Source organism: Bos mutus, chromosome X, assembly GCF_027580195.1.
Source record: "Bos mutus isolate GX-2022 chromosome X, NWIPB_WYAK_1.1, whole genome shotgun sequence".
Lineage (NCBI taxonomy): Eukaryota > Metazoa > Chordata > Mammalia > Artiodactyla > Bovidae > Bos > Bos mutus.
In genome coordinates this window covers 29,061,291-29,168,757 of record NC_091646.1, presented here as the reverse complement: position 1 = coordinate 29,168,757, position 107,467 = coordinate 29,061,291, and the positions used below count along the sequence as shown (strand labels likewise).

The 107,467-nt window shown below is 42.9% G+C and overlaps 1 protein-coding gene and 2 long non-coding RNA genes across 3 annotated transcripts in view; all 3 read left to right on the top strand.

Moving 5' to 3' along the window:
* The window catches only part of ZCCHC12 (zinc finger CCHC-type containing 12), a 3,189-nt gene extending 2,577 nt beyond the window's left edge, over window positions 1–612 (top strand). The window contains exon 4 of the mRNA XM_005903818.3: window positions 1–612. This exon is cut by the window's left edge and continues 1,226 nt beyond it. Coding sequence (XP_005903880.1) covers window positions 1–93 — 93 coding nt within the window. The 3' untranslated portion in view covers window positions 94–612.
* A 13,497-nt stretch (window positions 613–14,109) lies between these two features.
* LOC138986342 (uncharacterized) lies at window positions 14,110–46,525 on the top strand. The gene is made up of 7 exons (XR_011463175.1): window positions 14,110–14,349; window positions 18,080–18,194; window positions 21,117–21,192; window positions 21,792–21,815; window positions 22,278–22,355; window positions 39,932–40,055; window positions 41,807–46,525. It is a non-coding gene; the product is annotated as an uncharacterized lncRNA (long non-coding RNA).
* Window positions 46,526–53,802: 7,277 nt separating this feature from the next.
* LOC138986338 (uncharacterized) lies at window positions 53,803–72,533 on the top strand. The gene is made up of 2 exons (XR_011463173.1): window positions 53,803–53,905; window positions 71,987–72,533. It is a non-coding gene; the product is annotated as an uncharacterized lncRNA (long non-coding RNA).
* The last annotated feature ends 34,934 nt before the right edge of the window (window positions 72,534–107,467 follow it).

Below are 107,467 nucleotides of genomic sequence, written 5' to 3'. Positions count from 1 at the left end.
AATCTGATCATCACCCTGCAGGAGCTGGCACATACCGAGGAGAGGTCAAGAGAGGCCCCTGTCGAACCTAGCGACCCTTGTGAGCTACAGTGAGGTGCTAGCCCCCAGCTTTAAGTGAACCCTAACCTATATGCAGAGTCCAGCAATGGGAAAAATGGGGGGGAGAGGATGCTTCTAATCACATAAATTAATCCACAAAGCAACTTTCTTTTGGGGTGGAGGATGGAGGGTCTTGAATATTGGTATAGTGGGGGGAGATGGCCTGACATCCATCCTTGCTACTAATCCCCTGCTGCCTAAGGGTCTACCCTCTGCGTGCCCCCCTTTCCTTGATGCTTTTATTCTCTTTGTGAAAGTTATATAATTCATTGTTAAATATTAAAACAATAAAGACAAATGCAAAATGTACAAATTACCCCAAACCCTCTAACCCTTAAATAACCATTGTCAACCCTTTGATGAATGTCCTTCTAGGTAGTTCCCTTTACCTATGTACCCAGATAGATATATGTATAGATAAGAGTGAGCAAATATAAGTGTTGTTCTAAAGTCTGTATTTTTTCAGCAAATAATATATGTTCTGAGCTTCTTTCTAGATCAACAAATAAACAGCAGCAGCTAACTTACTGTCTGTGTATTATTTTAAGGGGAAGTAAAGGAAAAAGGAATAAGAAAAATACAGTAAAAAGCTATAAAGGGTGGGGTTATACACTGAGGTGGGGTTTTGATTAACTTCACTTTGCAGATGAGGAAAAGGGAAGAAGAAATGGGCTGAAATCTTCCCCAGAGGTAAATGGACAGAGCCCCTTACCACCACTGACCTGTCCCTTAGGTCACAGAGCCAAACTGTGGCACCCACTAGTTGACAACTTAAGGCTTTCTTCTCTAAGGTATCCAGAAGATTCTGACAGCGGGGGAGGCTGGTGCTGAGGTAATAGCCCAAACGGAGGATACCAGGGGTCCATTCCTGATTACTTTGGGGAGGGGCAGCTCTCCCTGCTCTGGGTGGGTTTTTGACATCGCTGTTGCCATGGCTTCACCCCGTCCAGGTTACAATGGGAAATCTCTCCTGTGGGCTGATGCGGCCCCTACCCCACCCCACTCCCCCAGTTAAGAAAGGAGAGAGAAGCTACTGGTGGGAGCCAGCGTCAGGGGGCTCAGCCCCCAGAAGCCCTGAAGTTACATGTTAGAGGTCACTGGCAGCCCAATGACTTCAAGGCAACCCCTCTCAATCCTGCAACTGAGAATATGTGGGGAGGGATGAAAAACAATATAGTTGCCTTTACACATGAAGGAACACGGTGAGCAGGAAGCCTTCCACATTTTAGTGGAGTGGTGGACATTCATGGCCTGGGGAGAAGCAGGGCGGCGGGGGGTGGGGGGTAAGACCTTCCCAGGAACCTGCCCTGTCCCTTCTCCTGATCTCATATTGGAGATATCAGAGGGTGGTAAAAGAGGACATGTCTGACCTCAGACCCCGAGGTCCTTACGCTTCTTGTAGATTTATAAATACCTACCTCTGTGAGCAGCATAGGGCCAGGGGCACGGGAGTGGAGAGGACTGCATTTAAGACAGGGGGCAGAGTGAAGGAATGGGCACACCTGAGGACCTGAAGGAGCTGGTGTACAGGAAATCGGTGCTCCTCAGAGCCGAGAGGAGGGAGCCCAGTGGCTGGAGAGAGTGTATGAGGGGCTAGAGAGTAAGAGGAGAGCAAGTGAGGGTCCATCAGGGACACTCACAGGAGACAGTGACAGGAAGGCTAGTCGGAATCACAGATCCCCAGGTTTTGCATACAACTCCAGGTTGAGGGTACCAGCAATGCACTGGTTGAGGCACCCAGAGAGAGACAGTGGGGTTCCCATTGTGTTAGCAATTGAGGGAGGAAGGAGAGGGAGACACCAGGTGCTGTAAGAAGCCAGTGCAGCCTTTCCTGGGCTGTCACACCTCTGGAACCTGCTTAGAAAGAATACCCCACCCCCCACCCCCAGGCACATTCTCCATCGGTGGAGAGGGTACAGGCTCAGCCTCCCTTGTTCTGCCATCACCCCTCCCCCAGACTCCAGCATCCCAGGTTTGGCTTAAGCCTCAGCCTCCTTAACCCTCCTGACCAGAGGGAGACTGGGAGGGCCTCTCTGCTTTGGACCCTTTAGCTGAGAACCGGCCTGGAGTGCAGACTCCAGAGGCCTTCTCCTTGCATCCCTCCCCAGCACCTATGAGACCCTGATAGCCACCACCATCTCTCCAGAGCCGAAGGGGACCCCCCTCCCTCACCTCCAGGCAAGAGGCAGCTCCACTCAGGCCCCCAAAGCCACATGGACCCCCAACATTTCCCAGATCATATAGAGTTGGAAAAATCCCTGATGCTTGGAAAGATTGAGGGCAGAAGGAGAAGAGGGTGTCAGAGGATGAGATGGCTGGATGGCATCACCAATGCAATGGACATGAACTTGGGCAAACTCTGGGAGATGGTGAGGGACAGGGAGGCCTGGCGTGCTGCAGTCCAGGAGGTTGCAGAGTTGGACACGACTGGGCAACTGAACAACAACAATAACATAGAATTTAGCCCTTAATTCTTCTCTACCTCTCCATCTCTGCTCTTTTCATAATTTTACTTTATAAACACTTGTTGAATATTTGCCCAAAGACACACTCTATGTTGCCATGTGTCTCTAGTACCCAGTAGAAGACAGAGCTGAAATAAGACAAAAATAAATCCTGCCCACTTCACTAACCTCCTTTTCACTGGAGTTAGCTTGGGAGTTCAGTTAGACCACTGCTTTAAAAATATGTTCTGTGATTCACCCCCGTTTTCTTCCCTCTTTCATCCTCTTCTCTGGTGTATGAATTTGAGACTGTCTAGGTTTTTATTTCACCAACCTGATGTCATCTGACATTTTTCTGTTTCACTTTGTGTGACACTGGCTTTTCCTTTACTTGAGAAATACATATTCTCCCTAATTAGGAGACATGGCCCCAGTACCTGGGCATTCAGATCAGACTAATGGGGTTAGCCGAAAAAAGCCTTCATTTCAAACTCTAGGCTTCTTTCTTCCTTTCTGCCTTCATTCTCATTGGTCTCTAAGAGATGAAAATCACTCTTTTGTCTTGTCAGAAGAAACCGGCCTTCTAGTGCCTTTCTGCATTAAGGATCCCTCCTTCCTGGCGTTCTTTTCCCTTGGTTTCCATGATGCCCCTCTCTCATGGTTCCCCCCTTCCCTGACCTGTTTGGTGCCCAGTTCTCAGTTTACTTTGCTGAATCTTCTTCCTTTTCCTGATCTTTCCATGCTGCTGCTGCTGCTAATTCGCTTCAGTCATGTCCGACTCTGTGCAACCCCATGAACAACAGCCCACCAGGCTCCTCTCTCCACGGAATTCTCTAGGCAAGAGTACTGGAGTGGATTGTCATTTCCTTCTCCATACTAGTAATCAAAATCAAAATCATTACAATTGTTATTTAAGAGCTTATTGCATGCCTGTACCAAGTCCTTTATCAGCAGTCCCCAGCCTTTTTAGAACCAGGGACCAGTTTCATGGAAGATAATTTTCCTATGGTGGAGGGGAATGGCTGGTTTGGGGATGATTCAAGTATATTCCATTTATTGTGCACTTTGTTTCAATTATTTTTATATCAGCTCCACCTCAGATCATCAGGCATTAGATCCCAGAGGTTTGGGACGCCTACTTTAAATGCATGAGCTCCTTTAGCCCTCACATCAATTTCATAAAATAGGTATTACTATTAGCACATGTTTCAGAGGAGGAAAGGGCTTCCCAGGTGGCTCAGCAGTAAACAATCCGTCTGCAATGCAGGAGACACAGGTTCGATCCCTGGGTTAGGAAGATCCCCTAGAGAAGGAAATGGCAACAATATTCTTGCCTGGGAAATCCCATGGACAGAGGAGCATGGCTGGCTACAGTTCATGGGGTCCCAAAGAGTTGGATACAACTTAGCGACTAAACAACAACAACAACAGATAAGGAAACACACTGCAAAGTTAAATAAGCTTGCCTAGGGGTATGCAGCTAGTTAGTGGTGGAGCCAGAGGTCACACTCTAGGGTGGGAAGCCTACACTTCTTACATATTTTAGCTCTCCTGTGTCCACAGCACCCTACAATGTAGGTGCTGCTGAAGCTGCCTGTGGGGAACTGAAGTTTCTAAATTCAGGATGATAAGACCTGCCTTCCCCAGGTGCTTGGTGTCTGAGTGATTAGCATCAGGCTTTCAAAAATGGTAACTATTACTCCATTAGAATGCATGATTCTGCTACAGAAGGAAGGATGGGGGAAAGTAAATGCTGTCTTTGCTAAGCAGACAGTGCTTATTCAGTGCTAATCTGACACTGTGACAGTTGGGCTCCAGGAGCTGTGCCGAGCCTGGCCGCTGGCAGGCACAGGAGTGAAATCAGAAATGCCCGAGTGTTTAGTGGGCTTCCCTGGTGGCTCAGTGGTAAAGAATCTGCCTGCCAATGCAAGAGATGTGGATTAATTAGATCCCTGGGTTGGGAATATCCCCTGGAGGAGGAAATGGGAACCCACTCCAGTATTCTTGCCTGGAAAACGTCATGGACAGAGGAGCCTGGCGGGCTATAGTCCATGGGGTTGCAAAAGAGTTGGACATGGCTGAATGACTAAAGAACCACAATAGCCACAACAAAAATATATATATATATATATATACACACAATACACATATACACGTGTATATATATACATATTAATATATACATACACAGTGGGATATTAGTCATAAAAAGAATGAAATATTGCCATTTGAAGCAACATGGATGCAGCTAGAGATTATCATACTAAATGAAGTAGTAAGTCAGAAATAGAAAGACAAACACCATATGACAGGGCTCCCCAACCTCTGGGCTGTGGACTGGTACCTCTTGCCAGATCAGTGGCAGCATTAGATTAGAAATGAAGTGCACAAGAAATGTAATGCACTTGAATCACCCTGAAACCATCCTTGCACCCTAGTCTGTGGGAAAATTGTGTTCCATGAAATCAGTCCCCGGTGTCAAAAAGGTTGGGGACTGCTACCATATGATATTACTTATATGTGGAATCTAAAATATAATATGGGCTTCTAGTATTCTCACCTGAAGAATCCCATGGACAGAGGAGCCTGGTGGGGTACAGTCCATGGGGTCACAAAGAGTTGGACATGACTGAGCGACTAAGCACAGCACAGCACAGGGATCTTGACGGGCTTCCCAGGTGGCGCTAGTGGTAAAGAACCTGTCTGCCAATGCAGAAGATGTGGGAGATGCAGGTTGGATCCCCGAGTCCAGAAGATCCCCTGGAGGAGGACATGGTAACCCACTCCAGTATTCTTGCCTGGAGAATCCCATGGACAGAGGAGCCTGGCGGGCTACAGTCATGGGGTTGCAAAGAATCGGACATGACTGAGTGACTAAGCACCCACACACACAAAATATAACACAAATGAACCTATCTATGAAACAGAAAGAGATTCATGGACACAGAGAACAGACTGGTGGTGGCCAATGGGGAGGGAGGTGGGGGAAGGACGGAGTAGGAGGTTGAGGTTAGCAGGTGGAAGCAGATTGCACATTCCATCATGTGTGGAATGAACAAACAAAGCCCTCGTTATACCACAGGGAACTATATTCAGTACCCTATGATAAAGCATAATGGAAATGAATACATAAAAAAGAAATATATAACTGAATCACTTGGCTGTACAGCAGAAATTAACACATTATGAATCAATAATAAATAAATAAAACTGCATGCCTGGACCAGCATTCTCATTCTGTTTTCCCTCCTCTGTTTGCCCATCACATGCCTCTTTTCTAGCACAACACATAAACTACTGATTTATTATATTATTTGTTTATTCCTGTCTATCCCCCACTAGACTGTAAACATTTTAGTCTGCTTAGTTCACTGTGGTATCCCCAGATCCTAGAACACTACCTGGATCATAAGCTGGATCTCAATAAATGTTAGTGAATGGAACGAACCAAGTGCTTGGCACACAGTAGGTACACAGAGAATGGCAGCCTTTATTATTGCTACGCTCCCAGAAGAAACGTTATTGGAGGGGAGTCAGTCAAGGAAACAACAGTGTATGCTGCTGAACCGCCATCCATCGAGTTGATGAGATCAGGAACCTGGGAGACATTCTAAATCAACTGCTTGCTTCTTCTCTCCCACTCACTCTCTGTGACTTGTTAGTTGGACCATTCACTCCTAGCAAGGCAGGAAGAGAGAGATGGGTTTCTTTGTAGCTTCATCCATATCACATCAACAGATCTTAGGTTTAGGTGTTTCAAACTCCCAATTTCATGTGCACTTGTAAGTATTAAAAGACAACTGCCCTGGATGTTTTGGGTACTCTTTGCTATTTCCCTTTTACTAAAGGATAAGTAAAAAGAATAATTATGTGGTGCAGTCACTATGGAGAGCAGTATGGAGGTTCATTAAAAAATTAAAAATAGAGCTTACCATGTGACCCAGCAATCCCACTCCTGGGCCTATATCCAGAAAAGAGGAAAACTCTCATTTAAAAAGATACATGCACCCCAGTGTTCATAGCAGCACTGTTTATAATAGTCAAGACATGGGAACAAGCCAAGAGCCCATCAAAAGATGACAGGTTTAAGAAGATGTGGTATTATACATACAATGGAATATTACTCAGCCATTAAAAGTGAAATAATGCCGTTTGCAGCAACATGGATGGACCCAGAGATTATCGTACTAAGTGAAGTAAGTCAGACAAAGACAAATACTATGATATCACATGATATCACTCCTTTGTGGAATCTGAGAAATTGTACAATGAGCTTATTTACAAAACAGAAACAGATTCATAGACATAGGAAATGAACTGATAGTTACCAAAGGGGAAAGGGGGGAGGAATAAATTAGGAGTATGGGATAACAGATACAAACTACTATACATAAAACAGTTAAGCAACAAGGATTTACTGTGTAACACAAGGAACTATATTCAATAACTTGCAATAACCTATAATGGAAAAGAAACTGAGTCATTTTGCTCTACACTTGAAATTAACACAGTATTGTAAATCAACTATACTTCAATAAAAATATGTAAGACTTATGTGTGTAATAAACAGCCTAAGATGTAAAAAAAGAGTAATAATGAATATTATTTTCATTTGCTATGTGTTGAACATGTCAGTAATATAGTAAGAATTATTAACCCCATTTTAGAGGAGTTAAATGGGTCTCAGTAAGAGAGAGCAAGAGGATTAAGGTGCTATATGCCCGTAAACACAGAGTAAGTCGGGTACCAAAGCCTGTGAACTTTCCATTATATATTTGAAGTAAAAGTGTCAACATTAATGAGAAAACCTGTATCACAGTAGAAGATCAGTTATTGGGGCAGGGGTAACAGACAGATATGAACATCTGATCAATTTCCTGTTCATCAAGTACAGGTTAAAGCTGTTTGAAAATCTATACGTGAAAGAACTTAAATTTTACTAGAGGGAACATGATGGAAGTTGATTTTTTTTTTTTTTTTGAAGTTGATTTTAAATATCCTGAATGGACCAAGATTAATTTAGCTCAGGGAAACATAATTGAAAATAGAATCTCTTTAGAATCACTGATCTCTGAAGCTCAAGAAATTGACACACAAACTTTTTCCTTCTTTGTCTGCCAGAATGTTTGGTAAAACTATTTTATTCACAAAATGATTTTAGAGTTGTTATAAAAGTAGGATATTTAGAATACCATAATATTATATAAAAATTTTATATGGTTAATATTTTAAAAGGCATCAAAGTATACAGAAAGAATAAATAAGCCATAGGTAAGTACTGAACATTTGGCATATTTCTTTTAAATCTTTTTTCTAACTTTGAGAGTGTGAGTGTAGATATATGTACAATTTATTGAGTAAAATTTGTTATTTTTCTATTAATAAGTACAATAACTTCAAAAGCACAAAATAAAGATTGGTAAAAGAGAAGTAAGGGGGTGGTAACATCTGAGCAAATATAAAAACATATCAACAAAACCTACAAGAAGTAAACTGTTACTGGCTGACAAATAATGATCATTAACTGTAGTAAGTATGATTATTTTCACAGACAAAGCAAAAGAATTGGTGGGAACATTTCTGAAAATAATGAGGGACATTAATGTAAAATCTGAAAGGGTTAGGAAAGGAAAATTATAAGAAGAACTTTTTTATTTTTAGAGGATACGAGTGAAAGGGCAGAACTCAAGTTAAGCTAGAAGATAGTGAGTGAGCTTGGTAGCTGTAGAGAGGAAGACATGATTATAAATTCACCCAGGCCCCAGCCACATCACAGACTGACCTCACAATTAGAATGCAGGGATCCTCTGCCCTGAGTAAAGTAGCTAATTAGAATAAAACAAGAGTGATGAGAACCATGGCAGGGGGAGCCAGGGGACAGAACACAGAGAAGGGCCCTATAATCCAGGGGGTCAGAAATATCTTCTCACAGGGTGTCAAGTGTAGGCCATAGGACTAGTATCCTCAGCAACTGGGAGATCAAAGGGATCAGATCTAACCAGTGTGAAACCTACCTACCTTACCATTGTGGTCAGAGAGCCCCAAGCAGGCAGTCCAAGAGGACAGAGGAGCACACTGTTTCCAAGTTGAAGTTCTTGAGCTGTTGTGCTGAGGTCTCAGCTGCATTGGATGTCAGTGGGGACTTCAAAACCATCAAGTGCCAACTCTCCAAATATCTCCAACACACCTGTTGATATGACAAAGTTGAATTTATCACTTACCTCTGTAAGCGAGAACCCCCACCTCACAAAGCTTTGCTAGTGTTTTAGGGAGGAAGGAAGTTCCAGTGGATTGAGAAATGAAAGCATGGTTTATGGTTGAGGGTCTTTTAATCTGGGACTTGATTAGGATTGGAGTAGGGACCTTGATCAGAGAAGGCAATGGCACCCCACTCCAGTACTCTTGCCTGGAAAATCCCGTGGACGGAGGAGCCTGTTAGGCTGCAATCCATGGGGTCTCGAAGAGTCAGACACGACTGAATGACTTCCCTTTCAGTTTTCAGTTTCATGCATTGGAGAAGGAAATGGCAACCCACTCCAGTGTTCTTGCCTGGAGAATCCCAGGGACGGGGGAGCCTGGTGGGCTGCCGTCTATGGGGTTGCACAGAGTCGGACATGACTGAAGTGACTTAGCAGCAGCAGCAGGGACCTTGATGGACTTCCCAGGTAGAGCTAGTGGTAAAGAACCTGCCTGCCAATGCAAGAGACATAAGAGAAGTGAGTTTGATCCCAGGGTTGGGAAGATCCCCTGCAGGATGGCATGGCAACCCACTCCAGTATTCTTGCCTGAAGAATTCTATGGGCAGAGGAGCATGGCAGGCTAAAGTCCATAGGGTCACAAAGAGTCAGGCATGACTGAAGTAACTTAGCACACACAGCATAGATCATGAAACCAAAAGCCTGGGATTGGTGGAAGCTGCAAGGGGAGGATTTTGAGGAGGGAGACTTAAAGAATTTCAGAGTGTAAACTGTTGATGCGTTCCACAGAAAAGTTTATGGATCTTTGGGGAGGATGCTGTAGTGAAGAAACCATTTGCCTGGACAGAGGAGTCCTGGAAAAGTCAGTCAGTCAGTTCAGTCTCTCAGTCATGTCCAACTCTTTGCGACCCCATAGATTGCAGCACACCAGGCTTCCTTGTCCATCACCAACTCCAGAAGCTTGCTCAAACTCATGTCCATCGGGTCGGTGATGCCATTCAACCATCTCATCCTCTGTCGTCCCCTTCTCCTCCTCCCGTCAATCTTTCCCAGCATCAGGGTCTTTTCCAATCAGTCAGTTCTTTGCATCACGTGGCCAAAGTACTGGAGCTTCAGCTTCAGCATCGGTCCTTCCAATGAATATTCAGGACAGATTTCCTTTAGGATTGACTGGTTTGCCCTCCTTGCAGGCCAAGGGACTCTCAAGAATCTTCTTCAACACCACAGTTTAAAAGCATCAATTCTTCGGCGCTCAGCTTTCTTTATAGTTCAACTCTCACACCCATCCGTGACTACTGGAAAAACCATAGCTTTGACTAGACGGACCTTTGTCAGCAAACTAATGTCTCTGCTTTTTAATATGCTGTCTCGGTTGTTCATAGCTTTCCTTCCAAGGAGCAAGCATCTTTTAATTTCATGGCTGCAGTCACCATCTGCAGTGATTTTGGAGCCACCCAAAAATAAAGTCTGTCACTGTTTCCATTGTTTCTATTTGCCATGAAATGATGGGACCCAATGCCATGATCTCCATTTTTGAATGTGGAGTTTTAAGCCAGCTTTTCCATTCTCCTCTTTCACTTTTATCAAGAGGCTCTTTAGTTCCTCTTCACTGTCTGCCATAAGGGTAGTGTCCTCTGCATATCTGAGGTTATTGATAATTCTCCTGGCAATAGTGATTCCAGCTTGTGCTTCATCCAGCCTGGCATGTCTCATGATCTACTCTGCATATAAGTTAAATAACAGGGTGACAGTATACAGCGTTAAGGTCTTCTTGTCCCAATTTGGAACCAGTCCATTGTTCCACGTTCAGTTCTAACTGTTGCTTATTGACGTGCATACAGATTTCTCAGGAGGCAGGTGAAGTGGTCTGGTATTCCCATTTCTTGAAGAATTTTCCACAGTTTGTTGTGAATCACACAGTCAAAGATTTTGGCACAGTCAATGAAACAGAAGTAGATGTCTTTCTGGACTTCTATAGCTTTTTCGATGATCCAACGGATGTTGGCAATTTGATCTCTGGTTCCTCCGCCTTTTCGAAATCCAGCTTGAACATCTGGAATTTCTCAGTTCGTGTACTGTTTAAGCCTAGCTTGGAAAATTTTGAGCATTACTTTGCTAGCATGTGAGATGAGTGCAATTGTGTGGTAGTTTGAGCATTCTTGGGCATTGTCTTTTGGGGGGATTGGAATGAAAATGGACCTTTTCCAGTCCTGTGGCCACTGCTGAGTTTTCCAAATTTGCTGGCATATTGAGTGCAGCACTTTCACAGCATCATCTTTCAGGATTTGAAATAGCTCAGCTGGAATTCCATCCCCTCCACTAGCTTTGTTCATAGTGACGCTTCCTAAGGCACACTTGACTTCGCACTCAGGGATGGTGGGTTCTAGGTGAGTAATCACACCATCGTGATTATCTGGGTCCTGAAGATCTTTTTTGTACAGTTCTTTTGTGTATTCTTGCCACCTCTTCTTAATATCTTCTGCTTCTGTTAGGTCCATACCATTTCTGTCCTTTATCGAGCCCATCTTTGCATGAAATGTTCCCTTGGTATTTCTAATTTTCTTGAAGAGATCTCTAGTCTTTCCCCTTCTATTGTTTTCCTCTATTTCTTTGCATTGATCACTGAGGAAGGCTTTCTTATCTCTTTTTGCTATTCTTTGGAACTCTGCATTCAGATGGATATATCTTTCCTTTTCTCTTTTGTCTTTTGCTTCTCCTCTTTTCTCAGCTATTTGTAAGGCCTCCTCAGACAACCATTTTGCTTTTTGCATTTCTTTTTCTTGGGGATCATTTTGCTCACAGGCTCCAGTATAATGTTACGAACCTCTGTTCATAGTTCTTTAGGTACATTATCATCTGATTCCTTGAATCTATTTGTCACTTCCACTGTATAATCATAAGGGATTTGATTTAGGTCATACCTGAATGTTCTAGTGTTTTTCTCTACTTTCTTCAATTTAAGTCTGAATTTTGCAGTAAGGAGTTCATGATCTGAGCCACAGTCAGCTCCCCATCTTATTTTTGCTGATTATATTTTCAGCTGCAAAGAATATAATCAATCTGATTTCGGTATTGACTGTCTGGTGATGTCCATGTGTAGAGTCGCTTCTTGTGTTGTTGGAAGAGAATATTTGCTATGACCAGTGTGTTCTTTTTGAAAAACTGTTAGCCTTTGTCCTGTTTCATTTTGTATTCCAAGGCCAAACTTGCTTCTTACTCTAGGTATTTCTTTTTTTTAATTTAATTTATTTTATTTTTAACTTTACAGTATTGTATTGGTTTTGCCATATATCAGGATGGGGAACTCTAGGTATTTCTTGATTTCCTGCTTTTGCATTCCAGTCCCCTATGATGAAAAGGACATCTTTTTTTTTTTTTTTTTTTTGGTGTTCTAGAAGATCTTGTAGGTCATTGCAGAACCATTCAATTCAGCTTTTTTGGGCATTAGGTGTTGGGGCATAGACTTGGATTATTGTGATATTGAATGGTTTGCCTTGGAAACAAACAGAGATCATTTTGTCGTTTTTGAGATTATACCCAAGTACTGCATTTTGGACTCTTTTGTTGACTATGAGGGCTACTCCATTTCTTCTAAGGGATTCTTGCTGACAGTAGTACATATAATGGTCATCTGAATCAAATTCGCCCATTCCAGTCCATTTTAGTTCACTAATTCCTAAAATGTCAAGGTCACTCTTGCCATCTTCTGTTTGACCACTTCCAATTTTCTTTGATTCCTGGACCCAACATTCCAGGTTCCTACGCAATATTGTTCTTTACAGCATTGGAGTTTATTTCTATCACCAGTCACAACCACAGCTGGGCGTTGTTTTCCCTTTGGTTCAGCCTGTTCATTCTTTCTGGAGCTATTTCTCCACTCTTCTCCAGTAGCATATTGGGTACCTACTGACCTGGGGAGTTCATCTTTCAGTGTCATATCTTTTTGCCTTTTCATACTGTTCATGGGGTTCTCAAGGCAAGAGTACTGAAGTGGTTTGCCATTCCCTTCTCCAGTGGACCACATTTTGTCAGAACTCTCCACCTGTGACCCATCCATCTTGGTTGACCCTACACGGCATGGCTCATAGTTTCATTGTGTTAGACAAGGCTGTGATCTATGTGATCAGTTTGGTTAGTTTTCTGTGACTGTGGTTTTCATTCTCTCTGCCCTCTGGTGTATAAGGCTAGGAGGCTTGTGGAAGCTTCCTGATGGGAGGAACTTCCTGGAAAGGTAATGTCAGTGAAGACAGTGGACTAACAAAGTCACATTTATGTAGCTAATTCCCTGGTGGTTCAGACGGTAAAGCATCTGCCTGCAATGTGGGAGACCTGGGTTCGATTCCTGGGTCGGGAAGATCCCCTGGAGAAGGAAATGGCAATCCACTCCAGCACTCCTGCCTGGAAAATCCCATAGACGGAGCAGCCTGATAGGCTACAGTCCATGGGGTCGCAAAGAGTAGGACACCACTGAGTGACTTCACTTTCACTTAGTTTCTTAGTGTCCAGGCTGAGTGTGGGGATGGACTGTTTTAATTCTCATACACAAAACATTTTACGAATAATTGACCTTAGGTATGCGTTTATTTTGTAGTGTCATGATCCTTCTGTTCCCCTGAACCCCGGGGAATGACACCTACTCTTCTTACTAGGTGTTTGCTAAGCCCTGAGATACTAATTAAATAGCTAGCTTTAACAGTTTGCTAAGCCGTTTAGGTGGATTATTTATTTAATTCTCACAAACACCTTGTGAAGTTGGCAATTCATTTTTTCAGAACATTGAAGTTGGCACTAATTCATTTTTTCAGAACATCAGGAAAACACAACTTCAACAAAGCTGCCTTATTCTATTCGTTTTTTTTTTTTCCCCTGAAGGGATCCAGGTTCAAGATTATTTGGCCATTCTGTCCTCTTTGAGGAAGTGATGGAGGCAGCCTCCATCTGCTCCACTTTGGATCTGGGTCACCCCCCCCCTTGGGATTCCTGGTGGCCCAGATGGTAAAGAATGCGCCTGCAGTGCGGCAGATCTGGGTTTGATCCCTGGGTTGGGAAGATCCCCTGGAGGAGGGCATGGCAACCCACTCCAGTATTCTAGCCATGGGGAGAATCCCCATAAACAGAGGAGCCTGGCAGGCTACAGTCCATGGGGTGGCAAAGAGGTGGACACGACTGAGCAACTAAGCAACAGCAGCACCATCAGCTTCCTTCGACATCGCGGCTTCACCCTGGGGTCGGTGACCCCTCTCATTGCAGAGGTCCCCGCCTCGGATTTGGCTGCTCGGCAGACCGGAAGCCACCCCACCCCCTCCCGCGCATGCTCCGACCATCAGGTGCCCGCCGCGCCGGTTTTTCTGGTTTCCGGCTACCAGGGGGCTCTAGGACCCAATCGCACGTGCTGGGAGGGGCGGCGGCCAAGTGGTCCGGGAGCCGCGCGTTGGGGCATAGGGGACCGTGGCTTGGAGCCCGGGAGGGCTGCGAGCCTACTCAAGCTGCTTTTCTTCTTCCATCACCTTCTCCTTTCGCTGTGCACGGGCCACGCAGTGGAACTGCAGCGGTGAAAACGACTGAAGTTGGGGCGCTGTAACCTCCTGGCGACCCTGAGGAGCGGCAGCGTGAGTTTCCCGGGTACCAGGAGGCCCTGGGAGGAGACACCTCACCCTGACTTTGTGGCAGTTTTTGCCATCCTGTAACGCAAAGGAGGGACTTGGTCCCAACCTTTGCCTTAGATCGGAGAGGTGCCCTTCCATCCTCTTGCCCTTGGAGGGGTGTGCTCTCCTCTGGAGTATCCCAGGAGACGGGCCTGGGGGAGTGGAGTTTGTATCTTTCAGCTGTTCTGGCAGTACTTCCTAGCCCTGTAAGGATTAACCAAATTGCTAGAAAACCCCCAAACAAAGAAAAATCATTAACATTCTCACAGATATGCTAGAATAGAACAATTCACCGTTTATGAATAGGGCTTGAGAGCTGCAAGAAATGAACTTGTTACCTGACTACAGTTTATTGCTTGGAGTAGGGGCCTAGGCACACTCACACTTAAACTGGCAGGCCACAGATTGTCCAGAGTACACACTGGGATCACCCAATCGGAAATGGATTCTACACCTCATCGTGCAGTATTCAGAGATGCTGACTTTGCTGTTTCTGTCAGCACAACCCAAAGCCCCAGTCGACAAAAATGCATCCGAAATTTCATTCACCACAATTCTTACCAGGTCTTGCCATGGAGGACAAAAGTTAATTTAGATAAAAACGAAATAATGTAATAAATTAATGGTATAAGAGCCTTATATTTTGGATACCATTAAATTCACTCATTTTGAGTGTACACTTGTTTTTAGTAAACTTTAGTAATTGTCACCACAGTCCAGTTTTAAAGCATTTTTATCACCCCACTCCACCCCCTAAATTCACAAAAGACTATTTGTAGTTTATCTCTCCTCCCGCCTCTAGTCCTGAGCAGCCATGTAAACTGCCTTCTGTCTCTGTAGTTGCTTTTTCTGAACAGTTCATGTGAATGGAATCATACAATATGTAGTCTTTTGTGAATGACTTCTTTCACTTAACATAATGTTTTTCAGGTTCATCCATGTTGTAACATATATCAGTACATCATTGCTTTATATGGCTAAATAGTATTCCATGGTATGGATATAGCACATTTGCTACCCATCTATTGGCCGAAGGACATTTATTTCCACTTTTTGGTTATCATGAATAATCCTATTGTGAACACATATGATGACATATGTGTTCAGTTCTCTTGATTTCACTGATCTGCTCCGGTGCTGCCATATCACCCTTAGCAGACCCTTGTTTTAACACTTAACACACTGTCTCTCCTCTAGAGAGGGCAAGGACCATGTTCACTTGTTCCCTGGTCTAGGAGTGGTATTTCTGGATCATAAGGTAACTGCATGTTTAACTTCTTTAGGAATTTCCGGACTTTTCTAAAGTGGCTGCCATGTAATATTCCCACTGGTAAATGTATGAAGGTTCCAATTTCCCCACATCCTCACCAACACTTGTTTTGTCTTATTGTCAGTATCTCATTGTGGTGTTAATTTGACTAGACTGAGTGGTAGTTGGTTTAGCTAGTTTTACTTCACTTTAATGAATACCTGTTTTAATATTTTAATGAAGGAGCTGAAATGAATAACACATGGTCACTCTTTGCAAGGAGCTAATGTATAGTTCCTTCAGGGAGACAGGTAGAGAAACAGATAATTACAGTTACAGTGTGTTAAATGCTCTGAAGGAGTTGAGCACAGCTCCCCACGAGCTGTGGAGAGCAGAAGAAACCTAACATAGCCTGGGGAGAGGATGGCCGAAAGTATTAATTTTTTTAATTGAAATATAGTTGGTTTACAATATTGTGTTAGTTTCAGGTATACAACAAAGTGATTCAGTTCTATACATATGTTTTCAGATTCTTTTCCATTGTAGATATTGAATACATACAAGATATTGGATATAGTTCCCTGCATTGTACATAAGTCCTTGTTGTTTATCTATTTGATATATAGTAGTGTGTATCTGTTAATCCCAAGCTCAATCATAATGAAAAAAAGTGTAATTTTTCAATTCCATTTTTTTCATTAGTAGACCATATTACAAAACCATGTAATCAATTATTATTATATTTCGGGTTTCATCAATAAAAAATTATGGAAATTTGTTTTTTTATGTTGTTATATAAGTACCTACATAGTATTTTCAATTTTGCTTCTTGGCCCATATAGCCTAAAATATTTACTATCTGACCGTCACAGAAAAAGTTTGCCAACTCCTGGTTTAGTAGAATAAACAGACGTAGAAAGCAGTTGCCATGTACTTGTTGGGTGACCTTGGGAAGTCACTTTACTTCTCTGGCCTTGATTTTTATTATCTATAAAATAGAGATAAAGGGTGATGGGTGGATGAGATAAGCTCTAGAGTGAAAACCCGCCCATCCCCTAAATTTTTATAAATGATTTAGTTTTGCAAATATTTGAGATACTACTGTGTTCTAAGAACTGTTAGAGGTATTGAGGATACAGCAGGAAACAATGTTCTTGTCCTGAAGAAGGATACTGCTCTAAATGAAAGGAGATTTAGGTTGCAATGTGTGATCTGAGATTGGATCTTTAATTTGAATAAACTAGCTTTATAGGGAATTTTGGGGGAAAGTAGGCAAATATAAGTATGGATGGGTCTTAGATGAGATGAAAACTTTTTTTTAAGTGTTTTGACTATGCCTCATGGCACCCCACTCCAATACTCTTGCCTGGAGAATCCCATGGATGAAGGAGCCTGGTAGGCTTCAGTCCATGGGGTCGCTAAGAGTCAGACACAACTGAGCAACTTCACTTTCACTTTTCACTTTCATGCATTGGAGAAGGCAATGGCACCCCACTCCAGCATTCTTGCCTGGAAAATCCCATGGATGGAGGAGCCTGGAAGGCTGCAGTCCATGGGGTCGCTGAGGGTTGGACACGACTGAGCAACTTCACTTTCACTTTTCACTTTCATGCATTGGAGAAGGAAATGGCAACCCACTCCAGTGTTCTTGCCTGGAGAATCCCAGGGACGGATGAGCCTGGTGGGCTACTGTCCATGGGGTCGCATAGAGTCGGACACGACTGAAACAATTTAGCAGCAGCAGCAGCATGGCATGTGGGATCTTAGGTTCACTGCAGTGGAAGCTTCTTAACATGGAATGGTAGAGGTTGATAATTGAGAAAAAGCAGTTATAGAGTTACAAAGCATTGTGTGCATGTGTTATGTCATTTTGGTAGAAAATACATATATATATTATATATACTTAGAAAAAGATCTGAAAGGATATATACTTAGCCGTTAATAGTGACACTTTCTGGGTGATAGAAATAGACAGTTTGTTAATTTTAATTTAAATTTATTTGTTTTTAATTGGAGGATAATTGTTTACAATATTGTATTGGTTTCTGCCTTATAGCAATATGAATCAGCCACAGGTATACATATGTCCTCTCCCTCCCGAACCTCCCGCCCACCTCCCTCCCCATCCCACCCACTCAGCACCGGTTTGAGCTTCCTGCAACATACAGCAAATACCCACTGGCTATCTGTTTTACATATGTAATATATATGTTTCAATGCTACTCTCTCAATTCATCCCACCTTCTCCTTCCCCCACTGTGTCCACAAGTCTGTTCTTGTTTCTAAAATTTATATTTTCTAATTTTCCACAATGAACAAATATACATTGCTTTTGTAAAAATAAAAGATTCTTCCTAATTTAAAGCATAATCTGTCTTCATGGTGCTTACCTGCTAGTGCCCCTTTAAGTATTAATATTGCCAAATCTGTCATTTTTTTTCCTAGGGAAACACAAGTAAGAATGGAGGGTGCTCTTCTCCCCAGAAGCTAACAAAGGGTCAGTCTTTCTCTGTGAAATGGCTGTAGAATATAAACGGAGGCTCCTGGCATTTCCCTACTGGTAAGTAGAGCTTTCTTATACCCTGGGCTTTAAAATGGGGTGGGATTCTGTAGGATGGCTGGCATTAAAAAAGAAAGCCTAGCAAGGCCAAGGTTGACTATGTTCAGCTAAGCACCATGCCTAATCTGATAGTGGATACAGGTTTATCTCCTCCAGTGATGGACACATCAGGATACTGAAGCCAGATGTGATCAAGCATTTAAATCATGTAACTCCTACTCCTTTTATTCTAGGCCAGGGATCCATAGACCCTGACAGCTATTTTTGTAAATAAAGTCTTACTGCAACACTTTACATATTGTCTATCACTGCTTTTGCCTCGCCATGCTAGAGTTGAGTAGTTGTGACAGATGTAAGTATATGACCCACAAAATAAAAAAAATTACCATCTGGCCCTTTAAAAAAGAACAAGTTTATGGATCTCTGTTCTAGGCTCACAAGAAAACTGTCTTAGTAGGTGAGCCTGTGGGGGAGAGAATGCCCATTTTACAGTTAAATTAATAAATTGATGTTCTAATTTATAAACTTCATTCTCTTCTAAGCTTTATTAGCATGTGTCAGTATTCCCAGTTTCAGATGACTCTAGATTACTCTTTAGATTGGATTTCTTTTTTTTTCAAATTGAAATATAGTTGACATGAAATATTATGTTAGTTTCAGTTGTACTATATAGTGATTTGATATTTGCATGCCTTACAAAATGATTGCCCTGGTTAAGTCTAGGAACCATCTGTTCCCATACAGTTATTATGTGTTATGAACCATATTCCTTATACTGTATATTACATTCATGTGACTTACTTATTTTATAACTGGAGGTTTGCACCTCTTTATTCCCTTCATCTATTTTGCTCCCACCGCCCTCCTTCCCTCTGGTAGCTACCCATTTATTTTCTGTATCTGTGAATCTGCTTTCATTTTGTTTGTTTTTTAAGATTCTATGTATGAGTGAGAGCTCACAGTATTTGTCTTTCTCTGTCTGACTTATTTCACTTAGCATAATATTCTCCAGGCTCATCCACATTGCTGCAAATGGGAGAACTTTTATGGCTGAGTATGCTCCATCGTGTGTGTGTGTGTGTGTGTGTGTGCGTGTATAGCACATCTACTTTAGCCATTCATGTATCAACGGACCCTTTAGCTTGCTTCCATACCTTTGCTTTTGTTTTAATAAATAGTGCTGCAGTGAAAATTGGGGTGTGTGTATCTTTTCCAATTAGTGTTTTTGTTTTCTTCATATCAATACTCAGAAGTCAATTCCTGGGCCATATGGCAGTTCTACTGGTAATTTTTTAGGTACATTCCACAAAATGCTTATTCATTACAAAGGGCAACCTAGTAACTTCACTGTGGAGAAACCTGGCAGACACCACCTTAACCAAATGATCAATTAAGATTAATAGTTATGGAACAAACTGATACCATATGCCTCTTGATAGGATGCACTGAAAAGGACACAGTGTCACATCTCTAGTATTCTTGCCAAAACAAATCGTCTAAATTGAGTCATGAAGAACCATCAGAGAAACCCAAAATTGAAACAGCCAGTATTTTTCAAAAGTGTCATGGTAATGAAAGACCAAAAAACAAACAAACAAAAAGACTAGGGAACTATGCCAGGTTAAAGGAGCTGAAAGGGACAGGTGTGATCCTAGACCAGGAAAAGGACATTGTTGGGGCAATTGAAGGAAACTGAATACAGTCTATTGATTCGATAATTGTGTTGTATGAATGTTAATTTCTTGATCTATATTAATAGTATTATTTTATGATTATGGCAGATGTTAACATTTGGAGAATCTGGGTGAAAGATATGTGAGGATTCTTGGGGCTATTTTGCAGCTGTTTTTTGTTTTCTGTAGTTTCAAAATGAAAAGGTGAAAGTGACATGGGAGTCATTTACCACAGCCCCAAATAGCCATAGGTGATCTGACTGCAATCTGCAGTTTGGCTTATAGGGGAACCAGAGTATAAGTGGGGGATCAGTCAGGAGACAGTCGCAGTAGACCAGGAGAAAGATGATGATGGCTCAGACAAGGGGATGGCAGTGGAGATCGAGATGGGTGGATGGATTCAGGATACTTGTTGGCATCTCCACCAGAAGGACATTGAGTAGGAAGGAATAGAAGGGAGAACCATCTCCTCTGAAAAGCATGTTCTCTGGGCATTATCTTCAGATAAAATATAGAGCAGAAGAGACCCTGCATGTCCATATGGGTTCTTTTTGTTGTTGTTAGTTTTCTGGATTCTAAATTCTTGAGTATGGAAACTATATTTTATCTTTTTTTCCTCTATGGTTTTCAGTAGTGTTCCTCTCATCCAAGGGAAAACTAGGAAAGAAGCTTTCTTTGGTTCCCTCCTGTGTTTGCTTCTGCCAAGGACTTTTCTCTTGAGAATCCCTCTCTGCTCTTTTTTTAAACTTAGGACTATATCTTTTTTGTCAGTGATTTTATTTATTTATTTATGGGTGTGCTGGGTCTTAGTTGCTGCTTTTCTGTAGTTGCAGTGAGGTGCTGGCTACTCTAGTTGTGGTGCGGGGGCTTCTCATTGCGGTGGCTTCTCTTGTTGCGGACCTTGGGCTCTAGGGCACGCAGGCTTCACTAGTTGCGGCTCCTGGGCTCTAGAGCCCAGGCTCAGTACTTGTGGCGTACAGGCTTAGCTGGTCTATGGCATGTAGGGTCTTCCTGGACTAGGGATCGAGCCCGTGCCTCCTCCATTGGCAGGCGGAGTCTTTACCACCGAGCCACCAGGGAAACCCTCTCTCTGCTTTTATTATGAAAGGGTTTGAATTCTGTGTTCTCACTCAAATTGTGACCTTTACAGAGCCCCATTGGTTAGTTTGGGTTTCCCTGTGATGTGCCTTTCTCTACATTTAGGTCTTTACCTGGAATACACTCAATAAAATTTTATCTGTTTTGCAAGGCTCAGTTCAAGAACCACCCACTCTGAGTTGTCTTCCTGGATTTTCTCAGCCCAAAGTAATCCTTCTTTTTCTGAGGTAAGTCATAAATCTTGTTGTTGTTCAGTTGCTAAGTTGTGTCCAACTCTTTGTGACCCCATGGACTGCAGCATGCCAGGCCTCCCTGTTCATCACCATCTCTTGGAGTTTGCCCAAGTTCATGTCCATTAAATCGGTGATGCCATCCAACCATTTCATCCTCTGTCACCCCCTTCTCCTCCTGCCCTCAATCTTCCCCAGCATCAGGGTCTTTTCCAGTGAGTCAGCTCTTTATATCAGGTGGCCAAAGTATTAGAGCTTCAGCTTGAGCATGAGTCCTTCCAATGAATATTGAGGGTTGATTTCCTTTAGGATTGACTGAATTGATCTCCTTGCTGTCCAAGGGATTCTCATAGCTCTTAGTTTATTTGTTTTATTTAGACCCCATTCACTTTTTTACAGTCATACTCACTGCTTTGTGCTTATTTGGCTTTGTTTTGGGCCATGCCGCAGCATGTGGGATCTTAGTTCCCCTGCCAGGGAAGTCCCTGTACTTGTTCATATTCATGACTTATATCCTCTACCTGATTTTAAATTCCTTAAGGGAAGGTACTTAGGTTGTTCAACTTTAAATGAATAATTTTCTTTCTCATCATCAGGTACAAAAGAGGTTCAACAGTGAGGTAAGTTGATAAGTTCCCCAGTGTACTTGGAATCTAATCTTTAGTTTCTCTTGTTTCTAGTGAGGACTTTTCCTGTGAAAATACTAGAGTCATTTCCTTTGTCCCCAGCAATCTCCTTTGTAACTTAAAGCCTGTTTTCTATGATTTTCTTTGCCATGGTGTTGATGGAACTGCTTCCACCAGGGGGAGCTCCTTACTATATCTAGGTTAATTTCTTTTTCTTTAGAGGCAAAAGAAAGGAGACTTCATCAGGCAAAATATTGAAGCAATGGGAATACAAACAATAGGAAGTAGGAACTTGGGACTTGGGACTTGATTTGGTTCCAGCACCAGTTGGCCCAAATACCATTTCATTTGTCATATTGGGTCTCAGTATGATTCTGGCCCATGTGTAAAGATTTCCCTCTCCCCAGTCATTTATTTCATCTACAGATATATAATAATCATGTACTTTCTGTCAAGTATTGTAGATGCTGAGCTTCATCTGTGAGCAAAACCTACCAAGTCTCTGACCACATGAAATTCATGAGGTGGACGCAGGTGGGTAACAGATAATATGTAAGATAGATAGATACAATGTGTAGTATATTAGATGGCGATGAGTGCTAAAGGAGAAAGACAATGCAAGGTCTAATAGGCCATTGTAAGAACTTTGATTTTTACTATAAATGACATGGGAAGCATTGGGGAATTTTGAGTGGGAATGGTATGATCTGACACGTTTTAAAAGGATCACTATTGTTTTCTGTATAATACACTATATCTAAGAGAATAAGCTTGGGCCACACTGGTAACAGTGAAATTTGGGAGAACTTGTTGGATTTGGGGGTGCATCTTGAAGTTGGATTTGCTGACAGATTAGATGTGGGATGTGAAAGAGGAATCAAGGAAAACAGAGTCACCATGTTGCATAGCACCAATAGCATTGCCTAAAATGTGGCTGGTGCTCTCTGGAGTGACACAACACAGTGTTTCTGTTTGAGACAATGCCAAGGTTTTCATCCTGAGTAGCTGAAATGATGGAGTTAGCACTAACTGCAGTGGTAAAGACTGTGGGAAAAACAGGATAAAAGAAGTTAAATTGAGGATGTGTTGAATTTGAGACGCCAGTCAGACATCTAAGTGGGGTTGATGAGTGAGCTGTAGGGTACAGGAACATGGCACTCACAGGCGTGGTTAGGGCAGGAGGTAAATGTTATGAAGTCACAGATGTCCAGATAGTATTTCAAGCTCTGAGACGGATGAAATCTCCAGGAGTGAGGATAGTTAAGAGGAGGGGACCACGGACCCTGCCTTGGGGCACTCTGCCAGCCAGAGATTAGGAAGATGATGAGGAACTAGCAAAGGAGACTGACAAGGAGTGGCCAGTAAGGTGGAAGGAAAACCAGAAGAATGTGGTGCAGCCGAAGCCTCGTGAAGAAGGTGCTTCCAGGAAGAGGGGATGATCAACTGTGATAAGTGCTTCTGGTTGGCCAGGCAAGGTGAGGGCCCAGAATGTTCGATGGACTCTCGCAACATAGAGGCCCCTAGTGACCTGGATAAAAGCCTTTTCAGTGGACAAAAGCTTGATGGGAGTGGGGCCAAGAGAGAAGGGAAGGAGAAAAATTGTACATGGGGAATATAGACAAATATTTTGAAGAATTTTGCTGTCAAGAATAGGAGAGAGATGAGGCAGGAACTGGAATGGTGTGTGGGAGGATCAAGAGAAAGTATCAGAATAGGAGAAAATAGAGTCGAGAAATAAACCCACACACCTATGGTCAATTAATCTACAACAAAGGAGGCAAGAAAATATGCTGGGGAAAAGCAGTTTCTTCAGCAAGTGGTGCTGGGAAAGCTGGCCAGCTACATGCAGAACAATGACGTCAGAACATACCTTCACACCATAGACAAAAATAAACTCACGGTGGGAAGAATAATGGAATGTTTGCCCCAGGAGTACTCACCAGTCATCGGAGTTCACTAGTCCTTGGTCACATACGTTTCTGGTAATTCTCAGAGAAGCAAGGTGTTGAGGGAGGGGAAATTGCCAGCAGGTTTGACTAGAACAAACTCCAAGGAAACCCGTGGACAGCCTTTAATAAAACTGGACCCAGAACCTCCACAGTTAGGAAAGGGGAGAGTACCTCCACGTGTGGAAGCAAACAGTTGGGGTCATGAGCTATAGCCAGCCCCCTAGTCTACTGGGTGATTCTAGCCTCCTGTGCCCACTTTGGTGGATCTGGCCTCCATTATACTGAAGACAGCCTGTACATCTACCTCCAGAAACATTATCTATTATTATTTACAGAAGGGAGAGGGAAATAAATTCTTGTAGATGCTGTGAACATGACAAAACCCCAGGTGGGGTGTGAAGCAAGTAGGAAAACTGACATAAAATTTAAGGTCACAGTACCACAGTACCACTAATGCCTTTGACTGTGTGGATCACAATAAACTGTGGAAAATTCTTCAAGAGATGGGAATACCAGACCACCTGACCTGGATCCTGAGAAATCTGTATGCAGGTCAGGAAGTAACACTTAGAACTGGACATGGAACAACAGACTGGTTCCAAATAGGGAAAGGAGTATGTCAAGGATGTATATTGTCACCCTGCTTATTTAACTTATATGCAGTGTACATCATGCAATATGCCAGGCTGGATGAAGCACAAGCTGGAATCAAGATTTCTGGGAGAAATAGCAATAACCTCAGATACACAGATGATATTACCATTATGGCAGAAAGCAAAGAAGAACTAAAGAGCTTCTTGATGAAAGTGAAAGAAGAGAGTGAAAAAGTTGGCTTAAAATTCAGCATTCAGAAAACTAAGATCATGGCATCCAGTCCCATCAGATCAGATCAGATCAGATCAGTCGCTCAGTCGTGTCCGACTCTTTGCGACCCCATGAATTGCAGCACACCAGGCCTCCCTGTCCATCACCAACTCCCGGAGTTCACTCAGACTCACGTCCATTGAGTCAGCAATGCCATCCAGCCATCTCATCCTCTGTCGTCCCCTTCTCCTCCTGCCCCCAATCCTTGCCAGCATCAGAGTCTTTTCCAATGAGTCAACTCTTCACATGAGGTGGCCAAAGTACTGGAGTTTCAGCTTTAGCACCATTCCTTCCAAAGAAATCCCAGGGCTGATCTCCTTCAGAATGGACTGGTTGGATCTCCATGCAGTCCAAGGGACTCTCAAGAGTCTTCTCCAAAACCACAGTTCAAAAGCATCAATTCTTCGGCACTCAGCCTTCTTCACAGTCCAACTCTCACATCCATACATGACCACAGGAAAAACCATAGCCTTGACTAGAAGAACCTTTGTTGGCAAAGTAATGTCTCTGCTTTTGAATATGCTATCTAGGTTGGTCATAACTTTCCTTCCAAGGAGTCAGTGTCTTTTAATTTCATGACTGCAATCACCATCTGCAGTGATTTTGGAGCCCAGAAAAATAAAGTCTGACACCGTTTCCACTGTTTCCCCATCTATTTCCCATGAAGTGATGGGACCAGATGCCATGATCTTCGTTTTCTGAATGTTGAGCTTTAAGCCAACTTTTTCACTCTCCACTTTCACTTTCATCAAGACGCTTTTGAGTTCCTCTTCACTTTCTGCCATCCCATCACTTGATGGCAAATAGATGGGGAAACAGTGGAAACAGTGAGAGACTTTACTTTCTTGGGCTCCAAAATCACTGCAGATGGTGACTACAGCCATGAAATTAAAAGATGCTTGCTCCTTGGAAGAAAAGCTATGACCAACCTAGACAGCATATTAAAAAGCAGAGACATTACTTTGCCAACAAAGGTCCATCTAGTCAAAGCTATGGTTTTTCCAGTGGTCATGTGTGGATGTGAGAGTTGAACTATAAAAAAAGCTGAGCACCAAAGAATTGATGCTTTTGAACTGTGGTGCTGGAGAAGACTCTTGAGAGTCCCTTAGACTGCAAACAGATCCAACCAGTCCATCCTAAAGGAGATCAGTCCTGAATATTCATTGGAAGGACTGATGCTGAAACTGAAACTCCAACACTTTGGTCACCTGATGTGAAGAACCAACTCATCAGGAAAAGACACTGATACTGGGAAAGATTGAAGGTGGGAGGAGAAGGGAATGACAGAGGATGAGATGGTTGGATGGCATCACCGACTTGATGGACATGAGTTTGAGTAGGCTCCAGGAGTTGGTGATGGACAGAGAAGCCTGGCGTGCTGCAATCCACGGGGTCACAAAGAGTCAGACACGACTGAACAACTGAACTGAACTGACCACTAATGATGTCCTTATTCCCTGGGCAGAAGTGGGCTTCACAGCAGAACCCCCTGTCTAGCTGGGCTCAAGTCTTAGCTGTGTGTACTAGGAGCGATGGCTTTGAGAACACATACAAGTTTCACTGATCACCAGTCACCATGTTCTTTTTTCGTATTTGAACTTGTTTCCATGTCTCATGTCTTCAAGGCCCAGCTCAAGTGTCACTTATTCTGCAGAACCTTCTGTGAGCCCCATCTCAGACAAAATGCATCATTTCCTTCCCTGAGTTTCCAGACCACTTTTTCTCTTTCTCTCTTCTCACACCTGTAACACTGAGGTGTGTCTGCCTGTGAATGCAAGAGATGGCAGAGTACAGTGGATAAGAACACAGGCTTTGGAGCAAGGATGCTTGGGTTTATATAAATAATATATATATATAATATAATATATAACAACATATAATTATAATGATATAATATATATAATATTATATATATATATATATATATATATATTTTGGCTGTACCAAGTCTAAGTTGCAGCACATGAGATCTTTAGTTGTGGCATGTGGGATCTAGTTTCTTGACCAGGGATCAAACCCAGGCCCCCTGCATTGGGAGCATTGAGTCTTAGCCACTGGACCACCGGGGAAGTCCTGGCTGCATCTCCTTGTGCCTCAGTTTCTCCTCTGTCTCATCCAAATAGAATAGTAGTAAGATGAAAGCAATGAATACATGTGAAGTACTTAGAACAGTGCCCAGCATGTAGTAAGTGCTCAATAAGCTTTAAAAAATATTTTTATGGGAGTAGAGTTGATTTACAACGTGGTGGTACTTTCAGGTGTACAGCAGTATAAGCTTTTGTTATTTGTCTCTCTTCTCCTTGAGGAATAAGACCACGCCCTCTTGTTAGCACTGAGCTTGGCACAGAGTACTAGGTGCTTAATACATATTTGTGTGACTCAACAGGTTTCTAAATCAAATTCAAGTTCGTGTTTAACAGTTTCATATGTGTATGGCCCTTTCATCAGCTCACTTATTTATTGCTGTGTTCCACAATGTGTAGTGGTTAAGAATGAAGGTTCTAGAACCTGATGCCTTGGTCTGTGTTGTTGCTTAGTAACTTACTAGCTTGTTAGCCTCAGCTTCCTCATCTGGAAAATGAGAAAAAAATATAGGAAGTTAAACGGTTACTAAACATTCAAATGTTAACTATATCTATTTCTAATCTTATTAATTAAGTGACTTAATATATACCTCTAATGTTCTATGGACTGTGTTGGACAACAGAGATGCAGAAATGAGTAAGGCTTGGTTCCTGCTCTAAGAGAACCCCTCTGCTGGGGAAGGCAGCAAGTCAGTAGGTATAGAGCCTAGCAGAGGAAGGGAGCAACTTTTTGAGAGGGACCAGTGAGGGGAAAAGGGAGGGTCATAAGGTTTTTTTAGGGTTTTCCCTGGTGGCTCAGTGGTACAGAATCTGCCTGCAATGCAGGAGATGCAGGAGACCTGGATTTGATCCCTGGGTCGGGAAGATCCTCTGGAGTAGGAAATGGCAACAAACTCCAGTATTCTTGCCTGGAGAATCCCGTGGACAGAGGAGCCTAATGGGCTGCAGTCCATAGGGTAGCAAAGAGTCAGGCATGATGAGCCACTGAGGACCCATGCAAGGCTTTTTGGAGCAGATACATCCTGAGCTTTGAAATCTGTGGGTTGCGGATCCTGGAATAAGAAAGTCAAATAGGTATCAAAATCCTTTTTGTGGTTCATTGGAAATGAGTTTTAGAACAGACGTCTCCCACTGATTTCCTGAATAAGACCCCTTTATGAGAGGTCCCACCCTCTATTTTGAAACCGAGAGAAACTGTTCTGGGCCAACAACAACGCATCATCAGTCCAACCTAAGTGCACCAAAAATGGTTTTAAACAGTTTTCCTTCAGCAAAACTCCTCTTTCCTTTTGTCATTAAGCCAGAGGGCCCACATGAGCAGAGGAGCACATCCCACAGGCCTCTGGCCTGCCTTCATCCTCCCTCCCAGTGGATTTTCTGAAAAGGTTGGCACTCTCTTCCCTTCGTCACCCCCACCATCAGGTGACAGGCAAAGCAGAGAGACATGTTTCCTAAGAAAAGGCCAGGACCCTTTTCTCACTCCCACCTCTCATAGAGATCTCTCCAAGATGGTGGGATGGGGCTATATTAACATTTTTGAGATCAAGGACAGGGTAGGGGTAGATGAAAATGTTGGTCTTTTCTCTTAGAAAACCAATAAAGCCAGTGACGCTTGTCTATATTCCCCAAGTAGTTCATAAGAACAATAGAATTCAAAGTTCCTGGTGTTCCTCTGGAGCTGATTTTGGCAAGTGATAAGCAGCTTGTAAAAGGGCTTATTATTGAGTGGAGCTTTGGCTGCCTGACTTTTAAGGTTGGTTATTTATTTTGCATGTTGTATAACAGGAGCATTGGGCAATGCTCAGAAGAGGCCTTCTGGGTCAGGGAGTAAGGGCTGCTCTGTCTCCTCCTGCCAGAAGCAGATTCCAGCGCGGAGTGCGAACCTAAGCCATGGCTTTCCTGCAACCCCTAACCACCAGACAGGCCTTCTCCTTAGGGGTTGAACATTTCCATCAAGTCCCAGCCCCAGAAAAATAGATGTGTGTGTAATTTCTCCAACTCACACTGATAACGTGACCTGCATTTGAAAGACCTGTTTTTAAAGACACACTGTGGTCATTTGCAACAGACAGTCATATATAGGGTCCCTGGCATCTCAGTAGGTAGATGCTCTGAAATGTAGGACTTTGAAGAGTGCCCAGCCCAAATTGTCCCCAGTCCTTTTGGTTCTAACGTTAAAGCACGTACCTCCTATCTCCTGCTGGTCTTAACTGGCTCCCTGAGAAACATACAGACATTTTAGAGACAGTGAATGAGGGAAGTTCTTCTTTCTCCTATTCTAAACTTTAGGAAACTGAGCCAAGGCTCTCAAGAACCTGCGATGGTCTTGATAGAGAAAAACTTAGTTGTGGCTCTTTTTTTTTTTTTTCACTTTTCTCTTGTTTGATTTTTATGGCAACCTGAATTTATGAGGATGTTGTGTTTATAGAGGCTATAAGCCAGCGTTTGTGTCTGGTCATATTAGTACATTGGGAGACAGCAGGAGATTATAGGTGCCTGGGCAGAGGTTTCATGAGCTATTGAACGAGTTGTAGATGCTTTATGATATTTAGAAGACACATGTCTTGGGAGAGGCAGCCTTTACACTTGAAGTTACTGTTTCAGGATGGACCCTCCTTTCTCAGAGACAAGGTTTTGTTGAAGAAAGTCTTGGAAAACATGTGAGAAACAGTCATCCTCATAGAGTTTATGAGTGTGACTAGGTTAATTTCGTGCACTAAAGTCTCAAGCATCGGGGATGGCCCAATGCTTTGTCTCCTATATTAGTCAGGATAAGCTAGATTCTGCAGGGACTCCTGCTCAGTCGTTCAGTCATATCTGACTCTTTGCAACCCCATGGAGTGTAGCCCACCAGGCTCTTCTATCCATGGGATTCTCCAAGCAAGAATACTGGAGTGGGTGGTCATGTCCTGCTCCAGGGCATCTTCCCAACCTGGGGATCAAACCCAAATCTCCTGTATCTCCTGCATTGGTAGGCGGACTCTTTACCACTGAGCCACCTGGGAAGCCCCAGACTCTGATGCAGTAACAAATAAGGAACGCATATGTCGCTCACATAAATAAGACTTGATGCAGAATGGTTGGCTCTCTTTAATCTTGTAGTAGTGCCATCTGGCACACATGACCTCCAAGGGCACTGTGGCAGAGGAAAAGACAGCTGGAAGCCCACAGGCCTTCATTGCCTCACCCTGGCATTGACACATCACTTCTGCACATATTTCAGTGGCAAGAACTTATCACTTTGCCCGGTCTAGTGGCAGGGTCATGTAGAAGCATACCTGGTCTATCTGGTGGCTGTGAAGAGTCTCTCCTATATCCTCTGGGGACCAGCTGACCCTTAACTTGCCACCACACTCTCAGGGAATGTATGAGTGATGTTGATTTCCTAATTCTGCAAACACCAAACCAGCTCTCCAACCTGAGAGACAGCGCTAGTTGTAGCTAACGAGAGGACACAGGACAGGCAGTGCTTACCTGTTTGTCAGCTGCAATCCTTTGCCTTGTCCTCCCTCATCGCTCACATCCTCATTCTGCTTCTGTCTCAAGACTCACACTCATGTAAATGTAAGAATGGCTCCCAGCTTAGACACCTTTGCCACTCTGGTTCCAGGATCCAGGTCTGACTGGAGCTGTGGGAGTATTAAGTGAGAAAGTGGAAGAGCTGCTCTTTCCAAAGTTCTCACAAGGCTGGGCAGGCAGTCCCTGTCTCTAGTGGTCCTCAGGCCCCAGAGTTGAGGCACCATAAATTAATCTACAGCAAACCCTCTGACGAGATTGAGGGAGCAGAGTTCCCCAGTGTCCACGAGTATCACTGAGAGACAGGACTTACTCCCCTCCCAATGCCGAGTTCTCTTTAGTTATGGTGGCCCTTCTCCCAGGAGGAGGATGACCAATGGAGCCATTTCCAGATTTCTCTCTGGAGGTGAAGACCAAATTCCCAGAAGGGACCTGAGAGTTAAAAAGTGGTTGGCTGCTCCTGACCTGACTTATCGTGTGTAGCTGAACCATAACCACTAGAGTATATTAGAGTGTGTGTGTGTGTGTAAAAATCAATCCTGTGGTGCTTGGGGACTTTGGTTGCCCAGCCCTTGGAACAATTTGCTTCTTTTTGTTGTTGTTTTCCCTTGGAATCTCAGGTGCAAGCAAACTAAGGAAATAATTGAGTCTTCTGGCTTTTAGTGTCTTCCAGAGGATAGGGGTGGCTGGGGTCAGTGTAGACCAATCCAAGGAGTGTATATTTGCCAGAGTTGCTGCCCATCTTCCTTGTTTCTGGCATGTGTATCTCTCTGCAAGATGAGCCCTGGATTGTTTCTGGCATGTGTATCTCTCTGCAAGATGAGCCCTGGACCCGATGTAAGTTATCCACAGGGTAGCTGGGTGGCTGATGACCTGGTTGGCTTCGAAGGGTAGGAGGGTCAGCAATGTAATGAGGTAGGGGTTAGCATGGCTGTATCTGAAAGAGAGTCATGATGATGAGTTTTTCCTTTCTCTCCTTTGACTTCATTGTGATATTCTGTGTGGGTCCTGTTAGCTTGAATCTGGGCGAGACTCATCCAAATAGTTCTTAGATACAAATCACATCCCTTTACCTTCTCGAGTCACTGCCAAGCTCATTATGGTTAAAAGATTTCTAAGACGAGGTACAGCACTCACCTCGGTTAGAGTCTACCATTTAAATGTATTTCATACATATGAGCATTATGTCCTTTATAGTATGTTTTTCATTGTTTCACAGTTATTCCAGATTGAACCACTTTTTAAAATGTCTTTGTTTTCTTTATTGGGAAAACATCATTCAATGGTGGTTGTTTATGTTCCTCTCTTTCTTTCCCAGTAACAAAATTTTAATTCTTCACTTTGACATTTTCATGTCTTCCTCTTTGTGTTTCATATTCCTGCTGTTAATTGCCGCTCTCCTCACTAAGTTTTCTCCCCCTTCCCAACATTGAAACCTAAGCCTTCTTCTCTTTTCCATGTCTTCAGTTTGAGATGTTGTGTATGAATTCTAGTAAAACTTTTTTTTTTTAAGTGATCAAAGATATTTAACTTTGAGCCAGTTAGAATCTCACTGACTTATGTGATCTTTCTAAGGACTTCAAAGTAATTCACCTTAAAAACTAAAATAGTCCATTGTAGTACTGTGTTTATCATCTCTATCTGGGAACTAGGTAGGGGCACATTTTATCCCTTCTGTCTTCCCTTTTGTTGTTGTTAGTTTTTTTTTTTTTTTTTTTAACGTGTTTAATACTATGTTCAATGAACATAGCATCATTAAATGCTAAGACTGTCTATTTATCCTTGTGGGGTCTTAGTTAAGGCATGTGGGATCTTTGATCTTCACTGCAGCATGCTAGATGCAGGATCATTATTTGTGGCATGCAAACTCTTAGACGAAGCATGTGGGATCTAGTTCCCTGACCAGGGATCAAACCTGGGCCCCCTGCGTTTGGAGTACAGAGTCTTAGCCACTGGACCACCATGGAAGTCCCTTCCTTCTCTCTCAAGAATGGTCAAATCAAGGTGCAGAGGTGATAACTTTTCCGTTGTCATCATCCTGATTGTTGTTTGATGTCCAGGCCAAAGTAAGAAATTGCTAGCCTATGGATTCTGCATTATTCCCTCCATTGTAAGCTAAAAATGATGCTAGGACAGGCTGAGGGAGACTGCTTTCCATCATGTGTGGATTAATGGTCTGGCAGAGGCAGGACTCTGGATTTAGAGGCCCCCAGAAGATAGGGACCCCAGCATCTAGGCAATCCTACTTTCATATTTTGTGCGTAGCTGGGTCTTCGGGGCCTGACCCAGCACTCCCAGCAGAATCCTGTGGTCATACTTTTATACATAGAATGTGGACACAGTGGGGGTTTAGCTGTCAATAATATTATAAACAGTAGAAAATTTCAAGTGTTGCTTCTTAAAGTAACAAGTGATGGCTGAGGGTGCAAGGGAGAATGACCTTCTCGGCAGCTTATCAAACGAAGTGTCAAGTGTGAAATGGTTTCTAAATTGTAAAAGTATGAAACACATGATGGCCATTGGTATTGCATTATAAATTGCATGAGTTGCTTTTCTGCCAAGATTTTAAAGAAGGACATCAAAGATCTCAAGTATTGCTGTAGTTCAGTTCAGTTCAGTTCAGTCGCTCAGTCATGTCCGACTCTTTGCGACTGCACGGACCGCAGCACACCAGGCCTCCCTGTCCATCACCAACTCCCAGAGTTTACCCAAACTCATGTCCATTGAGTCGGTGATGCCATCCAGCCATCTCATCCTCTGTCGTCCCCTTCTCCTCCTGCCCTCAATCTTTCCCAGCATCAGGGTCTTTTCCAGTGAGTCAGCTCTTTGCATCAGGTGGCCATCTGCAGTGATTTTGGAGCCCCAAAAAATAAAGTCAGCCACTGTTTCCACTGTTTCCCCATCTATTTGCCATGAAGTGATGGGACCAGATGCCATGATCTTCGTTTTCTGAATGTTAGCTTTAAGCCAAGTTTTTCACTGTCCTCTTTCACTTTCATCAAGAGGCTCTTCAGTTCTTCACTTTCTGCCATAAGGGTGGTGTCATCTGCATATCTGAGATTATTGATATTTCTCCTGGCAATCTTGATTCCAGATTGTGCTTCATCCAGTCCAGCGTTTCTCATGATGTACTCTGCGTGTAAGTTAAATAAGCAGGGTGACAATATACAGCCTTGACGTACTCCTTTTCCTATTTGGAACCAGTCTGTTTTTCCATGTCCAGTTCTAACTGTTGCTTCCTGACCTGCATACAGATTTCTCAAGAGGCAGGTTAAGAAACTTCAAAATTCACTTTGCTTACCTTCTGATTAGGGCATTTTTGTTTTGCTTGAACGTAGAGCCCATGGCTGAGTTATTTTTTCTCCAGCTTCACTGAGGTATAATTGTATGCCAAAAACTGCAAATAATTAATATATATAATCTGGTGAGTTTGGACACATGAATGGACCTAGAAAACATTAGGCTAAGTAAGATAAGTCAGTCACAGAAGGACAAATACGACATGAGATTCCTCTTAGATGAGACCTCTAAAATAGTCAAAAGTAAGGATGGTGGTTGCCAGGAGGTGGGAAGATGGGGGTATGGGGGAGGGGGTGGTATTCAGTGGATAGAAAGTTACAGCTATACAGTATGAGGACGTTCCAGAGACCTGAATTACAAATAGTGTTTACAGTTAACAATAAGGTTCAGTTCAGTTCAGTTCAGTTCAGTTGCTCAGTCGTGTCTGACTCTTTGCGACCCCGTGGATTGCAGCATGCCAGGCTTCCCTGTCCATCATCAACTCCCAGAGCCTGCTCAAACTCATGTCTATCGAGTCAGTGATGCCGTCCAACCATCTCATCCTCTGTCATCCCCTTCTCCTCCTGCCGTCAATCTTTCCCAGCATCAGGGTATTTTCCAGTGAGTCAGTTCTTCACATCAGGTGGCCCAAGTATTGGAGCTTCAGCTTCAGCATCAGTGCTTCCAGTGAATATTCAAGACTGATTTCCTTTAGGATTGACTGGTTTGATCTTCTTGCAGTCCAAGGGGCTCTCAGGAATCTTCTCCGACACCACAATTCAAAAGCATCAATTCTTTGGCACTCAGCTTTCTTTATGGTCCAACTCTCACATCCATACATGACTACTGGGAAAGCCATAGCCTTAACTAGACGGACCTTTGTTGGCAAAGTAATGTCTCTGCTTTTCAATATGCTATCTAGGTTGGTCATAACTTTTCTTCCAAGGAGCAAGCATCTTTTAGTTTCATGGCTGCAGTCAACATCTGCAGTGATTTTCAGGCCCAAGAAAAGAAAGTCTCTCACTGTTTCCATTGTTTCCCATCTATTTGCCATGAAGTGATGGGACCAGATGCCATGATCTTCATTTTTTTAATGTTGAGTTTTAAGCCAACTTTTTCACTCTCCTCTTTCACTTTTATCAAGAGGCTCCTCAGTTCCTCTTTGCTTTCTGCCATAAGGGCGGTGGGGTGGTGTCATCTACATATCTGAGGTTATTGATATTTCTCCCATAAATCTTGATTCCAGCTTGTGCTTCATCCAGCCTGGCATTTTGCATGATATACTCTGCATATAAGTTAAATAAGCAGGGTGACAATATACAGCCTTGACATACTCTTTTCCCAATTTGGAACCAGCCTGTTGTTCCATATGTGGTTCTAACTGTTGCTTCTTGACCTTCCTACAGGTTTCTCAGGAGGCAGGTCAGGTGGTCTGGTATTCCCATCTCTTGAAGAATTTTCCACAGTTTGTTGTGATCCACACAGTCAAAGGCTTTGGCATAGTCAATAAAGCAGAAGTAGATGTTTTTCTGGAACTCTCTTGCTTTTTCTATGATCAAACAGACGTTGGCAATATGATCTCTGGTTCCTCTGTCATTTCTACATTCTGCTTGAACATCTGGAAGTTCTTGGTTCATGTACTGTTGAAACCTAACTTGGAAAATTTTGAGCATTACTTTGCTAGCGTGTGAGATGAGTGCAATTGTGTGGTAGTTTGAACATTCTTTGGCATTGCCTTTCTTTGGGACTGAAATGCAATAAGGTATCACAGGCTTAAAAATTTATCAGTGCATTTTTTTTTAATATCATCTGGTTTCTCTCTGGATCTGCCTAAGGTCAAGACGTCACCTTTTTAATTTCCTCAGCATTCCACAGTTTTGGGGAAAAGGCAGAGGTGTTCCTCAGTTGCAGGTTAGAGCAGATTCCCGAAGCTCATGTTACCCCCACTTTGTTGGCACTTCCCTTTCTTATTTTTTTCAATTTATTTGTTTTTAATTGAAGGATAATTGCTCTACAGTATTGCGTTGGCTCTCTGAAAGAAGAATCTGGCACAGCTTCATGTTTATTCTTGGTTATTCTTCCCAATTTACTGTCACTCAGAGCTGTCTGAGCCAGGGAGTTGGTGTGGGGACAGGGGATTTTGAGGCCTGGCCTGATTCCAGGCAGATATCCAGTAGCACAGCACTTAACCCCAGGTCAGGCTTCTGGCAACTTCTGTCCTCTGGAATTTTGCTCTAAACCTAGAAAGAAGAAAATAGACATAAACTCCCTCAAACACAGAACGATAGCACTGGAGTCACCAACTTTATTCCCCAGGCCTTTTCTAGTGCCTTGCTTACAACATAGCTCTAAAGAATGTTGTCATCTGTTTCCTAGCTATACAGATTAAAAGCAACAGGAAGAGATATTGGAGTGGGGGATGGCGTGGGCGGCCGGGGGAAGAAGCTCAGATATACTGATGGGAAGTCATACTGACAAAATAGCACAACATAATAAAGCATGTTGATTCTGATTACCCTGAGTTAGCTGGGAAAAGATTCAAGTGAATTAAGAACTCTGGGAAGCATGTAATATATACATGTATATTTCATGTCATCAGAGATAATCTTTAAACATTTTGATGTTTAAAGGATACGATTTGCTTATCTGTACAAATCCAGTTGTTTCTAACTGCTATACCTTGCCTAAGCCAGAATTATGAACTATTTCTTGCAATGACAATATAATGCTTTTTGATAGTAAGATTTGAAGCCCTGAGCAAAGCTGAAATTGTCTTGTCTTATAAGAGTAATTCGGAGAAGGCAATGGTAACCCACTCCGGTACTCTTGCCTGGAAAATCCCATGGATGGAGGAGCCTGGTAGGCTGCAGTCCATGGGGTCGCTAAGAGTCGGGCACGACTGAGCGACTTCACTTTCACTTTTCACTTTCATGCATTGGAGAAGGAAATGGCAACCCACTCCAGTGTTCTTGCCTGGAGAATCCCAGGGACAGAGGAGCCTGGTGGGCTGCCATCTACGGGGTCGCACAGAGTCGGAAACGACTGAAGCGACTTAGCAGCAGCAGCAGCAGCATGAGAGTGATTCAGGCATTGAGCAAGAATGTGATTTGAATCCTAAATTCATTCATTCTCAGATTTGGTCCTCAGTAGAGGCATCCCATTTCAGACTTCATCTGAGGCTCCCTCAGCTACCTCTAGGCTTTTGCTCACATTTTGGTGATTGGCCTAGGAGCTGCCTGTGATCCTGCATGGAGGCCCGAGCTGCATGGGAGGGCAGCTCAGGGCTTGGGGATACCAAACCGGAAGTGACCTCAGGCCTCAAAGAAGTCACTGCCAGCCTGTTGCCTGGGTTCACTGTGCCAATGAACCAGCCCAGCCTCGTTGTCACCACCTCTGAGTCAGAAGTCTGGGCAGGGTGCAGAGGCTAATATGCAGACTCCACTCTGGCAGCCTGTCCCATTCTCATGGCCTTGAGCTCTCTGCCCAGCTGCTATGAACTGGCAGTCCTTGGGTGGGAGGGACACTGGTTGGGCCAGGGCTTTCTGCTGCTGTCAGAGGCATCTGTGATCAGTTCAGTCCAGTCGCTCAGTCGTGTCTGACTCTTTGCAACCCCATGGACTGCAGCACGCCAGGCCTCCCTGTCCATCATCAACTCCCGGAGCTTACTCAAACTCACGTCCATTGGGTTGGTGATGCCATCCAACCATCTCATCCTCTGTCATCCCCTTCTCCTCCCACCTTCAATCTTTCCCAACATCAGTGTCTTTTCAAATGAGTCAGTTCTTCACATCAGGTGGCCAAAGTTTTGGAGCTTCAGCTTCAGCATCAGTCTGTCCAGTGAATTTTCAGGACTGATCTCCTTTAGGATGGACTGGTTGGATCTCTTGCAGTCCAAGGGACTCTCAAGAGTCTTCTCCAGCACCACAGTTCAAAAGCATCAATTCTTCGGTGCTCAGCTTTCTTCAGAGTCCAACTCTCACATCCATACATGACCACTGGAAAAACCATAGCCTTGACTAGACAGACCTTTGTTGGCAATGTCTCTGCTTTTTAATGTGCTGTCTAGGTTATTCATAACTTTTCTTCCAAGGAGCAAGCCCCTTTTAATTTCATGGCTGCAGTCACCATCTGCAGTGATTTTTGGAGCCCCCCAAAATAAAAAGTCTGTCACTGTTTGCATTGTTTCATCCATTTGCCATGAAGTGATGGGACCAGATACCATGATCTTCGTTTTCTGAATGTTGAGTTTTAAGCCAATCATGTGCAATCACCTCCCTCCTTTTGGTGGTTGATTAATAGTCTGGGCACACACCTCTGCTGGCAGCAAAGTCTTTTGTTCACCCCTCTTACTGCCTGACTCCCCACCCTATGACACAGAGCGTGATTGCCTCAGCTCAAAGCACAGGAAGAGTGAGGCTGCAGAGCCCATGCAGCAGGCAGAACTGTGGCTCCCTTAGCCCTCACCAGCATGATGCCCTGGCCCAGGCCTTTACCTCCGCCCTGTTCTGTCCCTTAATGCACTTCACCAAGGGGTGCTTGCTAACTGGTCCATTTACCCCATCCTCCTTGTTTGGGGATGATTCTCATGGCAGTAGGACTACTGAATGGGGCACTAAAATGTGGTAAAGCACTGGTCCTGGATCAGCTGTGGGGTCTTAGAGCTCTTACTCCTCTGCCCAAGGGGGAGGGGCAGTGGTTGCATTCAATGATCTCGAAGGTCCAAGTGCTCACTCTTCTATTCTCTGTCCTGTTCATACAGACAGAAATGGGCCATTTTTGAGCATACCTTCTCTTTTCCTCCATCTCCATATCTCGCTTCACCTGAGCTTCTCTTGTTGTGAAGAAATTCTGAATCTCTTTCTTTGAAAAGCTGGCCAGGGAATATGGCAAGATTGTATTCTCGATGCCTGAGTTCTGGGAGTTTTTATTTTGGAACTGATGTGGAATCCAGGATTAATACAAATATGGTAGTCCCATCTGAAAGTTTATCATTGAACAGCAGGCAGACCAGCCCAGCTACCCGTCTATGTCACAGTGAGGTTTGGAACTCGACATCTCAGCCTCAGTTTACTCTCTTGCACGTGAGTCGAGCGGGTGCAGGAGGACTAGGCTGTGCCCTTCCCTCTCATCCTCAGCACTTCCCAGAAAGGAAAGGGAAGGCTGGAGAGGGTGTGGCAGCAAGCTTGGTCATGGATACCTGACAAATGGCCGACTTTATTAAATGCCTACTGTCTGGTAACTGAGCCAGAGATTGTGGAGCAGGGAGACTAAGAAGGCAGCTTTTGACAAACAAACCCTGCCTGTTCTTGGCTTTTGGGCCTGCATCAAGTTGTTTTCTCCATTTGGCATGCCCTTCCTCTCTTCTTAGCTTATTTAAAACCCTCACAATCCAGCAAGTTCCACCTCTTGCCTGAAGTTCAGCAACCTTTTACTGAGGACCTCGCCATTCCCCAGCCCTGTTTGGGGGATACAAAGATGAATAGATATGTAGTCCCTTTCCTCAGGCAGACTGTACTGTATATATTTTCCTGCTTGGGTCATGGTGGCTTCATATTTCTTCCTTTCTTCTCTCCAGCTAAAACTGAAGCCCCATTGAGGACAGAGGCTATATTTTGTGGGCTCCACAATGGCAAATAGATGGGGAAAATATGGAAATAGTGTTAGATTTCATTTTCTTGGACTCCAAAATCAGTGTGGATGGTGACTGCAGCCACAAAATTAAAAGAGGCTTGCTCCTTGGAAGAATAGCTATGACAGACCTAGACAGTGTATTAAAAAGCAGAGACATTACTTTGTCAACAAAGGTCTGTATAGTCCAAGCTATGGCTTTTCCAATAGTCAGGTATGGATGTGAGAATGGACTATAAAGAAAGCTGAGCACTGAAGAATTGATGCTTTTGAACTGTGGTGTTGGAGAAGACTCTTGAGAGTCCCTTGGACAGCAAGGAGATCCAACCAGTCAATCCTAAAAGAAAGCCCTGAACATTCATTGGAAGGACTGATACTGAAGCTGAAACTCCAATACTTTGGCCACCTGATGCAAACAGCCAGCTCATTTGAAAAGACCCTGATGCTGGGAAAGACTGAGGGCAAGAGGATAAGGGGGCAACAGAGGATGAGATGGTTGAATGGTATCACTGACTCAGTGGACATGAGTTTGTACAAGCTCTGGGAGTTGGTGATGGACAGAGAAGCCTGGCATGCTGAGGTCCATGGGGTCGCAAAGTATCTGACATGACTTAGTGACTGAACAACAACAACCACTTCAAGTTGGGTGATTCACTAGAAGGATGACTCACAAGATGCAACAGCAGGTTTTAGTCACAGCTGAGGTCTTACAGCAAAGGATACAGAGGAAGGCAGTGGGAAAAATACACACATCGCTCGAGGATAACCTTCTGAATTTTTCCCTACCCAGGGCCACACAGGAACAACTCACAGCAAACTACAGGGACACTCATGACATGTCTGTGCCCAGGGAAGTCCACCAAGTCTCCAGGTCTGAGGCATTTATGAGACAAAACTCAAGTCTCAAATGAAAGGTACTTAAAGCCAGGTACATCATAACTCTTCTTGAACACACCTGAGAGGACCTCCTGAGCTGTTACAATACACACCATTTCTCTGGACAGCATGGTCAATCAGAGACATAAAGAACCTGCTGAGGGCCATTGTCCCAGGGGTATAGGTCACGGGTCAGTTATGATGCCAGGGTCCCTTGGAGACATACAAGGACTGATACACGAGACTTTCTGTATTAACTCTTTCTTCTAAACTGTCTGATACAGTTCATGTCCCCTCTCAGTGTGCCCAGCATGGGGCTACACAAGACCTGGCCTCTTCTTTGAGCTCCGCTCAGATACATGTCACTATCTACTTGTCTTCTCCAGTCCCCTAGACACTGGCATGTGAATATGTCAAAATCTGAACCTCAACACCCCCCACCCCGCCACCACTCTTCCCCATCTCAGTAACTGTCAGCATCATTCACTCTATTGCTTGAGCCCCAAACCTGGGCATCATCCTTGATTCTCCTCTTCCTTTCACCCCCTCATCCACAGTCGATCCATAATTCCTATTTTTAAATTTTTTTTTATGTATTTGGGTGCGCCAGGTCTTAGTTGCAGCACTTGGGATTTTTAGTTGTGGCATAACTCTTAGTTGCAGCATGTGGGATCTAGTTCCCTGACCAGGGATCAAACCTGGGCCCCCTGCGTTGGGAGCGTGAAGTCTTAGCCACTGGACCACCAGCGAAGTCCCTGTAATTACTATTGATTCTCACTCTGAGGTGTATCCCAAATGTGACCACCTCTCATTCTTTCAACCAGTCTGGTCCAAACCACCATCATCTTTCATTTGAAATACTCATCTGCTTGGGCTTCCCTGATGGCTCAGTGGTAAAGAATCTGCCTGCCAGTGCAGGAGATGCAGGAGACACAGGTTCAATCCCTGATCTGGGAAGATCCGCTGGAGTAGGTAATGGCCTACCCACTCCAGTATTGCCTGGAAAATCCCATGGAGAGAAGAGCCTGGCAGGCTACTGTCCAGGGGGTTGCAAAGAGTTGGACACGATAACTAAATGACAACATCAAAGCTCCATTTTTTTTTAAAGCATTTGTTTCTTTCAGTTATGTGCTGATATAATCCAGTGTAACTTTTATTATAAGTATTTCAGTTATTAAGAAAAAGAGACTTAATATATTTTTAAAAAGTAAAACTAAAGTTTAGTGCTTAAGGTTGCAACTTGCTGCTACTGCTAAGTCGCTTCAATCATGTCCGACTCTGTGTGACCCCATAGACGGCAGCCCACCAGGCTCTGCCATTCCCTGGGATTCTCCAGGCAAGAACACTGGAGTGGGTTGCCATTGCCTTCTCCATTGTGTGAAAGTGAAAAGTGAAAGTGAAGTCGCTCAGTCGCGTCCGACTTATAGTGACCCCATGGACTGCAGCCTACCAGGCTCCTCCATCCATGGGATTTTCTAGGCAAGAGTACTGGAGTGGCTTGCCATTGCCTTCTCCGAGGTTGCAACTTGGGTACAAATTAAAAAAGAAAACTAAAAGAATGCAAAGAGGGATTGGGATGGTATATATATATCAGGTTTCTGAGGTAGCTGGCAAGGTTCTACTTCTTGACCTAGATAAGAATAAGAAGGTATGACTTTATAATGCTCTATTAAGATGTGCAGTGTTTTATATGTTATACTTTATAATTTAAAGTAATTACAAATATGTATATCAACTATTCAAATGTCAATTATTTTAATGCAGATACCCTTGTGTGTTTTCATTTCAGGATCCCTGAAGACTTCCTTATGGATTTTGTCTCTGAGAACACGTAAGTTCCTGTATGAGTTTAACAGAGAATTTAAAATGTGTATCATCACTTATAGTCAGAGTCTTACAAATGAAAACAAAACATCATTTCCCTTATCAAATTGGCAGAGACTTTTCAAAAATGTTGTTACTCAGTGTCAGCCAAAGTATGAAGATACAGGTACTTATATGCCCTGCTGGTAGAAATGTAAATGAATACAACCTTTCTAGAAACCCAGTTTGTAGTCTGGAACAAGGGTCTGAAAATGTTCATATTCTTTTTCCCAGTAAGTTCAATTCTAGGAGATTTATGTGAAGGAAATGATCAGAGATTACATGCAAGAATGTGCCTTGCAACAATTTTGTAATGCTGAAATCTTGGAAACAACAGAGATGTTTAACACTCAGGAAATAGTATCATCACATGGTGGAATATTGTGCAGCCATCAGCATGGATGGTTTTGAATATTGGCACATAGAATAATGATGATGGTAGTGGTGGCCAGGATTTATTAATCACTTACTATTTGCCAGGGATGACTATACCTCTTTAAATGAATTCTTGTATCGTTGCAGCAGTGCTTTGAGGTGAGTACTATGATTATTCACATTTTGCAGATAAGAAAACTGAGGTTCAGAAAGTTATAGAACTTGCCCAAAGTCACACTGTAAGTAGCAGTAGAGCCAGAGCTTGCATCCAGGCCTGAATACTCTAAATTTACATATAGGCTGTTAATAGTAATAATCTTTAAGTGATAGGATTATAGTGATTTCTTTTTTCTACTTTAAATTATCTTTTATACTCTTAATTTTATACAACCATCACTTATCAGTTTTATAATCAGAAAAAACAGCAGCTCCTCCCAGGTATTCCTGCCACCCAAGGATATACTGACTTCTGGCAGAAGTCTCTAGGAGCAAAGGGAGGGCCAAGGGCCTTGGGGCGGGAAATACTGAAGAGTTTCCTGAGGCTCGGCCTCCCCAGCTCCGTGGCTAGTCCACACTTTTCCTGAGAACACTGCCCCTTCACTGGACTGGACAAGCAGCCACCTTGGTCTGCGTTCTTTGCTTCTGTACAAGTAGAATCTTGCTGAGAAAAGGAATAGCATATGGGCAGAGACAAGGGCAGGAACAGCCTGCTTTTTTAATTTCCTACTAAAATTGCCTCCCTGAATTCCTGTGTCTCACACTGCTTGCCTCGTAGCTGTGCCCTATGTAACAGGAGTTCCAACTTGGCATCTCTGGTATGCTCTACCACCTCTACCCTTATACCAGGGCTCAGGCAGCCTCCTTCTGGCTCTGACTAACCAGCAACCTTGTTTAGGGGGCTTCATGTGGCTGCCAGTGGGTCATCACCACTTTGTCTTATTTCCATGCGTGTATCCACTACTCCACCTTCCTCCTGATCACAACTGGTGTTTTCCCTAAACTGGGATCTTTTAAGGGAAGATGAGGCCAGAAAACGCAACAGACTCAGTGTGACACCCACCACCCCCCACCTTTCTCTAGACCTGGGAAGACTTACTCAGTGCTCCTGCCTTACGAAGAACAAATTGGTCCATGAAAGAAAGACATTCTGCGAGTCTGCCCCAGGTTAGCCAAGAGACCTGGGCATGAAACTGAGCTCTCTGGCTTCCTGGGCCCCCTGTGCTGTCTATATTTAGCCAAGCTGCCCCGAGCCTTGTCCACCTTGACTGAAAGCCAAAGCAGGCAGTTTGCTTATAAATGTTCTGTGCCTGCCAGCTCATGCCAGCCAACCATTTAGATATCAGTTTTAAAATGCGAGGCTCCCCTTGCACCCAACTCCGAGGGTCTGCAGAGAATACACACCAAGGGCTCCACAGCCCAAGTTTTTCCCAAGGCCAAGAGTGACCTCAGCCAAGTGCCTGAAAACGAAAGGCGTGTCTCTCACCGCTTCATCTTGGCAGGGCTTAGCCAGCAGCTCCCTCTCAGTCCCACTGTTCCTGGTCACAGTTCTTTGAGTGTGTTGACCTACTTTCTCCCCTTCAGAGGAAAGACAGAAACCAATAAATGTCTCGCGAGAACTCTTGCTCAGAGGAATGGTGACTCTGTCTTCTGGCCCCTCATCCTTTCCCTGCTCCATTATCACTCTGCTCTGCCCACTTCAAGCATGACTGGAGAAGAACCCTGAGTGTTGCTTGCTGTCCCCATTTTACAGCTGTATTTTCAGAGGCAGCATGGCCCACATATCACAGGGATGGGGACAGACCCTGCCCACCTTTCCTTCCTTTCTTTTTTCTTCTTTTTTTAAAAAAATATTTATTTACTGAGCTGTGTTGGGTCTTAGCTGTGATGCATGAGATCTCCACTGTGTCATTTGACATCTTCCCTTGCTGTGCATGGACTCTCCAGTTTTGTTGCGTGGGCTAGGTTGCCCCATAGCATGTTGGATCTTAGTTCTTCAACTAGGAATCGAACCTGTGTCCCCTGCATTGCAAGGCAGATTCTTAACCAATAAACCACCACTTTCTTTCCCTAGTACAGCCCCCACTGTTAAGTGCCACGTGCTGTAGTGAGCTTGCTTCTGCATGAGAACCTTTTGGAGATCTGCAGGGTGTCTCTGATTTTGTGACTGGTGGCATGTTGAACTAAGAGACATCCAGCTTGACCATTTCCTACATCTTTGGCTTGGGCCTCTGAAAACTGTCTCAGGTGTCTCAACTCTGTAGTTGCCTTGACAGGCAGAATCCTTCTTTGGACGGTGTACACAGGTGACTCTGCAATACTCTCCATTGAGATTTTTAGTGGCAAATTGATCATTTTAAGCTGTCTTTACACTTCCTAGTCTGCATGCCATTGCCCACTTCATCTAGCCATCAGTTACAATCAGCTTGGAAAATACATGCCCATTTTAATATCAGTCTGAGAAAAATTAATTAGGTGGATAAGTCTGCTGGGGTTCAGAGGTAGGGTATGGCTACGTCATATAATGGATTCCAGAGTGCCTTTGGGATTATCAAGGGGCTTTAATAAGCTGCCATGTCTATTCTCCATGACTGTAGATAATCAAATTGATCTTATTTAGCTCCCCTATTCCTGGCTGCTTTGTCTCCTTTCTTCCCAACTCGTCCCTGTGTGCATAGCAGATTATATACAACCAGCCTGTCTTCTAGCATCCTATCAGATTTCATTGACATTGGGTAACATGTGGTTTCAAAAAGATTGCAGGTCCTTTTCACCAGCTCCAAAATTATATTAGAGTCATGGTGGCCACAGGAGCCTGCACCTCTGCAGCAAGCTGGGCCAGGGGTGGGGTGAGCCCTCCCCAAGAGAGCTGAGCCAGCAGCAGGTGAGGAGACAGGGCATAGTTGCAGACAACAGTTGGGGATCTCTGCTTTTGGGGGACCTTTCCTACTTGTGGCTGTGAAGTGTCTGTCCCCCCGCCCGGCCATCTGGGTTGATTGGAGGCAAAATGAGAATGAATAACAACAGGACCTCTGTCTCCCCAGGACTGGAGAGGGGCGGGGGTAACTGGGATGAACTGTGGGCAGTGGATAGAAAGAGTGATGTTACTGAAGAGGTGAATGATGGAAAGGATGATAATGAAAATTATTACCTTAAAGGTTACCTCAGAGTTTCCTCAAGACTCTGAAGTGAGAAGAGCCAGATTGGCAGGGTAGAGAGAAGGACATAACATTGGAAGAAGCTTGCAGAGCCTATCTTGTCATAGGCAGCGCACTTTGATGCCTCACTGACCTAGGAGACCTTCTGTAATGAGGGCAGTGTTTCTTTGTGCTCTCTAATATGGTGGTCAATAGCCACATGTGGCTTTGGAGCACATAAAATGTGGCTGGTGTGACTGAGGAACTGAATTTTTAGTTGTAGTTAATTTTAATTAAATTGACCTACATGAAATGATGCTCATCATCACTAATTATTACGGAAATGCAAATCAAAACTACAGTGAGGTGTCACCTCACACCAGTCAGAATGGCAATCATTAAAAACTCTAATAAATGTTGGAGAGGGTATAAAGAAAAGCTAACCCTCCTACACTGTTGATGAAAGTATAGGTTAGTACAGCCACTATGGAAAACAGTATGGCAGTTCCTCAGAAGACTAAAAATAGAATTACCATATGATCCAGCAATCTCACTCCTGGGCATATATCCAGACAAAGCTCTAATCTGAAAAGATAACACGCACCCCTATATTTGTAGTAGCACTATTCACAAAAGCCAAGACATGGGAATAAACCTAAATGTCCAATGACAGAGGAATGGATAAAGATTTGGTGTATATATACAGTGGAATATTACTCAACCATAAAAAGAAGGAAATAATGTCATATGCAGCAACTGAACGAATCAGGAGAGTATTACACTAAGTGAAGTAAATAGCAAAGACAAATACCATGATGCCACTTATATGTGAAATCTAAACTATGACACAAATGAACTTACTTACAAAATAGACCCACAGACATAGAAAGCAAACTTATGCTTATCAAAGGGGAAAGGGGGTGGGGGAGAGAAAGATTGGGAGTTTGGGATTAGCAGATGCAAACTACTATATATAGGATGGATAAACAATAAGGTCCTAGTGTAGAGCACAGGGAACTATATTCAATATCCTGTGATAAACCATGATATAAAAGAATATGAAAAAGAATGTGTGTATATGTATGCGTGTGTGTATTATATATATAATGTATGTATAAATGACTCACTTTGCTGTACAGCAGAAATTAACACAATATTGTAAATAAATTATACCTCAATAAAATGTAAAAAATAAATACATAAATTGACCTACCTGCATGTGGTTAGTGTTTGTCCAGTGGGGCATCACAGCCCTAGAGTCACAGTTGACTCAGGCAAATGGGGCCGTCCACTGCAGAGCTGTAAAGTACCGACTACAGCCGACAGCCCTGGCATAAATCCTGGTTTGCCATTTACTAACTTTGTAACCTTGCAGAAGTTACCCAACCTCTTTGAGCTTATTTTCTCATCTGTAAGATGGAGAGTCTAACAGTGCATAAACCACAGAAAGCTGTTGGAAAGATTGAATGAGGTAATTCATGTAAAACTCTCAGCAAAGTGCCTGACATCTGTGACGTGCTCACTAAATGGTTACTGTCAGGATGTTTTGATGTTAAGATGTAATGATGTTTAGACCTATCTTATTTTTCTGTGCTTTGGTCCTAGTCATTGAACATCAGTAAATCAACCTGACTTGCTAAGTGCCTGGAGGTGTGAGGATGATGACATTTGCCCTTATTGGCTCCCTAGAGCTCCATAGCACAGGATCTGTTATTTGATTTTGTAGCTTTATTGAGTCTGAGCTCTGAATGAAATGAGGTTTTTTAATGAAAGAAAAGATGAAATTGTCAAGGTCAGAATAACATGAAAAAAAATCACATGTCCCACGTTCCCAATTTTCCATTCATTGAACAGGCATTTATTTGCTGAGAGACTAGTGATTACAAGCACAGACATTGGAGCTAGACTGACTGGGCTTGTATCCATTACTTACTAGCTGTGTGACTTGGACAAAGTTACTTAACCTCTCTGTGTCTATTTCCTACTTCTCAGTTGAGCATAGTAATAGCAGCTGCCTCATAGGGCTGTTGTACATATTAAATGAATCATACAATGGAATATTGCTCCACCATAAAAAGAGTGAAATAATGCCATTTGCAGCAACATGGATGGACCTAGAGACTGTCATACTGGACAAAGTAAGTCAGAGAGAGACAAATATCACATGATAATACTGATACATGGAACCTTAAAAAGTGGCACAAATAAACTTATTTGCAAAACAAATAGAGTCACAGATGCAGAAAATTATGGTTACTAGCGGGAAACTGGGGTGGCGTATGTGTGTTTTCATTCACTCAGTCATGTCTGACTCTTTTGCGACCCCATGAACTATAGGCCACAAGGCTCCTTTTGAAATCTCCATGGAATTCTCCAGGCAAGAATACTGGAGTGGGTTGCCATTTCCTTTTCCAGGGGATCTTCCAGACCTAGGGATTGAACCCAAGACTCCTGCATTGGCAGACTGATTCTTTATCACTGAGCCACCTGGGAAGCCCCATACACTACTGTATATAAAATAGATAACTAATAAGAACCTACACAGTAAAGAACTCTACACAATACTCTGTAGTGGCCTAAATGGGAAAAGAATCTAAAAAAGAATGGATATATATCTATGTATAACTGATTGACTTGCTGTACACCTGAAACTAACACATTATTGTAAATCAACTATACACCAATAAATTTTTTTTAAAGATTAAATGAATCAGTGCATGTAAAGCACTTATCAAATCACTTAGTACTAATAATAAACTGTGAAGAAAGCTGAGTACTGAAGAATTGATACTTTTGAACTGTGGTGCTGGAGAGGACTCTTGAGAGTCCCTTGGACTGCAAGGAGATCCAACCAGTCCATCCTAAAGGAGATCAGTCCTGGGTGTTCATTGGAAGGACTGATGCTGAGGCTGAAACTCCAATACTTTGGCCACCTCATGTGAAGAGTTGACTCATTGGAAAAGACCCTGATGCTGGGAGGGATTGGGGGCAGGAGGAGACGGGGACGACAGAGGATAAGATGGTTGGATGGCATCACCGACTCAATGGACATGAGTTTGGGTGAACTCCTGGTGTTGGTGATGGATAGGGAGGCCTGGCGTGCTGCAATTCATGGGGAAACAAAGAGTCGGACACAACTGAGCAACTGAACTGAATTGAATAATAAGCACTTGATAAATATTGGCTGATGTAATTAACTATATGCTCGGTACCATATTAAGTGCTGGTAAAACAAGCACCATCACTGCTTAAGGTTATCGGCTAGTAGAGGGAGAAAGCTACATGGAAATAGAAATATAATAAGATATAGACAATAAAGATGGAAGCATGCTCAGGATACTGAAGGGACATCAAGAAAGAAGAGATCCAAGTTGGCTTGGAGGGCAATATGAAAACTTTTAATAGAGCTGGAGAACAGTTAGTGGTGAACAGTTAGTGGTGGGGTGCGTTGAAGGTAGGTACATGTTTGTAGAAATAAATAAGAATGATGTGTCCAGAGAACTACAGGCAGTTGATCAATTGGTATGCCTAGGATGTAAAGGAGAGGGAATAAATGGAAGATAAGGTTGAAAAGGTCAGCAGGAAACAAATCCTAAAAGACCTTATACATTAGGTTTAAGAATTTGTACTTTATCTTGAACAATGGAAAGTCATCAAAAGGTTTTAAGTAGGGAAATACCATGATTGGGCATTTTAGAAGGACCCTACTGGCATCGGAGAAGGCAGTGGGAGCCCACTCCAGTACTCTTGCCTGGAAAATCCCATGGACGGAGGAGCCTGGTGGGCTGCAGTCCATAGGGTCGCTAAGAGTCGGACACGACGGAGCGACTTCACTTTCACTTTTCACTTTCATGCATTGGAGAAGGAAATGGCAACCCACCCCAGTGTTCTTGCCTGGAGAATCCCAGGGACAGTGGAGCCTGGTGGGCTGCCATCTATGGGGTCGCACAGAGTCGGAAACGACTGAAGCGACTTAGCGGCAGTACTGGCATCAGTTGGGGGGAAATACTAGAGGCAGAGATGCCAAGCTAAGAAACTACTGTAGTCATCCAGGCATAAGATGATGAGGTTGATGACCTAAAGTAACTGTCATGGGGATGGAAAGATGGGGAATAGTACTGGAGATTGAATTGACTGATGAATACAGAAGGAGGACCAGTTTTGAAGAGGAAGTCGATGGAATCATTTGGGGCCATATCAGGTTTATATAAGGCATTTGGAACTCGTGGAAGAAGGAGGTTAGCACTGGACATACAAATATGGGAGAAATTAGAACTCTGCATCAGGCCCCTTTTTTCTCATTCTCCACTTTCTTCCTAGGTTATTTATTCCCAGGGCTTTAAATACTGTATCTATATTGATAAGTTCAGTTTCTAAACTTCCATCTCTAGCCCTGACCACCTCACTGAGGTCTATCTAGACTTCTATAGCCAGCCATCTACTTAGGATCTCCAGTTGGATGACTCACACACATCTCAAATTTAATATGTCCAGAACTTGCTTGCTCCTCCCCTTGTCTTCCAGTCTCAGTGGCACACACTGTCTGTCTAGTTGCTTCAGTGAGAAACAAGGGTCAGACACTCTGGTTGTTCCTTCAAGTTGCCTTTGTAAAAATTCCTTCCTCTTAGTCCAACAAATGGACTTAGGAACAAACTGGACTTATGAATGCATTCTTGGAATGGAACTCATTCATAGGTAGGGGTCTTACTGTATGTTTATTGGAGAGGGGACTGGTGGAATTTGCTGGGTGAGGGATGGGAGGTGAGGGAAAGGAAGGATCAAAGGTACTTGTACAGTACCTGGTAGGTGCTCAATGAATATTTGCTGAATGAATGGGTCAGGATATGGATGGAAGTTGAAGCTGTGGGAAATGTGTGATCTTAGGATCACTTCAAGGAGAGCCTGAAGAGTAAAATGAGATTCTAAAGAGATGTGCAGAGGAAGGGATGCTTACAAAAGCAACTTGAAGGAACAACCAGGGTGGTAGGAGGAGAAGCCAGAAAGTGTGAGAGTACAGAAGGCAGTCCTGCTTCCCTCTCCAGAAGTAACCAATGCTAACAGATGGGTGGGGAGCCTTCCAAATCATCTTCTATATATTTACATACATTCACAAATGTTTATATTGCATGCATATGTAGTTTGGGGTTTTATGTAAATGAACTCATAGTACATGCATTATTCTAGCGCTTGCTTTTTTAAAAAAATAACAGCTTTATTGAATTGAGCTGTACTTTGCACACAATACAATTCATACATTAAAACTGTACAGTTCAGTGGTTTTTAGTATATTCATGGATATATACAACCACCATCATAGTCAGTTTTTGGAACATGTTCATCACCTCAAAACAAAACCCTGAGCCCTTTAACTGTTACTCACTTATCCCCAATGCCCACCCACAGCCCAAAGACACCACTGACCTCCTTTCTGTCTCTATAGATTAGCCTATTTTGGACTTGCCTATAAATGGAAGCATGTAATACATGCTTTTCTGACGGGCCTATTTCTCTTAGCACATGTTTTCGAGGCTTATCTATGTTATAGCATGAATCAGAGCTTCATTCTTTTTACTGCTGAATAACATTCCATTGTACATGTACACCACATTTTTTTTATCAGTTCATCAGTTAGTGGACACTGGGTTGTTTCCACATTTTCAGTTCAGTTCAGTCGCTCAGTCATGTCCAACTCTTTGCGACCCCATGGATTGCAGCACAGCAGGCCTCCCTGTCCATCACCAACTCCCGGAGTTCACTCAAACTCATGTCCATTGAGTCGGTGATGCCATCCAGCCACCTCATCCTCTGTCATCCCTTTCTCCTCCTGCCCCCAATCCCTCCCAGCATCAGAGTCTTTTCCAATGAGTCAACTCTTCACATGAGGTGGCCAAAGTACTGGAGTTTCAGCTTTAGCATCAGTCCTTCCAATGAACACCCAGAACTGATCTCCTTTAGAATGGACTGGTTGGATCTCCTTGCAGTCCAAGGGACTCTCAAAAGTCTTCTCCAGCACCACGGTTCAAAAGCATCAATTCTTCGGCACTCAGCTTTATTTACAGTTCAACTGTCACATCCATACACGACCACTGGAAAAACCATAGCCTTGACTAGACGGACCTTTGTTGGGAAAGTAATATCTCTGCTTTATAATATGCGATCTAGGTTGGTCATAACTTTCCTTCCAAAGAGTAAGTGTCTTTTAATTTCATGGCTGCAATCACCATCTACAGTGATTTTGGAGCCCAAAAAAATAAAGTCTGACATTCTTTCCACTATTTCCCCATCTATTTGCCATGAAGTGATGGGACCACATGTCATGATCTTAGTTTTCTGAATGTTGAGCTTTAGGCCAACTTTTTCACTCTCCTCTTTCACTTTCATCAAGAGGCTTTTTAGTTCCTCTTCACTTTCTGCCATAAGGGTGGTGTCATCTGCACATCTGAGGTTATTGATATTTCTCCCAGCAATCTTGATTCCAGCTTGTGCTTCTTCCAGTCCAGTGTTTCTCATGATGTACTCTGCATATCAGTTAAATAAGCAGGGTGACAATATACAGCCTTGATGTACTCCTTTTCCTATTTGGAACCAGTCCAACCAGTCTGTTGTTCCATGTCCAGTTCTAACTGTTGCTTCCTGACCTGCATATAGGTTTCTCAAGAGGCAGGTCAGGTGGTCTGGTATTCCCATCTCTTTCAGAATTTTTCACAGTTTGTTGTGATCCACACAGTCAAAGGCTTTGGCATAGTCAATAATGCAGAAATAGATGTTTTTCTGGAACTCTCTTGCTTTTTCCATGATCCAGCGGATGGTGGCAATTTAATCTCTGGTTCCTCTGCCTTTTCTAAAACCAGCTTGAACATCTGGAAGTTCACAGTTCACATATTGCTAGCTGTCATGAATAATACTGTTATGAACATTCAATTACAAGTTTTTGTGTGGACGTTTATTTCCATATCTCTTGAATATATACCAAGGAGTGGAATCGCTGGTATTTTGCTGAAAGTTTTCACTTTTGTCTCAGGTTCAAAGGATTTGTTAACAAAATAAGCCACTCATTATATACAAATAAATAATACAGATATTTATTAGGATTATCTAATAAATATAGATAATTTTTATAAATTATATAAATTTAAAGATAAATATAAATAATTTTCAACATACTAGCATTAAAAGAAAAGAGAACTAGAAAGAGCAGAGAATACATCACAAAATTGGGTTTTGACCAACATCCAGACTTAAAGTCCTGTGTCACAGCACATCTGGAGTCCCGATTGGGAAAAGGGTCCCAGGCAGTGTGTCCACTCCGTGGGTGAGACGTCAAAGATGGCAGTTCAGCATTCCTGCTTATAATCCCAGGATGGACACAAACTGATACCGTCATCAATCTGTGACCAAATTGCAAGCCTGGTTTCCTGTTAATGCTGTGTGTTTTGTCTTGTAAAACTTGGAATGTTGCTAAGCCTATAGCAACACTTCTGTAAAGAAAGCTGAGTGCTAAAGAATTGATGCTTTTGAGCTGTGGAGTTGGAGAAGACTCTTGAGAGTCCCTTGGACTGCAAGATCCAACCAGTCCATCCTAAAGGAGATCAGTCCTGGGTGTTCTTTGGAAGGACTGATGCTGAAGCTGAAACTCCAATAATTTGGCCACCTCATGCAAAGAGTTGACTCATTGGAAAAGACCCTGATGCTGGGATGGATTGGGGGCAGGAGGAGAAGGGGACAACAGAGGATGAGATGGGTGGATGGCATCACCGACTCGGTGGACATGGGTTTGGGTGAACTCCAGGTGTGGGTGATGGCCAGGGAGGCCTGGCGTGCTGCGATTCATGGGGTCACAAAGAGTTGGACACGACTGAGCGACTGAACTGAACTGCTAAGCCTGGGGCTTGGTTGGCCGGGCCCCCTCCAGGTTCTCAACAATCTCAAGATTCCTCCCCCATCTTATCTATGGTGCTGCACATCTTGCACTCACAGCAGGCAGTCACTCCCAGTCACTCCCAGTCAGGGCAGTGTCCAGGCAGGTTAGAAGCAAGGTCAGAGATCTGCTCTGCTTTGTCTCTGAAGCCTATACAAGACTATTCATTTAATTTCCCTAACACTGGAACATACAGTAGCTCTATGTTTGAAATTTTGAGAAACTACCACACATTTTCAAAGTGGCTGTACCATTTTACATTCTCACCAGGAACCCAAGAGGACTGCAGGTTCTCCACATCTTCAGCGACATTTGTTATCTATCTTTTTGATGATTGCCATACTCAGGGTGTGATATCACTTGCTTTTTAATTTAGGGTGCGTTGAATATTTGTCCATATCAGCACTTATAGATTTCTTGCATATATAACCACATGTAATATTCCACAGAGACCATCCTTTTCAAGATGATCCTGTCCTGTACCACTCTGCTCTTTCCTCCCCCAGGGCTCAGCAGCATGGACACAGAAACAGCAGTGGTGGCTGATTGCATTGATCCAGATTTGGAAGTTGTGTGGCAGTTAAAGCAGAAGGATAAGGTGAGAATGGTGTTGTGGTAATGGTGAGAGAATGCTTGAAGTGAGTTACCAACCCTGGTGCATATCATGATGGTGACAGCCACAGAGACAAAGAGCTGGAATGGGTGACATAGCACAGTGGTCAGTACCTTAAAAGTAGGGGTTCTGCCCATGTTCATTGCAGCACTGTTGACAATAGCCAAACATGGAAGCAACCTTTATGTCCATCAATGGGCGAATGGATGAAGAAGATGTGGTGTGTGTGTGTGTGTGTGTGTGTGTGTAATAGTATTCAGCCATTAAAAAGAACACAACAAATGTCATTTTCAACATGGATGGACCTAGAGATTGCCATACAAAGTGAAGTAAGTCAGACATAGAAATTATATGATATCACTTATACGTGGAATCTAAAAAGCAATGATACAAATAAACCTACAAAACAGAGACTCACAGACTTAGAGAATGAACGTATGGTTACCAGGAGAAAGAGGGGGGATAGTTAGAAAGTTTGGGATGGACATATACACACTGCTGTATTCAAAATGGATAACCAGCAGGAATGACTATATAGCACATGGGACTCTGCTCAGTATTATGTGGCATCCTGGATGGGAGGGGGTTTGGAAGAGAATGGATACATGTGTATGTATGGCTGAGTCCCTTTGGCACTCACCCGAAACTATCACAATGTTGTTAACCAGCTATACTCCAGTACAAAATAAAAAGTTTAAGAAAAAAAGTAGGGGTTTTGCATGACACTGGAAACATAGTTTTTTGTTTTATTTTCCATTTACCCATTTTCTTTGTTAAGGTTTTCTTTCTTTTTTAAATTGCATCATTCACTGTTTGCCTTCTTAAACAGATGGCTCAGAACATAATATAACCTTGCTTTGTGACTCAGAGTCGCCATTATGACCATCTGCTTTTGCCCTGGACCTCTGAGGCATGTAGTAATATGTCTTTCCCTGTTAAATGGGTCCCAGATTTCTGTGCTTTTGAAATTCTATCTTGTTTCGTTTCCAGCTTTACTCTTTTTGGTGTCAGAGGCTGGGACCAGTGTATTCTAGGTTCTTCTAATGTATAGATGTTTCACCAAGGGCTGACCTCATATATCTCCTGTGAAGTTCATGGATTTTATGATAGCAGTTTGGCAGTTTGTTTAGATGTTTTTTCCTCTTCCAGGTTTGTGCTTGTATTATGGCAGAGGTTATGAGAAATCTGATCTCCAGAGAAGTGTTGGTGCTTCTTTAATTTGATACAAGCTGTTTTTGGCAAGCTAGTTTTCTAGCATTGAAGAATTGAATGAATAAGTTTGTATTTACCTTATCCACGCTCTTTTTAATGGTAGAGACCTGCGTAGTCCAATACAAGCAGCCACTAGCTACATGAAACTTTTGAAATTTAAATGTAATTAAGTAAATCAGATTAAAAATTCATTTCCTCATTAGCCCTAGCCACATTTCAGGTTCTCAGTAGTCACATGTGCCTAATAATGGCTAGTGTATTGGAAAGTGCAGATACAGAACCTTCCCATCATCATAAAAAGTTCTAATTTTCAGCCATGGTCTAGACTTTGAATCAGTCTCCTCTCAGCAGCCATCTTCCTACTACTCTACAGGACTCTTTGACCTTCCACCCCCATCATGACCCTTCCTTGCCCTCTGTTAGTGTATTACTTCCTGTTGCTACTATAATAAATTACCACAAGCTTCATGGCTTAAAACAACATAAATGTATTATCTTACACTTCTGGAGATTAGAAGTCTAAAATTATCCATTTTTCAGCTTCCAGAAGCCCCAGGCATTCCTTGGCTCCTGGCCCCTTCTTCCATCTTCAAAGCCAGCACATAGCATCTTCAAACCTCTCTCTGGGTGTCTGACCCCTGCTTCACATTGCCTTCGTTAATTCTAACCCTGCTGTTTCTCCCTTATGTGGACTCTGTAATTAGATTAGGCCCACCTGGATAATCCAGGATAATATCCCCATCTTAAATCCTTAACTTAATCACACCTGCAAAGTCCATGTAAGGTAACATCTTCACAGATCCCAAGGATTAGGACGTGGACATCTCTGGGGGTCACGATTCAGCGTACTGGAACGGGCAGTCTTCTCCAGTGGCCTCTTGTTTTCCTTGAAGATCAGTGCTGCACAGAGTATGCTGCACACTGATATGCCAAGGTTTTCTGCAGAGAAAGGAGAATATTTTAAAATCTTATTTTCTGATTTTCTGCCTACATCCTGTCTGGAAATATTAATGCCAAATTTTGGTTGTTCTGACTCCTCAAAATATGATCCTGTGAGTACAGGGCCACTAGAGTGTCATATAGGCCAGACAGATCCACAGCTGATTCAGCCTCCAATCAAGAGTGTTTCCCCATGGTAACACAGTTGCTGCTTCAGGGCTGGTCTCTGCCAGCCTTTCTTCTAAAAAACAAACAGACCACAGTCATAAACAGAAAAAACCCTCCTGAACTGAGAACTTGTTATATTACCCAAAGCAAAGCCTCCTGAGCATCTCTTTACCAAGAGAAGGGTGGCAGATGAAAGCCAGAGTCATTCCTAGGAGAAGCAGAAGCAGAAACCAATGTGAAATTGGACTTCTACTTTCAGTCTGGACAAGATGGCATAGACTCATTGCTCCCTATTCCTCTCAGCTGAGTATAATTATGAATCCTAGAAATAATTCAAGAGGCAACCAAAGGAGAATTCTAAAAGAGGTAAAGAAGAAGGCATAGTGGCTGGGAATTCCAGGACTGGAGAAACACCATGGTAGCCTTATGACTTAACACCCAACAGAAGGCAACACAGGCCCAGCATTTCCCAGCTCCCAACCTAGCAACAGATGGTTGCTCAGGTAGGCTCCTCTGGATTGAATGGGAGTCCTGCTGACAATACCAAGTGAACATGGCAACTCCAGCAAGGAAATGTAGCAGGGAGCCCCACTGACAATAAGCAGTCAGGAGAAGTGCTTTCCTTTCCCACCAGGCCAGAGACTCCCCTAGCCCTCGAAAAGATACTGTGCAAACAGGGCACCATCAAGGGGAAATCCTATTGGAACAAGCAGTCTGGCTCAGGAAGCCTTTTGTCCTTATGATCTTAAGGATTCCCTTCTCCCCAAAAGATATACCAGGCATACAGCACTGGCAAGGGGTGGGGGAGTTGCCACCAGAATAAGCAAAGCCAGGTAAGATGTGCTGTTTTTAAAGACTAGAGACTCACTTCCTCCACCTAGAGACATGAGGCAGCGCAGCCTGGTGAAGCATCTTCTGCTCCCTCAGGCAGCACCAGCAGGGACCGGTGAGGTCCCCGTCAGCACCATGTTAACCAAGCTGAACAAAATTGCACCACAGAGGCTCTGAAAAGTAAATTGTCATTGAAACCACAGCTTACAAAGTAGGGTAAGATTTGTGTGCTAAAACTAAACATTGTCCACTCAAATAAAAGATTTAAATTGTCTCCTAACATAGGAGCCAAATGTCCAGAATACAATGAAAAATCACCCATCATACCAAGAACGAGAGAATCACAACTAGAGTGAGAAAAGACAATCAACTGACATCACTACCAAGATGAATCAGATGTTAGGATTATCTGACAAGGATTTATTATTTTTTTACTGAATGATAATTGCTTTACAGAATTTTGTTGTTTTCTGTCAAACCTCAACATGAATAAGCCATAGGTATACATATGTCCCCTCCCTTTTGAAACCTCCCATCTCCCTCCCCATCCCACCCTTCTAGGTTGATACAGAGCCCCTGTTTGAGTTTCCTGAGCCATACAGCAAATTCCCTTTGGCTATCTATTTTACATATGTATGGCACCCCACTCCAGTACTCTTGCTTGGAAAATCCCATGGACGGAGGAGCCTGTTAGGCTGCAGTCCATGGGGTCGCTAAGAGTTGGACACGACTGAGCGACTTCACTTTCACTTTCACTTTTCACTTTCGTGCATTGGAGAAGGAAATGGCAACCCACTCCAGTGTTCTTGCCTGGAGAATCCCAGGGACGGGGGAGCCTGGTGAGCTGCCGTCTATGGGGTCTCACAGAGTCGGACACGACTGAAGTGACTTAGCATAGCATAGCATAGCATAACAATGTAAGTTTCCGGAGAAGGCAATGGCACCCCACTCCTGTATTCTTGCCTGGAAAATCCCATGGACGGAGGAGCCTGGTAGGCTGCAATCCATGGGGTCACTAAGAGTCGGACACGACTGAGCAACTTCACTTTCACTTTTCACTTTCATGCATTGGAGAAGGAAATGGCACCCCACTCCAGTACTCTTGCCTAGAGAATCCCAGGGACGGGGGAGCCTGGTGGCCTGCCATCTATGGGGGTCGCACAGAGTCAGACACGACTGAAGTGACTTAGTAGCAGACTTAGCAGCATGGGGAGAGGGGAGGAGAGGGTGAGATTATGGAAAGAGTAACATGGAAACTTACATTGCTGCTGCTACTAAGTCACTTCAGTTATGTCCGACTCTGTGTGACCCCATAGAGGCAACCCACCAGGCTCCCCCGTCCCTGGGATTCTCCAGGCAAGAACACTGGAGTGGGTTGCCATTTCCTTCTCCAATTCATGAAAGTGAAAAGTGAAAGTGAAGTCACTCAGTCGTGTCTTACTCTTCAAGACCCCATGGACTTCAGCCTACCAGGCTGCTCCATCCATGGGATTTTCCAGGCAAGAGTACTGGAGTAGGGTGCCATTGCCTTCTCCACCTCTCCCCATGTCCGTAAGTCTATTCTCTATGTCTGTTTCTCCATTGCTGCCCTGTAAATAAATTCTTCAGTACCGTTTTTCTAGATTCTGTATATGTGTGTTAGAATACAATATTTATCTTTCTCTTTCTGACTCACTTCACTGTATAATAGGTCTAGCTTCATCCACCTCATTAGAACTGACTCAAATGCATTCCTTTTTATTTCTGAGTAATATTCCATTGTGTATATATACCACAACTTCTTTATCCATTCATCTGTCAATGGACATCTAGCTTGCTTCCATATTCTAGCTATTGTAAAGAGTGCTGCAGTGAACAATGGGATACATGTGTCTTTTTCAATTTTGGTTTCCTCGGGGTATATGCCTGGGAGTGGGATTGCTGGGTCGTATGGTGGTTTTATTCCTAGTTTTTTAAGAAATCTCCATACCATCTTCCATAGTGGCTGTGTCAATTTACATTTCCACCAACAGTGCAAGAGGGGTCCCTTTCCTCCACACCCTCTCCAGCATTTATTGTTTGTACACGTTTTGATGATGGCCTTTCTGACCAGTGTGAGGTGATATCTCATTATAGTTTTGATTTGCATTTCTCTAATAATGAGTGATGTAAAGCATCTTTTCATGTGTTTGTTAGCCATCTGTATGTCTTCTTTGGAGAGATGTCTGTTTAGGTCTTTTCCCCACTTTTTGATTGGGTTGTTTGTTTTTCTGGTATTGAGTTGTAGGAGCTGCTTGTATATTTTGGAAATTAATCCTTTGTCAGTTGTTTCATTAGCTATTATGTTCTCCCATTCTAAGGGTTGTCTTTTCACCTTGCTTATAGTTTCCTTTGCTGTGCAAAAGCTTTTAAGTTTCATCAGGTCCCACTTGTTTACTTTTGTTTTTATTTCCATTACTCTAGGAGATGGGTCTGGAGAAGGCAGTGGCACCCCACTCCAGTACTCTTGGCTGGAAAATCCCATGGATGGAGGAGCCTGGAAGGCTGCAGTCCGTGGGGTTGCTAGGAGTCAGACATGACTGAGTGACTTCACTTTCACTTTAACTTTTCATGCATTGGAGAAGGAAATGGCAACCCACTCCAGTGTTCTTGCCTGGAGAATCCCAGGGACGGGGGAGCCTGGTGGCCTGCTGTCTATGTGGTCACACAGAGTCGGACACGACTGAAGCGACTTAGCAGCAGCAGCAGCAGGAGGAGGTGGGTCATAGAGGATCTTGCTTTGATTTATGTCATCGAGTGTTCTGCCTGTTTTCCTCTAAGAGTTTTATAGGTTCTGGTCTTACTTTTAGGTCTTTAATCCATCTTGATTTTATCTTTGTGTGTACTGTTAGGAAGTATTCTAATTTCATTCTTTTACATGTAGCTGTCCAGTTTTCCCAGGACCATTTATTGAAGAGGCCGTCTTTGCCCCTTTGTATATTCTTGCCTCCTCTGTCAAAAATAAGGTACCCATAGGTGCATGGGTTTATTTCTGGGCTTTCTATCTTGTTCCATTGGTCTATATTTCTGTTTTTGTGCCAGTACCATACTGAGAATTATGTGACAAGGATTTTAATGCAGCACCACAAAAATGCTTCAATAAGCAATTTCCATGTCTCTTCCAAAAAATGAAGGCAAAAAAAATAGGAAGTCAGAGCAAAGAAACAACAAGTTATAAAAAAGAAACAGCAATTATAAAACTGAAGAATACAGTAGCAGAAATCAAAAACTTGCTGGTTAAGTTCAATAGTGTAGTGGAGATGACAAAGGATAGAATCAGTGAACTTGAGGATACACCAATAGAATTTACTCAATCTGAGCAACACAGAAAAAAATAGACTGGAAAAAAAATAGAGCCTCTGAAACCTGTGGGAAATTACAAAAGATCCATGTCAGAGTCCCAGAAGCATACTAAAATCAAAGTGCAGAAAAGGGAGAAAGCTATAGACAAATATCTCATGAACTTAGAAAAATGTTCAACAAAACATTAGCAAAATGAAACCAACAATGTATAAAAGAATTATACACCACGACCAAGTGAGATTTATTAAGGTATGCAAATCTGGTTCAATATTTTTAAAATCAACATATAAAAACTTGAAAAAAAAATCAGTCAACATAGGCTACCATATATATCTGACTCTTTACGACCCGTGAACTGTAGCCCACCAGGCTCCTCTGTCATGGTACTCTCCAGGCAAGAATACTGGAGTGGGTTGCCCTTCCCTTCTCCAGGGCATCTTCCTGAACCAGGGATTGAACCCAGGTCTCCTGCATTGCAGGAGGATTCTTTACCTCCTGAGCCACCAGGGAAGCCCCATCCACATGCCCATATCAATTAGCAAAGAAAAACACATTTGATAAAATTCAACACTTATTCATGATAAAAACCCTCAGTATAATAGGGGTAGAGGGGGACTTCCTTAACTTCATAAAGAACATCTAAACATAACAGCTAACATTATGTTTAATGGTGAAAGACTGAATGCTTTCCCTCTTAAGATTGGAACGAGGGAAGCATGTCTGTTCTTATCGTTTCTAGTCAACATTGTGCTGGAAGTTCTGGACAGTATAACAAGATAAGAAAAAGAAATTTAAAAACTACAGATTAGAAATAATCAAGCAAAACTGTCTTGCCGAAAATTTGATCATCTGCACAACAAATCACAAGAAATCTTTAAAAAAAAAACAAACCTTCTAGAACTAAACATTGAACTCAGCAAGTCCATATGATATAAAATCAACACAAAAATCAGTTGCATTTCTATATAGTAATTGGAAATCTAAAATAACACCATTTACAACTGCTCCAAAGACAATGAAATATCAATATTTAGGTATAAACTTAACAAAGCAGGTACAGGATTTGTATGCTGAAAATTACAAAACATTAATGAAAGAGCTTGAGATTGACTGTGTTCATGGACTGGAAGATTAAACATACTAAAGATGTCGGTTCTCCCCAGATTGATTTATAGGTTAATGAAGTCTCTATCAGAACCTCTGCAAGGATTTTTGTAGACAGAGATAGGCTTATTATAAAATTTATGTGGAAGAAATTCCCTGATTGCCTAGTGGTTAGGATTCCGTGCTTTTACTGCTGTGACACGGGTTCGGTACCTGACCAGGGTACTGAGATCCCACAAGCCACTCTGTGCAACACCCCCCGCCAAATTATATGAAATAGCAAAGGACCTAGAGTAGCTAAAAATGATTTTTATAAAGAGCAAACTTTTATAAAGCATAAACCAATGTAAAGGCTTACAATATAGTACAGTAATTAAGCTAGTATGATAACACAGATAAATGGAACAGAATAGAGAACCCAGAAACACATCCACACTAATTTGTTCAATTGATTTTTGAAAGTTATCAAATCAGTTCAGTGGAGGAAGGATAGCCTTTTAAACAAATAGTGCAGGAGCAATTGACATCCATGGGCAAAATAAGTGAATTTTGACCTAAACATCACACTGTATATAAAGACTAATTCAACAAGGATCACAGACTTAAAGTGTAAAACTATGAAACTTGTAGAACAAAAGCCACAGGAGAAAATCTTCATGGTCTAGGGCTCAACAAACTGTTCTTAGACTCGATAACCACAAACATGATCCATAAAAGGAAAAACTATTAATCGTATTTCATCAAAATAATGAAGTTTGTTCTATGAAAGATCCTATTAATATGAGCTACAAACTAGAGAAATTATTTGCAAAGTACATATCTGAAAATTATTTTATTTCTTTATTTTTTGGAGGCTAATTACAATATTGTATTGGTTTTGCCATACATTGACATGAATCTGCCACGGGTGCACATGTGTTCTCCATCCTGAACCCCCCTCCCACCTCCCTCCCCATCCCATCCCTCTGGGTCATCCCAGTGCACCAGCCCCGAGCACCCTGTATCATGCATCAAACCTGGACTGGCGATCCGTTTCACATATGATAATATACATGTTTCAATGCCATTCTCCCAAACCATCCCACCTCGCCCTCTCCCACAGAGTCCAAAAGACTGTTCTATACATCTGTGAAAAGGATTTTTATCCAGAATATATAAAGAACTCTGAAAACTCAAACAATCCTGTTAGAAAATGGACAGAAGATATAAACAAACTTTTCACTAAAGAGGATATACAGATGACACATAACACATGAAAAGATATTCAACATCATTAGTCATCAGGAAAGTGCAAATCACAGCCACAGTCTGATATTACTACACACCTATCACTTCAGTTCAGTTACTCAGTCGTGTCTGACTCTTTGCGATCCCATGGACTGCAGCATGCCAGGCTTCCCTGTCCATCACCAATTCCCAAAGCTTGCTCAAACTCATGTCCATTGAGTCAGTGATGCCATCCAACCATCTCATCCTCTGTTGTCCCCTTCTCCTCCTGCCCCCAATCCCTCCCAGCATCAGGGTCTTTTCCAATGAGTCCGTTCTTCGCATGAGGTGGCCAAAGTACTGGAGTTTCAGCTTCAGCATTAGTCCTTTCAATGAATATTCAGGACCAATTTCCTTTAGGATGGACTGGTTGGATCTCCTTGCAGTCTAAGGGAATCTCAAGAGTCTTCTCCAACACCACAATTCAAAAGCATCAATTCTTCAATGCTCAGCTTTCTTTATAGTCCAACTCTCACATCCATACATGACCACTGGAAAAAACATAGCTTTGACACACCTATCAGAACAGCTAAAATAAAAAATATTGATACCAAATGCTGGAGAGGATGCAGAGAAACTGGATCATTCATATGTGTATTCTTCAACATATTAATGTTTAAATTAACTGTAGGACATATGTGCCATGGAATCTCAGCAATAAAAAGAAATAGGGTATCTGTTCATGTAATAACTTGGATGAATACGTCTTAAAGAGTTATATACTGTACGATTGTTTATATAATACTAATGAAATGACAAACTGTATAGTGATGGAGGACAGTTAGTGGGTGCCACAGGGGTTAGAAAACGGGGTAGATAGAAGGTAAGTATGAATGCACAGGGAGCAGCTGGAAGGATCCTTGTGATCGTACAGTTCTGACCTTATCGGTTGATTCATGAACCTACACATGTGATAGAATTGCAAACAACTCAATCCACAGACATATACAAACAAATGATTACAGGTAAAGCTGGGGATATCTAGGCAGGGTCAATGGTTCATGGGCAGTATTGGTGCCATGGTTGTGGTATTGTACTACAGTTTTATTAGCTGTTCCCACTTTGGGAAACTGGGTAAAGTATGCATGGTGTATCACTGCATGATTTCTTACAATTGCATGTGACTCTACAATGATCTCAAAATACAAAGTTCAATTAAAAAAAAAAAAAAAAACAATTGGGGCCTTGAATATTTTTCCAGAAGCTGAACTATGGAATCTGGCTCATTTGCGGGCATGAAACTAGTTGGCCATCTGACTACAGAGTAGATAGTTATGAAGAACAGTAACTCTCCCAACTTGGGGATACAGTCCCTTTGGGAGCCTGTAATAATCCAAAGAGGTATTGTTCACCTTCTTGAAATTCTCAATGACCAAATGTAATTGAAAATCACTTTCATGAAATAACAAACATTTGCTATATAAATCTTCATCTTGGAGAACCACACTAGAAAATCAAAATAGGGTATCTCTAACCTCTCCATACCCTAGCCCTTCCAAAAGAGGAATCACCAGCCTGATCATTCTTCATACAGTCAATGTCTGAGATCTGAATGGGCCTGTTAAGTCTGTATAGTGAACAGCTGTCACCCCTAACCCTGGGCAACCAGAAGGCTCAGACCATTGAGAAACGCTGAGGGGGAATGAGAGGCTGTGGACGATTGGCTGCAAACCCCATTCCATTGCTTGGCCAAGGGCTCCAAACGGATACGCCACCTTAAGATTCAACATCTTCCTTAAGAGGAGCTTAGAGGGTTTTTATGATCTTTTCCTAAAAGCTCTTTTCCTGCTTGTTCTTCAGACCTGGAACATCTTGAACTTATCACTTGCTTTGATCAAAGAGAAACCTCATTTCACAGAGGAGTAAACAAACAGTGGGGAAAGCACATTTCCCCTTAATAGTAGTTTTTTTTTTCTTTAGTGACTCAAATTTAATCTTGGCAACATTGGCTTTTTTTTTTTTTTTAAAGTCCTCACAAATTTTTTGTCTGCAAAAGAGATCATTTGGAAGTTTGCTTTGGTTTTATGATTTAATATCTAAATTACTAAATTGGCCAGGTTAAAAACCTTGACCTTCCGTAAGGTTTTAGGTTCTGAGGCAAGAATACTGGAGTGTGTAACCATTCACTTCTCCATGGGATCTTCCCGACCCAAGGATCAAACCTGGGTCTCCTGCATTGCAGGCAGATTCTTTACTATCTGAGCCACCAGGGAAACGCCTATATCAGGATTCCCCCCAAACTCCCTCATGCTGCCCCTTTGTAGTTACACCCCCCCCAAACCCTGGCAACCACTGATGTGTTTCCCATCACTGTAGTTTTCTCTCTTTGAGAAAGTCATAGAAATGGAATCATACAGTAGAGAACTTTAAAACTGGCTTCTCTCAGCATCATGTCTTCAGGATTCATCACATTGGTGTATCTATCAGTAGTTCATTTAAGATCCTTTTTTACTTAAGAATTACTCCCCAATTTCATTAGTTTTCTAAGCAGGCTTTCTAGTAGTGTAGCAACAGTATAATCTATATGCAATGAAATCACCTTTGGTAAAATGACTGACAGTTACTAAGGTTTTTCTTATCCAGTTCTTCATCCGTTTCTGCTGATAAAAAAAGCAGAAGAGGCAAGAAGTAGATAATAATTTCTAAACAAGCATCATAGAGTTCTAAAACCAGCAAGCAGCACCCTTGACTGCCTGAACTGTTCTCAAACCACTTCTCTCACCACTTGAGAAACCTACCAGGACAGCAGTGGCCCTCTAGACACATGCCTCCTGCGCAGAAGCCTTCCTGTTGATTCTCGAGCCAGCTTCACACAGAAGAATGAGTACAATTGTCTAGAAAGTCACATCCCCATCACCACCCATCCACGGATCGCACCCATACCCCCTGATGACACCCACATCCCCTGCAGTGAAATCATGGAGTTTCAACCACTGGACTGTCAGGGAAGTCCCTAAGGTGACTTTTTAAGGAATTCTTGAACTGCCCTCCTGAGGAACCCCAAATGTCTTTTACTAAAGATTTGTCATAGCAGAAACTTCTACCATTAGAATCACTCATTTAGGCTAAGGAGTTCCAGAAGACCTCTCTTTAAAAAATGCAAACGTGTCACATAGGAGGATATCCCGTTATGAAGTTGGGCCCTGAAGGGCTTAAACAAAACCTTCTGATCTGAGGCAGAGGCCAGATTTGGAGTGGAGCTCAGTGCTAAGACCTGGGACCCCAGCTTAAATTAGAGGTGAGGTCAGATGACTCTACAGGGCCAAGTGGCAGTGGTGTAACAAGCAGGACTTTATGAGGCCTTCCCAGGAGAGCTCTTCCCCCATGTCCTCTGCTTTAGCTCCTCTCTGAAGTACCTAGATGATAGGATTTGATGCAGATTTCCTCAGTTGTTTTGCAGATGTGAAAGTTCAGTTCAGTCGCTCAGTCGTGTCCGACTCTTTGCGACTCTGTGAATCACAGCACACTAGGCCTCCCTGTCCATCACCAACTCCCGGAGTTTACTCAAACTCATGTCCATCGAGTCAGTGATGCCATCCAGCCATCTCATCCTCTGTCGTCCCCTTCTCCTCCTGCCCCCAATCCCTCCCAGCACCAGAGTCTTTTCCAATGAGTCAACTCTTCGCATGAGGTGGCCAAAGTACTGGAGTTTCAGCTTTAGCATCAGTCTTTCCAATGAACACCCAGAACTGATCTCCTTTAGAATGGACTGGTTGGATCTCCATGCAGTCCAAGGGACTCTCAAAGTCTTCCCCAACACCACAGTTCAAAAGCATCAATTCTTCGGCACACAGCTTTCTTCACAGTCCAACTCTCACATCCATACATGAGCACTGGAAAAACCATAGCCTTGACTAGACGGACCTTTGTTGGCAAAGTAATGTCTCTGCTTTTGAATATGCTATCTAGATTGTTCATAACTTTCCTTCCAAGGAGTAAGTGTCTTAATTTCATGGCTGCAATCACCATCTACAGTGATTTTGGAGCCCAAAAAAATAAAGTCTGACACTGTTTCCACTGTTTCCCCATCTATTTCCCATGAAGTGATGGGATCACATGACATGATCTTAGTTTTCTGAATATTGAGCTTTAGGCCAACTTTTTCACTCTCCTCTTTCACCTTCATCAAGAGGCTTTTTAGTTCCTCTTCACTTTCTGCCATAAGGGTGGTGTCATCTGCATATCCGAAGTTATTTATATTTCTCCCAGCAATCTTGATTCCAGCTTGTGCTTCTTCCAGCCCAGCGTTTCTCATGATGTACTCTGCATATCAGTTAAATAAGCAGGGTGACAATATACAGCCTTGACGTACTCCTTTTCACACAGATGTGAAAACCCCCCACCAAATTGAAAATGTTAAGTACTTGACGATCAGGAGCACATAGCCCCAGGCCTCCCGGAGCCTAAGGACTTAATCCCTGTGACACTATCCTCTTCCCTAGCCATCAGAGAATCCTGTGTGAGTTGATCACATACCTGTCGACCCCGTGCCCCACCTGACTTTTTAAAAGTGCTTTGTAGAAACCCTTTAGAGAGCTCAAGGCTTTTTCGAGCAGGAGCCACCCGCCCCCTGGCATGGCCCTGCAGTAAACCTTTCCCTATTCCAAACTCCACCTTTTCAGTTTGTTTAACCTCACTGTCAGGTGCACGAACTTGCATTAACAGCAGGAGACACTGGGACCCAGGGAAGTGGGCTGAAAAGGGGTGGGGAGAATGTGTCAAAAGAGGCAGTGGGACATGCTAAGAACAAACATTGCCTGTGTCCTCAGTACAGCCAGGTCATGCCCTGGTGGCCCCACTCTGGAGTCAGATCGCTAGATGCTGTGTTTGCTTCTGTCTTATCTATCTACTAAGTCAATATGAAGTCGAAGCTCTGAAACCCAATTCAATAAGAGTGTTTATGAATCCAGTGTACTTAGCCAGTGTGGAGGAGGAAGCCACCTTCCGACTGCAGGAGGGCTTTCCTTTTTTATTCAGTTTCCCTTTCTTTTATGTTTATAGTCTTTTCTCCTTCTCCCCAAAGGCACGTCACTCTGAAAGTCCTGCTTGTATTAATAAAAGCAACTCGATGGCCAAGTATCAGAGACTCTAGGTGGAGGGTAAACCAACTCATTTCCTGTGAGGGAGGGAACTCAGCCTCGAGTGGTCAGACTTACCCCGAACTGAGGGCAGTAGGACGACCCTTGCACACCCATTTAGCAAGCCAGGGCCCCCTTAGCCTGGGGTTAGCTGGGGCCTTGGTCTTCTTCACCACTGTTATTTTACAACCTCTTGCTCCACGCAGACACGTACAACTAATGAAGTAACTGTTGGCACGTCTGCCAGTAACACAGCTCATTTCTGTTGATTAGTCATAGACCAACAATCAGTAAATTGGTAGATTGCACTTGAGCTGACACATTTTCGGTCTAACGGTTCATAAAACAGAGGGCCACTTATTTTATGTATATATAAGTGGCTCTTAGTGCATCAAAAGGATGTTTAAAACAACAAAGGAATAGTCAAAAGCGCAGTTTATCATCTTGGTAACATTCAACGGCAGCCCTTGGTTAAATAAGCAAAGCAGCACACAGGCAGAGGGTGGAAGCGCTGGGGCAAGCGCAGGCTCCTTCCTAAGGGCTTCTGGCCATGATACCTAGGGCTCTAGGCAGGTGTGCTGAGGGGCTGCCCAGGGAGCAGGAGAACTGAGTTGCAAGATGGTTCAAACCTTTGCAAAGAAAGAATCGCAGAGACAGTGCTTTCTGAGAAAGAGCAGAAATAAAGTAGACCTAGGAAGGTAGTTGGGCGTCCCTGGTGACTCAGTGGTAAAGAATCCGCCTGCCAATGCAGGAGGTGCAGGTTCAACCCCTGGGTCAGGATGATCTTCTGGAGACTAAAATTGCAATCCACTCCAGCATTCTTGCCTGGGAAATCGCATGGACAGAGAAGCCTGGCGGGCTACAGTACACGAGGTCTCAAAGAGTCAGACATGACTTAGCTACTCAACAGCAGGAAGCTAGTTAAGTGTTTGAGACCCAAATGCCAATGGAAAAAGCTCTGCATCTTTAGAGCTGATGCAATTGGAGCCTTTCATGTTGAGGCATGACCATTTACAGCTGGGCCACAATCTCCCCTACATTTCTGTTCATCTGATTTTCAATTTCAGTTGTTCATTCTCTATACCCAGCCCCACTGTGGGACTGCGCACTAATTATCTCATGGTGGTGATACCATCTGCTGAAAAGGCTGGCAGCTGAGCCATTACCATCTCCCTGCCTCTACCTGCCCTGGTACATGAACCAGAAGGCAGTGTACTGTCCCCTGTGCCCTACTCAGGGGACTGACTCAGCCTCACAGATTGAAGCAGAAACTGAGAACTTGACCCATTCTCCAGACTGGAGCCTTTGCCTATGATGTTTAATACTGAAGTTGGGGGACTCAGCCTGTGTGGTGAAATATTTGGATAAACTACCTTCCTGTGTGGGTCCATGCACCTGTGATTGATTCATGGGCCTAGGTCTGATCTACATGAACAAGGGAATTTCTTGACCACCACTTTTACCTCTCTCCCTGGCCACCTGGACACAATTAAAAGCCATCTGGTCACAAGAGGGTTGAGGGTGTAGACAAGACTGAATAATCCAATCCTTGACCCTGGGAAAAGAACTGAAAGGATCTGATGTATACACAAATCAGTTGTACCATCTTTTTGTAGAAATGGCAGCATGATCTTTCTTTGTAATCCCACTCAAAGTATTTTTAAACTTCAGACTAGGAGTGAGGAATCCAGGCGTTGACACTGGTAAATTGTTGCAAGCAGGCAGCATGGAAGAAGGTGGACAGGGCATACGGTCCCTAGTCTAATCTCCCCCTGCCCATGAAGTTCTGAAAGTTTGGTGAGAATAGTTGGTGAGTTAGAATAATAATTAAGCATATATTCTTTTATATATGTTAAAATACTCTTAATGCTTATGACAACTGTGAGGGATGTTACAGAGAGAGGAACATATTCACTGTCTCCTCAAAAGTTAGCAGGGACAGGGAATAAGTCTTGATTTTTTTAAGTTATTCTTTATTTTTACTTATTTTTAATTTTATTTTTATTGGAGTAGAAAATCTTGATTTGACCAGAGAAAAAAGGTGGTTTGTTTTCCCCTTTTGAGCCATTGATTTGATCTCCAGGGAACACAGCCTTACTGTTGCACGGCTGGGCACGGACATTAGTAGCAAGAAGCCAATCACATTTTTTTCCTTTTGACTCTCCTTTTCTTTTACTGATCATATTTTGTGATTGTTCAGGTTCCTTGGATTTTTTCCCCTGTTATCATTAGCTTGTAAAAGAATGTAGTCAGCTTCCCCCATTTGTATGAATGTAGGAGAATATTAATACAGCTACAAGAAGAGCAGAGATAAGCCAGAAGTCAAAGAATCAGAGTGTTCCAGCCAGAGGAGCCAGAGAAACAACTGAGACCAGCCCTTCACTTGTTTATGTGTTTTTTGTTGTTGTTGTTGTTTTTTATTTTGTTTTGTTTTGTTTTTTTGCCGCTCTTCCCTCATAGCTCAGTTGGTAAAGAAACTGCCTGCAATGCAGGAGACCTGCGTTCAATCCCTGGGTTGGGAAGATCCCTTGGAGAAGGGAAAGGCTACCTACTCCAGTATTCTGGCCTGGAGAATTCCACGAACTGTATAGTCCATGGGGTTGCAAATAATGGGACACGACTGAGCGACTCACTTCCACTTTCACTGTTCAGTATGTGGGATCTCAGTTCCCCTTCCAGGGATTGACCCCCTGCAGTGGTAGCTCGGAGTCTTAACCACTGGACCACCAGGGAAGTCCCAGCCCTTCACTTTCACCGTGGGGAAACAGAGGCCCCGAGAGGGAAGGTGGGTCATAATTCCCATTTCTGTCCTCTTTCCGGAATGTGATATATGATTTTAGTGCTCCATACTTTCCTTTCTGATGATAGTTTGTAAAAGTTATTATTAGGCACTCCTGGGGCACAAAGCCAATTAGGTTAAGGAGTGGTACAGAGCTGTATGATGGTAGGAAACCTAGACCCAAAGTAAACATTCCCCCTGGACCATCAGATCTGGAGTTGGCGCTCGTTTGTGTTGTGTTGGCATTCCCCTAGGTACTAGGTACTATCCTTGGCCTGATTGTCTCCTGTTGGGTTGGCCAAAAGTTTCATTTGGGTTTTCTGTAAAATGTTACTGCAATTCTTAGGCTGTTCTACCTGTCTCAGCGGATAACTCATCCCTTCTCTAGGTCAACACCCACCTTGTCACCTGTCCATCTCTTTACAAATCTCTGCTCTTCCCTTACACCCTGCTGTACTTGTAACCGCAACAAAACCTCTGTTTTGTTTGAATAAAAACAAGCAAAAATCTTTTCAACCTATGTCTCCCTGCCCTCCAAGCCTTGCCAGCCAAGCCTCTTGAAAGAATGGTTTGTATTTGATGTTCGAAGTCCTTCCTTCTCATTCACCCCAGTGCCAAACTCAACGGGCACCTTTTAATTCTTTATTTTACAGGATCTTGCTCTGCAGCATTTCTCACTGGATTTGTCTGCCTGAAACTCTTTTTCCTGACTTTTCTTCTGTGGATTCTTCTACTCCTCTGTCCCTCAAGGATCTTAATCGATAGTAGTTATATCTTGGGTTCATACCCAGCTTACATCTCCTTCACTGCAGTACTTCCCAAACCCATAATCTCTCAGGAAGGGATGGTAAAGCCCCCGACACAGTCAATAGGTCTAGTGATGGCTCTCTAATGGGAGGTGGATACCATACCTGTGGGAGTCCTTCTTTCTCCCCCAGAATGCAGTGAGATAAAGGAAGCATACGGCAGGGAACTCGGGTGAGGGGTCACACCGACTCAGACGCTGACCCTATGGTTGTGATTGTGTGAGTGGATGAGTGACTAGAAGGCACTTCCGGGCAGAGGAGGCAGCGTGAGAAATAAAGGCAACTCTGCCTGAGAAACAGGGAAGAGATCCTGAAACAGGGAGGGGTACAGAGGAGCAGACAGAGGAGCAGAGGGGGAAGCATGGTGAGAGGAACAGGAGGGAGATGGGACTGAGGAGAGGAAGCATGGGAGAGGGCACCCAGGGGAGTTCTGACTCTCTGTGAGGGGCTGTGGTGATGGCTGCACTACATTTCCTCGTGACTTCCTGTATCCTTGTAATGACTCTCTCTTTTCACTACCTTATTTTAGTGGGGTTTTGTTTCTTGCCACTTTTATCCTAAGGTACCTCTTCTTTTGTGGTGCTGGAGAAGACTCTTGAGAGTCCCTTGGACTGCAAGAAGATCAAATCAGTCAATCCTAAAGGAAATCAACCCTGAAAATTCATTGGAAGGACTGATGCTGAAGCTGAAGCTCAAGCTTCAATACTTGGGCCACCTGATGTGAAGAGCCAACTCACTGGAAAAGACCCTGATGCTGGGAAAGATTGAAGGCAGGAGGAGAAGGGGACGACAGAAGACGAAATGGTTGGATGGCAACACCGACTCAATAGGCATGAACTTGGACAAACTCCGGGAGATAGTGGAGGATAGAGGAGCCTGGCGTGCTGGGATCCATGAGGTCTCAAAGAATCAGACATGACTTAGCGACTGAACAACAACAATCTCTTCTTCCACCACTTCCTCAACCTCACCCTGAGTGATCTCCTCCACTCTTTTTTCAGTTTAAAATGTTTTTATTTGATGCATATAGTTTTTTTCTTTTTAAAAAAGCATACCAAAGGCTTATACAAAAAAAAAAAAAAAAGGCTTATACAAAGGGATAAGCAGAAGACCCTATGCCCACCCCTTTCATGCTTCCCAAAAGCAATCTCTCTTTGAAGTATTCCTTATGGTGTTTACCTCAGTCATTGAAAAGAATATGATTATCCCACTGTTTCTTTGTTTTTTTTCCAATAAAATATACATTGCACAGATTTACCATTTCGACTATTTTATGTGTACAGTGGTATTAAGCACAGTTGTGTTGTGGTACAGTCATCACCACAAGCCATCTACAGAAGTTTTTCATTCTCTCAAACTGAACTTCTGTATCCAGTAAACAATAACTTCTCATTCCCTTCCTGCCCAGCCCCTGGTAATGACTCTTCTAGGTCATGTCACTATAAATTTTATTCTAGGTACATCATATAAATGGAATCATACAATATTTGTCCTCTGTTGTCACACTTATTTCACTTAGCAAATGTCTTCCAGGGTTGTCTATGTTGTCATATATATCAGAATTTCATTCCTTTTTAAAGGTTGAAACATATTCTATTTTGTACACATACAACATCATATTTTATTTATCTTTTCATTCATTGATGGACATTTGATCTATTTCCATCTTTGGCTATTATGAATGTGCTGCTGTGAACTCAAGTGTATAATATCTGTTTGAGCCTCTGCTATCATTTTTTTGGGATATATATATATATCTCCAGAAATGGAATTATTGGATCATATGGTAATTCAGTGTTTGCTTTTCTGAGGAGCACTGTGTTGTTTTCCACATTCTACTGTTTTCTTATCAAACACTTTTTAAACATCATTTACTGATTTTGTGTTATGGTAGCTGAAGATCCATCCACTCTTGAAGTATTCTCTAGGCCTTGTGTGCTGATGACTTTCCATCTATATTTCCAACCCTCACTTTCCCTTGAGCTTCAGGCTTATATTATCCAAATGCTTGCTGGACATCTCCATGTGGATGTTAAGCTCAGCGTATGCAGAGCATAATTAAAATGCTTGCCCCTGGTCCTTCCCAGACTTTCTCTTCCTCTGGTTATTATACTGCCCCTTCATCAGTGAATGTCACTAATGTCTACCTAATAACTCAAACAAGAAACCTGTAGAGGGGTGGGAAGGGGTGGGTGGGAGGGAGATTCAAGAAGTAGGAGATATATGTATACTAATAGCTGATTTACTTTGTTGTAAGGCATAAACTAACACAACATTGTAAAGCAATTATCCTTCAATAATAATAATAACAAAGAAACTTGGAGGTTATCACAAATTGTTCCTGGACCTTACCATCCAATGGCTCGCCAAGACCTCCAGATTTTACCTCTGAAATATTTCTAAACTCCGTTCTCTTTTCTTCTTACTCACTGTCACTGCCCTAGTTGAGATCTTCATCATCTATTGATTGAACCACTTGCAGCAGCCTCCTCCTAACTTGTCTCCCTGCCTCCATTCTTGCCCTCATTTAATTCTATTGTAAACTGACCTAGGCCAGTTTAGCCTCTAGCACCATCAGGTACTTTTCAGTGAATATCAGTAGTTTCCAATGTCTAGAATTATCTGTGGGTTGTAGTCTTCATCCCTCAGGGCCTCCATACCGGCTGGTATGTTCCACTGAAAACAGGACTTCGACCCAATTCTGCCAAGCATACATTTATTAGCAGTTGGGCATAGTCCTACAACCTGTCCTCATAAGCTCCAGGAAGCCCCACGCAGGAAAGGTTCATTTGAAGCACATTTAGCAATTCTCCAGCAATATCATTTTAGCTAAACTTCTGGTCAAATCAGGCAGCAGACTCATCCATCAGGTGTCAGGAGCCAGGACCGAATGGATTTCTAGACCTAGAATGTCACTCTGGAAGTACCAGTGTTTTAGGCCCCCTTGATGCAACGGCAGACAAAAGCAACAGTCCATAAATCTGGAACACTACTTATTTAACAAGTGAAAGTCTATTTCTACCATCCTGTATGTAATGAGCAAACCCTCTAGTGTCGATTTAGGTAGAGTGGTTGAAGCTTTCCAGTAGCTGCTTCTGGAGCATGAACTCATAATTAGAGCCCTTCAGATGCAAACTAAGCACTGCTAGAATGTGTTCCTCTTTGAGGTGCTTCAGACAGTAACTGTCCTTAGAGTTTATCTATATGTTCATGTATATGTATAGGGGTGTGTGTATCTTGCATTGTCTGTGCTGAGGTTTTTGTTGTTGTTTTGTTTTTTGGCTGCATGGCATGTGGGATCTTATTTCGCCAACCAAGGATCAAACCTACAGCCCCTGCAGTGGAAGCGAAGTCTTAACCTCTGGATCACCAGGGAAGTCCCTGTGCTGAGTCAAGGTAAATTTCAGGCTATATAACAAATCTATCCTCCCCATGGACATCTGTCCATATTGTTCCCCTGCATAAAACCCTTCCCTTTCATGGTTCCCTGTTGTCTATAAAATCAAGTCCAAACTCTTTCAAGTGACATGCAAGGCCTTGCCAGACAACCCCCTACCACTTTCTTTTCTGTACTTTACACTCTAGTCTAGAATTACCAAGTCACTTGTAGTGAAGCCCCACCCATGATGCTCTCCCCACCTGCCTAGCCCACCTTTGCTCTTTCCTTCACCTGGCTAATACTCACTCACCCTCTATGACTCAATTCAGGCAATTAACCCTTTAAAGAAGTCTTCCCTGGAACCTGATGGAGTTAAGCACACAGCTGGACACAACTGAAGCAACTTATAGCACTTATATATGCCAGGAACTATTCTAAGCACTTTTCAACCTCAAAACAACTCTGTGAATTAGGTTCTATTATTATCCCTCTTTTTGGATAAGGAAACTGAGGCAGATGAAGGTTTAACTTGTCCAAGTTCACATAATTGATGAGTGGCAAGTATCACTTCAAACCCAGGCTGTCTGGCTGCAGAGTCTGTGTGTATAGAAATCCATAAGCGATGCTCTGTGTTTTCATAGCACCATATACATACCTCTATCTCAGCATTTAGTATAGTAGTTTGAAGTTCCTTCTTTGAGTATGTGCCTGCGGCTTTGCCATCAGGACCTTAAAGCTTAATAGTCTCTGAAGTATGGTGTAGGGTTAGATCATGAAGTTTGGAATTAGCCATACCTGGGGTTGAGTCCCACCTCTGCTCTGTACTAAGCTGTCTAACCTTACTCAACCTTTCCATGCTTCCTTTTCCTTATCTGTAAAGTGAGAATAAGAATACCTCATGGGGCAATGGAAAAACTGAAATGAGATGATATGTCTAAAGCACCTAGCACAGGGTCTGACATAGCTTTAAAAAAAAAAAGAAAAACTCTTGGTAATGCTTGACTATTACAAATAGTTATTATCTCCACATCTCTACCAACTGGCACAGTGCCTGAAAAACAAACATTTGAGAAATACTTGTTGAACTGAACTATTATGGAAATCAGTAGACTGACATAGATATCTGAAGTATATCTTGTGTGTACGACTTCAGAATTGCTCCCCTGTAGTTAAAACAGGATGTGCCATCTCACTTTGCTAGGGAACTTATGAGTTTTACCTCCAAAGGATAGATAGCCCTGGAACTCTCCAGGCATATAATGAACAAGCGTATCATTCTGGTCCTTGCAACCATTAGTTTTATTGTAGCTGAAGCTCAAATAGGATAGCTCATCACCTTGAAGTGAGTCTTGTTATCCTAAGTCATCTCATCATCTTTCAAACTGAAAAGAGAACTCCATTTCATTTCCTTTTCTTAGAAAAGGCTTCAGGACTTCCCTGATGGTCCAGTAGATAAGAATCTGCCTGCCAATGCAGGGGACGTGGATTTGATCTCTGGTCCTGGAAGATCCCACATGCTGCAGGGCAACTAAGCGCAAGCACTTCAACTAGTGAAGCCTGCATGCTCTAGAGCCCATGTTCTGTAACAAGAGAAGCCACCGCAATGAGAAGCCCGCACACCACAACTAGAGAAAGCCCGCGTGCAGCAATGAAAACCCAGTACAGCTAACAAATTAAAATGAAAAAGACCAAGAGATTCAGAACTCCCCAGGGCTATCCATTCTTATCAAATCTCTGACCTTTTGGGGTTCTGAAATTCCTATGTAAATTTCCTTCCCAGTATCCCAGAGATTTGAATTGTTGATGAAAAAATTCAATAGTCAATCTATGAACAGAATGGAAATTTTTTAAAATTTTATTTTATTTTTAAACTTTACATAATTGTATTAGTTTTGCCAAATATCAAAAAGAATGGAAATTTTTAAGCCAACCTGAAGATTATAACCTGGGAGACAATCTCTCTCAGAGAACTCAGAACTGTTCTGCCAATTAGAGGTCAAAGAACAGTTATATCCATTTTTGAGACAAAGGGTTATACATCAGATATTGATGGTTTACATAATTCAGATGTGTACCTATAAAGTACTGGGTTACTGTGACCCCTTACAGTGTTAAAAAGGAATATTATCCCCTAAAGGAGTTATCGAGTAATATGTCATCATGACCCCTTACAAGATGAAGAAGGAATGTTGGTCTCCTAAAAAGTGATTTTGCCAGCATTAAGACAGAATATTATCTCCTAAAGGAGTTATCCAGTAATATGTCATCATGACCTCTTTCAAGATTAAGAAAGAATGTTGGTCTCCTTAGAAGTGATCTTGCCCACACCGGGAGAACATTGTTCTTTACGGTTGAACAGGTATTTCTGCCACTGGGGAGATCCGGTTGGTGCATAATGCACACTAGATGTGAGGGAGGAGGTCAGAAGGCAGAGAAAAATTTTATGTTTATGCTTTTCTTTACTTGCCTTAAAATGTGAATTTTTATTTCATCAGTATTAATCCTGGTCATAACCTAAAATCTTACAGTTTGATTAAATCTCTGATTGTTACACTATCATTTTTCTCTTTTTTAGAAGAACCTCACCCATTAACACAAAAAATGTGCAACTAACTGAGGATTCTGGATGCTTAGATGCTAAAGGAATAATCCTGGAGTGTGGGTTTGGTCAGAGCAGGCTGCCCGAAGAAGGTCTCCAGGCAGATGGTGAAGAGTTGGTAGATTTCTGATGGCAGGGGCTTCCCAAGTTGAGGAAAAGGCGTTGGGCATGAGTCAGAGACCATAGAGCGTGTAATAAACTAGAGGTGAGGCTAGCAGTTTTATGCTTAGAGCAAAACCTGGGATTCCCCTCTCTTTTTCTGTCCAGATGATCAGAAATAAATCCTGGAGGGTCCAGAAACACAGAGATCAGAAATGTTCATCTCTAGAAAAGTGCACTGGGCCAGACATGAGGAGATGCGGTCTCTCATTCTGGTTCTACCACCAGTTTGTCCCATAATGGCGGGCAGGTCATATATACCCATTTTAGACCATTTTCTTGACAGTTAATTAGAGATAGATATGTAATCAGACTGTCACACAGAGCTGGTGGGAGGATTCAGTGGAAACTTACAAATATCCGTCAGATATAAGTTACTGAGATACTATTATGAAAATGTAGATACCACAGGAAGAGAGACCACTTTCAGCCTTGCAATCTTGCATGTTATTGAATAATAAATGCCAGCTGCTCAGAGACTCCAAGAAATAGGTGTCAGGTGCACTGAAGATAAAGGATTCTTTTTAACAAATGAAGAAACCAAAGTTCAGAGAGGTTAAATCACTCCTCAGTTATTGAGCAGGAACTGTGCTAAAGCCAAATGTGAACTACTTCACTGCTTTGTTTTCAGAGCCTGAAAACCTAGTTGGATTCCTTTGGCAGGCCCTTTAAGAGGGAGAATTGGTGGGAATTTCAGGAATAGTGGAGAACTAATGAGGGCAGTATTTTGGAGGTTGGCAGCTGATCTCAGATACAGGTAGCTTAATCTTTTTGTGTGCCTTAATCCACTCTGACCCCTAGAACTAGAGGTTCATAGACCTCTAGTACGTATGACGGAGAAGGCAGTGGCAACCCACTCCAGTACTCTTGCCTGGAAAACCCCATGGATGGAGGAGCCTGGTGTGCTGCAGTCCATGGGGTTGCTAAGAGTCGGGCAGGACTGAACGACTTCACGTTCACTTTTCACTGTCATTCATTGGAGAAGGAAATGGCAACCCACTCCAGTGTTCTTGCCTGGAGAATCCCAGGGACAGGGGAGCCTGGTGGGCAGCCGTCTATGGGGTCGCACAGTCGGACACGACTGAAGTGACTTAGCAGCAGCAGCAGTATGTATGAACTATGTATCACTCCTTTTGAGCCTCACTTAGAAGAAGGAACTGGCAGTTGATAACACTGAAAAGAGTGGCAATATCCCTTTAAATCAGTAAGTATTTCTGAAGTGAGGACTCGGCAGAGAGAAAGCAAGTGAAAGGAAAGCGAGCTGGCGTGGAGAAGTCTGCATTCCAGTGGCTCAATGAGCATAGTGGGAATTCAGGTCTATACAAGAGAGCCTGTCCATGGCACTAGTGGTGAGAGGGAGAAAGACAGAGACATCTTCATTATCTTCCAAAACAGAGTTGTACAGTTCTGGAAGACCTTCGGGCCACTCCATGAAGACACTGGTATAGATCCTCTTTCCATTCTCTCTGGCCTCTTTAGCCAACACTCAACATGAATATCATGAGAGGTTGCTGACTGTCTTTCTAGAAACATAGTTAACCAGTTTCTTCATGCTATTTCAAAATCTGAAAGTAGAAATTCTAAACTTTATAACCATCTAAAAAAGAATTTAGGGCAATCTTATGACATTGTTGTGGAGGTTCCAGGCTTCCTCTTGTAATGCATGGAAGGTTTTAAAGCAACTGTTCTCTTTGACTAGCTCAAAAAATCCTCTTTCCTCCATCTCCTGTTTTTTTAAGATTTTTTTTTATGTGGACCATTTTTATAGTCTTCCTGAGCACCACAATGAAAAGCAGCCCCTGCTCACCACAACTAGAGAAAGCCTGAGCACAGCAATGAAAAAACCCAGTGCAACCAAAAATAAAAATAAATAAATTATCTTTTAAAAAAATATTGGGAAAGTCCAGAGGAACTGGCAGTGGAAATATAAGCCAGTCATGGGTATATCATGACAATGGCAATAGCAAGTACAAAGAACCTAAGGTGGGCTTCACTGATGCATGTTTTCCAGATGTGGCCTCAGTGAGGACTCCACCACACTGAGAAACTGGTAGCATTAGCCCAAGGTTTCTTGGTGGCTCAGTCAGTAAAGAATCTGCCTGCAATATGGAAGACCTGGGTTCAGTCCCTGGGTTGGAAAGATCCCCTGGAGGAAGGCATGGCAACCCACTCCAGTATTCTTGCCTGGAGAATCCCCATGGACAGAGGAGCCTAGCAGGCTACAGTCCATAGGGTTGCAAAGAGTTGGACACGACTGAGCACAGCACACAATATTGCTTCTGTTTTATGTTCTTTGGGTTTTTTGGATGGAAGGCATGTGGGATCTTCACTCCCCATCTAGGGATTGAACCTGCACCTGCTGCACCACTGGGGAAGTCCCTCTCCATCTCCTTGAATCTAGTCTGCACATCTGAGAGAATTCTGATTATACTTTACATGACATTGGCATCTGCTCCTATCACTTCATGGCAAATAGAAGGGGAAAAGGTGGAAGCAGTGACAGATTTTGTTTTGTTGGGCTCCAATCACTGCAGACGGTGACTGCAGCCATGAAATTAAAGGATGCTTGCTCCCTTGGAAGGAAAGCTATGAGATAGCTAGACAAGGTATTAGAAAGCAGAGACATCACTTTGCTGACAAAAGTCCATGTAGTCAAAGCTATGGTTTTTCCAGTAGTGTACAGATGTGAGAGTTGGGCCGTAAAGAAGGTTGAGTGCCAAAGAATTGATACTTTCGAATTGTGTTGCTGAAGACTCTTGAGAGTCCTTTGGACAACAAGATCAAACCAGTCAATCCTAAAGGAAATCAACCCTGAATATTCACTGGAAGGACTGATGCTGAAGCTGAAGCTCCAATACTTTGGCCACCTGATGTAAAGAACTGACTCATTGGAAAAGACCCTGATGCTGGGAAAGACTGAGGGTGGGAGGAGAATGGGACGACAGAGAATGACATGGTTGGATGGCATCACCAACTCTATAGACATAAGTCTGAGTAAACTCCAGGAGTTGGTGATAGACATGGAGGCCTGGCGTGCTGCAGTCCATGGGGTCTCAAAAAGTAGGACACAACTTAGGGACTAAGCCACAACAACACTGGTGCACCATAACACTGGTGCCCAAGGGCCATTCCCATAGCAAAATCCCACCTTTTACACCTGTGTTAAATGAAGGGGTTGGTGGAAGTTCAAATCCATGTTAACATATGACTTTAATCGGAGACTGAAGATGACCCCTTGTTAATAATTTGGCATATGAATCATTTAAAAAACAAAACACTTTTGTTGTGGTGAAGATAGGTGCTAGAATTCACCCTCATCACCTCATCCTGAACGTACATTTTACATAAAATTACTCAGATTTTCTAACAAGTTTAATAGTATGCTGTTATAACATAATTGCAATATTATACCAGAAGTATTATCAATGCTAAGTACTCTCCAATTTAGAATACATGAATAAATTCTCTAAAACTCTTGGGAAGAGTATCCATTTTCCCAGCTAAATAATCTTTAAGTTCAAAAGGTAAAAGAAATATTTCTTCTTATATGGAAAATGGATATATATGGGAGTAGAGTTTTGATAAGCATTTGTGAATTCCCTGCTGGTAGATTTAAAAACCTCCTTGGCAAGCTCAGCTCAGTGCTCTTTGATGACTTAGAGGGGTGGGATGGGGGTGGGTAGGAGGGAGGCTGAAGAGGGAGGGGATATATGTATACTTATAGCTGATTCACGGTGTTGTATAGCAGAAACTAACACAACATTGTAAAGCAATTATCCCCTAATTAAAATTTTTTAAAAATGCCTCCTTGGTGACCTCATGGCAACTAGGGATACTATGCCCATTTCTACCTAGGGGCCAAAGTAGAGTGTCTGAAGAATTATGTATCCATTAAGGTAACATTAATTTTGTCATTTCAACATACAGCATCCAAGGTCACCCTGGATGCTGATAACCAGCCAATAGGTGGGAAAAACAGAAAGAGTAGAGAAGGGAGGTGAGCTTTTTAGATTGGCCTGAATGTCACCCACACCCCTTCCACCAGCATTCCATTGGCAAGGACTTGTCAGGAAGGCCCCACCTAAATGCAAAGGAAACTGAGAAATGGTAGTTCTTGTCTGTGGAGCCACTTCCCAGTCACATCTCAGGAATGATGGAAGGACAATATAGATATTTGGAGGCTACCTAAGTGACTTTGTCGAAGTTGTACTGTGGTAGTAACTAAGTTCTTACCTCAACTCCAAACTCTGCTTTGTAATGCCGGCAGTAAGGCACTATGAGCCACATTTCTGCTTTGTTGGCCAACTGTATGTTGTTGTTGTTGTTCAGTTGCTCAGTTGTGTCTGACTCTTTGAGACCTCATGGACGCCAGGCTTCCTTGTCAATCACTATCTCCCAGAGTTTGTTTAAATTCATGCCCATTGAGTCCATGATGCCATCCAACCATCTCATCCTCTGTCGCCCCCTTCTCCTCCTGCCCTCAATGTTTCCCAGCATCAGGGTCTTTTCAAATGAGTCAGCTCTTCACATCAGGTGGCCAAAGTATTGGAGCTTCAGCTTGAGCATCAGTCCTTCCAATGACTATTCAGGACTGATTCCCTCTAGGATGGACTGGATTGGATCTCCTTGCAGTCCAAGGGACTCTCAAGAGTCTTCTCCAACACCACAGTTCAAAAGCATCGATTCTTCAGCGCTCAGTCTTCTTTATGGTCCAACTCTCACATCCCTTCTTGACTACTGGAAAAACTGTAGCTTTGTTAGGTTCTGCCAATAGGGGGCAGTAGAAGGAGACCGCAAAGCTGGAGAAGGTAGAGACTTCCTGCCTATTTGCTTGCGGTGGATTTTCCTGTCTGTGGTTCCTGTACCACTGCAGCCTTGTGTGTTCACCCTGCAAACAGCAGTGCCTTCCTGTAGCGTCAGCTGAATCTGGTTGCAGTTTTTCCAACACTTGGAAGAATCTGCCTCATCATGTCTGCTCAGAGACACTACCAACAATCTGTCCCCCCTCTTCAGAAGTCTTGGTTCCAGCAACACAGGCACCTTCCTCCAAATTCAGACATCTTGGCATCAGTTGGCAAGTACCCCCTTTTCAGAAGCCTGAGGTTTAGCTCCAGGGAGCCCCTCTCCCAAGTTCTAGTAATTACAAACTCTTCTCTTCCCACACCCCTGAAGCTCCAGGGTGATAGCTGCTCCCTGCAGTTTTTACCTTTGTGGCACCTTAGAGGAACACTATCCAATAGAAAAATAATGTGAATGCTAGTTTTTAATTTTCTAGTGGCCACGTTAAAAAAGTTTTTTTAAATGGTGAAATTAATTTTAATGATGTATCGTGTATATCAATCTGATCTGCTTTCATTTCAGTATATGATCACTGTAAAATTATTAATGAGATATTTTTATATGAAGTTTTTGAAATCTGGTGTGTCTTTTATACTTACAGCACATTTCAATGTGGAGGATAAATTTCACCAGGAATATTTGATCTATACTTAGATTTCATAAAATTTACAGTTGAAAATATAGATTCACCAAATCAAGTTGTTCCAAACATAGGTCAAAGTTTTCTAATAATTTAATTGAGTATCAATTTGTAATTTTTATTTGGAAATAACTGTGCCTCTACTTAATTGTATTGTGCCAATTAATTGTTTTGACAATGACTCTAATTATGGAAAATATTACTGATGAGGGACGCTAGATGGTCAGTATATGCAACCTCTCTGTAGTATTTTCTGTTTTTTTTTTTTTTTTTTTTGCAATTTCTTGTGAAGGCACAGTTGAGTTTTAAGAGTTCTTGACATATTCTGTATACAAATCCTTTGTTAGAGATGTGATTTACTAATGTATTTTCCCAGTCCATAGCTTGTCTTTTTATCTTCCTAACAGGGTATTTCACAGAGCAAAGTTTTTCATTCTGAGGAAGTTCAATGTATTGATTTTTTTTCCTTTTATATATTGTGCTTTTAGTGTCATGTGTAAGAACTCTTCGCCTAATGCTAGGTCATGAATATTTTCTGCTATGTTTTCTTCTAAAATTATATAATTTTATATTTAAATCTGTGACCCAGTTTGAGTCAATTTATATGTAAGGTATGAGGTTTAGGTCTAGTCTTCTTATTATATTTAATACCTTTGCCTATGGATGTCCATAAAAGAAAGATTGAAGCAGGAGGAAAAGGGGGTGACAGAAGATGAAATGGTTGGATGGCATCAGTGACTCAATGGACACGAGTTTGAGTAAACTCTGGGAAGTCCCTGTAATACACCTTAAAATCAGGTAGTGTAAACCATTTGAATGTGTTCTTTCCTCAAAGTTGCTTTGACAGTTCTCAGTCATTTCCATTTACATATGAATTTTCAAATCAACTTGTCAGTTTCTATAAAAGTTCCTATTGGGAACTTGAAAGGGATTGTATTAAATCTGTAAATCAATATGGGAAGAATTGTTGTCTGAACAATATTGAGTCTTCTGACCCATGAATAGGTATAAATCACTTTTTAGATTTTCTTTAGTTTCTCCCATCAAAGCTTTATCGTTTTCAGCATACAAGTTTTGCACATCTTTTCTTGCCCAAATGCTTTGACCAAAACCTTTCAGTTCAGTTCAGTTCAGTCGCTCAGTCGTGTCCGGCTGTTTGCGACCCCGTGAATCGCAGCATGCTAGACCTCCCTGTCCATCACCAACTCCCAGAGTTCAGTGAGACTCAAGTCCATCGAGTCAGTGATGCCATCCAGCCATCTCATCCTCTGTCGTCCCCTTCTCCTCCTGCCCCCAATCCCTCCCAGCATCAGAGATTTTTCCAATGAGTCAACTCTTCGCATGAGGTGGCCAAAGTACTGGAGTTTCAGCTTTAGCCTCATTCCTTCCAAAGAAATCCCAGGGCTGATCTCCTTCAGAATGGATTGGTTGGATCTCCTTGCAGTCCAAGGGACTCTCAAGAGTCTTCTCCAACAGTTCAAAAGCATCAATTCTTCGGCGCTCAGCCTTCTTCACAGTCCAACTCTCACATCCATACATGACCACAGGAAAAACCATAGCCTTGACTAGATGGACCTTTGTTGGCAAAGTAATGTCTCTGCTTTTTAATATGCTGTTTAAGTTGGTCATAACTTTTCTTCCAAGGAGTAAGCATCTTTTAATTTCATGGCTGCAGTCACCATCTGCAATGATTTGGGGGCCCAAAAAAATAAAGTCTGACACTGTTTCCACTGTTCCCCCATCTATTTCCCATGAAGTGATGGGACCAGATGACATGATCTTCCTTTTCTGAATGTTGAGCTTTAAGCCAATTTTTTCACTCTCCTCTTTCACCTTCATCAAGAGGCTTTTTAGTTCCTCTTCACTTTCTGCCGTAAGGGTGGTGTCATCTGCATATCTGAGGTTATTGATATTTCTCCCAGCAATCTTGATTCCAGCTTGTGCTTCTTCCAGCCCAGCATTTCTCATGATGTACTCTGCATATCAGTTAAATAAGCAGGGTGACAATATACAGCCTTGACGTACTCCTTTTCCTATTTGGAACCAGAACCTTTAGTCAGTGCTAATATAAACAGTGAGAATGGACATCTTGATTTATTACTGATCTTCTTATAGAGGAAGAACTCAGTCTTTCAACATTAAGTATGATGTTAGGTATAGGTTCTTCATAGATGCTCTTTATCAGGTTGATGAAGTTCCTTTCTATTGCTAGCTTGCTGAGAGTTATTATCAGTAATGGATGAAAGAGCTGAGAAATGGAGGCTTTAGACCTCACCCTACCTTAGTCAGAGTTGTTCTGTTTTATGTTTTAAGTGTGGATTTTCTCTGTGAAATGTGTTTACAAAATGAATTCAACTCCTAGTAAGAGAAAAATGTTTGAATAACACTACCTTATACAATAGGCAAATGTATTAGTCAGGCAAATTCTATTAGTCCAGAAAAATAGAACCAATAAGATAGATAGATATGTGTGTGTGTGTAATATAATATAATGAAGAATTGGTTCACAATATTATGGAAGTAAGAAGTCACAAGATCTGCTGTCTGCAAACTGGAGGCTCAGGAAAGCCAGTGGTATAATTCTTAGAAAATGGATGAAGTCCAGTCCAAGTCCGAAGGCCTGAGAACCAGGGAAGCCAGTGCTGTAAATCTCAGTACAAGGGCAGAAGATCAATGTCCCAGCTCAGGCAAGCATACAAGAAGCAAAAGGGATGAATGCCTCCTTCTACCTGGTGTTCTATTCAGGCCCTTGATGGATTTGATGATGCCCACATTGGGGAGGGCAGTCTACTTTCCTGAGTCCACCAATTCAAATGTTAATCTCATCCAGAAACACCCTCATAGACACACCCCAAAATGATGTTTAATCTGAGTACCCCTTAGGTCAGTCAAGTTTACACATAAATTAAATCATCACAGTAAGTTATTGGAAAATTGAATATAGATTTTTAAAATTTCAGGATGCTAGGGGCTGGTGCACAGGGATGACCCAGAGGGATGGTACGGGGAGGGAGGTGGGAGGGGGTTCAGGATGGGGAACACGTGTACACCCGTGGTGGATTCATGTTGATGTATGGCAAAACCAATACAATATTGTAAAGTAATTAGCCTCCAGTTTAAATAAATTTATATTTAAAAATAATAATACATTTTCCAATGAACTAGGAACACATAGGGAAATCTTTTGAAAGACTATTCCTACATCCTTTGTAAAATCTAAAGGATTCTGAGGCCATGCTTGAAAATGCAGGTTCTGGGAATTCCCTGGTGATCCAGTGGTTAGGACTGTGTACTTTCACTGCCTAAGGCATGGGTTCAGTCCTGGGTTGGGGAACTAAGATCTTGCAAGAAGTGTGGTACGGCCAAAACAAACAAACAAAAGCCAACAAAAAACCCCACTGATTCTCAGCCTCTTAAGTAGAGTTCTAAGACTGAGAGGGAACTTTCCAGAGAAGATTGCTCTCACCTTCCACCCCCAGGAATGGTAGTGCTAGAGAGAAGATGTGGCAAGTCTAGAGAAGACATCTCTCACTGTTCTATATCTTACCAACAAGACAGAAGTTCTGCACAGCCTTGGAGTCCCTTGGGATCACAGACTGCTTGAGGGCAGGAACTGTATTACGTTCTTTTCTGTAGCTCCTCCAGCTGTCTCTCACAGTTCTTTAAACATCTCATGTGCTCAATGGATAAATGGTACATGAGCAAATATTTTTTTCCATCCTACCATCTCTTGCCCCTTCGTTTTTGAGCTCACTGGGCCCAGCTCTAGACAGACCTGTGAAACAGATCAAGTTTGCCTCTGGTGCCCTTTGCTGAGCAGGTGGTCCTGTCTCCTGAGTGCCCATTGTGTCCTCTGACTCACCATGGTTTCACTGTCAAATCCCAGAAAGGCCTGTTCTTCCTAGGCAGCATCACATACCTCACCTGAGCTTCCTCATTATGTGTTCCTTATCTTGCATTCTTCAAAGGTTTCACAAAATTAGGGTTAGGCCACCTGGCCAATGAGCATTACAGAGAAGAGAGCCTTCAAACTCTTGCCTCAACATGCAACTTGGGTATCCATAGTACTTTCCTCCATCTCTCATCTTCTTTAAGCACTGAGCCCACCCATGGTGAGCAGTACTTACCCACCTCCTAAGCCCCCTTTTCTCTCTCTGAGGACAGTTTTGTGTGATCCTGGGGTTGTTTGTTTTTTAAGGTCAGGTAAGCCTCAAGAATAGAGCAAGCCCTGCTTGGATCAGTGTATCTTTGTTATTTGTTGGGAAAATAAGGTATTCATCATACTGAATGACACTGTCTTTAATTAAAATGACCTGTGATCACAATGTATTGATTACTTTTCCTCTGAAATTCATAAACTGACTTTGAAAACAATTCCAAAGAAGGAATTACAAAAGGTTTTGAGCAATAGAAGCTTCCCAGGGCAGTATCTTTGAAAGACTAGTTCATTTATATGTTTAAGTTAAAAATGTGTTTAGAGAAAACTCAAATATTTCTCTTAAAAATTATTGAACATCTACTCTAGGGAACAGAGTGTGCTATTTAGAGGTTAAGAGCATTACTCTGGAGCTGGACTGCTTGGGTTCTAATCCTGTGTCTGTACCTAAGTTACCTGTATAGTCTTGGACAAGTTACTCAACCTGTTGTTTCCTCATTTGTAAAATCAGGATAGTCCTTCCCACGTAGGGTCACTGTGACAAATCAGTTGAGTTAATCACATAAAGTGCTTAGAATGCAGGACCTGGTACATAGTAAGGGCTTATTTTCTTGGGCTCCAAAATCACTGCAGATGGTGACTGCAGCCACAAAATTAAAAGACACTGGCTCCTTCGAAGAAAAGCTATGACAAACCTAGACAGCATATTAAAAAGCAGAGACATCACTTTGACGACAAAAATCTGTCTAGTTAAAGCTATGGTTTTTCCAGTAGTCAGTCACGTATGGATGTGAGAGTTGGACCATAAAGAAGGCTGAGCACTGAAGAATCAATGCTTTCGAATTGTAGTGTTGGAGAAGACTCTTGAGAGTCCCTTGGACTACAAGGAGATCAAACCAGTGAATCCTAAAGGAAATCAACCCTGAATATTCATTGGAAGGACTGATGCTGAAGCTGAAGGTCCAATACTTTGGCCACCTGATGCGAAGGACTGACTCATTGGAAAAGATTCTGATGCTGGGAAAGATTGAAAGCAAGAAGAGCAGTGGGTGACAGAGGATAAGATGGTTGGATGGCATCATCAACTCAATGGACATGAGTTTGAGCAGACTCTGGGAGATAGTGATGGACAAAGGAGCCTGGCGTGCTGCAGTCCATGGGGTCACAAAGAGTTGGACACAACTTAGCGGCTGAACAACAACACATAGTAAGGGCATCATATTATGATTATTATCATCATAACAATGTTTGAGGCATTGTGTTAGAAAACACTTAAGGTAATACTTAAAAGGCATATCCCTACCTTCAGGAAGTTCACAGTCTAATAGGAAATACGATGTATAATTTGTCATAATAAAATCTGATGGGTGCTCTCAGAAATGCCAATGGTCATGATGGGAGGAGCAGCTGACACGAAGAGGGCTCTAGTAGGGAGAACATCTCAGTACAGTTCTATAAAGCACCAAACACCCTCCACTTCATTCAGAACATTGTGTCCTGAGAATAGGAGTGTCAGTACAACCAGATGCTTGATATTCATAGTAGTGATGAGAACAGAAGGACCTGAGAGTAGAGATCACACTTTTTACTAAAATGCTTCCCCCTTTAAAAAAAAAAAAAAAGAATGGTTTGCAGTGTCAGTCCCTGTGAAAGTATTTAGTGCTCGTCCCTTCACTCCGAATAGAAACCTGTCTGGACAGAGAATTCATAGACTCTATCATCAATATGTCTCTCTGTTTACAGTTCCCGTTTCAAAAACTGACATACAGTATCGCTCTGATCCTGAAAGAATTGAATAATCTGGAAGAATTTGCCATTTTACCCAGAGAGTTTAGTGATTTACTCTGGATTAGAATTGCATCAAAATTTAAGAATAGTAACATTAAATAATGAGATAATTTACACTTGAGGAGTGCATTGTTTCATTACTGTATCATTTTTTATGGTGCAGAAATTAGTTTTTTCAATTAAAATATTGGTTGCCTTTTTTTTAAGCCAGAGTTTCCCCCTCTCAGAAATAGTTATGAAGATGACAATTTGTGTTGCAATCAGTTATTTTGTATGATTCATGAAGAAACACTTTAAAAATAACTTTGTAATAAAGATGGAAAACTGTTTCTTCACGATTGTGATTCATCATAATTATTTTTGAACATTTGGTAAATCCTATTTCTGGGAATTTTAAGAAGTGCTTGAAAACTCTCTCAAAGCCTGCTTAAGGCTCTCATTTATGAATTCTGCAGAAGCTTCACTTTGTGAAGAAATGGGCTTGAGGTCGTAAGCATAGTATGAGACAGTGTGGTTAGATGTTTCTGCCCTCTCCTCATCTTTTCAGTTTCTCTTCTGAGAATTGGAAAGTCAAAGGATTATTTGGGGGAATTAAAGTAATTGCAAAGAAAAAGAGCACAGGCCTGAAACCTTTCCAAAATGGCATGTTCTGTGCTTCTGGGCCCAAGGGGCAAGCAGTGGGTGGGGTATGTACTGAAAGGTTTCTCTTTCACAAGAGAGAAAGGTGAGATTTCCATACCAATTCTTAAGAGAACTGTGATGGAGCCACAGATGTGTTTTCTTAAGAAAGGGAGAGAGAATATGGCAGTCGTAACTGGAGCCTCCACATGCTATACTTGGCGTTTGTTCCAGATTTGCTTGGTTGCACTGAATTTCCTGCTTAAAGTTTGTAATTACTATTTGGAGAATGGGCAACATACCATTCCAAGTTGTACAGAATGAGCATACAGCTGTCTTCTTCATTTTCCTCCAAAGGCTATTTCCTCCAAACAGTTGGTCCTAAAGTGAAGGATTTTATTCTGCTCTGTGGCTCATAGAGTAGAGCAATCATAAAGTGTATTGATGTTGGCCAGAAAATCTGCATTCTGAGCATGTGTGCGATTAACACCCTTATTGGATACAAACGATGCCAAGAGTTTCCAACCTTACCTGGAACTTCCTAAGGGTAGTGAAAATGAATTTTTCACCAACTAGGGCTGCTTTAATTCCTGGTGCACTACTTTTTTTATTTATCTTATTTATTTTTGCCTGTGCTGGGTCTTTGTTGCTGCCTGGGCTTTCTCTAATTGCAAGGAGTGGGGGCTTCTCTTATTGCGGAGCACAGGCTCTAGGGCCCTCGGGCTTCAGTAGTTGCAGCACATGGGCTCAGGAATTGCAGCTCCTGGGCTCTAGAGCATGGGCTCAATAGTTGCAACAGTAGACTTAAATGCTCTGCTGTATGTGGGATGTTCCCAGATCAGGGATCAAACCCTTGTCTCCTGCACACCGGCAGATGGATTCTTTACCACTGAGCCACCAGGAAAGCTATATTGCTTTTATTTTTTTTAATCTATTAATTTAACTATAGTTGATCAATAATATTGTATTAGCTTCAGGTGTATAGCTTCAGATTCTTTTTCATTATAGGTTATTATAAGATATTTAATATAGTTCTCTGTGCTATACAGCGAATCCTGTTGTTTATTTTACGTACGTTAATGTGTATCTATTAGTTCCATACTAATTTATCCCTCCCCTACTCTTTCCCCTTTGGTAACCATAAGTTTGTTTTCTATGTCTTTGAGTCTGTTTCTGTCCTGTAAATAAGTTGATTTGTTTTTTTTTTTACATTCCACATATGTATTTGTCTTTCTCTGCCTGACTTATTTCACTTAGTATGATATGTGTATGGAAGTATTTCATTTTTCTTGTGGTTGAGTTATATTCCATTATACATATGTGTGTGTGTATATACACATATATACCACATCTTCTTTATCTGTTCACCTGTCGATGAACACTAAGGTGTCCATGTCTTTACTATTGTAAATGGTGCTGCAGTGAACACTGAGGTGCATGTATCTTTTTGAATTAGAGTCTTCATCTTTTCCAGACATATGCCCAGGAGTGGGATTGCTAGATATGGTAGTTCTATTTTTAGTTTTTAAAGAGACCTCCAGACTGTTTTCCATAGTGGCTGTACCAGTTTACATTCTCACAGTGTAGAAGGGTTTCCCTTTCTCTATACCCTCTCTAGCACTTATTATTTATAGGCTTTTTGATAATAGCCATTCTGACCAGTGTGAGGTGCTACCTCATAGTTTTGATATTCATTTTCTCTAATAATTAGCAATGTTAAGCATCTTTTCATGTGCCTCTTGGCCATCTGTATGTTGTCTTTAGAGAAATCTCTAATTAGGTTGGATTTCGTGACTTTATTCTGATGTAGAGAATGTGGCAAAATAATGGGATGGCACTTCTGTGATTAGGTTACAGAAGATTGTGACTGCCATCCCACTGGCACCCTCTTTTGCCCTCTTACTTTAATGAAGCTTGATGCCATATCTCCACGTGCTGTATGGGGAGACCCACATCCAGAGACTCAAGGAAGCCTGTGGCCAACAGCTTATGAGGAGCTGAATCCTTTGTCCAACAGTGTATGAAAAACGGAATCCTGCGAACAACCATGTGACTGAACTTGGAAGCAGATCCTTCCCTTCAGGTGAAGCAGCATCCCTGGCCAGTGCCTTGATTGCAGGCTTGTGAGAGGCCCTGAAGCAGATGACCTAGCTAAGCCATGCCTGGATTCCTGAAAGTGTGTTTTAAGCAGCTAAGTTTTGGGAGTAATTGGTTATACTACATACTAACTAATACACCTTCCAGGAGATAGCCACTGTCCTAAGTGTGCTATCATCCTCATGTGTGTTAGTCACTCAGTTGTGTCTGACTCTTTATGACCCCATGGGATGCAGCCTGCCAGGCTCCTCTGTCCATGGGATTTCCCAAGCAAGAATACTAGAGGGGGTTGCCATTTCCTTCTCCAGGGTATCTTCCTGACCCAGGGATTGAACTTAGGTCTCCTGCATTGCAGGCAGATTCTTTACCATCTGAGCCACCAGGGAAAATTGTAACATTCCCATGCTGCTACTGCTGCTAAGTCGCTTCAGTCGTGTCTGACTCTGTGCGACCCCATAGACGGCAGCCCACCAGGCTCCCCCGTCCCTGGGATTCTCCAGGCAAGAACACTGGAGTGGGTTGCCATTTCCTTCTCCAATGCATGAAAGTGAAAAGAGAAAGTGAAGTCGTTCAGTCGTGTCCGACTCTTAGCGACCCCATGGACTGCAGCCTACCAGGCTCCTCCACCCATGGGATTTTCCAGGCAAGAGTACTGGAGTGGGGTGCCATTGCCTTCTCCAAACATTCCCATACATGTGTTTGTATATATGCTACATTTGTATGTATCATTTCTATGTATACCTGTACACACATTATATATATATATATATGCATATATATATACACATTATATATATGTAGTATGTATATACATTATATGTATATAGAGTATATACATGTAATACAATTACTTTTACAATTAAGAACATGTAATACAATTACCATATAGATATATGTGTATATATATATTGTTGTTCAGTCACTCAGTCATGTCCGACTCTTTGCAACCCTGTGGACTGCAGCATGCCAGGCTTCACTGTTCTTCATCTCTCAGAGTTTGCTCAAACTCATGTCCATTGATTTGGTGATGCCATCCAACCATCTCATCCTCTGTTGTCCACTTCTCCTCCTGCCCTCAATCTTTCCCAGCATCAGGGTCTTTTCCACTGAGTTGGCTCTTTGCATCAGGTGACCAAAGTATTGGTGCTTCAGCTTCAGTATTAGCCCTTTCAGTGAATATTCAGAGTTACAGTATTACCCTTATACCAAAACCAAAGATATCACAAGGAAAGAAAATTATAGATTATTATCTTTTATGACTATAGGTACAAAAATCCTCAACAAAATGCTAGCAAACTGAATCTAACAACATATAAAAGAGTTATGGAGAAGGAAATGGCAACCCACTCCAGTACTCTTGCCTGGAAAATCCCATGGACTGAGGAGCCTGGTAGGCTACAGTCCATGGGGTCAAAAAGAGTCGGACACGACTGAGTGACTTCACTTCACTTATGCACTATGAAAAGTGGGATTTATCCTAGGAATATACAGTTGGTTTAACATCTGAAAATAAATTAATGTAGTATATTGTAATGATTGAATAAAAAAGAATCACATGATCATCTCAATAGATTAAAAAAAAAAGAATTTGACAAAATCCAATAGCCTTTTATGATAGAAACACTCAACAAACTAGAGATAGAAAAGAACTTCCTCACCTTGACAAAGGACTTCTATGACCCACAGCTAATCTACTTAATGGTGAAAGTATAGGTGCTTTATACCCTTACACTTAGAAACAAAACAATGTCTGCAGCTCAACAATTTAATGGAATTCTATCCAGAGAAAGTAGGTGGGAAAAAAGAAATAAAAGGCAGCCGCATTGGAAAGGGAAAAGTAACATTATCTCTATTTGCAGATGACATGATCTTGTATGTAGAAAATCTCAAGGAATCTGCAAAGAAAACAAAACACCTACTATAAGTAATTAAAAAGTTCAGCATGATTGCAGAATACACGATCAATATACAATAATCAATTGTGTGTCTGTATACTTACAATGAACAATCCAAGAAGATTACAAATTTAATTTACAGTAGCATCAAAAAGAATGAAATATTTAGGAATAAAGCTAAGAGAAGGAATATACAACTTATACTCTGAAAATTACAAGACTACTGAGATAAATTATTTGGGAACACATTCTATGCTCATGGATTGGAAGACAATATTATTAAGATGGCAGTTCTTTCCAAATTGATCTATGGATTTGATGCAATCTATATAAGAATCTCAGCTGGCTTCTCTTTAGCAAATGGCAAGCTGATTTTAAAATTCACAAGGAATTGCACGTGGCCCAGAATAGTCAAAGGAATCTTGAAAACGAAGAACAGGGAGGGGACATATGAATACCTATGGCTGATTCATGTTGATGTTTGGCAGAAACCAACACAATTCTGTAAAGTGTTTATCCTTCAATTAAAAAAAAAATAAATCCAACAATCTCTTCCAAGAATTGAAGAATATCTTCCTTCCAAGAGAAAGGAAAATATATGCCCACAAAAAACCTTGTGTATAGCAGCATTATTCATAATAACCAAAAGGTAGGTATGTGTGTGTGTGCTCAATAGTTCAGTCCTCTCCGACTCTTTGTGACCCCATGGACTGTAGCCTGCCAGGCTCCTCTGTCCATGGAATTTTCCAAGCGAGAACACTGGAGTGGGTTGTCATATCCTACTCCAGGGGATCCTACTGACCCAGGGATTGAACCTGTGTCTCTTGCGTCTCCTTCATTGGCAGGTGGATTCTTTACTACTGGTGCCACCTGGGAAGCCCCAAATCCAAATGTCCATTAACTGATGAAGGCATAAAGTGCTATATCCATACGATGGAATATTGTTTGGCCATAAAAGGAACAAAGTGCTTACTGATACAGGCTACAACATGGATGCATCTTGTAAGACATTATACTGAGTCGAAGAAGCCAGTTACAAAAGACCACATGTTATATGATTCCATTTATTTGAAATGTCCAGAATAAGGAAGTCTATAGACAGAAAGTAGATTGGTAGTTGCTTAGGGCTGGAGGGAATAGGGAATAGAAAACTAAAGGCTATGAGATTTCTTTCTGAGGTGATGAAAATGTTCTAACATTAGTGATGATCACACATGTTGGTGAATAGACTAAAAACCATTGAATTGTATAATTGAAATGGATGAATGTGAATTATAATTAATTATAATGTTTATGGATATGAATTATATCTCAATAAAGTTGTTTTAAAAATAAGCTAGTCATTCATAGGGCTCATCTCATTTGCTTTCCATCTCTCTAGGATCACTGTTCTTTGTTGCCTAATATATAGTGTCTTGAAAATTGTTGCTTCATATTGTCTGGATTTTTTTCTTTCGGTTGTTTCATGCAGGAGGGTATGTACAAATTCTACTGTGCTGTCTTAGCTAGATGTAGCAATATCCCTATTTTTTAATTGAGGAAACTGAGGCCAAAAGCAGCTAACTGGCTTACCAAAGTTCATACTAGTGGCAGAATCGGGTCTATAACCAGGATTTCCTGATCTCTCAATCTGAAGTTGAAACAGGATTGTTTCTCACCTCTGCAGCTTCTAGGGCAACTTGAGAGCTGAAGGTTAGTTACCTAGTCCAAGTGAATGTCTGGGCCTTGTGGATCCCTAAAACGTACGATCAGATCTCTGCCTTCCCTTCAATCAGCAAGTATTTACTGCACACCTGTGTGCATTTTCCACAGTTTATTGTGATCCACACAGTCAAAGGCTTTGGCATAGTCAATAAAGCAGAAATAGATGTTTTTCTGGAACTCTCTTGCTTTTTCGATGATCCATCAGATGTCAGCAATTTGATCTCTGGTTCCTCTGCCTTTTCTAAAACCAGCTTAAACATCTGGAAGTTCACGGTTCACATATTGCTGAAGCCTGGCTTGGAGAATTTTAAGCATCACTTTATTAGCATGTGAGATGAGTGCAATTGTGCAGTAGTTTGAGCATTCTTTGGCATTGCCTTTCTTTGGGACTGAAATGAAAGTGGACCTTTTCCAGTCCTGTGGCCACTGCTGAGTTTTCCAAATTTGCTGGCATATTGAGTGCAGGACTTTCACAGCATCATCTTTCAGGATTTGAAGTAGCTCAACTGGAATTCCATCACCTCCACTAGCAACAGTTAGCAACAGAAGCAACAGTTAGAACTGGACATGGAACAACAGACTGGTTCCAAATAGGAAAAGGAGTACGTCGAGGCTGTATATTGTCACCCTGCTTATTTGACATATGCAGAGTACATCATGAGAAACACTGGGCTGGAAGAAGCACAAGCTGGAATCAAGATTGCCAAGAGAAATATCAATAACCTCAGATATGCAGATGACACCACCCTTATGGCAGAAAGTGAAGAACTAAAGAGCCTCTTGATGAAAGTGAAAGAGGAGAGTGAAAAAGTTGGCTTAAAGCTCAACATTCAGAAGACTAAGATCATGGCACCTGGTCCCATCACTTCATGGGAAATAGATGGGGAAACAGTGGAAACAGTGTCAGACTTTATTTTTCTGGGCTCCAAAATCACTGCAGATGGTGATTGCAGCCATGAAATTAAAAGATGCTTACTCCTCGGAAGGAAAGTTATGACCAACCTAAACAGCATATTAAAAAGCAGAGACATCACTTTGCAACAAAGGTCCGTCTAGTCAAAGCTATGGTTTTTCCAGTAGTCATGTATGGATGTGAGAGTTGGACTATAAAGAAAGCTGAGTGCCAAAGAATTTATGCTTTTGAACTGTGGTGCTGGAGAAGACTCTTGAGAGTCCCTTGAACTGCAAGGAGATCCAACCAGTCCATCCTAAAGTAGATCAGTCCTGGGTGTTCATTGGAAGGACTGATGTTGAAGCTAAAACTCCAATACTTTGGCTACCTGATGCGAAGAGCTGACTCATTTGAAAATACCCTGATGCTGAGAAAGATTGAGGGCAGGAGCAGAGGGGGACAACAGAGGATGAGATGGTTGGATGGCATCACCGACTTGATGGACATGGGTTTGAATAGACTCCGGGAGTTGGTGATGGACAGGGAGGCCTGGTGTGCTGCGATTCATGGGGTCGCAAAGAGTCGGACACGACTGAGCGACTGAACTGAACTGACTGTGTGCATTACATTTTGGGAGACATTCCTGGGCACAGAAAAGCAGGGACTACCATCTCTTGACTCACCAAGAGGTTCACCATCTCTTTGGGAGAAAAGGCCGTACATGAAATATCTCTATGATTCAAACACATTTACCTATAATATAACGAATGACTCACTCAACTGTGCAGCCAGGAGAGGTAGGAGGAGTCACTGTGTGAGGGCTTTTCTCAGGGAAGTCTTCCAAGAGGATGGAGTACTTGAGTTTCAGAAGAAGGTAGCATCCCCTGACTGAGCGAGGCCAGAAAGGCAGGATGTTGTGTTAAAGTGCACATGACGTCTCAGAGTCTCCTTGGCTATAATAAAAGCCTGAGTCTTGGGGTGGGGGAAGGAAGGGGATGTTATTATAGGAAAACAAGTGTCTTCTCAGGTCATGAAAAGCTGGTTTGTCCACTTGAAGTTACAGGACAAATGTTCCAGACCCTAGCTATTCAGCCATTCTCTAAGCATCTACTGAGCACTTACTATTTACTGGGAGTTGTGCTGGGGGCTGGAGATTGACAGATGTCCAGGATTTGTGACTTGCCCTAATTCATGGTCTAGAGGGGAAGACACTTGGACTTCAATGACAGATTTCCTTAAAGGAAGGTGCTAGCTTTCCCCACCCCACTCCCTGTTGGTCAACAGAAGTGGCCACATCCTTTCCCTTTGCAGATCCATCATCAGGGTTGGGAGAGGAGAAACGAGGAAAGGACCAGGGTCACAACAGCTGGAAGAGGTCTCTGCTTCCTGGCGGGCATGGCAGGGCACACTCCCTGATCAATCCTGAGCTCTGCTTTACAGCTCGGCCCCAAACTCAACCCTCCAGGAAGCCTTCTCTTCTGTATCTGCTCCCCCTGCGACCCCCACAGGCTCTCCTGATTGCACTGAGATGTATGGACACTGTTTGGCTCCCCTGGAAAAGCACAGGCCCTTTAGGGGGACGGTCCAGACATTCTTCAAGTTTGCGACACCCCCCACGGGGTCTGCACAGGTAGGTGTCTGTTGACTGAATCATGGGGCTTTTGAATCCGTCTCACTGTCAATGGTGCTTCTCTTCTACCTGCCCAGGCCTGGCTGTCTCCAGAGGGTCTTCCCGCCCTCTTCCCATCTCGCTTTGGCTCCTCTGCAAGGCCTCCTGGGAGGTTTCCACACCTGTGGCCAGGTGTGATGCTCGTGCTGCTGTGGTGGTGGGTACAACGAGGGCCTGCGCCCCCAGGTGAGGCCCAACCCACCACGGCCACAGGGAGTGACTTGTGCTGTCACTGGCCTCCTAGACCACGTGTCACGGCCAGACCGGGCTGTGGGTGCTCACCGAAGAGAAGCACACACACAGGGGTGCCATCTCCTTAGGAGAGACGAAAGCCCTGAGGTAAAGAGCACAGGGTGCTGAGTCCCAGCCCCTCCTCTGTTCACGGAAGCCTCGGGAGGGCAGGGAACCAGCAGGCCTGCGGGAGTCTCTGGACTCGACCTGGCCTGCACATCTCAAGGGGGTCACTGCCCAGGCCTGTGGCCTGGAGCCTACCCCCACCCCTGGGAGTGGGGTGGAGTGTCAGGGCTCCATCCTTCCTGCTGAGCAGAAGTTCGGCCCTGCGGGGCCCTGCTCCTGGCTGAGTTGTCACTGCCAATGGCCCCTTTTCACTCACAGCCTCCCCTAGCTTGTGGGGTTTGAAGCAAGAATAATTGTGTCATCTCACTGTCTAGGTGGAGAGGGTCCCGCCATTCATAGACACTGCTCCTCCCCCGTCCCCTCCATGCCTCAGGATAGGCATATTGCCTGGTGGGCTTTTTCCATAAACTGTACATTCACCTCTTCATTTTCCCTCTTCCTGCTGGCTTTATAACAAAGAATTGCACTTCCCCCAACCAAAAAAAAAAGTCTTAGCCAGTACAAGTGTCTGAGAGAGAACCAAACATTCCCATACATCTTGGTCGGCAGTTTAAGTCTGATAACACCGTGCTCAGCAACTACAGAACAGGGACATATGCCCTGCTGAGCAAACAGTTGGGTTTCAAGGCAAATCCCTAATATCTATGAGCATCTTATGGAGTCAGAAACCCACTTGACCCAACATTCATGACAGAGTGGTTTTTCACAATTTAAAGGAATATTTGTTTAAAGAGATTCCAAAGTTATTGAATCTGAGTGACTATGCATTTGCTTGTTCTCTTCCCCTGGGTTTTCAGATAGGTGTTTGTAGAAAGAAAGTGACTCATTCTATCCCATAGCTAATTTGTGGCTAAGCCTAGGACTTGGGCTCACTCTTTCTGAGTCCAGGACTCTTCATCTGAGCCTCCCTGGAATTTGGTCAGGGTTTGCTTCCAGGTTGAGGTTTAAACACTAAGTGGAATGGAAGGAAAAGAAAATGTCTTGAAGCTCAGAGGTGTGAAGGCTTAGGACATTGACAACCAATTAAAAACTCAGATAAAATGCCTCTAAGAGGATTATATGCTGCAGAGCAGTCAGTGGGGAAACAGGACTTGAGTTCCTGCAAGGGGATTTATACATAAAGATCTAGGGATTCGTCTAACAGCATATTTGGGAGGAGTGAACAGGAGATGTCAGGGTGGAAAGTCAGAGTCCTGATAAGATACTTTCTGGCTCTGGGACCTGGTACAAATTATTTCACCTTCTTCAGCCTCTGCTGCTCATCTCAAATGAAGGAATGATGCTAATACCAGAGTTATTCCCAGTCAATTGAGGTCATCCCATCAGTCCCTACATCTGCTCCATGTTATCCTAAATGTCTTTTGAACCCCCCACTTCTCTCTGTCCTTGTGGTTCCTTCTTTAGTTCATCTTTCTACCTGGTCTGCCCCAGGCTGCATCCTTTACATTCTGCTCTACACACTGCAGCCAAAGAGATCTATCTTTCTAAAACTCAAAGCCAGTTACATGGTGAATCTGCTTAAAACCCTTCAATAGCTTCTTATTACTCTCAGGATAAGACCCAAATCCTGGCCCTGGTCTACAAGGCCCTTCATTTTTTGGCACCTGTCTATCTCTCCAGGCTTATCTCACACTGCTCCTCTCTCTTAAGTTCCAGGCTCAAGCCACAATAAACTAGTAGCTGTTCCCCAATGAGGCAGCCTCTCTCACCTCCAGCCTTTGCATAGCTTTTACTTCTAGCTAGAACACTCAGCCCGCTCCAGCACCCTGTCCTCCCCCTAACCCTGTAGTCCTGTGGAATCCAATATCCATTCCACCCACCTGGGAAGTCCTCTCCCAGTCTGACCTGCTCCTTCTCTGTGCTCCCCAGCATCCCATGCTTCTGACTCCTTGGCACTCCTGGCCCTGATTGAAATGACCTTTTGCCTTGTTTTCTCCGACTCAGCTCTGCAGGATTGTGACTTATCATCATTATGTTTCCAGCAAAGACAAGTTGAATGAACAATGTATGTTGAAATGATTCATAAACTACAACTTGCTACACCAGTGTTAATAAGTATTATGTAATATTACAGTGTTCAGGTTGGTTAATATTGTTGGCCTACTCACCCATTTTATAATAACTAATATCAGATTTCAGTTACATCATCCTGGTCCCTTATTATGCCCAATACTAATAAAGGTTACCATTTATTGAGCAGCTAATCTAGGCTAGATTCTGTGGTGAGATTTTAGATGTGATTGCATTTATTCCTGATTATATTAGGTTGGCCAGAAAGTTCATTCAGGTTTTTACAGAAAAACTCAAATGAACTTTCTGGCTAATCCAATAGCAAGCTAGGTGCTATTATAAACATTATTCCCATATTTCAGATGAAAAAAGTAAGGCAAGCTCAAAGAGGTTAATTAGCTTTCCCAATATCAAATAACCAGATTTTGAATCCAGAAACTTTGAGTTCATGATCCAAACCCTGGTTCTAATCATCGCTCAGTTCTGCCAGAGTTTCAGATAAGGACACTATCAACAGAGTGAGAAGCAGCCCATGGAATGGGAGAAAATATTTACAAATCACATATTTGAGAGGGGATTAATATCCAGAATACACAGAAAACACTTAAAACTCAATAACAAACAACCCAGTTTTTTTCATTCTTTTTTTAAATTGAGATATAGTTGATATACATTATATGTTACAGATGTACAATACAGTGATTCACAATTTTTACTAATTATTCTTCATTTATAGTTATTATAAAATATTGGCTATATTCCCTATGTTGTATTATATATGTCCTTGTAGCTTATTTTATACCTAATAGTTTGTGCCCCTTAATCCCCTACTCCTATGTTGCCCTTCCTCCTTTCCCTTTCCTCACTGGTATCCACTAGTTTATATCTGTGAATCTGCTTTTTTTGGTTATATTCACTAGTTGGTATTTTTTAGATTCCACATATAAGTGAGATCATACAGTACTCATTTTTCTCTGTCTGACTTATTTCACTTATCACAATACCCTCTAATTCCATCCACCTTGTTGCAAATGGCAAAATTTCATTCAGCCACATACAATCTTATTTTAAAATAGGAAAACACTTAATAGACAAGTCTTCTAAGAAGATATACAAATGGCCAATAAGCACATGGAAAGATGCTCAAATCACTAATCACTGCTGCTGCTGCTGCTGCTAAGTCACTTCAGTTGTGTCTGACTCTGTGCGACCCCTTAGACAGCTGCCCACCAGGCTTCCCCATCCCTGTGATTCTCCAGGCAAGAATACTGGAGTGGGTTGCTGTTTCCTTCTCTAATGCGTGAAAGTGAAAAGTGAAAGTGAAGTCGCTCAGTCGAGTCCGACTCTTAGCGACCCCATGGACTGCAGCCTACCAGGCTCCTCCACGGTGGGATTTTCCAGGCAAGAGTACTGGAGTGGGGTGCCATTGCCTTCTCCCACTAATCACTAGGTAAACACAAATCAAAATTGCAATGCTATGCTACCTCACACCCCCTAGGGTGGCTATTATAAAAAAGAAAACAACAGAAAATAACAAATGTTGGCAAGGTATGGAGCAATTGGAACCCTTATGCATTGCTGGTAGGAGCCACTGTGGAAAATAGTATAGTGGATCCTCAAAAACATTAAAAATAGAATTACTGTACATCCAGCAATTCCACTTCTAGGTATATATATCCAAAGGAAGTAAAAGCAGGGTCTGGAAGAGATATTTGATACTTGTGTTCATAGCAGTATTATTTACAACAGTCAAAATGTGGAAATAATCCAAGTGTCCACTGATGGATAAATGAATATACATACAACAGATTATTTTTTGGCCTTTAAAAGGAAGAAAATTTTGACACATGCTACAACATGAATAAACAATGTGGTCATTATACTAAGTGAAATAAGCCAATCCCAAAAGGACAAATACCACAGGATTCCACTTATTTGAGATACTGAGAGTTGTCAAATTCACAGAGACAGAAAGTCAAATGGTGGTTTCCAGGGCTGGAGGGAGTGGGGAATGGGGTGGTTATTTAATGAGGACAGAGTTCTGGCTTTGCAAAATGAAAAAAATGTTCTGGAGATGGGTGGTGGCAATGGTTGCATAAGGATATGAATGAACTTAATACTGAACTGTATGCCTAAAAATAACTAAAATGGTCAATTTTGCATTTTGTATATTTTACCACAATTTGTAAAAGAAGATCCAAGCCTTAATTTTAACCATTTCCCAGTCCTGCCCAAGGCTTCTGATATTTTCCTTCTGATGAATGCTTGCTGCTTTCCCTCCAGATAACCTCCCTTTTCTTTCTTTTTCCTCCTGACACTAGACTGCTCTCTACCAAGATCTCCAGAGCCTCACATCGGTCAGTGCCCCCAAAGAGGCAGAGTCCAGCTTCAGGCCTCTAGCCTTCTCTCTTTTGGGGAAGAAAATACCTCTACTCTGAAGGCAGCCAGCACATATTTTACTCACAACAGTCAGCAGATGGCTGTGGATCCCAGGAATCACATCAGGACAAAGCTCGCTGTGCATTTTCCATCACTGGTAGCTATCCCAACAGTGACGTGGGGCATCGTTATTAATAGGTGAAGGACAAAGAGAGAGGGGAAGTGGCTTGGGTTGAGTCACACAGCAAAGTTAGAACTCCCAACTCCCAGCAACTGGCCTCATCCTGGGCTCTATCCCGCACACCTGGCAGCTCCAGAGACTTTCTCCTTTTCGTACTCTGGGCCATGAACTCTCTGGTTAACCAAGAGGGTCCAACTTGTCTTGCAGAGAAATGAAGCAAAATCTTCCTTGGGACGGTATATTGTGGTCTTCCTGTTTCTATTGATTGGCAGGAAACTGAGTGCCCCCTACTTACTGAATGACCTTGAACACATCATTGCAAGTCCCTGGACCCTCAGGTTTCCCTTCAGTAAAGTGTAGAAAAGAGTTATTGGTGCCTACCCCAGAGAAGCTGTGGATGAGCTAGGGAGAGGATCGGTGTACCCTTATCCAATTTATTCTGCATTATCCTTTACACGGGTGAACTTCCCGGCTGAGCATAATCACATGGGTGGGCTTTAAAAATACAAATTCCTGGGCCTTGACCAACCTGGCTTACTTGGATTTCTTCTCTGTTCTCCTGGCCAAGTGGCCCCCAGTATGAAGGGAACCCCCTCGAGTTGAGCAGTGGGGTGGTCTTTAACCTTTCTGTTTAAATCCTCTCGACTCAGCTTAAAGGAACCTTTGCTAGGACATGGGAGACATTGCGTTCTGTTTCAAGCTCCCCCTTGGACTCCCTGTTCTCCCAATTTTGGCACTTCTCACATACTGCTTGTTATTTTTACTTAACTGTTTCAAATCTTTGCCTCTTATTTCCTCAGTTAGCTATCAGAGGATAAAAACAGTGTCCTGCCCTTCTCTTCTTGACCCCCCAAAATGCCAGCTCCATTAGCACCTAGTACCTCTTCAATAAATATTTGTTGAATGGCAGATCTTGTAATTCGGAAATCTGAAATCATTTCTTATTTATTTGGGAGGGGTTCTGTGTCCTTTGGAAGCTTTCTGGTCACATGGAAAGAACTTTAAACAAAGAGGCAAGAGCCCTAGCTTCCAATCTTGGCACTGTCACAAACTCCCATTGTGACCTGCAACAAGTCGCCTGCCTTCTCTAGCCCTCGGTCCCTCACTTGAGAAACCAGGACTGATATATAAGTTTCTTTCAGCTCTGGATTTTTTTCACTACTGTGGTTAGCCAGGGGCAGCCTTTGTCGTGTCAACGTCTTTAATGTCCACCATGCCTTACTTTTTTTTTTTTTTCCTGTAAGAACTATGTCATTGATGGATCACTCCCAGTTTATAAAATGAGAAACTCAACTAAAGAACAAGTAAATGCTTTGGCCAAGCTTCCACCCCTAATGTGTGTGTGTGGGGAGGGGATGCGGGGCAGGGGTTGCTCATTCCTCACTGCAGCTCCCTGGCTAGGGCTGGATTCTTCCCTTCCAGAGCTGTTACCAGTCTTTCCCAAGTGTAGGACTGCCCACCCTCTTTGTGAACAATCCAGGGCAAAGGTGTGACATAGACCAGCTGGGTTTCCTCTTGTCCCTCTGCTCACTGCTATCTAGGGCCAGAATGTCCACTGCAATGTTCAGTACAATCTGTTTCCGTGTTGTTCCCTGAGGAGGAGATGAAGGACATGAGGCCAGTCCTTGCCCCCTAGCCAGCCTGGGGAAAGCTGTGCTACCATATGTAAGGGAAGACCTGGGAGCCAAGTGCCTGGTTCAGAGAAGATGCTCAACAAATTTGTTAAAAGAGGTGAAAACTGTCAACGTTTTAACTTTTTAATTTTAAGGAAGGGAAAGCCTTTCTTCAATGAAATCATCCCCGAAGCTCACTAGGTGAAACTGGTGAATGCCCAGTTGCCCCAGTTGAGGGGAGCTGGAGTCAAGCCCTGCCTGCTCTCTCCTCTGGGCCCCAGAGAGGATCCTCAGAGCTCAGGTGGGAAACTTGCTGTGAGTAAGCTGAAAAGAAGGGACAGATCAATTCGTGGGCTTTTTCCTGGTTAACCTTAGCTAGGAGGGGATCCTGGCCAAAAAAAATAAAATAAAATTGGAAGTTTGAAGGATCCAGCCCTCTAAAGAGAATATTCGCATCTGAAAAAGAGTCATCCATTTCTCCTCTCCTTAGCGTCATCAAGTTCTAGGAACTTCAGTTATTAAGGGCAGAGGAAAAGAAGTTTTGAGTAGATTTGTTTAAGTTGGTTCACCAATGAATATCAATGGAATTGTTTAAACAAAGAAGGAAAGAGAAGCATTGTGGTAATGTTTTCCAGTGTTTAATAGAAACCCATTTGGTGTCATCCTGCAGGCAGTCTTGATTTGAAAATACAATGTAAAACTCTCATGGAGTCTGGTGAGTGGATGGTTCTGCCTTTTGCACCATTGCTCCCTGTAGTTTGAACAATCCTAACTTCATGGTTAGCCATGGGCACCCACAGCTGCCCAGAGGGGCTACCTAATGAGAGCATCTCTATTCCAAGTCTGCAGGCCTGCCTGACTTGGCCTTCTCCTTGTCTCTCCACCCATGACAGGTAAGGGAGGGAAGCCAACTCAGGGGATGCTGACTTGTCAAGGTCCAGGGAACAAAGCACACCCCAAATCTGCATCCGGAAGACAATTTTGGATAACCAATATCTAGTTTTAAAACTTGTCAAAGAGATATGATTCTTGAATTAAGAGGTTTCCATTATTATCCATCTCATGGCCCTTTCATATGAATCTTTTTACCTGCCCCACAGACTATCCCACCTCACAGGTGCCAAAAGAGGCAGGCAGATAATTAATACTGGGAATCCTGCTACAGACTGTGTCCTCCACCTGAATTCATATGTTGAAACATAATCCCCCATGTGATGGTATTTAGAGATGCAGCCTTTGAGAGGTGATTAGGTCATGAGGCTGGAGCCCTCATGAATGTGATGCGTGCACTTAGGAAAGACCTCACAGAGATCCTTGCCCTTTCCACCATGTGAAGTTAGCACAAAGAACTGGCTTGAGTCAGGACAATGATTCTTACCAGACGGTGGATCTGCCAGCACTTTGATCTTGGACTTCCCAGCCTCCATAAATGAATTTCTCTATAAGAAATACTTCTTTTATTTGTAAACCACCCAGTCTATGACATTGTGTAATAGCAGCCTGAACAGACTAAGATGGACCCCATTGAATAACAGGGGAAACTGAAAGATAAAAGGAGCTCCCCTTAGACAGCAAGTCAAGAGGAGCCCCAGATTCTCCACAATTGCCTGGCACAGACTTCTCCTCTGCCTCCTGGCCAGTCCCCTGACTTCCCTAGCTTCAAAATCTGGCTCAAGCCTGACCTTGAAAAAGAAGACAGCCATCTAATCACCTGCCCTTCCACCAGTACTGCTGACTTCACCCCCTTGTCCAAGCCACCACCTCCTATAGCATCTGGACTAGTCTTTTGTACTTAATTAGTTGAGTTGGGTATCATGACATCTAGTCTTAGGATAGAAGGCACTCAAGGTTCAAGGGGAACTTGGTCATTAGGACCAAGAGCTTGTCAAGGTAAGACCTTGTGGGAGGACTGGCTCAAAGTCTCACATCAAGTTATGACAAAACCAGGGCTGCTAGCCAAGTTTTCCTATGTGTGCCTTCTTGGCTATATCCTGAGTTCCTCGGTTTCTTTTCTTGGTCCCCTCCTGCTATGTGCCCGTGTCCCTTCTCCCCTTTGACCCTCTCCCCCTGAACTGTCTCAGAGGGAGACTCTAAGGATTGCTACACAGTACCTGTTCTCTGGGACCTTGGGGTTGACTCAAGGGGGATTAAAGAGTGGAAACAGACATAGCCTGGATGGATCCTGTGGTTCTTAGCTCCGCAACATAACCTGTCATTCTTGACATTGGTTCAGAAGCCAAAACGTTGCCTCTCAGAGTCTTAGATCACTTACCCAAGGTCATTCAGCTCAGAAACGGCCATAGCAGAAGCCCATTGTATGTCCTCAGGCCTATGGGACAGCACTCTTCCCCAGACACCGCTCCAGGCAATATCCAGGGCACGATGACTCCCGAGGCCCACTGAGCCAGAAGCGAGCCCAGACCCCCACCTCCCTGCTCGGTGTAGCGGGACCCCAGGGGAAGTGCGTTATTCCTTTAAGTCTCTGAGCCTGTCTGCTTATTTGTGCTTTTGGCTCCCTTCCGAAGTGTGGGGGCGGGAGGGAGACACAGTGTGGGCGGTTCACTCTGGCCTTCTGCAAGTAAGCGGGGCACCCTCGACACAGTAAGCCAAGCACTTAGGCTGTGCGCAGCCCCCTGTCCCCCCACCCCACCCCACTGTGACGTGCCAGTGTCAGAACTCTCCGTTCTGGAGCAACGGACCTGGAGGCAGCTGAGCCGGCCGCTGGAGCGCGCCGGGACTCGCAGACTTTCTCCTGAGCCGCGCTCTGGGTTCCTGTCTTCCCCTCGCGGTTCTCCCACGCCCCCAGAATACCCACTGACCCAGCAGGCCTTGTGCTCGCGGCCGCGCCCATCCAGCCGGTGGCCCCCAGGGCCTGGGCGCCGGCCGCCCGCCCAGGCGCAGGTTCCATCGCTGGAGGGGAGAGAGGTGAAGAAGCAGGGCGCGCGGGGGGCCTCCTCCCGGTCCGGGCCGGCTAGCGCATCTTCTCCGCTTGTTCTTTCCGCTCCGCGAGCGCAGCCAAAGTGCTGAGCCCGCCGGGCCCGCTGCTCGGAGTCACTCGCAGCACAGGA